Source organism: Besnoitia besnoiti, chromosome IV (genome assembly GCF_002563875.1).
Source record: "Besnoitia besnoiti strain Bb-Ger1 chromosome IV, whole genome shotgun sequence".
Taxonomy (NCBI): Eukaryota; Apicomplexa; class Conoidasida; order Eucoccidiorida; family Sarcocystidae; genus Besnoitia; species Besnoitia besnoiti.
The window spans coordinates 760,434-864,947 of NC_042359.1; the positions used below are offsets into that span (position 1 = coordinate 760,434).

At 55.7% G+C, this 104,514-nt stretch overlaps 14 protein-coding genes across 14 annotated transcripts; 7 read left to right on the forward strand and 7 right to left on the reverse strand.

Moving 5' to 3' along the window:
- Positions 1-2,051: 2,051 nt before the first annotated feature.
- Positions 2,052-5,686, forward strand: BESB_052500 (uncharacterized protein; the record flags this gene model as incomplete). The annotated part of the gene is made up of 5 exons (XM_029363685.1): positions 2,052-2,149; positions 2,397-2,790; positions 3,187-3,310; positions 3,475-3,524; positions 3,794-5,686. 5 exons carry the CDS (start codon positions 2,052-2,054, stop codon positions 5,684-5,686), a joined length of 2,559 nt encoding a protein of 852 aa, XP_029219608.1.
- A 10,195-nt stretch (positions 5,687-15,881) lies between these two features.
- BESB_052510 (uncharacterized protein) lies at positions 15,882-22,624 on the reverse strand (the record flags this gene model as incomplete). The annotated part of the gene is made up of 8 exons (XM_029363686.1): positions 15,882-16,301; positions 16,591-16,763; positions 16,945-17,279; positions 17,477-17,897; positions 18,094-18,447; positions 18,796-19,023; positions 19,230-21,200; positions 21,709-22,624. The coding sequence occupies 8 exons, from the start codon at positions 22,622-22,624 to the stop codon at positions 15,882-15,884; spliced, it is 4,818 nt and encodes a 1,605-aa protein (XP_029219609.1).
- A 2,056-nt stretch (positions 22,625-24,680) lies between these two features.
- Positions 24,681-27,499, reverse strand: BESB_052520 (uncharacterized protein; the record flags this gene model as incomplete). Its single annotated transcript, XM_029363687.1, has 10 exons — positions 24,681-24,745; positions 24,909-24,963; positions 25,140-25,174; positions 25,333-25,440; positions 25,740-25,793; positions 26,002-26,041; positions 26,304-26,393; positions 26,661-26,722; positions 27,006-27,128; positions 27,367-27,499. The coding sequence occupies 10 exons, from the start codon at positions 27,497-27,499 to the stop codon at positions 24,681-24,683; spliced, it is 765 nt and encodes a 254-aa protein (XP_029219610.1).
- A 2,104-nt stretch (positions 27,500-29,603) lies between these two features.
- BESB_052530 (uncharacterized protein) lies at positions 29,604-32,262 on the forward strand (the record flags this gene model as incomplete). Its single annotated transcript, XM_029363688.1, has 4 exons — positions 29,604-29,894; positions 30,221-30,577; positions 30,819-31,097; positions 31,465-32,262. 4 exons carry the CDS (start codon positions 29,604-29,606, stop codon positions 32,260-32,262), a joined length of 1,725 nt encoding a protein of 574 aa, XP_029219611.1.
- Positions 32,263-34,759: 2,497 nt separating this feature from the next.
- On the reverse strand, positions 34,760-46,886 carry BESB_052540 (uncharacterized protein; the record flags this gene model as incomplete). Its single annotated transcript, XM_029363689.1, has 8 exons — positions 34,760-38,276; positions 38,537-38,897; positions 39,230-39,469; positions 39,760-40,627; positions 40,894-41,195; positions 41,497-42,734; positions 43,332-44,584; positions 44,964-46,886. The coding sequence occupies 8 exons, from the start codon at positions 46,884-46,886 to the stop codon at positions 34,760-34,762; spliced, it is 9,702 nt and encodes a 3,233-aa protein (XP_029219612.1).
- Positions 46,887-50,929: 4,043 nt separating this feature from the next.
- On the forward strand, positions 50,930-51,489 carry BESB_052550 (uncharacterized protein; the record flags this gene model as incomplete). Its single annotated transcript, XM_029363690.1, has 2 exons — positions 50,930-50,986; positions 51,358-51,489. The coding sequence occupies 2 exons, from the start codon at positions 50,930-50,932 to the stop codon at positions 51,487-51,489; spliced, it is 189 nt and encodes a 62-aa protein (XP_029219613.1).
- Positions 51,490-52,587: 1,098 nt separating this feature from the next.
- On the forward strand, positions 52,588-57,609 carry BESB_052560 (uncharacterized protein; the record flags this gene model as incomplete). Its single annotated transcript, XM_029363691.1, has 8 exons — positions 52,588-52,630; positions 52,772-52,923; positions 53,650-53,762; positions 54,217-54,454; positions 54,896-54,964; positions 56,084-56,156; positions 56,846-56,911; positions 57,539-57,609. The coding sequence occupies 8 exons, from the start codon at positions 52,588-52,590 to the stop codon at positions 57,607-57,609; spliced, it is 825 nt and encodes a 274-aa protein (XP_029219614.1).
- Positions 57,610-59,871: 2,262 nt separating this feature from the next.
- On the reverse strand, positions 59,872-60,936 carry BESB_052570 (uncharacterized protein; the record flags this gene model as incomplete). Its single annotated transcript, XM_029363692.1, has 1 exon — positions 59,872-60,936. One exon carries the CDS (start codon positions 60,934-60,936, stop codon positions 59,872-59,874), a length of 1,065 nt encoding a protein of 354 aa, XP_029219615.1.
- Positions 60,937-61,411: 475 nt separating this feature from the next.
- BESB_052580 (uncharacterized protein) lies at positions 61,412-62,539 on the forward strand (the record flags this gene model as incomplete). The annotated part of the gene is made up of 1 exon (XM_029363693.1): positions 61,412-62,539. One exon carries the CDS (start codon positions 61,412-61,414, stop codon positions 62,537-62,539), a length of 1,128 nt encoding a protein of 375 aa, XP_029219616.1.
- Positions 62,540-65,344: 2,805 nt separating this feature from the next.
- BESB_052590 (uncharacterized protein) lies at positions 65,345-71,874 on the forward strand (the record flags this gene model as incomplete). Its single annotated transcript, XM_029363694.1, has 10 exons — positions 65,345-67,198; positions 67,550-68,069; positions 68,495-68,594; positions 69,095-69,187; positions 69,536-69,690; positions 70,218-70,338; positions 70,741-70,813; positions 70,995-71,075; positions 71,456-71,508; positions 71,748-71,874. The coding sequence occupies 10 exons, from the start codon at positions 65,345-65,347 to the stop codon at positions 71,872-71,874; spliced, it is 3,177 nt and encodes a 1,058-aa protein (XP_029219617.1).
- A 2,590-nt stretch (positions 71,875-74,464) lies between these two features.
- On the reverse strand, positions 74,465-77,962 carry BESB_052600 (oxidoreductase, short chain dehydrogenase/reductase family protein; the record flags this gene model as incomplete). The annotated part of the gene is made up of 5 exons (XM_029363695.1): positions 74,465-75,303; positions 75,842-75,982; positions 76,199-76,429; positions 76,971-77,234; positions 77,755-77,962. The coding sequence occupies 5 exons, from the start codon at positions 77,960-77,962 to the stop codon at positions 74,465-74,467; spliced, it is 1,683 nt and encodes a 560-aa protein (XP_029219618.1).
- Positions 77,963-80,461: 2,499 nt separating this feature from the next.
- BESB_052610 (uncharacterized protein) lies at positions 80,462-82,349 on the reverse strand (the record flags this gene model as incomplete). The annotated part of the gene is made up of 4 exons (XM_029363696.1): positions 80,462-80,624; positions 81,031-81,116; positions 81,441-81,587; positions 82,074-82,349. 4 exons carry the CDS (start codon positions 82,347-82,349, stop codon positions 80,462-80,464), a joined length of 672 nt encoding a protein of 223 aa, XP_029219619.1.
- Positions 82,350-83,183: 834 nt separating this feature from the next.
- Positions 83,184-85,298, reverse strand: BESB_052620 (uncharacterized protein; the record flags this gene model as incomplete). The annotated part of the gene is made up of 4 exons (XM_029363697.1): positions 83,184-83,415; positions 83,917-84,028; positions 84,443-84,600; positions 85,138-85,298. The coding sequence occupies 4 exons, from the start codon at positions 85,296-85,298 to the stop codon at positions 83,184-83,186; spliced, it is 663 nt and encodes a 220-aa protein (XP_029219620.1).
- Positions 85,299-96,144: 10,846 nt separating this feature from the next.
- BESB_052630 (uncharacterized protein) lies at positions 96,145-98,445 on the forward strand (the record flags this gene model as incomplete). Its single annotated transcript, XM_029363698.1, has 1 exon — positions 96,145-98,445. One exon carries the CDS (start codon positions 96,145-96,147, stop codon positions 98,443-98,445), a length of 2,301 nt encoding a protein of 766 aa, XP_029219621.1.
- Between the last annotated feature and the right edge of the window lie 6,069 nt (positions 98,446-104,514).

Genomic DNA, 104,514 nt, shown 5'->3' on the forward strand with positions numbered 1-104,514 from the left:
CTTCAGAGCGGTGTCCCGTTGCCTCACGTGTTAGGGCAGGACGGCGTTCTGGTAGCCGAGCGAGCCGAATGGCACACCGCCCGCTGCCTGAAGCAGTCCGAGGCGGGCATGGACGCTGCGGCCGCGCTAGGCAGGCGGGGGCAGCGAAGCTGAGAAGGGGGAAGAGTTTCGGTATCCGTCCACACCCAGTGCAACTCGCGGAAGGTTTTCGCAATGGCTCGATATAACTGGAATCCTCTTGCATATCTCCACCAGACCCTTGACTGCGGCGGGCCGCGTGGTGGTCCAGGTTGGAGGCACTCCGGGCAGGTGGGACGCCGCCTGCGGCATGTGAACCGTCCACCGAGTTATACTGCAGTTCTTTACCCTTTGCCCCCTTTCCTCCAGGTGTTAATGCTGTCGGACCGTTGAAGTACGTACACCCATCAGACTTACTTGAGAGCGTCGTTTCTATCCGGCAAGCGCACATCCCTGAAGCTTCGAATCAACAGGTGCAGCATCTCTGACACCTCCTTTTTGTTGCTGCGGGTGCCATCCCCCACGGATATGTCCGCTGTAGAATGCTCCGGGTGCAGCGCCTTCTCTCTGGCAACTTGCAAGTCATGGCAGGTCTGTAACGTAGGATTGCCTGGATTTTGGTGTATCGGGATAGATCTGTGTCGCTTGTGTGGTGTACAGTGCCGTCGTCCGCTGCGAGCGAAGACGCGCTAGTAGGACAGAGGCGGGTGTGAGTCGATTGTCCACAGGGAGGTCAGTCAGGGCACGCCCATTCTTGCAAAGCACCGCGCATTGGCAGCCGGTGAGGACGTTTCCCTGTCGCTGCTCCGACAGGACTACCAAGCATATGCCTTTTTGCTCGGTGGGCGTAACAGTTTCGTCTTTCCGCCGAATATCCGCGTTTCTTTCCTTTCTTGCGGCGGATTTCTTTGTCACTAGCTGCGAGAAGCTTCTGCCCCCCGGTGGTGACAGGAGTGACCGCACCGACGGCCAGAGGAACAGCTCTCAACTGCAGGCCTCGGCAGCCAAGGGCCCCTCAGCCTTCCGGGTGACTTGGCGGAGAGCTCCGAGCCACCTTGTCGGTGTGCGGCACTGAATTGTGGTATGTGTCGGCAGCTTATCTTTTCCGGTCCCTGAATGCCAAACGAGAGCCTCCTCGGGGGAAATGTGCCTCTGCCTTTCCGAAACTGCGAAAACAATCCGTAATACGTTGATGAACACTGAGCTGGTCCTCCGTCTTAGACTGTCTTACCCAGTGCATCCCCTAGGACGACAGGGAGAGCTTTTTCAGTGCAAGGGACAGTCCTGGGGGGTGGAGTCGAGGCCCAAGGTGTATCTACCTCTGGTCACCAAACATATCCTGTTCCAAGGTTTGTACGGCGAGAGTTTCGTAATCTACATGGTGGCTTCACTTGGCGATTCAACGAGCGGAAATATCAAAACCAACACCGGCTCTCGCGATCTTCTGCGGTTTACTGTCCGGCGCCGCCACCTTGAGACCGCACCGTGAGACGGAACATACTTGACAGTTCGAAGCGGCTAACCTCATTGGACGGGAGCGGTGGTGCAAACGTAGGTTTGGACGTCCGCTCCGAAGTCCTGTATTGTTTTCCATTCCTGTCGGTGTTAGCAGTTCGCCGGGAAGGGCACGGGAGACGTCTGCAACGCCACCGGACTGCCAGGACAAGAATCTTGGAGAAAATCGGCCGACGTCGTGAGCACCGGGTCGCAACAACGGACGACAGGCAGCTTCGGAGATACCTTACTGCTTCAGCGTTCCAGCTCGAAGGCCTTTCCAAGGAAAATCGGCTGTGGACCACTGAGTCTTGGGCTCCACGTCCAGAAGGCGGCCCTGCCCGCGACAACGGCATGAAAACTGCTCTGCCTTCTTGCGCAGAGCTGCTAGGCGGCTGCCATTTCTTAGCCCGTTGTGCCGCTTCCTGATTCACCTAGTGAATTAACCGGGAGATTATTGGCGTGGGAGGCTGTCTCCTGTCTCCTGCTTCCGGGGCGTATCTCGATTTAGATAAACACCACAAGCTGTGCATGGCACTATGGCGTGCGGATCGCTGCTGAGTGAAGAAGATCTCTGCCGGTTCCGCACCAAGAAGTGCCGGAGGCTCGTTAGCGGCGCGTGCGAGTTTGGAATAACGTAGGTTTCTAATTCACTGTCTTTCGGATATGTCGCGCCCTCCACAGTAGCCTTGCACTGTACAGTCAATCGCAGGAAGGTGGTTAAGTTCCGAAGCTGATGAAGCGTAGTGAAGGCTGATTTCGAGGTCCAAACACGTGAATCAGACGCTGACCGTGGTCTGCAGGCGTGAATCGCGTAGCAACGTCTTCTGGTCACCACACAAGTGCTCCCGGCCACGGCCTTGCGTGCGTCATATTAACTTCAGGCGCTGCCAGTATTCCCACAATCAATACTGGAGCCGTCGATGCCCGATCTACCTCTCCGACCGGTCTTTCATTAGATACATCCACGTGCTCTGCCCGCACGTTACGACGAAGCAAGCCGATGTGGGCGACCGCCCCTCTCATGCTGGGCTCGGATGCGGTAGACCCCGTTGCGTTAAACGCCAGGCAGGAGGTGGCCCACCAGGGCAGCAAAGTCAGCACTCGAAAGGCCACGGCAGAAGGCGGGGAGGAAGCGGCTCGGGCAAGGGCAGCGAAGCATGCTGCTGCGTCGACGAGTGGAAGGAGGAAATTATCGTCAACACATGCCCACGTGGAGGGGAATGCCCTTTTGCTCACTCCACAGAGGAAATTCTGTATCATCCCCTTTTCTATAAGGTGAGAAAGCGACGCCGCCGCAGCGTAATCTGCCATTGATTGGCGATGTACACCGAACACCGCCATGCGGACACCGCCGAGGAACACAATGACGCAGAACTTGTCACGTCCCAGTGACGCTGGTGGCTTTCACGAGAGTGCTGTTGAAGCCGGTCTCTGTCGTGCCGCGGCACGTTGGGTCCAGCGAAATACCTACTCCTCCGGAATAAATCTCATTTGTTTCTTTAAGATTCTTCTACGGCGAGCTGTAACGCTATATTTTCTAGAAAATATAGGGCACTCAGGTCGAAACTGAAACAACGCCCTTATCAAAAGCGCGCTCTAGGTTGAGCTAGTAGCCTTTTTTTTCCTTTACCGGAAATTGGTGTGCTCCGCTTGTGCACTGCGGTATTCCAGATGATCATCTGCGAGAAGTACCGCGAAGATGTGTGTGACACGTACTACTGCCCATTTATTCACGGTCTCGCAGAGGCGCGACAACCGAAGCACTACAAACTCCCCTTTACAACGGGCATCGACAGTAAGTGCGGATCCGATCGACGCTGTGCTGCACTGGTGTAACTCTTTCAGGCCCACGTATGTCACCATTAGGTGAAATGCTTGGATGGTGAAACGCTGCTGTCCCGCTGTCATTTTCAATATTTGCCGGACACTGCGGAGTTGTACTGGCTGCCTTGTATTCAGTTCCTCCTCTACCGTGTGTGACAATAGTGGCCAAGATTGAGAAGAAGAAGGTAAGCTTTCCGCATGGTCAGATGAGGATAGATTTCGCCAGAACACCACCCGCAGCAACACAGTAGTGCGTGTATCTCATGATTGTGCGGCGTCGCCTCAGTACGCAGTACTCGCACACGCAGCCAGGGAACGACTTGGTCGTGGACATCGCATTGTCCTTTCCGAAATGTACTGCCCTCCACCAGCAGATTGCCATTTACGGATGCACAGGCCTGCTTTTAGAATAGACAGGGCCTTAATCGCGCTTTGCTTGCCGCAATGCGTGCAGAATCCTCTTTCTGGCGGGACCTTGGGAGATACAACAGTCACAGCTGTGGGAATCGACGAAGCCGCCTGCCCGGAGAACAACCCTGAATCACTCCTGAGGCAAGCAGTTGCTGCAGCGCAGCGCCAGCATCGCCAACTACAGCAGCGAAGCTTTCAGCTTTGCAGATCCCTCATGGATTCCAGTGAATCAGAGACACTTCGTACGTCACGGTCGGCAGAGCAGCTCGCTCACAGCCCCGCAACTCTTGGGCAGGGCTCCCAGCAGGGTCTCTTAACGCGTGCAAACCGCTGCGGCGATTCCCGTTCATCCGAAGACGATGATGCGTTCGCCTGCCAAGCGCTGTTTGACGCATTGAAAAGTTTGGAGGGGGGCGATAAGGCTTCTCGCTCGCTTAGTATGCCAGGTGGAGGGCGGAGGCCACGGGCGCACGACAACGGGCTCGAGGCGGTGGCTGCACGATTGACTTCAACTCAACAGGGTCCTCTATCGGGAAGCGTGTGGCCTAGTCTTCCAGCGTCGGTCGCTTCTAAGCGTGGTGAAACAGCGTTCAACGACCCTAACAGAAGTGTGGAGCAGCTCACGCCTCGCAAAGTCGGTCCACGACTGGTGCTTGGAGGAATAGCCCCCGGGAGAGCCGCTGCTCTCGCGTCCCGGATGTCTCCAGTACAGCTCCTCACCGCCGCGTTCGAGCTCTGTGGACACAACAATCGCAAGGATACTATCGAGTTTGCGCTAAACACGCTTGATGATCAAGAGGAGAGCGTTGCCCTATCGCATATAGAGCCCAAGGAAAAGTTGACGGAGGTCAGGGGCACCGAAACTGAGGGGGAGCCATCGCGAAGAAAGGGACACGGCGATCCGGAACCTATCCAAGGGACTGAAATCGGAAGCGACGCGAAAAACAGACAGATGGGATCAGCCCAACTACTGTTTCAGTTCACTACAGAGCCCACAGCACATCCACAGAGGGAGTCAGATCCGCCAACTGAGCTGACTGCCGATCCCTCTGAAAATCTGCTGGCGTCGGCAGGGGAAAGCCTTCAAAACGTTCGAACCGTGGCATCTGTAGCCACCTCGTCGGCGTCGCCGGATGAAAGTAGTCAAGCGCCAGGGATCACGTTTACTTCTTTGGATTCTTCTACAGCGTCGTCGCCACTTTCATCCCCATCATCAGCATCGCGGGGTCGTGGACCTAGTGATCGTGCGGCTTTCACTACACAAAGCAATGCGAACCGGGAGCAGCCATGCTGTTTAAGTGCCGCAACAAGATCGCCAAGCGAGTCAGGAGCCGAGCCCGACATATCTAGCCACATCAGCAGTTCATTCCATAGCACGTTGACCGCAACCGAGGCCACCGAGGCCACCGTAACGAGACCAGAGGTCTCAGCGGATGGTCCGCCCGAAGGAGCCCGTATCTCTCAAAGCCACAATGGCCTGGGTGAGCTAGAAAAGGCACAGGAGAGACAGAGGGTGGAAGATCCACAAGTAGTCGCCCCAGTGCCCATAGCAGGGCAGTCCCCAACCAACGAGGGCACGCATGTACAAAGCCACATGTCACAGCTGTCCGGAACGTGTACAGATTGCAGCAACGGAGGAAGTAACGATAAGAAGGACGCCCTCGTAGAGGAAAATGGACCCACAACAACCGTCATGAGGCAGGACGACCCTCACACGGAGGAGCTGGCCAAATCTACCCACGAAACTGTCAGCGAAGAGCATTCACTACACGAGGACAGTTGCACAACTCCAAATCTCCTTATCGATCGGCTTGAACAGATAATCAAGGCTCTTTGGGAAAATGTATGGAAGCACACTCCGAAGCAGTGGAGCCGTATTCAGTGTGCGTCTCGGGAGGTGAGTCAGCCTCGCAGTGTGGAATGGCTTGTTGCATGATAGAGGAGCTTGGCCCACAGCGGGGCAGTCACGAGTGGAAAGCTTTTTGCCATATCGCTTGCTGACCAACCACTACCGTGATGATGAATCAGAGTGTTTTCCTCTCGGTACCGTAGGACTCGTGAGCCACACACAGTAGCACGAATTTCACAGCGTGTCCAAACTACTGCAGAGGGGGGGAAGAAACCTAGCTGCATCCACAAAAGCATATGTTTCTCTCAGCGTATTCTTCCCCGTGGAGGAATGCGTGGCCTTGTCAGATTTAGTATGATGTGGTATGTTGTGATACAGCTGGCCAATCTTCTTGAGCTGCGCAGCCTAGAACCGCTCGCAACCGGGGGGGTTACAGAAGACCAGTGGTCTGACCTGATGAGCTTGATGTGCGCCCTTGAAGAATCATCGGGGCCCATTTCGGGCTGCCTTTTCTCGGCAACAACAGATTCCTCACCCACCTCGTCGTCGAGCGAACTTGCGTGCAACTGGGTCAGTGCAGTACCGTGCACCGACTGTGTGAGTTCTTCGTTTTCCGCGACAGACCTTTCATCACAGAGTGGGAAGGCCGCAAATCACCGATTGGGGGCAAGGCTGGCACGTGCCTCTGCCGATACGTTGCCAGCCCACGCGTTGCTTCCTTGGTGATAGGGTCCATTCAGGCTCATGCCTCGTTCAGTACGGCAAATTGAAACGCTGCCTATAAGGTAGGCCATGCCTTCGCTTTTGACGTAACAACAGCCGGGTCCCCGGACGCATAACTGCCCCAAGTTCCGCATAGGGCGTGCTTCTTAGGAAGAACACGTCTCTTTCCGGAGGCAAAATAGCGGTGGAGCGAAGGCAAGTCGCAGCATGCTGCAGTTGCAGTGCCTGTAGTATGGGAATCGACCTGTGTGGTCGTATTACGACTGAAACGTGGGAACGTGTGAGCGGCGCGTTCAGGCTACTACGGATGTTGCGTACACTGCTGCGGGGCAGAATCGTATGCTGCAGCGCAGGTCGGCAATATTAACACTCACGGCGCGTTGTGGTATAGACAAGGGCGGGCGAGCTTTTCCGGTCGCCACGCTGACGCCTGCTTCATGTTCTTTTCTCTGAACTTGATCACGCCGCGAGTTAAAAAGACCAGCAGCGAGTTACAAGACCAGGCGGATCCAGTGCGACATCCATATTCGATGGCGATTGTTCTGGAGGTTCTAAACTGCCCTGTCTAATATATATATATATATATAATAGAGCATCGCAGTGCTGCAACCCACCGGTGTTCCTATGTGTAAGAAAGCATCCATTCTTCGTGTAGCCCAGTGTTCCTCAACCGCGAGGCTTTTTGAGGGTCGGGGTGCACGACTGGACGGCGAAACATACGCTGCACAGACAACACTCGAGCCGTAGGCATTCCCGTGACGCAAGCATTGCCGATGCCTTAACGGTCGCCGCATTTTTTTGGTAAGAAGCATGTTTTTCCAACGCTCAAAATGGCAAACGTTCGACTGGTGCATACCTCTAGAATGTGGTTCGTGGTCCTCTTAAGGGCGTGTACATTGTGTAAGAAAGGTGACAGAAATATTTGGTTGGCAATGGAAAGGCCAAAGTGGCCTTTGGGCGGCATTATTTAACAACGGCGTGCTGCCTTGTCCAGGGTCATCGACAATGTGGCTGCTCACAGGCAGGGAAGATTTGACATGGCTTTCTTTCTGCTTCCAGACAGAGCCGCCCACTACATTTGTGACATCAGCTCGCGGACGTCCCGTCGCGGTATCCGATACTTCCATCGTACTTTTTTCTGAGGTTATTCTGAGGCTGCTACTGTATGAAACAGTGACGGGAAGTGATTCAGCTAGATTCTAGGGTGGTCATGAGGTTTTGCAATATCGGGCGTGTAGCACCCAGGCACCCGTCAAACATGCCCGCGTGGGATGCTCGTGTATGCTCAGAGAGTATCTTTCTCAGATATTCCTTTTAGGTTGACCAATGCGGAAGGCCTGCATCGAAATGAATGAAAGCGAGCAGTGACTTTTTTCTTGTGTGCTCTGCCTAATTCGTAAACAAACACATTTTCAGCGCCTCCATTGGGGAAGGGTGGGTCCTACCGAGTACGTTGAGGTTTAACGACCTTTTTCAGTTGATTTGCATGAGACACCCATGTCGTAGGCTGACATGGTGAGCGTCCAGCCTGCGTTAGCAGTGTCATTTTCCTCATAAGCGATGATGAACGTATTCTTCCTGCGAGACGTCCCTGCTTTCCCGGTGAAAAGAGAAACGCGTATCGATGCGAAGCCAAGTAACAAGGGCGCTCACATAATGCGATGCATATGTTGAAAGCTTGCACTCGAACTGGTTCTACTTTCCGGGTCAGTGGACATGCAAATAGTGCTTGCGAATCGCATTCCCGCTCGCTCCGTTGAGACGAAATGAGAATGCTGTATCGAATGAACCGTTGAGGCTTCAGTGATCCCGCATTGAAGGAGAAACTTGAGGTCATCCTGGTTTTCGCAGTGCGTAAAATCCGTTGGAGGTACTCTCTTTCCCATCAAGTCGACGCGACGAGTTGTGGTCCTGAAGCATTTACTATCGTTCCAAGGAGCACCACCGTACGTGATCCGCGGTTTTGTGCACCTGAACGTGAGATGGTGAGATTTTCGGTTAGGGGAGTCCTAATGGTGGAACAAGGGAGGATCGGGTATCGGCGTGTATGCCGTTGAAATGTATACCAGTGCAAACATGTGACCGCTTCATCCCTCTGTGTCTCCGCATAGGGCGGTGGAAAGCAGAGCCGCATTTGAAGACGAAACCCTTGTCCGGTAGAGGACCGCACCACGCGAAGCTGAGTTTTTGCCGGTTCCGGGGTTCCGTAACCCCGAACTAGAAATGGTGCTTCCACCAGCGTCGGTGGCTGTAGTTGATGCAACTTGTCCCTGCGTGGTTGTCCCTAGTTTGCAACGCTGCACGGTAGTACCAATTGCAGCAATGAATTATGCCTAGCGCCTGCATACCGTAGACTTCTTCAGGATACATTTTCATACGATCAGGCCTTCGCCTGCTCCCGGTAGCTTGGAGAGGCCACAGCGGGGACATAGTTCTGGTTCGCCCTGTTGGGGAGTGCGGGATCTTGCAAGCAAGAGAGCAGCAGTGCCGGTGGCAGTGTGCCATGTCGAAATCCACTGCTCCCGTATGGTGCACGGTAGCATCACATCAATCATACATCATAGATTCCGAGCCGCCGTACGCTCTACTGCCAGTCATCGCACGTCCCTCTCCTGGCCCAACCAGATTCGGCTCATGGTCAGCAACAGAATACGGAGAGGTGAGTCAAGAATCCGGACACGGGCGGGAACATGGCGGACGCAGGTTCTTACAGCAAAGAAGTTTGAGGTGCGTTCGGTGCGCGACACGGCGGCTGCCTGGAAAACTCAACACGGTCCATCCTCATCGTCATCTTTTGCACTCCAACACGGGAGAGGCGCGCTTGGGACGTGAATCGCTGCCGCCTGCACCACGGAAGGTCTGGTAAATGTTTTCAGCCGTGCACGCGGATACAATGGCCGCAGCCTATCGTCGGGAAAACAACACCTAAGTCCTTCTTCTGCAGAGCGGCACGAAAGAGGGTCACTGGAACAGGTAGCGCACAGGAGCGCGCTCCAGGCTATGAAATGTCTCGAAAGCCCCTTTCTGACAGCGCTGTGCTTTACACAGAAGTTTTAGTTGTCGGCCCTGTATCTGTGAGCTAGCACTGCGTGACTCAACTGTCGTGACTAGGTGGCAGTTGGGCGACAGCGGCAGTCACTTCTTAAGGAACAGTCAGGGAGGTTCGGTCCGAGACACCCCCCTTCAAAAGGAGCCTTGTTCAAGAGGGGCAGCGATGCTGACACGGCGAGCACTCATCTCCGGCATGCCTACAGAATGGTGACAGGCACTAGCGGGGGCTACCTCGAAGTTCTGGCGTTCCTGCTTTGTAGCTTCTTCTGCGGAGCAATGCCAAAGCGGTGTCATTTGGCGTTCTTCCTCGATCTCATGTGACAGCTGGCCGAACGATCCCTTCGACAAACACAATCGCCATTACTCTCGTCTGCCTGGAGAATACCCCCTCCGCATTGTTCCCCCTCCTCTGACCTCCAGGGTCAGCCTGCAGTTCCTGAGTACCGAAAGCACGCTGTGGTTGTAGATGTTAGCCATTTCGCAGTGTGCGCAAATATTGAAAGCTGAGGGCGTTACTGACGGAGTGCACGCTGTCGCTTCTGTGAAGCCGCGCTAGCCTGTTCTCCGCGTGTGGCGGTGTTAATAAATTCACCTGAAAAATACGCTTCGCCCTGACCGTGTGCGTCGTCACAATCCGACTGCTCTGTAGAGAAGCCGCGGCATGCTCGCTGCCGCTGACGGCCGGCTCCACGGAAACGACCTCCGTCATCCAAGGCCTCTGTACTGATGCCGGACACGGGATCCACCGTCATGGTAGGGTCGGCCAGAAACACGAACAAGTCCGTATCTACAATTTCGTCGTCTGTAAAAAGCAGATTTGGACACGAACTTCCAATATTCTGAAGGCTTCCAACAAACCTCTCACTCCGGCAGTTTATATGAGCAGTGGAAGCTGTAAACGACCGATGGCATCAAACCTGATAAAAGCAATACACGGGTATTTCCAACACTAGATTTACCTGTAAACTAGAAAGGTTATCAACTGCCTCAAACGAAACATGAGATCTAGACGTGCTTCCAACAGCTAACGCAGCTGCGCTGTTGACGGGTATGCGTGATCATGTTTTCGGCATATCTTTTTACAAACGTATGTACGTTCTCTTCAGCACCTCCTCGGACAGCGCTGCTGCATGAAGGAGAATCCGAAGACCATGTTCACTAAAATCAGTAAGAGCAGATGGGTAATAAGCGGTGACTGCTACCGCCAGACTACCAGTGTCCGCTCTTCTATGTATAATTGTCGACCCACGGGGGTGTCTGGCTGCCACATGAGATAAGAGGTAGTTGAAGAAGCGTGCGACTAGACCACCGTGCCCAACGCGGGAATCACCTTCAGGGAGAATACGCATCGGTTTATATTGCACTCTGATACCCACTCGGTGCCGTTAAGCTGTATCGTGCGATGCCGTTTGACCACATAGAAGAGACGCGCACTCTGACTCCCTCCACATATCCACTTTTGCACATGGACGTTTATTATAAATTGCACAGTGCATGCGATCTGTTCGAAACGACATAGTTACGACGAAAACCAGAACGGCAGTCCGTGTGTTTTAGAGACCTCACAGGTCCGCCCATACCATTAGAGAGGCAAAAGAGCTCACCTTCATCTGTCCGAAAGCCAGAATCACCGAATCCTGCCGGCAAGGATGCGGAACGTTGGTGAGAAGGTGTTAACGCTTTGCTGAAAACGAATGCCCCCGCAGATGAGGACGTCAGACCAGCGTGGGTTCCAGCAAGAAGCCGTTTCAGTGGCGTTCCCGCATTGTCGGATTGCTGGAAAGAGCGACTGGAATCGTCGAGTGCATCCACCACACACGTAGGGAATGCATCTGGGCAGGCATCCGCGTCATCTCCAAAAGCACGAGGAGGCTCTTCGCTGGTATTGGCGTATCGCAGGCACCATCGGCGAGACTCGAGACAGTCATTGGTGCACCCCGGAAGGTACTTTATCTCGCAAGTCAAGGGGCACTGCCAACTACAGCGGCTCCCGGTCATGATTATCGACACCCCCGCTCCGCCAGTAGTGTTATGGGTGGCTGGTTCCCACAATCTCTCTGCGCCGGAGCACGGAACGCCACAAACGAACATGCGACACGTGACAACGAATACGCTAGCTGCTTGATATGACTGGCGTGTGGAGCAGCCAGGGGTGGGGCGGGCCAGCTGCTAGCAAACTGGAGGACCAAAGAAAAGAAGTAAATCGCATGATGCACGGCAGAAGTCTCTATCATCTGCTTTGTCGGCCAACAGTTACGGGGGCGACTGGCTCAGTTTTGGCTTCGTCTTGCTTGCTGTTTTTGTATGGCACTACCTCCATGAAAGCAGCCCCGCACTTACGTTCACGCGCGGCTCCTGAGTGTCTCCGCCATAAAGTGAGGAACCGTTGTTCTGCGCTGGTGAGCCGCACTGGGCCCCTCGCTTGGCCATCTGCAAGCTTCGGTGTCCGATAACGCTGTAGTTGCACGCTCCTCAGGCGCGAGTCTGTCTCTGCAAGGACTCCATGGAAAAGCCAGGACAGATTTGCTGCTGCACGTCTTGAAGGATCACTGGTAAGATGCTTTCTTCGCTGTCCGCAAGCACGCGTCCACAACCCCATATCCCCGTCGGGAAGTGGAAGGCACTGCGATCACTAACAAATCCTGCGATTCGCAGGTCAGTGAACCTGCATCGTCCTCCGCTTCTATCGAGTTTTTTGGAACCTCGCTGCGACCCAGAACTTATAGGACAAACACCTGTTTGATTCTGCTGGCTAACTGCTCGTGGTTCCCAGATCGCAATAGGTGCCATTGGCGCCGCTGAACAAGAATGCCATAAGTGGTGCAAAGACTCACATATGGTGCTTATAGTGCGATACTGCGACCCTGAAGTCACCAACGCTACGAGCAAACACGTAGAACCCTCCCTGTGCTGCCAGTGCGTAGTATGCTGCGTCTTGTCATCTTGTTGGATGCCTTGGTAACAGCGAGCACAAGCATTTAGTCGGACTCAAACCGCCCTCTCCACGCGCACTCCTGTTCAGTACAAGGAGCAAGTGACGCTGCCACTGATCAATTAATATCTCATTTTTCTCGAGAATGGCGAAGAAATACCTGTCGAGATGTTCGCGGTCGGTCTGCCTGACTCTTCGAGCTTCCGGGCCGGCTCTGCAGGTTCGATGGGATTAGCATCAAACTCTCCATGCAGCACGCCAAGAGAAGCTCCGATGGAATTGTTTCTATCGTTCCCATGAAACTCCGAGGCCAACCGCGAGACATGCTCCTCGTAGTCTCTGACTTTTTTCTCGCACCTGTCGACACTGTGAAGGCATTCGAGGCTGCAGTTAGGCTCAGGTTGTTGCGAGCAAGACGCAAGGCATGTGCGTAGGCATCTCTCCGAGAGCAGCTCCGAAGAGGCTCCACCTAATAAAACATTAGAACAGCAAACGTTAGCATAGGTCTTGCTGAGGCGCCCCTACCCAAGGTGAGCATCTCCTCCCTGCAAGGATGCATACGGAAGCCATGCGAGATAAGGGGCGAGTCTGCTGTCCATTAGCCAGCGCAGGCAACCAGCATTAACCTAGAGGCGCGACACGCATATCGGCGACAAACAATTGGGCATGCGCTCGGCTTTACCGCTTTCAACCCTCGTTCCGTACACGGTAACAATGCCAAGAGTGGGATCACTAGTAGAAGAGGTGTGGCGGCTTACGTGGCGCAAGTACACACAAAATCGCTAGAAAAAGAGAAGCTTGCGGCCCGGCGGCTGAACGTCCCGAGCGACTCTTCATGCGACTAGCATAGAATCGTCGCCGCAATAGCGTAGAATACAGACACATCTCCATCTCCGTAAGAACATCAGCAGCAACTTTGTTCATTGTTCGAGCACGACCTCGCTGTTTTGCATCACCAAGAGCAGGGATCTTCAGTTTTGCTGTGTCTGAAACTCTCTCAGCTTTGAATCTTCGAAGCACACAAACTACAGCTGTTGATCGGGTCCAAATACGACCGGTCCGCTGTTACGGTGGATGGGTGCAGCAGACCCCCTGGACCGGATTTGGGAACCATACACACGTACAAAGCAGACTCAACAATGCCGCCCTGTGGCACCAACCCCCGGAAGCAGAACTTCAACGTCTTCAAGAATCAGGCGAACACAACAGCTTGTGCAGCGAACTCATTCAGCGGCAATTCACGTAGCGTAGAAGGGTAGAGAAGGCGGGCATTCTCTAGGCGACATAGGCAAGTTGGCACAAGTAGATTGGAAGCAACTTAAGCTGAACGGTGGTGCATCGAGATGAAATCGCTAAGGTGACCGCGCGGGTTGGCGGCATATGTGCAGTGGTCTCGTAGACGCAGGCACTCATGACGGAGCGGAGTTGCCCGTAGATCCATCTACGCAGACAAGGAGAGACGAATCAAATACAGCGCGAATCGTTAACATGCTAGTGAAAGCAAAAAACTGCGTAATACAGTTGCTTCAATACGCATATAAGTTCTAGGCACACACACATCTCTGACGCAGTAACAGAACCCTGAAGCCTAAGGAGCGGCAACTTTTTATTGAGCTTAAGCGTGGCACTGGAGACGACGCAGCAACTGGCGTTTGATAAAAATTGTTGAACATTAGCAGAAAAGGATGTCTGAGTCCCCGTTAACATTTGAGCGGCTCGGTTGGCACAGTCCTTGACAAAATGGTCCCGTTGATCTCCTCCCGCCCGCTGACCACTGCCATGGGACGTCCATTTCTACTGCCGTAACCACGCGGAGCCACGTGGGAATGACTGGCGTAAGGCTGGCAGTTCCTAAAGTGTGTCACTCACACTGTGGAACATTTCCAGGTAAAGGTGTGCGAGTTCTGGCCAAAAGCCATCACTTTTGTATCCGGCCTCGTCAGCTCCTGCACTATTCTCAAGCTACCGGATAGCGGCAACCACAAAAGTTGGGTCGCAGTACTCTTGGAGGCGCTGTACTGCGAGAGGACCTACTACCGGAGTACCAGGACGCTGCGAATTCTCGCATAAATGGTAGGTGGCATGCAAACCCGTATGAGTGGGAAACTGCCGCGTCTAAGACTCTGTATGGTGGGGCATTCAGCACGGTAAGGCACCTTGGAGTCAATTCTTGATTTCCACAAAAGCACATCGAACAGGATGCTGGTGGCCACTCAGATCTTTCTTCTGTCTAGCGCAGCTCCTGAATCTGAATTGAGCACGATAGTACCCCCCTCCTAAACCGCCGAACGAGCGCATTCGGAACAGAGCAGAGAAGCGTCAAAATACACGCTGGCGCGAATCCGTTGGCTTCCTGGCATTGGTTATATCAATTCATATTCTTTTGTGTCTACATATTCGTTCAAAACGTGTGACTGCCCGCAAGGTTCGGGGCCTTCCGTGGTGCAGTTTGCGCGTGCCATGATCAGACGACAATTTCGGCACCCTGCAAGTATGTTGAAACAGAAGAGCTATGCCACCTTCGGGTGAGACTACGTGTACGCGTTTCTGGGTGACAAAGGTTATCAAGAAGTATTGTAGTTTCCACAACGAAGGAGAAAAACATGCACTCGTATTGTACCGGACAGACGCGGATACATGTTTTCCCCGCAAACACAGAGCGTGTACAAACTTGCAGGTTTGGCGAGGACAGCAGAATCAAAAGAGGTTCAGCGCCTTCAGCGCCTTGGTCTTCCTACCGATCGTTTCCATTGTTCTTCTCCAGTGATACGAATACTCACTGGCACCTGAGCCGCTGCTCTGCTGGCCTCCACGGGTCCCCTGCATGCGGGCGTTTCTGCCTCACCCGCCAGTGGATAGCATCAATCCTGGACAGTCAACTAAGACGTCATTGCTTTCCTCACGCTATGCCCCTTTCTGCTTTTTTCTGCTGACAGTGTAAGCTTGGGAAAAGTGAGAGGAAATATGCATAGGTCTGACACAAATAAACCGGCTCCTGTCACACTCTTACACTGCACCTACAACCGGTGTCTGGAATGAAGCAGCCAAGCGTGCACTGTGGTGAGATGATTTCACACCGCTTACATACACACCCAGACCCTGTAGGTGTGCCGCGTTGAGATGGGACGGGTCCTTCCTAACTTCTGTGGGAGACAAGAAAAGAGAAGGAAGGCGATTGGAAATAAGCCACGTAGCTTTCCGTGTGGGGTATGCGGTCCAAGTCAGGGCCCGCACAACATATTTGCACGTTTATACTTCTAGAGGTTCTACGCAGTCACGCGCGCGATAAAGTTTTGTTCTATCACCTATGTGACAATACCAAAAACAAAAGAGTATACATCCCTGAAGCCTCCTGTCGATGAGACCATCATCCTCAGTGGCATGCGCGCCTGGGTTCATGACTGACTGTGCGGAAGCAGAGGTTACATGAACTGCACGATGGTATACATTCTTTGACATGGCAGTTTGGAAATTATTGTAGGGACTGGAAGTGTGCTTCCGCTTTCACAGCCACGTGTAACGGTACTGTTGCAAGACATCACAGTATCTGGACTGGAAGCTCAAATGGGACACTCCTTATTCGTCTGCTACCAACGGTACCTCTTCTAGCTGTCCGTGACTGTCCACCCTTGAAACCCGCCCTTGACTGGGCCGGCGAGATCCAATGACCGTGTGGTGGTGAAGCATGCTGGTGCTCCGAAGACTGCTAAGGCTCTCGAAACACGAGGTTGCAACAACCAGCTCGCGGATATTTTCGGGATCGTGCTTCCTGTAAATTGTCTTTGTCGCGCTTGCCGCAATAAACCGGTGAAGGTCGTCCATGAAATATATCCTGTTGTCGCACTTCTCAACGATCAGAAGAACACTGAAAATTGCTGCCTTCCATTCGTCCATTCGGAAGGTCCCCGCTTCGCTTAGTTCCTTCCCACAAAGAGTCAAACATTCGTAGATGCGGCTGTTGTACCGCTCAACTCTGAATCGCGCGCGAGCATATGCCTGAAAGCACAAGAAGAGACAAGTTCTGCAAATGAAGAAATGCACTATAAGAGGCCCCTATCGTGTCGTTCTCACCCAAAAAAACTACAATTGTGGATGCAACAAGCCAGATAGGGCCCGAGTTGTCAGAGGCCTCGATCCGCTATCGCTTCTGCCTCACTCCAATCTCCCGGAACAGCGCGCCTCGGATGCTGTTAGCATCAGCAGCTGTAAAGATGAATGAGGAAAGTGCAGCATGTCCTCCGCTCGAATCCCCCCCCCTCCCCCGCTCCCCCAGCAGATACCGTACCTGCGCTGCAACAAGATACTTGCGGGGCATCGCCACACGGACTCTGAAGGGCTCCCAGGCTATGATTCTGTCAACCACCTTCAACACAGCAGCGGTTATCTCCTTCGCAAGCAACGCAAAGCATGTTGACTGCGCCTTTACCATCCGGAAAAGATTCAACTGGAGAGCGTTACCTATTCAAGAAAGCCACACAGAAAGGAAGTTACCAGTTCTTCCTTGTTTAAGCTAAGGATCCACTCTGCAGAAAGTGAACGTCTCTCGGGTCCAGAGAACACGGTTTAAACGACTGCTGATATCGCGAATTTGTAGTATAACGAGACCTGCCGGCATTCGTAGTCCACTCGTCATTCATACCTGACCGACAGCGAAGCAGAAGCTCCAGGTTGCGTCTATCCTGCTGTATCACATTGAGGGATGAGGCATGACCCTCAATGGGACCCCCGTAGAGGAACAAGGCGAGGTCTGGATCAGCCGTGACTGCCAGATGGCATAAACTATCGACCGTGTCTACCACAGACATTATCAGGTACTCGATTTTGTTCATGACTTCTCCCATATCCGGCTCCACTCTCCAGAACGGCGAATGCGGACTCGAGGCGCCCTCGTCGTACAGCATGCGGGCCACTACAAGCAGGCGGGTGGTACGATGCCTCAGCAATTCTTCTGCCTGAAGAATGTAGTCGTGGAACCTGTCGTACGCCGCAATGAGCGCCAACATCAGACCACACAGAAGCGACTCAAGATGAAACACGAGATGGTACACGCCGGGACGACATCCGAAACCAGAATAAAAATCAAGGAGACAATCACTGGCCATTCGACTCCATCTACTCCCTAGATATATTCTGGACGCAATCCCAAAATACACTGTCACGATGACTCTCACTCAGGAGGGCCTTTCCGTTTTTCTCGTCGACGTCGATGCCACTCGTGTTTGCTTAAACGCTTGCCAGGACAACCGAACCTCAGCAGCCGTGCCCACTGAAGCGTTCTGCTAGGCGCTGTAATTGGTGACGTAGGCGTGGAAAAAGACGAGGCTTCTGTACTCTGCAGGTATGGGGATCGGCATCCCACAACCACCTGTCCCGCGGAGCCTGACTCCCTGGAATTACTCGTTCGTGTGAGGCTGAGGAAAGCTGCATTTATGAGCACGATGCAACGTCGACATGTCTTCAGAAGCGTAGCACAGTACGTTCGGGCGGCCACCTCAGCGCTGAAAACGGGAGGTACAAAGCCAATGACCATCGAGAAGAAGATTCCAACTAGATTCCCGAATATGCGGCTCCGTACGACAGTGTCCCGTAGTTCTGGCAACGAAAGAAACACATCAACACACACACAAGGGCAAGCCATATAGCATCTGCATGTGTATGCTGAATTTGTGCTGAAGCAGTGTCACAGGTCTTCACCTGCTGATCATCGCTACGGTGTGCCCTGGATCTTTCGAATGCCGGTAAACCGGAACTTAACGCTTAATATAGTGAAATTCTCGTGGGCTCGTACTTGCTTGCGGGAGTGTTCCTTCGTAAGTCCATATCACGTCGAGCACGAAAGTGACAGTCCAAATGAAGACCTGCCCGATGTATCCGAATTCGCGGTCATATTCGCTTGCAGGGTCAGTGGGACTCGCGAATACGAAAACGGCTGCAGCGATGGAGACGAACACGAAAGCAAGGACGGCGAAGTAGCTCGTCGTTGCCACTAGAACGACCTCCACGACGAGGCCTCCCATCAGGGTACCCACTGCACGCTTGAACCCTTTCTGCGTGGTTCCCTCATACGTGAAGCTGTGAGCGCAGAGGAAACCGAGAATCACCCACTGCTTCGCCGTCTGCGGACCGTGTGCAACCGTTAAGCCTACAAGGAAAAGCAAACACCAACTCGATTCAAAGAAACCGTGGTGACAACTGAGTCATGCTTGAGTAACAACTGTCACCACTTTTAAGCTCTCTCCAACGAATCTACCTCACTAGAAGGTTGCATGTATCCCCTCTCTCTACATGTACATTGCGCACGACGTCGTTCAACGGCGTAACACGTACGCATAGCCAAGCGGTGACACCAACGGAAAACGGTGAATATACTCCCATTCTCGAAGAAAGCATGTTTACAGTTTGGCCCGTAATCATGATGCGTCCGGTTCCGTACCATCCTTCCAGGGGCCACTATTCCTTTGTACAGTGGCTAGCGAAACAAAACGCTTACCTCCGAGAAAATGGTCTATGTGTTTTCCATAAAAAAGGCAAAACCCGAATAGGATTCCGAGTCCTCCAATGAGCCGAATGTTGTGGACGACCTCTACGTCCCGGTAAAAAGCGTCCTTGCCTCGCCACTTCCAGTTATCAGGGCGCAAGAGGTTCCGAAGACCGACATAAAGCTGTACGAATACCATTGCTAGAGACAGAGTCATCATTCTCAGATTTTGTCGGGCACCTGCGAACACGCACAACTCCATCGGAGCAGTAGTGTGCGCGGCCAAGGTGTTTCCAATATGTTTCACACCGCGCGAAGTGGCGTAGTATCTCATTAACAGCGTGGGGGGAAAGCTCTAGTTTTCACGGACCCAAATACCACTACTGGAAAAAGGGAGAAGAAACAAATGCGTGGTCATAGCTCTCCAATCCAGGCGAAGCACTTACCAGGCCATGATGGTGTGAGAACAGCGATGCATGCCCCCCTTACAGTACTGCACAGCTCTTGAGTATCCATGGCACAAATTTGGTACAGAGACACGATCAACTTCGAAAGCCTCATCTCCTGCCGCATTTCCTCCGTCGCGGCACCCAGGCCAACACTCTGACTGACGGTGCCACTAGTCTTCTGACCCGTTGCTCCGAGCAATACGTTAGGGTCCTTGAGATTGCAGTGATTTTTAGTCGGGCGTGACGGGTTCCACTGGTGAGAATCGCCAAGCCAGGGCCAGCCGGCAACGCCGCCTGCTGCATCCATGTTTTGCTCTCCGTCCCTCGCCACTGCGTTAGGCACTGCAGTCTCGTTGCGCAGCTTGGAGCCGGGTCCCTGCCTTTCTCTCTCGCTGTGCAACGGCGGAACCGGTGAGGCACCAGGTTGTCCTACAAACTCACTGAAATCATCCGTGCTGCTACTGCGGCTCCAGATGTCATTCAGGACGGCGTCTACGTCAATGCTGGAGGGGCTACGGAAACTTGAAGGCTCTGCTTCAAGGGAGTCACTGCGTGAGCTTGCGCTTGCAGCTCTGATGGGCGACGGGCTTCGCACCTCATCGGCATCGGCCTGGACGGTTCCGGACCCCCTTCGTGGCACGCCTGCAAATTCCGAAGCATTCCCGGTGTCGCGGCAGCTAAATGGGTTTACACCCGTCACCGCCGCCGTCCCATCAAACGGATTTTGCATCTCCCCGTCTACAGGAACGGAAACGACTCCATTTTCAAATGGCCGTGAGCGCGATTGGGAAGAGCCCTTCTGACAAGGGGTCACAGAAGATGTTTGAAGAGTTTGGTAGCTCCGAGTATTGACGTCCCTTGCCATTTCTTGATCTGAACACGCAGCTGCATTCGCACTCTGCGTAACGCCGATAGAGCCGCCAGGCGGGCGCAACTTGGTACCATCCTCAATGGGGGCAGCCACGTTATTTGTATGTACTCCCCCGACGGAGGCGGGTTGGCAACAAAAGCTGTGGGACGGTACGCAGCTGCCTCCTGGGGAAACCGTGGTTTTTTGTTGTCGACTCCCCACCACTCTATCTCTATCGGCTGGGCCGATAGAGATAGACGACGCGATCGCCTGGGAAGATGCCTCTTGTCTGGCATACGGAGGAGGCTCCAGTTGAAACAAGCTACAAGGATGGGCATACGCTGCTCGGTAATCCGCAATGCGTGGCACATGAAGGTCGCCGGCAGTATGACCACCAGCAGGGCGTGGACAGTAGGAGCCAGTGAAGCCCGCGATGAACGACGGGTATTCAACTGACGCGTCGGGAGCGACGAATGAGAAGGAAGAAAATACTCCACTTTGATCAGATACAGCGCTTGCATTACTACCAATCGATGCGCGGCTGACGAGTCGCCGTAGACAAACGGAAACATCATCCCCAACAGTCAGCTGTCTAGTTGGCAGCTGCATGCTGGGAGAGCGAAAAAGGCTAAATGAGTCTCCGACCAGGTCATCGATCTGGTCAAGCTGTTCGAGACCTTGGCGAACCTTTTCCCGAAAAGCTGCCCTCTTGACGGTGGAAGGACGGACAAGGAGGAGGGTGGCGCACAGACTGTAAGCACGAACTGTCGTATTCAGTAACGGCTCTATGCGCTGCAGAATTTCTGCTATAGCATCATTCGCCCCGACTCGGACTCGTACAAGGTTCTGAGAGATGATGCAAATGTTCCGAGAAAGCGTTATTATAGCCATGCAGTTGTGAATGAGGACCTCGAGGCAGCGGGCGAAAAAAGGGAAAAGGAACACACCGGGACCTGGATACATGAAATATGGTTCCGTGCTGCTGCCCACAACGGCGACACGAAGATCTGTCTGCAACCCGATTGCTCTATACATGCTTTGACAACTCTGTTGCAGTGTCTGCGATGCTTCCTTTAACTTCTTGTAGTTCATTTCCAAATCGCGGGGATCTTTCATTACTGTGAAACAAGGGACAAACAACAAATAGCGCGGCCCTTTGTGGAAGATCTAGGCAATACAATTTAACTATACCCGCATCAAGTGTTTCCTTCAATCCCGGCGGCATCGGGAAAGTGGGCACGACACAGATGTGAATCAGACATACATACGCGATGATGGTTCTGCCCTGCGACACACTACCCCATGCGGTCACGAACAAAAGGGCGAAACCAACCTTGCCTTCAGCCACTCCCCCTCCGTGGCGGCACACATACAAAATCTTCGATATGGTCCGGATTCTGTTTTTCATCAACATGCGAGGATGGGATCAGGATAGCCTCACATACGATCTACCGGCCATATTGTAGCTAGGCATGTTCGCTGTGGACGGCCCCAGCTGCTACACCCCGTACTCCAACCTTGCTGTCACGAATGCTACTCACCACCTTTGCCTACGTCAGCCGGCGTGCCTGTTGCGCGAAAGTGGAGATTACGTGGTGCTTCCCAACATGGCCTACGTGCACTTACGCAGTCTGCGGCGAAGTTCACGGAAGAAAGTTGCCACGTTCACCAGATTATCTCGCACGTCTAGCATTATCCCACTCAGCGCTACACGCACGTTGTGGCGCTGGCTGCTCCAAGGAGGCAGCGCAACCTGCAGCGTGAAAAGGGCCCAGCCAAGTAAGGAGGCCGCCAGGACACCAGCATTGTACGATGCGATAAACTTCAGACCCGTATGCAAGTCTGTGTCAAAGGCACGGTACTGCTGAGCCAAGATAACAGCAGCCGTTGTATAGGGAAGGTATACATACGCAAATCCAGTCATGCTATGAGTGTTGACGTGGGTAACAAAGGGAGCCACTCTATAGGTCATGGGAAGGCGAATGATAGAAAGCCACGAAATGATGAGTAGGAACAGAAGAAGGCACATCGATCGTCCGAGAGAAGCCCCAAACGTCAACACAGGGAAAAGGATGAATGTCATGATGGCGATGCAGGCGAGAGTGAAGACCCACACCCAGAAACACGAAAACACAGCTCCCGACTGTTCTGGTAGTGAAGTCGATGCGAGGGAGTACGTATTGATGCACCAACCTTGCCCTGGCATACCGCCAATCAAAGGCAATGTTTTGCAGACCGAGAGGTGTAGTGATAGTGTAGTGATGGCACCAATGCGGACACCACGGTTCAGGCGGGGCCACCAGGTCTTTTGCAGGTTTGCTGCGCAGCGCCGAAAGCACGAGATCACACCTGCGGCCTCAACATCCCAGCGTTGGCGGCCTGGCGACGACTGCTCATACTGTTCAACTTCTTTGAGCCTTCCCCTACTGTCGCCAGTGGATGAGTCTTTCGCCACACCAGTACCAGACGGCGCGCAAGGACTCGGCTTTCGGCCTGAATTCGGCCAGGCCCACCGGAGCCATGGGTTCCTTTTGAGCTCCATCGCAGCCGCAGTCCATGGGGAACGACACCTTACTGTCGCACGGTGCCAGCTGCCATCTCCCGCTTGCCGGCCGATCCCTGTCGGATCATGAACGTCGGAAACAGACAGACATAGAAGTCACAGATGCTCTCCGACAGATTCCCACGCTGCAGACCTCGTAACGTTTGAAGAAGCCTTGGCGATGCCGGTCAAACTGTGCGAGTGAAAACACGGGACCCAGTGTACAGTGCTACCGTGGTGAGCAGTGCAACAGGCGGGTGAAAACCGCTCAAACACGGACAAAGGTGGAGGGTACCCACCCAGCTTTCGTACAAGGCAGGTCGCCAAAAGCAGAATCGGCAACGGTAAAGCAAAATATTGTGGTCGAAGATATCGCAACGGAGGATAGCAGACATGTGCGGAGGGATACAAACGTCATGGCACGAACACGTCCCCCGAGGAACTCTCAAGCTTGGGTAAACAGCTCGATCAGCATGCGGTGAGCCGCCCTGTTCTTCCAGACAATTCGATATCACAATCCTCTCTCAGTAAAGGCATCACTGTACAAAAAGCCCCGGGCTTGCAACGTCGAGCGTAAGGCCATCGATTTGAAAACAAATACGCTGTGAGATCTGCGGTAGCGTGTCAGAGAACGGTCTTACAAGCGATGCCACGAGAGGTCGAGCGTGCGAAACTGTGACGTGCGACGAACTGGACACACCTATAAATGTTTGTATGGCTACTGCTGGAACACGACTGGCATACCAACACATCAGACCCACAAGTTTGAGTACCGCCAAGCTGGAGCACGTGGTCGGAGGGTTCCACGCTACGACTAGTGGCAGAATGGCGGGAGCAGCACTGAACAACGCGATGGGTTTGTCTCCACGACACTAGCGTCCGCTAGCTCGAGGGTCGCGCACCTCGTTCGACTGGCTGAGTCCGAGTACTACAGACTGTGTCGGAAACTGCTTCTGACCGCCGCTTCCCCCTCTGCCGGTGTTTATCCTGGATCAGGTCACGCGTTGTGAAGTAGAAAATCTGCTTGGTCGCGGAGACCGCGTTGCAAAGCCACATTCCACCAGCCATACGCGGTCACTCGTCCCGTCACTGCCTGTGGACGGTGTGCAAGTGTGCTCGATGTCTTCGTCCCGTGAGTGGAATGCGATTATAGTGCTACGGGCGGTTTTCATCGACACGGCTTCAAAGAATCCCCCCCCCCTTAGCTCCCAAGGGAATGGATTTCGCCCAGTGCCACGCAGCAGACGCAACAGAATTGCTACACGGTGTCAAAAAACACGACCCCTACGGGGTTCGCGTACCAGAATGAGGATTGAGACCCAAATTAGATGTCTAATGAAGAGTAGGCGCCGTGCGAATCCATGACATTTCTTGTCTAAACTTCTGCTCCTCACTGACGTGAGGTGTACCAGACCACATCTACGGGCTCTGGTGCAAGCCTCTCCACATAACCGGAAATGAGGTATGCTTCCTAGATATATTCACAGATGTTTGGCTCTCTTGGCCGCAAGCTATAGAAGCCGATACTGAGGGCCATATCGAGTGGTACAGTGAAGAACCGTTGCTGGATGCTAAATAGTTTGTATGTGCTGCCTCGCACGTTTGTAAGATCAGAACAATTGGGAAAGTGTCGTCTCAGACAACAGGCTCCAAATTCCAGCATATGCGCTCCACCTTTGGTGCGACCAACTCAATCATCTACACCCGCACATGTCTCAGTGATGACCGATTCGCAAGATAAGAACTACCTGTATTATTACTAATATTCCTCTAATGTTTAATCCTTGAACAAGTGCAGTCGTACAGAGACGAGAACAAAAGCCACGTTCTTAACCAGACACAAAATACACGTGCGAGTTGGCCGCACTTTCGGATGCCACAGGCGTAGTACGAGAGCCCAGGAAACTCAACAACGGCTCTTGTAAAATATCCCAGGCTTTTGAGAAAGACGCATGGCGACAGTTGGGACAAGACCGCCGCATCTATGCGCCTCCAGTTGGGTGCACTCCGTCGAAAAGCCTACGCGGCAAGCTCGCCTAGTGGAGGAAAGTTGCAATCAATTGAGAGGCTCAATGCGGAACCGTTTTCGACCAGCGCGCAGTCGAGAGCCAATGTCTGACCCTAAAGGGAACAAAGAGTACCCAGAATCGGTGGGCGCTGTTATGAAAATCGGAGTTCTAATTCACCACGGTAAAACGCGCCGCATAGCAGATGAACCTCATCGCGCGTGTGGAATATCTTACACCTATCGTGTTTTGGACCATGGGCGGGGTGCACAACGTACCTTCGAGAACGAGCGCCACTCGACCTAATGCTTCCGGCTCCGCTGCTTCGATCCGCTGTAGAAAAGGACAACACGAAGAAGACCACTGTGGTCGCAAGAGACCCCACAATCGGACACAGTTGCCGTCGCCCCCATGGATGCTAGTGGAGGGAAGCGAAACTTGAGATCGCACAGCCAATCTGCCACACCGGCAAAACGGCATGAATTTCCCTGTGAGGTCAGGACTCTTACCGACCACGCCTCGGACAGTGCTGCGGCCAGGATCGCTGCAGAAAACCCATACACAAAGAAAAAACCTCGGCTGTTGACGATGTACGAAGACGCGCCCAGCCACTCGAAGCCTGTAGTCTCGACACGCTCAATCAACTCTCTTGTCGCCAAACAAACTCCACTGAACTACTTACAAAGTAGGTGTGGAGCTTACCGACAAGCGTAATTGCCGTAGGGCAAGATGCAGCCTCCAGCTTTCCCGGGACGTTTCGCAAAATGAAAAGGGCCTCCCCACGGCACAGCTCTAACAGCGCTCGTCGGGCTGCGGAACAGGAACATCGCAACTGTGTGGAGTACAGCACTCTTGTTGGATGTATTAGATGTCTCGTTCCACGCCCGCAGTCTGCTATTCAGGCTGCCGCTCACACACCAGTGACGGACACGCATTCGTGCGGATGATGCCTGGAATATGCGTTTGCCGTTTTATTGTTGTGCCACTGAAAAAGTATCCTGGACGTTCTTCGCAGAGGTAGGACGCGTTAATCGGTGGCCTCCCCTATCAGAAAGGCACTTCACCGTCCCCCCTAGAGGACAGAAAGCGGGGTCGTCAGGTTGCCGTACCTGCGCGGCGGAGATCCAGGAGCTGTAGACTGTCAGGCTTGCGCAAGACGAATGCTGTGAACAAGGCATGCCGAAGCAGGCGACGCAAAAGGAGATTGGATAGATCCCCCACACCTGTGGAGGGAGCTCCGCTTTGCTGCTACTCCCAGCATCAAATCCGAGTTCTCCTTCCCCCACCCCCCCCCCCCCCCCCCCAGAACACCCACGCGAACAATCACGCAACCGTGGAATTCCCAATGCGTGCAACGATTACGCTGCTTACCGTCAGGAAGTTCCTCGAGAAACATTATCCACATATCCTCCTGAAGAAAACAGAGCCCGTATGAACCTATCCAGATATAATGCTTCTTTCTGTTCCTGTGCCAGTCAGCTGTTTGCGTCCTTCGACATCATTATTTTGGTCAGCAAGGAAATACCGTCACTCTGCACGACACCGCCAGAGCAACTTGCTCTGAAATCTCGCCTGTACGCGGATGTTTCTCTCCCTTTATAGCATGGGTGACATTCTCTACGAGCGGCTCCGAATTATGGCCTTCAACCGAAAAGCATATACCGTCCCCGTACCTCTCGTTTCCATAATTTTACGTCCAGCTCCTCGGTGGTGTCGGGAGTGAACTCCAGAAGCACTTGCAACGCCGAGGTCGGCGTGCCGATCTGATAATTTAAGGCAAGGGATGTGGTCATACCTTTAGAGAAACGTGACTAAGACAACAAAGCCTCGGGATCCGCGTCCTCTCGCGCGAACTGGCTGCACCCCGGCCATCGTTTGCACACGCTCAGCTGGGCTCGCTTTAGATGAGCAGAGACAGGAAGAGGAGGCCACTGCTGACGGTTGAACGGTACTTGGTAAAAGGCGCGGCGGACATCAACGCCATAGTGGCCACTGCGTAAGCCACGCGCGCGGGCTTCGGAATCACCTACCTGGCAAGAAAACAACCACGGCGCCACCAGGGCCTCTTCGGAACGGAGCATCTCACGGATTGCTGAAGTAAAAGGAACAAAACTTGGGGCAAACCGTCGGGGAAGAGTTGGCCACTGACACACATCCCTTGCGACTTCGTACCCGAGCCTCCGGAAGCGCACACGCAAATGCGCGATAACGCGCTCCACAGCCGGTAATCGAGAGGCTGTGCATCCCGCAGAAACCAACAAGGGCTTTCGATAGTAACAGTTGTTCAACAGCGGACGCCGGCGTGTCTTGCGCAGCTTGCTTCCAGCACGGCGTCCAGTACCTGGCCTTTACTATTTGATAGTCGCCGTGCGTACCTTGGGGATTGTCCTCATCATTTTCTTCAATCCTTTCAAGCGGTTTTCCTTTCTCCACCGAATCTACCAACGCGAGAACCTGATGTTCTAGGCGCTGTGTCCGCCGCTCGAGACGGAATCGCTCTGTGTGGAGGGAACAGAGCATACAGGCCACTTGTAACGCGTTGAAAACCTTTGCGTACAGTCCAAAAGTGCGTCTCTCTAGCACGTCCAGTCGATATTGCCTGATGCGTCTGTCGCAGTGGATTTAGAGTTTGACGTCCGTCCCGCTGCCTCGCTCCAATATCAGACGACTTTTGGGTCGCTCCCGTCTCCCTCTCAATGTCCTTGCGGTTCTTCTCCGAATGAAAACGGGCATTACCTTTTTCTGAGCTCTGTAAGCGATCGTTGAGCTCTCGGACAATCGCCAAGAGCGGATCAAACTTGGTTATCAAAAAGGTCTGGAGCTCTGCAGAGTAGGGAGTGGTATTGGAAGGCGTCCGCGCTGCCGCCATTATTTCGAACCATATTTTATTACCGTGTTAATCCAAATTGTGGCGCTTGCGTTCGCGCAGTACTAAACAGAGCTCGCGTCACGCACCGACACACAATCCGACGGACCTACTATAACAGTTTATGTTCGCTGTTAAGCAGAATCATGCAGACGACCAGCGAGGCGTCAACGACCAAAGTCTGGTTGGCCCCCAAAGAAGAAAAGAAGAGAGGTATCAGCGGGCGCTGAGGCGGAGCCGTAGCGAAGCTTCGTCGGGGGTTGGATGATACAGTGATACAGCAGTCGCAGCGGTTGGTCAGTGGTGACCCTTGACCAGCCGATAGACGTGTACATTGATGCAAGGGCCGGGGGTGACCCAGTGGCAGGGGACGTGCAAGGGAGCTTCGGCTGTCAGACAATACATACGCCGGCACAGGACCTCGTTGTGTATCAAGAAAATACCCCAGGCGCAGAGGAGGAGCAGATGTCTGCCCGTTCATGCGTCGTATCGGTACGCCTCAGTGATTGATGAGGTTGACACAAAAGAAACGCTGAGACATGCATGCGTCCACCGAAGCCTTAGCGCCAATGGTGCTGAAAAAAAGCATGCGGGTGAAGCAAATCCACAACCACGATTGCCTGGTTGTGACCAATGTTACGGCGGTACTGAGACGCTAGTCAAGAGCGGGTTCTGTAGTGCGGCGTATGCCGCTGAAGATGATGCGATAAAGGACGTTACGCCGTGGGGACGGGCCCGCCCGGTAGACTGTCAACCTTCCACACCGAACTGATAGACACCCTCACACACACTCCTGATTCACTCTAGTGGAAAGTCATTGCCATCCCTTCCAAACACGCCTCCGAGAAGTGACCTCGGTGGAGCAACGCCTGTGCTGTCACATCACGTGGCGAGCGAACTGGTGGCCGCGGTCACGCTCCCGCGGGAGGGTAGACATATAAGCCGGCTCCAACGCGGCACCCACGCGCGACAAAGGACGTAAAGAAGATGCAACTGACTCAGACTGCCGGAAGATGAAGGAGTGATCGAGGACGGTGGAAATAAACAAAGGTGCCGCGTATTTCGTCGATGGGCCCGCGGAAGTTGGGAGCCATCCGCGAAGCGCGTCTTCGACGAGATAGAGCAAAGATCTGTGAGACACGTACGGGTTAACGAAAAATTGCTCCTTCTCCTTGTATCATCGCTTACGTAGAAGCAGATAATAAGACGCCTGTATCAGACCATAGCTAATGTGAGGTTTGTTCACCAGCGGGCAAGTCATGGTGGCGGCTAGTTGGCCCCCCTCCTCCCCCCCCTGCGACCTTCCGTTGAGCTCAGACAGGCGGCCGCGCCACCCGGTAGCGTCTACTGCGCTGTTACGCGGACTGGCGGCTAACTTGCCCAAATGTTCATTCTTCCCTGGTCGTGGCGCAAGCAATCTCCTCTTTTTGTTTTGCCAAAATAAACAGGCAGCTCCAGCAGATAGACACAGCGACGGGAGCCACGCGAAAACTGTCGTGGCCTCTTGCTTTCCTGTCCGGTTGCAAGCGCCAGCCAGATTTGACTTCGGCGGGTCACAAATACTTACTCTCTCTACAGTTCGTCTTCACTGGTTTTTTTCTTCATTTATAGGAATCAATTGGAGGAGTCACAGGTCATCGGAATAAATTGGAGGAATCACAGGTCATTGCGTTCTCGTAGTTAGCAACCAGAGGCCGCGGCAACGTTGGCTCATGTGCCCTATGAATCACGCAGCTTTTGAGCGGCGGCGCAGCTGTCTTCCAAGGCTTTGCTCGTGGGACACGCCGTATGGTTTGCTGCTTGCATTTGATGACCCCATTTGTATTTCATGATGTTTGACGAGATCCAATCGTCTGCCGCGCGGTCGAGGAAGTAACCTGAGGTTCTTGTGTCAGGCGGGACAGAATCTCCCCAAGGCGCCCTGCCCTGTTTCGCGGCGTGATTTGACTTGGGACCTCTTCGGCACTGCCATTCTTTGGGGGGTTGCATTTCGTTGGCCTTTCTGCGTAGGTGCCTCTGCTGCTGTGTGACTAAAAGGTTGCAGATTGATAAGCCGTGTCTTCTCGTGTCCTGCATCGTTCGTGCACATTCTTGCCAGTCGCGAACCATGGACCCGACTTACAGCTCGAGGGCGCGCGGAAGCTTTGGCCATGGCTTTTCCTTGCCATTGAGCCATACGTCCTCTATATTTTCGAGGGACCATGTTGAATGTGAGACGTCCGTCGACCTTCTCGAAGCTGGTGAAGCTTCATGTGGTGGCGCGCGAGCCCGCAAGCCGGGTTACTTCTACCAGAGTGAATCGAACGCCGCCGGATACGTTATGGATGATAGCTACAGTGCAAGGAAAGAGACAGGATATCGTGAAGGTCCCGCCGGGGTGTTCGAGCAGATTAGACAGGTAGGCATGAGCACGTGGTGTCAACGGCGCGAGTGCCGGGTGCTTTTCGCGTAGCGGTCTGACACAGCGACACGTAAGCGGGAAGAGAGAGTAACATGTTGCGCCTTTACTGATGACTATCAGCAGCCTCCCACCCGGCCAAAGGAGTGACTTATTAGCCACGTGTGCAGTTAGCGTCTTGTTTAATCATGCACTCGCGCGAGTGTGGGATATCTACAAGGGGGTCGAGTCCTAGGGCTCCGCTCCAGTTGGCAGACTGAGAAGGGCACCACACCACAGCTGTCAGTAACGGATATTGTTGTGTTTCGTTTATTCCATGCTCTCAGGCGACACGTGTGTGGCTGACCTTGGCAGCGTGTCTGCTCCTTCTGTTTGTGGCGGGGTCGACCCTTTCCCACTGGACCTCAAACAGCTCCACAGTCACTGAACCGAGAACAGCTATTCAAGATATACCTTCGGTAAACAATGGCTTTAGCCATTCCAGCCCTCACAGACAAATCCCTCCATCGGCCCATTCTCACTGGGGTGGACACGACGACAGCCACGCGGCGCTCCACGCCGCTCTCGGGAGACGCGTTTATATTCATCAAGAAACGCCAAGCTACGCAAGGCACGAGAGAGCAGACTTTGAAGCCGACATCATGAAGCAGCATCCGGACGACCACTCGTTTGTTGATGTATGGGTAAGAAAGTATCTTTGTACCAGGTCTGAGAAATGATCTTTGCCGTGCAACAGAACTGGTGGGTATTCGTAGGCCGCAGATAGCGCGGCGCAGGAACATCGACGCACAGCCTTCTCAGCTTCATGGAGCCACTGGAGAAAGTGCAGGGACATTACCAGTCGGGGTTGGTCGTCTCTTTCAAGCCATCTCGGAACTTGTCGGATGTCTCACTCCCTCTTTTTCCACCTGTTTTTTTCTGCAGGATGGAGAGGAACATCATGACCTCCATCTTTCTAGAGGTATCGACGGTCTCCAAACGCCTCTGTATCGTCTTCCGTTCGTTGAGGGTCAACACAACGAGACGCATGTTGTCGGAGTTCACACGAGCCCCCTAGAGGTTCCCAAGCGTCTGTTTGTCGCTGGCGGCCCAAGACTGGGGAGCTGGATTGGCGGCAGCTACGATATGATGGTCACCCGGGACGGACGGCCGAAGCCGCTCCTCGTTCACGGAAGACTTGTATGGAAGAGAGAGGTGAAAACGGTGAGAGTAAAACTATGAGATGTAAAGCGCGTACGTCTGCGTGTACGTGCTCGCGCGTCCAGCACGGTCTGTAAGGTGTTTTGGTGCCTTCTCGAAACCAGATTTGTCTTACGTTCGGGGTGCGAATCGTCTGTTGTACGTATCCTGCCCTGGATGAAGTATTCTCTATCGCGGTGAATGTGAGACGGACGCCCACAACTAACTGAAAACGCATATGGGAGACTAAATACATGAACCTGTGTCACATAGCTGGGGGGAGAGAAGCGATGAAGACGTGGCGGCCGTCCGTGTCGGATGGCCTCGAACCGCTCAAAGAAGAGGGGTAGTTACATGTTTCTGTGGATGCCCGATAACGCTGTATGTGCAGGAGGCCGCTCGTGGTACAGATGCGTCCGCTTCCAAATCGATGTATCTGTTCTATGACCACACACACCATACCTGGGTATTCAACGGCGACATGAACTTCAAGAGGCCTGCACCTTTGGCTTTCCTGCCTCATGGTGCTTTACTGCCTGTGGTGAGGCAAAAGCAGCTCGCCCATCCCTCCGACTTTGAGGGAGGAGACGCGGAGAAGCGTGACGAAAAGCGGTATACTGCGTACCTGAAGCATGGCGTGCCGAGGAGCGTTCACTGGGTAGTCCGTGAACCGATTCCAGAAGCATCGAACGTAACTAACGGCGGCGTGGCCGCAGAAGCAGGCCCGACAGTGGATGCGTCTATCCGCGTTATAGGCCATCCGGAACACACCGCGCCCGAAGACTTCTTTGAGCTTTCGCTTCAGAAGGTCTTCCATTCACCAGAGGATGATGTGGGAGACGAAGAAGAGAGTTCGGAAGATGACGAATACCTCGAGGACGAGGATGATCTGGATCACCACGGAATTCATGGCGAGTACGAAGATGAAGACGAAGAAGGGCTGGAAAGGCTGTTTGTCCCCGAAGGCACACGCACCCGGCAACAATACCTGACTCACTCTCAAACTCACGTCTACCATACGTTCGATGAGATGCACTCACATTTTGACCATAAGGGAATCACAGAAGATCCTATTGCGTACCTCGAATCCTACGGTCATCCGGACGTCGACACACTCGAGCGCCAATTTGGCGACGACACAACGGCCGTCCCACATCCCCTGCGACAGCCAGGTTTAAAGAATGTTTGAGCGTAGGGAGGTTCGCGCACTGGACCTTCGTGGTCGTATTCAGGCAGCATCTGAGGCTGCAGGCACACCGCCAATTTATTTTGCGTAGAGCGTCTATTCGTTTTTTGAAATCACCTGCTTAAGGGTGGAACGGATGAGGCGCTGGCTAATCTGCTTTGGGCTGTGTGTCGGTGGTTTGATGTGTCTCGTTTCGTGTGAGGTCGGGCGTACCGCAGGCGCCGCCGTCTTGCACGGTCAACACCGCTTGATGTCGGTCACCGTATATGGTCACTTGTAATCTGTCGTAATGCTCGTGTATAGACCTAACTAGCAACGGGGCATGTGTTTGGACAGCTAGAGCTGTTCTAACCACAATCTACCCTCCCGTGTCACAACGACCAAGCGAAACCTTGGATATGTACGGATTCTTCCCGCTCTGATTTCCTCTTAGTCCTCCCCTACCGACCCCGGGAAACCTTGGATATGTACGGATTCTTCCCGCTCTGATTTCCTCGTAGTCCTCCCCGACCGACCCCGCACGAGGCCAGGAGGAGGACTCATGCTTATCCGGGAACTCACATCCACGCCGATACTTGCCAACAGTATCTTGATTCCACAAGACTGGACGAAGCCACAATGACTGTAGCCGATATCATTTTCAAGAATGGCACTGATGGGGCAATTTTTCTCGTGCGATAGTAGCATCATTCAGCTCAGCGGCGGCGTCGTAGATAGGTAGCGTTAGCAATTGTGTATCGGTCGGCTCAGCGAGTTTCTTTGGAGATCTGCATACGATTGTACACAAGCAGTTCCTGTTGCATCGACTGTTTGTGGGGGGCACTCGTAGCCCCAACTAGGGGCCCGACGACTGTTCGCACCATGTGATGTGATTCGTACCTGTCTGGTGTCGCAGTTCGCTCGTTGAGGAAAAGAAATCAGGCAGCATGCGGTGCTGACTGCGTCGGCAGTTGATGGCTGCATGTTTCGAAATCGCTTACGTGGTCATGCTACACGCACGAGTCACAGCTAAATGATGCCGTTCGCTTTCTGCCTCGACATCAGCATACGCCCGCTGGCTACAGATGTTTATCAGGTATAATTCAGAAAAATCCAGCACACTTCAACTTGAAAAGCTTAGGAACGCCTAGTGGGCCGTCTAACACTCGATAACCGGGTTGCACATCTTTCGAGCTGATTGACAGGTTGACATATTTGACTGCTTTCAAACTGTGGGCCTAGTGAATGAACAAATATCGGTTATAAATGACACCTATCCGGGTCTCATGCAGCCGGCAGAGAACATTTTTTACACGCCTTTTGCTGACGCCGAAACGCTGGAAATGTCCCGTGGACTAGACAACTTGCGCACACTTCATGGGCTAATGACTCGTACCTGGATTCCATACAACGGACCGAATGCCTGAACGCTCACGTAACTTGGGATACACTGCCAACGTTGTCCGCGCTGCCTTGACGCACTCCTAGTGTTCATGTTCTGCAGTGCCGAGCGTGCGCTGACATCGAAGGGAGGCAGAGAGGTTGGCAGCGCGGGAGAAGCTCAGGAGTTCTGGGCGACACTCGGTAGAAACGCCGAATCCTGCTTTGTCTGGTGGCTCACAAAATCGTTTTATGAGTTAGCACACGCTACCGTCTACTTGTAGGAGCACATGTTATGATGAAAAACAGTTGAGCCACATTCAGGCGTCAAATGCCGCGGGACTTCCGGGATTGCACATCTGAGCAACAATGTGGTCAGGAGTGGTCGTGCATGCATGAAAGGCTGGCCTTCACTTAGGCATTTCCAGCCCGTTTAGAAGTTCTCTCACTGCAGGTAGCACAATCTGGATCACTTGTGACGCAGCAAAGCGTAGAGCCGAGCGCACAGGCTTGCGCGTCCCGCCATTAAGCCAGAGCCACGGCTCCATGCAAACGCGGGCACGCATAACTCCACGCTATCGGGTATTTCGTCTCACAGGAGTCTCTCAACAGCATCCGCCCTCTCTCCCAGAACACATCTGAAGCGGCGTTCGCGCACTCCATGCAGGCAGCCCTGAGGCCAGCCGAGGCATTACGGGCTGAAGAAGGTGAAGTGACCAACCAGCCGGAAGAAGGCGTTCTACCTGAGTAGCCCTTGCACGAGGCCTCCACGCCTTGATAAACGGCCGCGGAAGGGACGAGACTGCGAGCGGCTCGATGCTATCTACGGAAAAGCAAATTACTAGGCACAGATCTGATTCGCCTAGACATTATAGTTCCTAGATTACTGAAGATGACTCCGTTTATGAGATACAGACAACCAAGTTCTTTATGACTGCAGTAAACCACCACCTCACTGGACTGCGTAAGACAGCTAAAAGTGTTGGTAGTACCGTCAACACCCAAACGTGTTGCAGTCCCACTCCGGAACACAACGTGAAATAATGCACAGGCTCTACACGTTCCGGCACGGCTGGCGTCAAGGGAATCCAGCAGGCTTGTGTGCGCGCAGGTTTTCATACAAAAGAGCAATTCACACGGGCTACGTTCGCTGATACTCTGGAGCCGAAGCGCCATCACCCTTCCGCGGTTCTGTCAAGCCTACTTCAGAACGCCCATTCGCAGACGATCGCATCTGATTCTCTTGGGGTTTCGGGGCGTTCTCTGGTTGAACCGAGGAAGGGACATCAGAGAACTCGCAAGCGGAACTTGTCTTGGCGTCGTTGCTCTGGTGCGAGGAAGAGAAACTCGCTCCATTCTGCGAAGAACCGCTTGACCTTCGGTGACTGTGACCGGCTTTCTGTCCGCGCGGTCTCTTCCCGCCGCCCTGGTGAAGCTGGTGACTAAGTCGTTTGTTTTCTTCCTGCGTGTGGCCCCTCCGCGCGCTAACTGCGGCCAGGTTTCTCGGCTCTTTCGCATCCTCTTTGTCACTGCAGTGATTTCGTTTGTTGCGCGCCTCATCTTCTGCGAAGATACGCGCAGAGTCACTTGCGCTACGGCATTTCCCAAACCGCGTGTGCCGGTCCTCTGATGCCACCAACCGCGACTTTGCGACGGTAGGAATCGCAGCGCTTCCTCGTCGCTTTGAGGTGTTACTTCCGTGAGTTGCTTTCTGTGCGCCGACGCCGTCGGCCCTCGAATGCTTCTGGGTTTTCCCTTTCTCCTTCGCAGGGACGCTGCCACGTCTGCCAGGCAGCCGCACTGCGCCGTGTGTTTGCTCTCTGTCTTCTCTCCCGCTTGAGTCTTGGCTTCGAGGGTTGGCCCCTGCGTGGTTCGCTGGCATCTCGGTGGCGGGGTCCTCCTCTTTTGTCGGCGACGAGCTTGCCGAAGAAGGTTGCGAGGAGCCGCGGGTGCCTTCGGCTGGAGAGGCGCAAGAGGCGGCTCCTTCGGGCCTCTCCGCAGCGGCCTTGGACCCTGTGCCTGCGTCGCCGGCTAGCTTCGCTGCCGGCCGCCCTACCGCCTCAGCCGCGACTTCCACTGCAGCCAACTGTCCTACGCTTGCTTCCCTCTCGCCCGCAGCTGGAGCGAGCGAGCCTGGTCGGAGCGAGGAATCTCTCACCCCCTGCGAGTTCCCTTCGAACTCAGCGGGGAGCTTGCCTCGCATGGGAGGCAGCATGCCGGAGGCTCCCGCGAGGAGGCCTTGGAGCGGGGCGCCGGCAGGGAGAGGTGCTCGGTGGTAGGCCCCGGGGTTGGGTTTCTCTGGAAGATGATTAACTTTTTCGATGGACGGGAGAGTCTGCCGTAGAGCGCGTGACGCCTCGTCCTCCGATGCATCCCAGCTGCTTGGCGAGTTCTCAGCGCGCGACCTGGCGCCGAGTCTCTTGCGCTGACGGCGCCAAAGGGGGTGACTCAGCTGGAGAAGCTGAGCCTTGGAGTAAGTCGCCGCCGGCCCTCGCGAAATGTCTCGGGAAAGCGGTGCGAGGGCAGGCGAACTGTCTCGACCCTCGCCTTTTCGCAACCCTTGGCCACAAAGGGGCCCTGACGCCACGTGCGAGTCTTTGCTCGAAGCCCCTCCGCCGTGGCGGGGAACCACAGGTCCTGTCTGAAACGGCGCGACAGGCTTCACAGACTGCCCCGCCTGGGTGCGGGCGGTGAGACGGCAAAGGTGGGCTAGCAAGGTCTCTGGAGACTCTGCAGCCTCGCCGAGGGAGTTGAGGAGAGCAGGAGACAACGAAACACCGCCGCGGGAGAGAGCAAGAAGCGCCATCTGCAGAAAGTGGGACTGGTTTGCAAACGACGAAGGCTTATCGTGCACTTTCGCTGCCGCCGGAACATCGCGCTCTACAGCGTGTGTGCCGCCGCTGGACTGATGTCTGCTGGCGCATCTCTGCAATCCGACAGCTTGGTCACCGCCGCCGGTGCCTAAGCACGGCGCATTCCCCTGCTGCGTTCCAACTCCAGCGCCACGTGCAGCCGCTGCAGATTTCGCTATCGCGCGTGCCGATAGGAGTTCCCTCCCACGAACGAAGTCGGAGGGCCGCTTGGGTTGAGGGATCACCTCTGGGTCGCCGGCAAAGGAGTTGGGCCATGCAGAGCCGAGTGGTCGGTTTTCTGAGACGCCGCTTGCCAGCTGTCTATTCAACGCCTTCGTGAGGAGTGCATCGTGCCCGCGTGGCAGTGCGGCCCTGTCCACTGTCTCCATTATTCGACGCGCGGCGACAGAATTGGTTAGAAGCCTCTCCGTGCTTTTCCCTGTCACGCGTGAAGCACCGGCAGTGTCTGCCGAGGGATGCGGCGCCCCACCGCGAGGCTGTCGCTCGACCCGGGACGCAGCGGGCGCAGCGTGCACGCCAAACGGAGGGCTGGACGTGACGTGGGGAGGCAGGGGCGAAGAGTGCGGATGACGCTCGAGAGCAGACGCCTCCTGCAGCAATGGCCTGTGCTCTCCGTGCTGCTGGAAAGCGTGCATGTGGTGCTGAAGCTGAAGCAACGTGAGGCGCGCCTGCGACAGGGTCGACGACAGCCTTTCGGAGCTGAAGGGAACCGCGTGAGGAGCCTCAGGCGATGCGAGGAGAGTGCCGGGTGCCGTGGCGGTCTTTGCTACGCTTTGGTGCTGCATTCGCTGCTGTTCCGGTGTCCATCTCGAGTTTGCTTCGTGAACACCTCCGTCCGCCAGGTTCACCTCGGGAGGAAGCGACTCAGATGCGCCCGCTTGGATGCCCCATTTCGATGGCTGATTCTTTGCAGCGCTCTGTAGAAAGGCCACTTCTTTCCCTTGCATGCCGGCGACGGTACCACACGCGGGAGAATGGAATGGCAAAACGTACGGAGAAGATTTGAATTCGTGCTTCATCTGAAGCAGACTCAGCCTGCGCATGACGTTCTGCGTCAAGGCTGACTCCGCCGACAGCTTCCCCTCCTGCTGAAGCAAGTCCTCAATCAATGAGTTCGTTCTCACTCGATGCACATCTTCGCGCTCCGGCTCCGTCCAGTGGCGCCCCATGTCCGCCGGGCGCCTTCTACTCAGCCTGCTTAAGAGGCCGAGGGCCTCGGGAGTGTGTGCGTTGACAGTTGAGGCGCCAAGAGCGCCTCGACCCTGCTGTTCGTCGGGCTCGCTTCCGCTCGCCAGTTCCTTCCGCAGCGCAGCCAGAAAGGCCTGCGAGTCTTCTGGAAGAACGAATGGAGCCTGCGAAAGCCGGCGAGGGCGAGTGATCCCCCGCGGAGCGACCGCAGTCTGGAGGCGCTTCTGAAGACTTTGCTCGCGGGGTGCGTCCGGCAGTAGCTTCAGAGTCTGGTCGTCACTCTGGCCAGTCAGAGTGGAAGCCCTCCCCTGCTGTTCGCGCGAGCCAGACAGACCAGGAGCTACAGAATCCAGAAGTTGGCTAGTTCTGTAACCAGGTTCGGTGTTACTCGCATGCAACGCTGAGGAGGCACACGCAGCCTGAAACGGAGAGACCGAGGACGCGAAAGACGCGTTCGCGAGGCTCCGCACTTCGAGCTCACTCGTCACTCCATTGCTTGGGGTAGGTGAACCTGCTGGAGCTTCTGCGACCGCAGAAGTCGCGACAGCGAGACGTGGAACAAAGGGCACAGCGTAAGGGTTCAGCGGCTTCGACCGGCTGCAGAGGAAACAAACACAGATGGTGCGCGTGCACAGCCCGACAGGAGAAACCATATCGGGTACACACGCAGACGCCGGCAGAGCATCAGGCGGATTACGACAGCTACTTCGTCTCTTTGTTGATGACTACGCCGATGAGCATGTCTCACCAGTCGACCCATCGGGGATGCCACGTCCCCCCCGCCCGCCCTGGAGCTTAGACTACAGAGATACGCCACGCGTCGTCTCTGCTCAGCAGAGAATGCTTGGATGTCGCACCTCTTCGTGTTGATGTCAGAGCCATGCAGCTGCTTGTCATTGGTGATTCTCGCACGTGCTGCTTTGCCCGAGAGGCCGGCAGGGCCTTCATGCGGAGCTCCGCTACCGTTGATGCCGCCTTGTGCGCCGGCAGCTGCCGGTGCCTGCGCCAGTCTGGCGACTTCGCCGGGTTCGCACACCCGCGCCACGCCGCAAGAGACGCGTGGTGAGGCGCCCGCTTCTCTAGAGGCCGCCAACGCCTCTGAAGGATTCTCAGCGTGACCAGGAGAGCGGGCCTCTGCGCTGCGGCCCGAGGCCAGCGATCGCCGAAGCGACTCGTGCGCCTGCAACAGCATCTGGAGAACGCCAGCGTCGCCTGGTCCTGTGCGTGGACGAGGCAGGAAGACACAACTGAGCAGGTAGATGACAGCATTTGCAGCGGATTTGCGAGGGAAAAACCACAACCTGGTTGCGCGAAGAGAGCACGGAGGGAAGGCAAGGACGAGAACGAGTTGCCATCGTGGGGTGACCCGCCTCGGAAAGGGACAACGCCGATGTGCACGCCCTGTGTTTATTGGCATTCACACATCTCTTGGACTGCATAGACCGCATCGGGTGCTGAGCCGCTGTTCTTTTCTCGGATTTGAACCGTCTGCTTCACGCTGTGTGCTTCTCATTTTCTTATGTTCCCTGGTTTGTGCCTCGATTTCTCACCAGGGGGCGCGACGCCAGACCGCCACTGCCAGCTGTGCAGCAGCTGATGAGCCAGCTCTCTCGCCTTCTCGTCCTTGTCCTCGGGAAGCTCTCCGGGGCTTGAGGCGCGGTCTTCCTCCGTCGTCTGTTGCTGAAGCCGCGCAGAGGCCGGCAGGATAGTTGAGTCGAGCAGGCCGTCGGGCGCCGGCAGTGGAGCGTGCGCCGGCGATGGAGGCGGTGCCGGACAGGTGTGCTGCTCTTCTGGATATGTTACAGGACAGACACAAGCGAGCCCTAAAGCGCAGAAGACTCACGCGTTGGGCATGTAACTTTGCATACGTAGATGACTCTAAGGCCGGCGAGCAGACGACCGGCGGAGCCGAAGGCGTGCTGGCGACGCCGGTGCAGCGTCACACGCTTGATGGCTGCAAGCTGCCAGGCACTCTTATACGCCCATCAGAAACGCGACTCTTTGCAAGGACAGAGTCAAAATGCTGCGAGACTATAGGCTCGCGCCAGCCATCTACGAAGCGGCCCTGGTGGACACTGACCATCTGCGTCGAAGGCGGAGAGGGGAGGCGCCGGCGCGGCGGGCGATCGGCGAGTGGCGGCTGCCTGAAGCGGCGCACCTTCCGCACTGGAGTCATCGTCGCTTGCTGGAACGGAGGCGTTTGGCGCACGTGGACTCAACGCCCCGCTGCCTCCAGAAAAGGGGCGGTCTGCTTTCGCGGCCGCTGGGCCGAGGGAGCGGGCGGCCTCGGGCAAGCCATTCAACTTGGCGAGTTGTTGCAGAAGGAGAAGGCCTTGCGAGCGAAGTGCCGCGAGTCCGGTTGTCTTTGTTGGGGTGCCACTCGCGGCGCGGGCTCCAGGAATCGGGTTTCCAGGCCGGTTGCTCAAACACTCAGCGGCTCTTGTGCGGTCTTCGCGGTCAGAGCTTGCTCTGCTTGACGCCAGCGAGGTAGACGCGAGTCTGTCGTCGCGCAGCTGCCCCTTTTCGCGTTGGCTGTCTCTGCTGCTGCTGTCGACGCACGCAGGCCCAGCTGCATGTGCGCGGGGTGCTTCAGAGCTCGCGGCTGCGCGGGACAGGAGACGAAGCCCTTCCGACGCCAGCGCCTCATTAGTGAGTAGCGTAGCCGCCAGGGCCACGGGCCCTGGAGCGCCCGCACTCTGCGGAGGGCTCAGCTCCTTCGCCGGCGCGCTGGGCAGCAGCGAAGACAGGTGAGACTGTGGGAGGGTTTCCTGCGCCCATCGCGGGACTTGCTTACGAAACAGTTCTGGAGCGGCATCTTCTGTCGGCCGTTCGGGAGCGGTCGCTGCGCCTGGAGCGGTCCGATACGCGGCCGAACGAACTGAAGCACGACGACGCGACGAGCGAAGCGTCAGCAGGCGCCCGATCGCCTTCACGGCAATCGCCGTTGCCTGAGGAGTCACACCGCAGACAGATCAAGGCGCCGCCACCGGCTCGCCCGGGGTACTCACACGGACTGACCCCGTCCACTGGGAAGTTCCTCTGCATCAAGAGGCTTCCTAGCCCCCCGCCCCCCCCCTGCCCTCCATGGGCCTTTCTACCACCCGCGCGCGACGACGTGCATCGAGCAACGAATGAGCTCACGTTTGCTTGGGAAAACAACATCCAAAGCGTCAATATCTAGACGTCCAGAGAAGTGTTTCGTCGCGGTCCCTACCTCCACAATTTCCTGGTCAGCGCCGCTTGCCGCATCTAGCGCGGCGTGCGGAGGGAGAAGCGCGCCACCCGCAGCCCCTCGCTTGCACTCGTCGAGAGGGGCAGGCTGGTCAGCCTCGAGACGCCCATGCGCTAGCTCAGAGCTGCCCTCTGCAGTCCCTGGGCCGGAGCCGGCGCGAGAAGCCCGCGTCGGAGCCGCAGGGGTCTGCAGATCCCGGTATGGAGCCTGGGAGGATGCTGAGAGGCCTGAAGAGGCCACGACAGCAACACAGGCCGAGCGTGAGTTCTCCAGCGGAGCCGGGCCTGAACGAACAAGCCACAAGCAGTTACTCCAGAGCTCCTAGTTGCCTTCCCGGCGAGCGATCCCAAGGCGAGGCAAAGCCTGCCCGTTCACGTGAACCTGGGCCTCCCCGTCAAGAGGCCTCTCTTTTCCGTTCACATAAACCTTCGTGTACTGCGTCCTACAAACTTAGGAACACGAGCGCGGCAGGAGTCTGCTTGATGAAGGCTATCAGGCTGCGCGTGGGAAGCACGCTAAATGCTCGGAGTATTTACGCAAATCGGGGCCTCTCCCTAGTCATGCGAGTGCCTGCGGAGCCCTTACTATGTCGTAGAGCCTCTTGGAGCGCAGAGTCTCTGCGGAGCCCGGTGCGGTCCTCTTCTGCTTTCTTTTCTTCCTCCGCATCGTGACGGTGGCGGGCGAGCAGCTGCAGAAGCGTTTGCTGCAAAGGCATATGCTTTGCCAAGTTGCTGTTGGACGTCAAGGACGGAGCCAGAAGAGTGCGTACAGTGCCGAGAAGCGCGTGTTTTTGCGCGCCGCGTTGTGTCACGCTTGGCTCTTCTTTCAGCCAATTCACAGCCGCCTGCGTGCCGATAGTAGCCTCCGGGGACCTGTGGACATTTTCGGATCCTGCTTCGTCCTTCCTGTCCTTGCTGTCCTCGGCCGCTTGCCAGCGAGACTGGAAGCCCTGCGCGCCTCTCCTCCCTTCCGCAGTGCTGGGCTTCTCATCAGACGACTGCGTAGCCTGGCTTTTCTTCCACTCGAGCACAGCCGCCACCGCGGCGGCAAGGGCCGCGACGGATGCACTGGACGAAGTGGGACTTTCGTCAACGCCTGAGGAAAGCCCAGCATTTGCCGCAGAGGCCCGCGAAGTGGATTTCTGTTTCCCGGTCTTGCCGGTCGACGCAGTCTCGAGGGTTCGCGGCGTCGGACCCTCTGCCGCACACCCCGACTTGCAGTCAACGCCGAAACGCTGGTCAGCAGCCGCCGCTGTCGAGGCGTGGGGGTCCTCGGGCAAGGCATGTCCTCCAAGCAGGAGCTTCAGCTGCTGCAGCAGCGCCGAGGCGTCGACAGGATTGAGACAGAGGCTAGCGACGGCTTGAGCGTAGTGCAGGTGCTCCAGTACCGGGGCCCGCGGGGCGGCAGACAGGGCGGAGCCTTGGGGGCGGGCCCCCGTAGATGCGCCAGCGGCTTTTGTCTGAAGCGGCATCTGGTGAAGATGTGCGTCCGGAGCTTGTCGCGTTCTGCATTCGGCTGTGTTCGCCTTCTCCAGGCCTGCCACGTCTTGCGCTTGAAAGCCTCGCTCCGGTGTGCCGTTGAGGCCTCTGGCTGGGTTTCCGGCCGAGAGACGACACAGCTGATAAAGAGTCTCCGCAAGCTCACCACGACCGAACGCAGACGCTTGTTGGGCGCCGGGAGCGTATCTAGCCTGGCGGCCTCGCACAGCACTCTCTGCGGCTTGCTCGGCGTTGCCTAGCAGCGCGCTGCGCAAGCGCAACACAGACGGCCACCGCAGATTGTCAGCAACAATATCAGGAGACGTTCGCAAGGCGTGGGCTACACTGAAACGCGATCCCAGCAGGACGCCGAACGAAAAACTTGACTCGTTTCTAAGGAGCACGAGAACGCGAAGCAGGGATACGCATCTGCATCCAAAAGGGATGTTAGGATGATCCTGGGAGAGAGACACAGGCTAGCAAACAAAACTGATGTCACGCAGTTACTTAGAGACGGACTTGGAACGAGCTCTATCACTCCGACGTTGAGGCATGCTGCGGCACCAGGTGTGCAGGTCGGCTAAATCGTGAAGAGGGCAACGGACAGGAGGAAGTCGTCAGACGGTTACGCGTGAGCGGCCGCGCGCAAGTCATGCGGAAGACGTAGCGAAGCATTAGTGACAAAGCAGCAACGCACGCCTAAATATTGCGGAGAGGCGAAGGCCTCCGAGCCGAAAAGACAGGTACGCTAGCCATCCACGAAGCGCATGCGGGCTTCATTTGAAGCACCGATCGCCGCTGCATTTGATGCACACTTCCGAACTGAAGAGCGAATTCAGCGACAACTGGGCTGAGGAACTCTGTTTCCGCAGGAGACACAAGCCTGCTGTGTCCCTCGGACATCCTCGGGACGAAACGCAGCTGGCTTTCGAGTGTTCTTACTTTGTTTGCCTTGCCGAGTGGGCGCTCGCCTCCCGTCGTGAACCTCCTTCGCCTTCACTACGGTGGTCAGCAGCCTGAGATCCTCTGCACCCGGCAACGTCTAGCAGCGTTCCTTCGTCTTCCGCATCGGAGACCGACATCATTCGGGGCATTCGGGGCAGGTCTCCCAGGCCTCTCTGAACCCACAAAGACGACGATGCCCACTCGCTGTCACCCTCTCTCCGCAGCGGACCTCCAGTCCCGTTCCTCGAGAGGATGGCTTGCCGACCTGCAGACAGCGAAACGGGCACCCTATGCATGCCTAGCTCGGCGCATGAATGCACACTTTCTTCAGGAGTCTCGGCTGCCTGTGGGCACGCCTGAGAATCGTCCATGTCCTCGGTGGCAGTCTGGCTGCTTCCAAGAAAGACGACGGGGCACGGGGGACGCTGGACTGGAGCCGCCCGTGACGGCGGGGGGTGCCTCTCGACGTGCGAGAGCCGACAGGGGAGGTGTGAGGAGTCTTCGCCTCCGCGGCTACTCCCTTCTCCGCCCTGTCCCTCAACCGATGCTCGTCCGGGCAAAAAGTTATCCGGCGGTAGCCCCCGCTGTGCGACGCCTCTGCAGTAGACACCTGAGGTCCCTCCCGCTGTGGCTTGGGTCTCGAACGCAAAGGCGTTCTGTGCTGCCTCTGCCAGTTGACGCTCTGCCTGCGCCTGGCGCTGCTTGCGCTCCACAGCAGCACTCAGCGCTGCGGCCGCGACAGCTGCCAGGCGGTGGCGAGATGCGTCGACAGGGTCCTGCGGAGAAATGCGAGCGATGGGCGCACTCTCGTAGTGCCGCCGTTCGTCTTCGGTTGCACTCTTCAGTGGCTGACCAGCTTCGTGCGAGGCTGCTGGCGGCGCCGAGTCGAGCAAAGATGCTGTCGTCACTTCGTTGCTGTCGACCGACGGCCAAGGCGTGCTCGACCCTCCACGGGACTGAGGAGCCTGGCCGCCGCGGAGGGCCTGATTACTCGGCGTTTGACGCTGCGCGGCTGCTGAGAGCACCGCGCCGCTCGAAGGAGTAGGGGCGGCTTGACTGTGAACGCTGCCAGCCGCGGCAGCCGCTCCGGTCTCCTCCCGTGCCTGTACGTCGGTGGAGAGCGTCTCCGAGGGCGATGCAGATGTGTGGAGGCCTTGCGCATGCGCCGCTGTGGATGCCCTGGCGTCTGCGGGATTTACCGGACAACTGCCATCCGTTTCTCGCCTCACTGACAGTTCGTCGTGTGAAGCCTGCAATCGTATATCGAAACAAAAAACGTTGCAGCTAACGTGCGTGAACTCAGATTGACCGCTACTTCGTCGGTGCTGTCTCTCCTGCACTCACTTGCGCGCTGAACAAGAGAGTGCAGGCGACCCACTGCCGACTAAGCTCCTGCCTACAGAGAAGGCGACTAGGTTTGAACGCTGTCTCGGGGACACCACTAGGATAGAACCTTCTGCCACGACACATAATCGTAGCTGATTCTACACCGCAACGCGCAGAAAGGAACTGGCTACATAACGGCTGTGGCGCACGCACAGCATCAGGCAGGGTATCGGTTCCCCATGTCATGTGAGGCGTCGCATTGGGAGTGGAGTCTTTGTGATATGTGGGTGGGAAGAGACTCACCTGAAGGCCCGCTGTGGCGCGAAGGACGGCTGCCAGATTGGTAAAGCGTTGGGCGCAGCCGCGGGAGCAGCGCGCGTCGTGTATAGCGCTGTCCGGCGTGTCTTGGTTCGCTTTCGCCCGTCCCCGTGCCTCTTGCTGGCTCTCGCTGAGTTGTTTCAGGGCCTCAGTGGAGGGCGTCGACGTCGGCGCCGAGCCAGCGCGAAGGCCCATCACCGTGTTTGACCCAGCGATTTGGTTCGTCTCCGCGGCTGCACACGTCTCAGAGACGCGACCCTCCCCAGGCGCTTGATCGGGCTCTGTGCCATTCTGCTTGGAATTTGCTTGGTCCGTGCGCCCCTGGGGATCTGTGGTCTCCGTGAAGGCCCGCCGCTCAGGTCCAGGCTCCTGACTGAACGGCGGCGACCCCGACACTGCAGGCGCGGCTCGCTCTGACCCCCCTGCCAGGCTGTTGATGTCTGAGGCCCGCGGGGCTCCCTGATTCAGCGCCTGCAATTGAAGGCCGGACACGGCTCGTGCGATACTGGGGCTTACAGAGGCGGACGGTGGCCCAGAGACAGAAGCCAGCAGCGCCGACGGCCGGAAGTTGTAGAATTGGAGCAGCTTCAAACTCTCATACACGACTGCTGCTGGGAGGTCATGGGCTGGCGTCGCAAGGCCAGGAGGGGGACCTTCCTCTGCTCTCTCGGTGAGCGCAGGAGACTCGGAGTTTCGCCGACGGAGGCGCACTAACAACTCTAACCCGCAGGAACCTTTGATCAGAACGGCCGAACAGTTTCCAGGTGCCACAGAAGAAACAGTCTCCTCGTTTGTGACGCCACACGAGAGAGGAGGCACGGTCGCAGAGACAGAGGGGAGAGACATGTCGGTCCCTTTCCACTGTGCTGCACCAGGGTAGTCCAGGGGCGTAGCGCCAGGCGAGGATTTGCGTCGCGCCCCAGTGTGCGAAGTCGACGGTGTGGTGTGACAGGAGGGCGAAGCAGAATGCTCAGCGCCCGTCCGCAGAGGAGACGGCTCAGGGGGACATGCCGGAGATGAGGATGGCACTTGCGTACTTTTCACCACATCTAAGAAGGAACACGCCTTTTCTTTATCTACCGAGTCGCCTACATTCGACGCCAAATCCTGCTGCTGTTGGTCGGCGGAAGCTGAGATGTCAGCGGAAGTGTGTGTGTGTGGCGCCCCTGCAGGCGGCCCTCCTTGACGGGCGCTCGTCAGCGCTACTGCTCGGTCGCCCGAAGGGTTGGGGGTTTTCGTCTTTTCGTCCCCATTTTCTGCAGGGACGTACTGCTGCTGGAGTATGTCTGTTGCGGAGGTTGCAGAGTCCAACAACTCTACTTGTGGGGGACCTAGAAAGGTGACGCTCTGAGCAGTCAGCGCAAACTCGCCGCAGCCTGTAGATCCATTCGACGTGCTGTCGAGGGTCGCCAACCGTACAGACATCAGAGCTTCCTCAGATGTCGTCTTGAGAGGGATGCACAAAATCGCTGAGACGGATTCGAACCCGCGCGCTGCACACCCGTCCGCCAATGGTGAGACGCCATTTGAAGCGGGGGGCGTGGTGGCTAGGCACGATGCGTCATGTTGGGAGTCTTGCCTCGATGACTCGGAGTGAGGCTGCACTGAGCGGGAAGACGCGGGAGCCTCTGGCGGGTGGGAGGAAGGAGGAGGCGACTGTTGGCGAAGAGAGTTCAAGGTGGAAGATTGGGAAGGGGCGGATGCGAGAGCGGATGACCCAGTCGTCGACGACGCGATAGCTGATGCATTTCGCACGTCAACGCACAGTTTGAGACCGGTAGTGTGGAGTTGGTAGAGAAGGTCTAAGGCGGTAAACGGGTCCCCACCGTCCTTCTTGCCGCCTTCAGGACTGTCATTCGCACCATGTATTCCCGCATCGGTGCGGTGTGGGGCTCGCGGAGACAACATGGTGGCGCAGCTGTGTTACACAAAACACCCGATACGCACGATTCACACGGAAGTTGATGCAGAAAAACAAACGAGTAGGAGTCGGAGGCCAGCAAGGGCTGTCGAAGCTCCCCGTGATCGAAGGCAGGAATGTTTCTACACTGGCCTTCGGTGCGCAAGTTGCAGTTCTTAGGAGGTTTCTCGAAAGTGACAGTGCAGGCGTCCGCTGCGTCTGAAGACAGCGCAAGTCCACGATGAAGCTCTTTCAGTCGACGAAGGCGTCCTAATTAACATGCTACTAGACTGGTTTTGTTATCTTTTCTGGAAGGCCGCCAGCACCCTCAAGGCACGTGATGGAAGGCAGACTGCCGCCCGGAGGCGCTGCTTGGAATAGTCACGCAGATCAAGTGCTGCCACCAGACGTTGGGTGCACAAAGGCTGCCACAAAAATTATATGAAGAGGGTCTGCATAGCAGATTTGTGTTGTACGGACACCACGGTCAGGCCACTGCGCTCCACAAAGGAGAATGGTTTCTTACGCGACGAACAACGGCACGAGTTTCGAGTGAACAAGCCAAAGTCCTCGCGTGCCGTTGTTTCATTTTCTGGGTACGGAACAAACTAGACTTGAATGCGGATCTGTCTTTTGGCCGGAGAGAATGGCACCGAGTCAGGTCCAGAGCAGATGAGAGAAATAGGCTTGCGGGAGTCTTCCTTTATGGCACTTGGAATCACGTTTTTGGCCTGTTAGAATCCTTCTGTCACCCAGTTGTCAAAGGTTAAACTGCACCTTGGTCGAACGATGCAGGTGCGGTGAGCAGAGACGGTTGTATGGAAAGAAAGATGAGTGAAATAAGCGCCGAAGCTTTATTGAGATCCACAACGGGCCGAAAAAGAACACTGGATCTCGATGCGTCGACCTGGCTCTTTCTGGCAGCCACTTTTCTTGAAGGGTGCAAAAGGTGTTCTACTAACGTTCGCGGCACCGTCTCATTCAACGCTCTGTAACACGACGCCAAAAAGTTGGTGGGAAGACGGGGTCGTTAGGGAGCAAGTAACTTTTATGAGAAGACAGATCTTGAGCGATATGTACGATGCTGCACGAACTCTCGAAAGAAAATGAAGAACAAGCGGAACTAAAGGTTCTGGGCTCAACGCGAGTCGCCCGGTTTTGAGACAACGCAGTGCAATGGAGACAGCAGTGTGTGGGCTCCAACATGACGGTAGACCGGCGTGCCGACAGACAACACATACCACCAGGCAATGCCAGTTTATGTGGTGGTATGTAGTTTCACTAAAGGTAACTAAACAATGCGAAATGTTCGGAAAACGAAACAAGGGAGTGACGGTGGTCCTCGTTTTCGGCGTAGGCGAAAACGTGTGCTGGGGCGACAACTTAAAAAACAAGGATTGGGACGCAGGTGACCCCGGCACGGACTGCGCGTGTCTCCACTTGGTGTATGAGACTGTAAGCCGACGAAGAAAAGGTTAGGTGAGTTTTGCATGAATATATAAATTTTTTACAAAAATGCGAGAACTGGACACTTCACTCGCGGCCACGTTTCATCCAGAGGTGCAGGGAAAGCGGATTTATTTGAGCCTTCCCCACAAATGGTCAGTTAACATCGGTTTAGACGGTCACAACAGTGCCGATCTGCCAACCAAATTGTTTGATACACAACAATTGAGTTGGTCATTATGCAAGCAGTCTTCGTAGAAGGCATCTAGGGAGGACCTCGATGGCTGTTGAGGAATTTCGGCCTTCGTGCCGTGGAACGGCGTGTCTGACGCCAGCATGCCCAGTTTTTCTCCATATAGAGAGATTGACGGAAGCACACCACAGCGCTGCTGATGAGCTGCTGTCTAAAGGGGGTGACAACATGTCTGACTTTGGTGACTGTACAGAGCCGCGGTAAGGACGCCACGCCGACTCAGACGTGCAGACGCTTGATCAGCTGGCGTCGCAGGGATAGACAGGCTGCACGTCGCGATTGCAGCCGAAAAGGGGAGACACATGAAGTACAGGGGCAACCGGATATGGGAGAAAAAGAGGCAAAAAGTACGGTGCACGGCTCTGCTATCCTGCATGCTCCTGCCGTGCCTGTCTACACTCGCATATGTTTTCAGGCTGCATGGCATCCTCATCGAGTAGGGACTCACGGCCGACGCACGCAAAACGAACTGGCTCAGAAAAACAGCATACCTTGTTATCGCCTGCAGGCGAGACAGAACAGAATTGTTAGGCTTGGTTGAGGACTACTCTGGATATTTCGGAATGCTTTCAGTAAATTCCCGTCTGAACACAGAGCAAATCTCGGTTTTTTCTACCGTTTCTTATTCCTTTTGGTTGCCAAATGTGGCAGTGCGCGGTTCCGGTTGTCGACAAGGACTGGTAGTGTTTGGGAAAACGGTCGCCGAACACGACACAAACGCCATAGGATTGGCATAATCAAATCACTAAGAGAATCGCAACGTTGGCTAACGCGGATCTTTCTGGCAAAGAGCTGTGGCTAAGTTATGCAGAAACAAAATGTATTGAGGTAAGCGAATGGCGCATTTCTCTCGTCGGCGGCATCAAAGATACGGGGTTTCTATTTAATGCCTACCAAAGCGGCACCATGGACACCGGCGGGGCTGAGTTCCACAGCTAGTATGGCTCCAGATCATCCGTTGAACTGCACTTAAATGTTCTATCAGGGCACGGCTACATCGAGCCGCTCTCAACACATATCAGCTCTCGCATGCGTTGGGCTTTTACTGCGTTTGCTCGGTTTCAGTTGTCGCCGTCCGATCTTTGGTATGACTCTGTTGTACACATGGGCGGTTCGGAAAGGCTGCACAGCGATCAACCTTGCTTCGGAAAGTGAATTGTTGCAGAGCATCGGAAGTACACCACGAGGTTCCAAATCTGCAAAACGAAAGTCTCTTCTAGAGGTTAAAGATTCTTGCAGCGCAGATCGCCTGCTTTTCGATGCACTGCCCGGGCTCCACGCATTACGGGTGCTCTTGCGTTCGTGTTGAGCGCGGAGTCCGAATCAGACATCTGTCGACAACGCTGGCCTGTCTAAATTTCCGCTTTTCACAGGCCTTGCGGGAGGCGGGACTTTTTGTGCAGTTGGTTAATAGCATCCGCTCTTCACATCGTCTTTCCTAGCAGCTGAGTGGGCCCCACGTTGGCATTTCTCGAGGAATCAGATAAGAGAACGAAGCCTGCCCAATGTCGCATCTTCCACAAAATATATAGATCACAAACGATGTCGGCAAGCTCATCAAACGAAAACGGGAACCGCTGAAAGTGTTAACACCATCTGGATTTCTCTTCAAGCGGCAACTGCGACTTCGAATTCACACCCCTGGAGACAGCAGATGGGGGCGTATGCATCTTATTTTTGCCCTTGCCGACGCGCGGAACTTACTGCTGCGTTCGATAACGGCTCGCTCCCTTATACCGCCAGATTGCTTGAAATGAAATATCTCTCGAGCAGAAGCCAGATGACTGTTGCCTCATGCCCTATCGTGTCGGGCGCAGTAATCGATAGCTGCCCTGAAGCTTTCTCACTCCAGGCTCGGTTTGCTATCTTGGCAGGAGACACTTGTGCACGCTTTTCGAAACTCCCTAAGAACGGAAAAATCCGGATACACGTGGGGGGCACAGGGTCGGGAACATGTCGCCAGATGCGCAGGGGGCACCACGGTTCAAGGCGGAAGTTACGCTCCACGAGCGTTGCGTTACCAGACGCTATCAGCGAATAGCGGTTCGGAAGCCCTTCTGAGCCCGTGGACTCGTGTGACTCCTTTCTCTCGAGGCTACCTCCATACTACTCCTCTAGAGGCAAGGCCTCACGTGACACGGGCATGGTACGCGCGAAATCAACTGCTCTGGTGCTCGAGCAGTTCAATCGTACCTGCTACCCAACGCCCCGATTGGCGAGTCTGAAGCTCAACGTCCTAGAGATCGTGCGAAAGCGTCTTCGGCTCCGAATCCTCAAGCATGCGAAGCAGGTGCCACTGTGTTTCGAACACGCCCCTAGAGAAACTGCTTTGAGCCTCGCACTTAAGCGGAGATGACAGAAACAAATAGTCAGGGCGGGGAGGCCGATGTCTCTACAAAACAGCTTAAGGTACGATTTGATGGTAAAAACGATGAAAGCATTAGTACGCCCCTGAAGAGAGTCTGGCTGGGCATCTGTAAGCACACCTATGCGGCGAAACGCAAGCCAGAGGGCAGGTTCACAAGGCCGCACATTCCACTACTGTGAAGCAGTTCATAAGCGGGTATCTAGTTCTGGTTGTATTAAACAGAAATTGTGCCGCTTGTTCACGGCTTAGACATACAAAAAAGCAACATCCCTGCCGAGAGATTACAGCGGCTTGCTCAGGCAGTGTGGCGAGAGGCGGGACTGTGTATGTTTATGCCAATGAGCAAGCCTCACACTGATTCCTCAGAATGCTCCGTGTGATCCATACCTTGTTGCTCCTCTAACTCCATCAGGTTGGGATTCGCTTGCAAGGGGCAGGGAGTACGGCCGCACCAGAGCCGCTCTATGAAGTCGATCCTGCGGAGCCCGGGCTACTCTGGTTGGCAGAACCCGAACCGCCTGCTAACGACAGGCCCTATGTGTGAGTAAATTTTGGACGACCCACGCGAAGAAAGCTCTTGAGGTCCCCATGCTTTCGTCATGCTTTTCCACAGAAGGAGGATGGACGCCACTCGTTCGCTATTTTCAGACTACAAACTACCGCAACACTTCTGCTCGAATGCAGACGGTCTGCTTCAAAATGTTGTGCTGCTCGTCGTGGCTCACCGCCCGCGCGAGGTCGCTGGAGCATCGAGAGATTCGTTGTTCGTATCCGGACAGTCGCAACCGCGTTCATTATTGCCGTGATCTACTCTAGCAAGCGCATGCGACCTTTACTGCGAACAAAGGAATCTTGCGCAACCGGCGGAAGTATTGGCCGCTCTGCAGTTCAGCGGCAGAGCGGCTAATACTATTGCCCTCTGAAGAGGCGCGGGAAACCGAAATGGACACACACTCACAGCTGCGTTACAAAAACACGAATGCAGGGACGCCGCTTAAGAGGGGAATTCGTGTTCGCTGCTTCAGGCACGACAGGAATCGGACATGCAAACGTCACATATCAGCGTGGAGGCAGCCTTTTATGGCCATGTTCTTTCTCGATATTAGCTCAATACTTTTGTTCACCATGAACGAGCCATAGAGAAATCATCTATCGACGAAACGGGAAGGCATCGTGGACATAGAGAAACTAACAACAGTTTTGTTGTCGTTTCTAGCCATCCCAGGGGGACCACGTGGAGATGGATAGTCTGTGAGTTCTGTGCCGTGGCTGTATGTAGTGTCGACAGAGTCTTCCCGGCGGAAGCAACGCACGAGCAGGTCTTTCGCGAATTTGCAGCGCCCCTAGTGGATCGCGTCTTAGGTTAGGCTTCTTGTGGGACGTGGTAACGAAAAACACTCGACCTGTTACGCCTCTCCAGTGTTTTACAGACTGTACGCCCTCCACTGCCCGCTTAGGGGCACTTGATGCAACACGATTTAGTCTCTCCAACCGCCTCGCTGTCCGCACCGCTAGAAATCCGCACCGCTAGTTATCCAAAACTATAGATAAACGACTTGCTGCATATTAGCCGAGCCACACAGGTAAGAATGTCTTGGCAAAGGTAGGACAAGCTTTGTGCAGAGCACTGTGTGCGGCGGGAATGTCGGCTACTTCACTTTCTACAGAGCCTGAATTCGCCGCTTGTGAGAGGACAAAACACACAAACAGTACACGGCAAAACCAAGCTGCGTTCTGGATATCAAGAGTGAACGCGCCTCTTGCAGACGGCGTCACTGTTTGCGTCGTATTTTCGCTTGTCCGTCTGTCGTATTTTGCCTGCACAGGCGGAGAGCATGCATCCTTTGTAGTTTACGGGCCCGGCCGCAGCGAAACATCTTCGCTGTTCGGAGGCACTGGATCGGGTGCCCAAGACGGAATCTTGTTTTTGGCTGTTGAAGATTTGTTCTCGAAACTCTTGCTGAAGCAGCTCTCTGGAGTAAGCGCTTCTTTCGTACGACAGCATTCGGGTTACTCGTGCCTCGGGGTGGAGGCGAGTCTGGACATGGCGCCTCGAAACGGGACTGGCATGACCAGGCGCTCTTTCCCATGCTAGAATTGTTCCGCCGGCCCAGCAGTTGCACGAAGCGCTACCCAGTGTAACATGATCATCTGCATGAAAAAACACTTGTTCGCTGGGGAGCAGTCCTTGTTACTAAACAGCGGACGAGCCAGGAACGTGATCCGTGTATTCCGCACACGATCACATAGGGAGGCGACTACGAAAGTTACGAGTCAACCAGGAATGCTTAGAATAAGTCTATCAGGAAATCTCTGCCCTGGCATAGTGCCTGCAGGACATTGCAGCCGCGTGCGAATTTGTGGAAGTCGCGGGCAAACAGATAATTGATCTCTCACGCCACTACGTAAAGAACCATAAGGCAAGCGGTGAGCGTCATTGCAGCGGAACCGCTTACCGAGACCTGGCAAGATAGCAATGCCGCAGCCGGGGGTTTTGCAGATCGATCGACACTAAGAAGGTCTGCCATCTGCTTTTCCCGCTGGCATTCGCAGAGCAACAGGGGCCTGTGAATAAGAACAAAGTTATTCAGAAAAAAGCTAGCCTACAGCAGGCGACAGCAGAGGGATACGTAAGTCAGGCCTTCAGCTCGCGAATACGCAACAGTGCAGGCATCCCAAGAGACTCTCTGGCGTTGCATTGCAGTTGCGAGGTCCGATAGCTGCCGAGGCATACAGGGCGTCAATGCGGCGCATTCTTTGCCACTTCAGGCGAGCGTCGAAGGGGTGCTTCCCGTTCTATTATCCTCAGCAGAAGAGGTAGGACCTTCGTGTTGAGGTGGCGCTCTCGACAAAGCTGAGATCGCTTGTTTCGCGTGCATTTCGTCAATGGGGCTCCAAACCTTTCTCGGGATACGTGTGCAGTCTTGCTGATAACCAGCAGACGTTTGAGAGTACCCTAAACCTAGCCACCGCGCCTGGAGGAGGCGTGGTCACTTGGCCACAGAATCGGCTTCATTGTTCTGGGGGAAATGTCGACGTCTGTGTGCGTAGGTCGTGGCGCTCTTCAACACAGGCATGAAGTCGAGAAAAAGCGAGAGACACAGGACATTGGTAGCGTCCCCCGATTGTCAGTTGCTCTTCTCGCTCTATTTTCTTAAAAATCCCGAACAGTAAGGGCATCACCTTATGAATACAGGGCTTGGGTTAAAATAATTCAGCTTGATTCCCTGACATGTATGCGCTCGCGCAATGCTCTATGTGATTTCTGCAGGGTCACCAAAGACGCACAGTGCGTAACTGGGCGGCTCACGTTCCTCGACATCGGCGCCAACAGTGCCAGTGTTGTCAAACGTCACGGGAGTTGCCTGGAAGCGGATCGAGGAGCTGTGTCTCCTCCTGACGCACTTGCGCGTGCGATATTTCGAGCTGTAGTGGATTCTGATCCTGCACATTCTCCTCGGTTGCCGCGAGAGCCTCGCGGAAACGCCAAGTTCGCTCGCATCATTCAAGTACGGCTCATGGCATCGTCAGAGTGGATGCGTTGACGGCATTTATAAGCAGAGGCCCTGGACGTATGGTGGCACTCCGAATCACGAGTCCCGTTGCAAACCGAGCACACCTCCGTAGTCAGAGAATATCACGTCATTACCCCCGGTAGTCGGCGATAACCTACACGCATTCCTTTAACCGTCTCATCAGTGAGAAGGCGGAGGAAAGACAGGGGCTGACTGTGGTGCTGGTTGTAACTTGACGTTGCACGCTCAGGCCGAAAGTACAATTCCTCCTTCAGCTATATAGTCACGATTATGTGCTGGTGGGAGAAGTAAATACATTTCTGTGGCTCTACGGGTGCGTGGCAGCAACCTGGATTAGGTATACTTCTGCTCCTACGCAGTAACAACAGTGAACTGATACTAAGGCGTGTGTGCGTCCGTTCAACGTGTGTTCAGAACATTCTTGAGGTATCTTCACTTACGAGTCTGTTGGTCTGCATCAACCCTACTCCCGGGGGCTATGAGGTACGACGGCAAACAACCACCTATTGCCGCCTTCCACCGAGACTCACACAAACTGCTTATGCCCGTACGTGTCATGAGCTATCTCATGTTCGAGTACATGCCGGACGTCGGCAGTCTGCGCAGTTTTAATGGAAGCCGCTGCAGCAGGTGGTCTATGGACAATGCCCTCGACGAGAAAGCTACGAGACACATGGCAGCAGTTGCCAGAGTCAGCTATGGCACTGTGTGGGCTTTTTCTGCTGTTGACACACAAATAGCAAGCAACTGGGGAGAGATGTTGCTTTTGCCGCTTGAGATGCAGAGCTCTGCAGCTTTCGTTGAGTTCGCCGCCCAGTGCGCCGCTAGGCACCGCAATTCGCTGCCTGGCCAGCGTGGCGCTCAAGGCGCTGAACCGCGACAGGGCGGCAGCGAGTCTGAGTTCATCAGTTTGACTGAGCATGCTGACGCTTACGCGCCAGTCGCAAGTCCCGAGGGCACCTCAGGGAAACAGTTTCACAGGCCGAAAGTCAAAGCTGCTCAGGTGCCTACCGCACTTCTAACCTTCCACTTTGCTTCGCGAGTTGGCTGTCGCCTGAGCAGCCATGCATTTTGGGTTCGATTCCATGATGAGCCGCCCCAGCAACCGACCGCAACCTTTCATAGGCCAGGCTGCGCTGCTACTTCCGATGGCGGCCTCACAGCGCACCATTTCTCACTGCAGCTCCCCCAACATGGGCAAGCTCCCAAGCCGCTGTAACTGGTCAAGAAATCCACTGCCACCTAGTGATCACCACCAACCGTGGCTCGGCTACGCCCTCGAACGCACCAATTGCTGTACCGGAGCTATACTGTTACCATCTGATCCCGTCTCTGTAATGGTGCTCAGTGTCTAATCCGCGTGACATCTTAGGGCGAGTGGGCGCAGAACCTTCGCGACCAAGTGGAGAAGAAACGCGAGGACCTTTGTCGCAAGCATGCGGAGTTGCTGCAACTAAGAGAGAATGCTGCGAAAGGCGAGCGACCGAAACATCTCTGTTATATGACGCTGAAACAAAGAGTGAAGGCGTTTGCTGGACTACAAAGAGGCGCTAGCCCGAAAACTTCGCCTGTGCGTGTGCACGCTTTGCAGATCGCGTGCAGGCAGCACAACAGGCGTGCGACGAGCTAACGCAAGAGATGTTTGAGGCCAAAGAAGCGGCGAAGAACAGGGTAGGTTCGCGATGGGTCTCCATCGTCATAGTGCTACAAAGAGAATAACAGTATTCTCTTGTCTTCTGGCATATGAGCCTTTTCACTGGCACTCTGAGGTCCTCAATTTATTGCTCGTTGGAGATTTCCCAGCCCCAGTGAGCACGCTTCCGCAAGGTGAAGCCCCATGTTTCGCAGTACTCTACAAAAGATAACAGCGGCGGAGCATGCGCGCAGCGAAAGGCTGGTGGCGCCAAATCTATCCTCATCGCCTTTGTTCGTCATTGTTTGTGAAGCGGACACAGGCGCTGGAGATATTACCTGCGTCGATGAGTACAATGCGCTGTAGCCACACGGCAACTCTTCCGTTCCAGCAACACAGTAACTCTAGCTCAGAATCGCTCGTGCTACGTCAGGTGTACGTGCCCCTAACATACGGGTTTCTCTAGGAAAACTCAATTTCCAAGACCATCACTCTCCGAAGGGCCAATATTGAAAAGTTACAGAAAGAACACGAGGAGACTGTCCACAATGGGAACGGCATGCTGGTTGAAGCCCTCAAGGAAGCATCAGATTCGTCAGCAAAGCGAGTACCCACTTCGTATGGATACGCCTCGAAGCTCAAGCTTTCTGAACTGTCTGGTCCATATGTGTCGAGAGGGCGCTACCGATATCTTATAGTCTATACACTGGTGTTTACGCGGCCATGTGCAGGCGGCACACAGCGATCATCGCAGGCTCCGCAACATCTGTTTCCCATGGCAAACGCGACCGAAATAAGTGCGCTATTGTTTCTTTCCCGTTGGCATCGACTGACGCCCCGTTGGGGCAATTTGGGCCACGCCCGTGGCGCTTTTGCCGCTTGTCGTCGTACTCGTATAGTAGATTAATGCGTGGTGGTACACTCACTGGTCATGGCCAATTCCTTCGTGCAATGCATCAGCGTACACCTGTGTAGCTGCTACACTCGTCCTCAGTGGAGCGACGGCATTCCTTTTCTTTGAGCGTTTTTGCTTCAGCGCAGGCGAAGCGCTGGCATCCCGGATCCAGCAAGCGTACGAGACAGTGAAACAGAAGGAAGAAATGCGGCGCGAGTGAGTTAAACTCGGACTATGGCGCAGCCCGGTTTTTCGGTCTGCCAACAGCGGAATGGCGACGCAGGTCTTCCAGTGAAAATCACCGTTAACCCCTTCGAATCTCGGAAATGCGGAAGTGGGAATTGGGGTAAAGTGGCTGAACTTCGGTTGCAAGTGTGCGGCACTTCAGATGACTCTCTCCTCATGCTCGGCTCGGTAGCAGTTTGCAGCATCGGGTAAAGGCCTATCTGCGCTGGACGAGCCCAAGACCTGCCACGTACTGGCCGTCTGGGTTGTTTCCCTGCATGTCTGTTCTGCTGCATCTTTTCAGGATTAGAGAGAGAGCTGATCACGACTTGCACACGCACAGGGAGGCGTTCGAAAGAGCTGAAAACCGATTAAAACGTCACTACAGCGATCTCGTCTCGCTGATTGAGTAAGCAACGTCGTAACTCTACCGCTGGAGGAGAAGCAGGCACCACCAATATGGGCCACGTTTTACTAGCGCCTCGCACTGACTCGTCATCTGAATGGAGTTTGCCTCTCGTACTGCTTCAGAAAAGCAATCGACGAAGAATTTGGTGCGCTCGCTGCAGTCTTCCATGATTTCAAAGCGTGCGCGGGCGCACTCGTAGATCAAGGCTGGAGCAAGATTGAGCATGCAACGGGGCATATAAATGATCTTGCCTCGTGCTGCAATCATCTTGCAAAGACCATTCACGAATGTGAAGAAGGCCGTTTTAGCGTAACCATACATGTAAGTTTTTTCCGATTATCTCTCTGCGCAAGTATCATGCCGGGCATCGACAATATGAATGCAGAGATGCAGTGTAGAGGCATACGTAATACGAATATGAGGTGCTCCTCTGTCATTGCCAGGGCGACATGAGGAAGTTCAACATTTGTCAGCATAAAATACGCTCACCGCCTCCGCGTCTTAACGAAAATCTCTCTTTACCCCGGATGCGTAAGATAGCGCCCGTTGATGATGATGCACCTACGCAGTGCCCAGGTCGTGTCACAAGGCGATCGGAACAAAACGCCAATATATCTCGAGAAATGAACAGCGTATGGCACAGCCGAAGAGAGCTCATCAGTGATACAAAACCATGGAGGGGGCGACCTTGTGCGCTCCGCAGAGAGTCGACAAGGCTGGGGGTTGCTCCTCGTGTTAACGCAGGTCGCATGTCTATGTTCGCATGTGGGCGCACAAGTGCTTTTCGTTCGTGCCTGCAAGATATCATGAGATGTGTATAATGGTACACGTCTTCCTCGATACATAGTCTGATTCTGACTCGTGTTCCCAGCGGCGAGGATGAACGAGAACCTCGACACAATGCGTTCCATATCCGTAAGGACCCGTGTCGGGCTGCTTGGCGTGCGGCATGATTAGAAGCTTTGTAGGAGGCATCCGGGCACGGCTAAGTAGGCTTCCTGACTCGAGGCAGACTGAGTATGCCGCGTACAGTAGTGAGAAACAGGCAGAATATCTCTGCGCACGCATGAATCAGGTAGCATTGGCAGTGCCGGTGGTAATCCGAACTATTGTTGCTACTGTAGATGTCGAACCGTGCTTCACACAGGCTGACTACTCCCATGTTATCGATACACTAGACAGATCTCAACTGGAAGACCTTGCTATGGTAAGTCAGTCACGCCCTATGAAGGGCGTCCATTTTGCAGTGGGATGCCTCCATGTCTGGGAGCGTAGGAAGGAGTGGGAACTATCATGGGACCAGTTCCAGCCTCGCGCAGACGAGCATTATGAAGACCGCCTCCTACGTGCACTGCCTTCCCTCCTAGCACCTAGCGGCAATGAGCCCTCGTTGAGTTTACCAGGGGGATGGAAAGCACTCTATTTATACAGCCTCCGTTCACAGCCTTCACGCCTTGCGCTCAGGACCTCCGCCGTATCAGACTGGAACGAGACGATTTTTTCACGGGAACTAAAGGCGCCTCATCCGCAAATAAGAGCCGGGAGCTGAGGCACTGAGACCAGCTAGTCTAGTTGGTAGCGTTGCGCGTTCCTGGCATCTTTGGAGCTATGTTCTCTACCACAGTCCAGATGCCCGCGAAGCTATCTTCTTCACCGCGCGGGTTCTACCTCGGTGCCCTCTGGGAGAAGGAGTTGTGGCGGACAGGGGCTCTTGTGTCCCTCACGAACGGCGAAAAGTCAGCAGAAATCAATATGACTTTCAGTTGCCGCTACGCCCATTGGGTCGCGTACGCCTCACGATATTTCACCCACCGCAGCGGTTCGCACAGCGCGATGTGCAAGTCATGCCCAGCCCCCTTGTGTCGCGCGCAACGCCAGCAACGCCACCACACTCATGTGCACCACCTTGTGGCAGGGCAGTATAACTCCCACAGTTTTGCTGAAAGTGTTGCAAAGATGTAGCAGCCAGTGAGCCGTTCAAATGCGGCCACCGTTAGGCGCACAGCGCGAGAAAACCTGGATGTGACTCAGTTGCATAATTGAAGACTTCATTGTCAAGATAGTCGTCGACGCCACATATGGAAAAATAACACAGTACCGATAAAGGAATGCAGCGTCGGCTGCATGAGATGTGCATCTGCCAGAAAAACCAGACGGAATATTAGAACAAGCAAGATTTTCACTGGGAGCTGCCGCGCGACTCACGAAGCTAGGCCTCGGCAGCACACTTACGATCGGGACGTCCGATTTGTCCTGCGACGTGGCTCGTATGGAAACCCAATTAGGCCCTGGAAGGACGAATCTGCTGCTTCCAGCACACCGATGCGCCCTTCTTGCTGCAATTGCTCTTCTCGCTTGCGAGCTTCGTCTGCTTCTTTCTTCCTACGTGTGTATTCGTTCCACGATATATTGGGAGAGATACGTTGTTCATGATAATATCTATTGTTGAACTCGGTCCCATAATTCTCCAGCCGAGAATGCGTGCTATAGGGACTAGGAAAAGGATCTTCTGCATACGCATAATTATGGTACGGGCTGTCAGGGATCTGATCGACGTCAATATTGTCACTGTATGGGTTGTATGTAGGTGAATACGTGTAAGGCGGAGTGGTGGATGTCGCTGTAACCGTTCTTTCTTTGTCAGCTCCTCGAGAGAGAGCTGCGAGTTGGCTGGCGTAGGGATCCTTCGCGTTTTCTAGGTAATCATCCAGGTCTCCATATAGTAGAGCGCCAGGTTCGCTCGACTCTTGCCTCGGATTTCCGCGGCCTCCTCGTGCACTTGCACGTCCGGAGGGCTCGGCTGAGAAAACCGCAAACGGAGGTATGTAGCCGCCCCGAGGAAAGCCAGTCATATCATCTTTGTCCGCCTGCGAGCCTGGACTCGGCGCCGCGGATGTGGGGGGTCCAGACATCGTCGCCTGTGGTGTCACACTGCCTTCATCGTGCAGGAAAGACACAGCTGAGTCTTCGACGTCGTTGGATCGCCCACTGTACGCCGACAAAGGCTCCTCTGCTTCTGTTCTGGGCACTCCCGTATGTGCCTCCGTCACTCCGTTGGATGGCAGCAGGCCCTCAGAAGGTCGCGTGGCATGTGGTTCCGCTCCACTCATGGATAAGGGAACTAACGGTTCCGATGGATTATTATCTCTGACGCTGCGCTGGGACTCGGGTGTCGAAGTGACTGGGCCGTCAAAGGGTCGACTACTGGGCTGGGACGAAACTGCCGGAGGGTAGACGCTTGTCATAGAGTCTGAGGCCCTGTTCACTTGGTAACTTCCGGAAAGAAAGTCCATGGAACCTTCCGTTCCTGGCGACAGTAGAGGAGATGACCTTGTGTCGGACTGGCTGGCTGATGAGGATACAGTTGGCAGCCGACCCCACGCTTGACTGCCCGAGGAGCCAGGCGGTGGTGCGGGCACGGCATCGCTTCCCCTCGTCACTGACGTGTGCGTTTGTAGCGCTTGTGTGGACCCTGTTGGCACCGGCACCTCATGGTCGCGACTGGATTGGACTTGCTGCCTGCCTCCGTCTCGCGTCTCGCCTTGGTTGAAAAGACGGCTCGAGTCCGCTGATCCAAATGCCCCTGTATTGGGGCCATCTTCACTCCTGGCAGAGAAACGTGAACTGGAGCTTGGAGGGCCCGCTCTCTCCAGCGCCGGAAACGACTCTACAACGTGTCTTGTGTTTGTGCCCGGCAAGAACGAAGTAGCATCACTCCGATCGCGTTGAGCCAATGACGAACTGGTTGCAGATGCACCGGAAGTCTCAATGTCTGGGAACGGGGCATCCCACGCCGATGAGCTGCTTGGTGTTGAGCTAGACCAATTCACAGGCGTCCCTGCCGGCATACCGATTCCGCTGTTGGTACCTAAACTGCTGGGTCCATCCTCTGTTACCGATCGTGCGCCTCCTGTGAAATGCGTTGAGGAAAACGTCGATGTATTTGTGATTGCCCATGGCCATCTGTCTGTGTTACCTGAGGAGCTCGCTTCTGTGTTGGGACTGGTCCAGTTTGTGCTTCTTCCTGTGGAGAGTGGTGCAGCCGAGCGTGGCTCGACGTCATCGTCAGCTCCTTCCCTTCCGCTTCGCGAGGCCCACCCATCGGAACCGCCTCTGTCTCTTCTTGAGTCATTCCACACTGCGGATCCAGAACGCGTTTCTGTCGGAGTCGCTCCCGCTGGGCGAGTGGTCCAGCTTTCTCCCTGTGAGTTACCTATGCTGGATACTGGCGCATCATCTGCTATCCAGCCCCGTGAGATGGCAGGCCCATGGGTTCCACTCGAGATAGTGACACTCCGCGAACCTCCGGAAAAGGTGCCGAAGGGCTGTGACTGCATGCTGCTGCTGGTCATCGATTCCGTCCCAGAACTGCTAGTCCATCTTGCCTCATTACCTGATGGTGATGTGGCGCTCGTCCAAGGAGCACCCGTCCTAGCACCCTCAGACAGTAAAGTTGAGGAACTCCATGTGCCGACTCCGCGAACGATCTCACTGTCGTTTCTGAAGGTTTCGGACGGGACGACGCGCGTCATGCTAGAAGATTCTAAACTGCTTGGATTAGCCGGGGAACTCGACATGTTCCAGCCACCTCTAGAATCAAGGCCTCCGGGTGCGCTCGGCCTCCATCCCTCTCCAACCGAGCTAATGGGGGCCGAAGTCACTGAACTGGGCGGTAGACCGCTCGAGATCATCTCTGGTGCGTGGCTAATGGATGATGAAGGGCTCATCGTCCCTGTGTTCCGTTGTGGCCGCGCGGAAGCTGCAGAAGACCCAGTGAGCCCACTGGTGCCAATGGAACTAGATATCGCTGGACGTGGTGCCCATGCTGGCGCCGAGGGGCTGAGGGATGGTGAAGTTCCTGAAGGAGCAAAAGATTCCAACACTGATGGCGGATAAACAACTTGACCTTGTCTTCCTGAACCTCTTGTGGAAGGCCGCGTGGGAGCGTACCCTGAAGCTCCTGCCCGAGCCGCAGAGCTTGTGATTGGAGTAGCGCTCGTCCTGACAGCAAAGGGGGAGAATATGGTCCCTCCTGCTGCAGCTGTTGAGGACGGAAGCATATGGGGCGGAGCACTAGTTGCAGAGTTGTTGGAAGACGTAGCAGTGAAAGCGGGGGCGGTAGAAAAGCTCTGCTGCCCTGTTCCAGAGGATCTGCCGCCTAGACTCGTCGAAGAAAATGCGGTCGCCCCGCTTTGGGCTGGTCGTCGTGACTCCCAACGGCTGCTGCGAGAGTTTGTCCATTGCACGTCAGCTCCAATAATTGCCGTAGGCGCTGAAAGGACGGCAGACAGGAGAAGAGCTTCACGCAGGAGCCGGGTCACGGCAGGGCTCCTCCGGTGGGGCCCTGCAGAGGCGCCGTCCCTCCACATCATAGACCTGTAGACACATAAAGGAAACTGTCTGAATGATGGACGACGCGAAGTCGGTACTTGCCGCGGGATCCCACTTCGATGTACACACGTACACGAGTCGTGGATGAATACAGTGCTTCTGGATGCATTCAGACTGCGGTTGCAGTATGCGTACCTCCGGTTCATAGAAAAATAATAATCGTTGCCTCGTTGCTTGTCTCGTGCTTGTGTGCTCATGCACGGCGGTGTAAAGCCGTGTTACATACGAGCGGTGTTCGCTGAAGCTTCTCGCATGGAATGTGGAGCGTTATCAAACACCTGCTAAATGGGCACGTAGTGGCAAAGTGAGGCAAAACCATAATTCCGTGAGCGTCTGTAGAGCAGTGGCTGGAGCGGGCACCGCTCCCGAACAGGGCCTCTTCCTCTAGAGTCTGCCCAATACAGGATCCAAACTGAACACGGAAAAAGAAACATTTCAAATTCGACAGCCGAGAGTGCAAGCGGAGAAAGAGAAAAAGACCTGTCTGACGCCACGCACCAGCGATCTCACACAGCGACATGGCCCTGCCAGTTCTGCTCGAATCATCAGAGGCAAGTCCTGCACGTGCAATGTGGGGATAGTCCGGCTAGCCGGAATTCGCAGCTGGGGGACCCTCAATCGGATGCCGAAGGTGAAATTCGAAACGAACAAGCTAACAACTAGCATTTTTGTTGCAGCAAGAGCCTTATTTTCAGCAACACTTGCTTGTCACTGCGGCATGCCATATCAATTGACGTCCACGTGAGAGTCTCTGAAGATATTCTAGACCGTTCGTGAACGATGACGACAACGTTTGCAGATGAAGGCAAGTCTCTGCGCAGATTCCTGCGATAGGGACACCGAGGGAAATGGTGAGGACGGTTTTCCGCCTTTCTGGTGTCCATTTTGTTTACCGAATAGATGCCATGTGACTACTTCTGGCTGTCACATGATGGAAAAGGGCCTTCTATCGCTGAATCACCCACAACATACCGGGGGGAGCCGACTCATCCGGCACAGTTGATTAACAACACAATTACCATCATGGAACAGCCGGTATTACCAGTTTCATGCTCATGACAAGTCCTTCGTCTAGCTCGCTCCTCCTGCCCCCTCTCGCGTTGTGTGCCGTGCTACGCGTGGGATGCTGAGCTGGTAGAAGTGTTAGCCCACAAGAGTATTCCCACCAGATCGTTGTACTGGACGCGCCATACGCCCCTACATGGGTGTCCTCAACAGTGCTGCTGCTTACGGACTACAGACACCAATAGTCCTACTCCTCATTGTCGACATCTGGCGAGCATCCTGCTGTTTTGTTTCCTGTGCCACGGCGGGGGAACTTCCATCCAGCTGTCTTCCGCATACGGATATACGTGAAAAAGTGCAGTACTCTAGTTCACCGGTGGCTGGGTGCCACTAATTTCTTGCCAGAAACGATTTGTTGGGTTTTGGGCCACGAATCAACTGTGGTGTGCTAGTGCAGTATCAAGCGTATGCCACTAAGAAGAGTTGCAGGGAGCCCATGTGAACTCTTCCGCAGGCAGCGGAGACCGGGACACCCGGAATGTCTCGCCAACTGGCCTACGTAGGCAATCGGCTGGCTTCATTTTCCCCTATAAAGCGCTCCTGTATTGCCTTTCTGAAGAACGAGAAGATAATGAGTAGAAAAGAAAGTGTAGTACAGAGCCGTCGCTGGACGGGAAGGGACTGGCATGGCAGCTTGCCACGGCTTGCTGCGTAAAGAAGCAAGAGTGCCTCTACGGTGCGCTCGCTGCGGATAACTGGATGGAGCTTCACGCATTTTTTACTCGCGAAACCCGCCTCGACGTAAGGCTCGTGTCCAAGACGCTGATGCAGATTGACATCCTGCTCGGTTTACCTTCTGTTCTGTCAGGATTACGGGCCTTCTCGCGCGCCGCCCCTACGTAGTCCACCAGCCTCGCTTGTCTGCCATCCTTTTCTCCCGCCCGTGGTAGCGCGTCCGCGTCGCTTTATCCCAGTGCATGAAAAGCGGAACACTATCGAAATTTTCCGTTGCTTTTTCCTTCGAGGATCTGCGATCATTGCTCCGTGGTCGTCGCTTGGCGAGGATGAGGGCTCTTGGATCGTTCCTTCTTCCGTCGATCGTCGCACGCCTTCAGCCAGCACGCGGGTTCCCCCTTCGTCCAGGAGGCACCAGAATGAGCGACCATCGAGGTCCCTTTTCTCGTCCCCTCTTTCGAAGGTATCTGCCAGCTAGGCATGTCTCGTTCTCGTTGCTGCGCCTAGCGTTGCGGGCGCGGTGTCTGCTGCGGTGATCCTGTCTCCCGTGTCCTGCGATCGTCGTTCACCATGCCGCTGCCCGCGGAGCAGCAAACGGGGGACGGCGAGTTTCCTGGCGGGCGGTTTTTGAAGGGGCTTCACAAGTGTTTGCAGCCCGAGCCGCCTACTTCCCGCATGTGTGACTCGATTCGCGCCGTTGAGAACCGCGAAAGGGCTGAGAAGCTCCTGGCTGAGGCAGGGGCCCGCCAGAGGGAGCTCCAGCTTCGCCGCCGGCGAGCTCTGCACAACAGGCAGCGGCGCTGCAGAAGCACGGACCCACCTCCACTGCGTGGAAATCCGGAGGGTCAGACGGAGGGCAACGCACAGTCGGGGAAGGGCCAGGGCTCCTCTGTCTTAGGGTTGCTCTTGTCTCTCGGCTCGACCAGGGGTCGCGCTCAGAAGGCGACATCGAAGCCCAGATTCGATTGGAGACAAAGCCTGAGCAGTGGGTTCTCGTGGGTGAGACGGTGGCCCCTGGCTGCTTTCGTGGATGGAGAATGCGCTGCAGGGACGGCAGAAGCGTCTTCGCAGCGCGTCGCCTCTTGGATAGACTCGCTCGAGACAGGACGCTCGGCTGACGGCTTTCTCTCAGATCATTCCTCGTCTTGCTCTGCCTTTGGCTCTTCTCGCATCTCTCTGCCAAGGCCTCCACACGCGCCTCGTTCTGGGGGAACGCCGCGACTGTCGACTTCAGCGTCCGCCACCGACGACGAAGACGGGGGCTTGTCGCTCCACTGCCCCTTCCACAGCCCACTGAGCTGTTCGTGTGCGCCTCTGCAGACTGGCGAACGAGGCGGTGCGCACGCATCCAGTGAAGACAATACGCACCGCGCGAAGGTGGGGCCGCGTCCCCTAGACACACGCGAGCGCCGAGACGACGCGAGGGCGTCGCCTCTTCCTGAGGACGCGCCGTTGTCGCGGAGAGCCTCCCGTGCGGCGTGCGGTCTGGCTGCGCCTGGCCGCAGGACGCTGTCCTTCAAAACGGAGCCGTTTGTGTCGGTCACCCTCGATCTCTCGCGTCTAGAGCTTAGCGAGTCGTCGCCACCCACCCCAGTCTTCGACGAGCGCGAGAGTCTTCTCGACCTGGGGGGGAGCGGGCCCCCTTTCCCTTCGTCGCCGTCTGCGCCTGATCTGCGTTCTTTCCAGGCTTCCTCTTGCGCCTCCTCTTCCTCCTCCGTCTATCTCTCGCCGTCGCATCGCGTGTGGGCAGCCGCGACCAACAGCCCGCCGCAGTCGCCGGCTGCGGCGTCGCACCCGTCTGTTCCCTCGCAGCCTCTCACCAAATGTGTCGGGAAAGCCAGTGCAGAGTGGAGCTCTCCACGCCCTTCGGCTGGCGAGGGGGGCGACGCCGAACGAGTGGCGTCTGGTCCTGTCTCGTTCCGCGAACCGCCTCCGCCTTGCTTCCTCCAAGGCAACCCCGCATCAGAGATGGTTGCCGCGTTTTACCAGTTTGTGGAAGTCGCGCACCAGATTCGGCAAGAGGCCCTGAGCGAGCTGCCGTCGCCCTCGCGGAACGGCTCTTCGGGCTCCGAAGGAGAGCAGGCCGAAGCGGAGACTTGCGGAGAAGTCGTGCTTTCCACCTCGCTGGCGGCCGCCACGGCCGCACGCGCGCAGAATGGCTTCGCGTTCGCATGCGAGATAGAGAAGATATCGTCTTCTGGTGAAAGCCGAGATCGGGAGGGGGGCGGAGAGAAGGCATCTCACGGCTCTGTCGACGGGTTGGCGTCTGCGCTGGAAACCGAAGAGCTCGCAGGCAGCTACCGGCTCCTGCGCTTCCTCCAGGGATATGGATTCGACGTCCAGCAAGCTGCGGAGGCCTACAGGCGCCACGTCAGCTGGCGCGTCCAGCAGCGAATCGACACAACGATGCGAAACTTCATTCTGGTAGGTCACGGATTACTCCGTGCGCAGTCCGTTTGATCTGCTTTCGGTGTCTCTATTCGCGTGTGGCTGGGTTTCGTTCCGTGAGCCTCTGCATGCGTGCAATACGAGGTGCTCGTGCCCAGATTTAGGCTAAGCCGGAACCCCCAAGACGCTATCCCTCTGCATGCGTCCATGTGCACATCTTCCTGCGCACACGCGGCCGGGGGCCCTGGCGTGGGGGCGTGCGGCGATCCAAGCGGGATTTCTTGTATTTCTTTCCTTGTTCCTCGCGTCCCACTATCCCCTCTGCTCATGTTTCCTTCTGTATCCCAGTCTCGTTGTGCGCGCTTCCGTCTGCTTTGCTCTTTTCAGCGAGAAATGGTCCTGCCGCTGGCTCCCGAGCGCGCCCCGGGTCATGCGGTGGTGTCTCGGAATTTCCCGAATAATCCTCTTCTCCGCACAGACTCAGGCGAACAGGGCGAGGGAGAGGAAGTCAACGACTCGAACCGACCCGAACACTGTGGGAGAGCAAGAGCCTGCGGCGAGACGGCTCACGCTGGCACGGCTCCAAGTGAAACGGCTCCGTTGACGAACGGCGTCGACTTAGAAAGCGGCTACGCTGAGAGGAGAGCGGGGAGTTCTTCGGACGCCGCGGGACATGCAGCGACAGACGCGAGGAATGCAAAGCGCCGGGCGACCGGAGCGGAGCACGCCGAGGCGTGCGCCGTGGGCTCCTCCCCGGCTGCCTTTCCACTCTCTGGAGGATGCGAGTCCGCTCGCGGTTCTGCATACTCCGCGCCGCCCGCGCGCCGGCTGCCCTGGGCTCGGTCGACGCACTCGCCCCGCATTCTGTTCGACAAGGCGGGGAGCATCATCACGGTGGAGCGACCAGGTGCGCGTGTTTCTGATTCCTCTGTTTCTCCATGCGTCAGCTCGCACAAGGTGGCTGTCTCCAGGGGTGGAAGCAGGGACTCTTGCCTGGGTGCTGTCTCGCTTCTCTGTCGCCCACTGGGGAGGCGGAGCGAGGAAAAGGCTCGAACTCCATCCAGCTTTCAGCTCTGATGCTTGGGGTATCCTCGGGCCGCGGACTCTGTCTTGAGTATTTCGTTTCTCCTCGCCTCCTCGTTCTCTCTTCGTTGATCCGTCTTCTCGCTTGTGTGCATCCCTCTGCTTCGTAGGCGACCTCTCCAGTGCGTCAAAGTTGTCACCGAAACACTAAAATGGCTGCATTTGTAAGCGTATTCATTTGACCCGCGTTATGCTTCCTTCCTTTCGCTGCAGATGATGTCGTGCGGCTTCCTCGTTTTTGTGTTGCAGGTGTGTTGGATGAGCGGCGGCTCTTTGAAGACATTCCCGAGGAGCTTTTCTTTAGGTGGCAGTGGTATCAGCTGGAGTTCCGAAATGTTCTCTTGGACCGGTGCGTCAATGCCCTCCTGTGCGTTGGGCTTGGTGATGCTCGGCCCCGTCCCTGGAGATTTCCGGTCTTAGCTATTTCTCCTTGCTTTGCTTCCGTGCCTCCTTCGCAAGGCACTGAGTCGCCTGGCGACAATTCTGCGCGTGGTTGCGCGCCTACTCTCTAGCCGAATCGCGGAAATATATCTTTATGTTCCATCTGCCTGCCTGTGTCCGTGTGATCTGAGCCGATATATATATATATATGTTTGTCTGCTTTGAAGGATCTAGATGGAGGTGGAAGGGGTGTCTGCATGTGTGTGCTTAGCAATGCGTAGGCGTGTTCGCGAGTCCTTGTGCCGAGGAGGCAAGCTCAGTAGTTACGGCACGCGCGTCCGCCGAGCCGAACGGGGATGCACGGTTCCTCCTCATTGTGTCCTGCTTCACTCTGGGCCATTTACGAGACTCAAGACGACTTGAGGGCACACAGCTTTTTGTGTTTTTGCGCGTTCTGAGTGTTAGCAGATTGTCGCGCGAAACGGGACGCTTGGTCACGGCGACGTTCATCCTCGACCTCCAAGGTTTCTCTGCGAAGTCCATCAACCGCCGCACCATCGGGTAGTCTCCTTTGCAGCCAATTTACGCGTTCAGGTGGATGCTTGTGCCCTCTGCATGTACCAGCACGTCTCTGTATTCCCTCGTGAGTGGAGTGTTTTTGTCTATCTAAGAATCCGGCTTTCTCGCCATCCCGCGCGTTCTCTCTGCGTGGGTGTGTCGCGAAGGCCGCCGACACCGTGAGAGTCCCGTGGCTAGCTCCCAGCGTATGGATGTCTACGCATGAGCACATTTATAGATACATATATGTGTGAATGTATTTACGTCTGGGGACTCCTTGGCTTCCTCCACGCTATGCGATATAGCGTACATATCGATATACACGTGTTTGTATGCATGTGTTTTTTACAGCCTGCTCCGGCATCTCATTTGCATTTCGAATGAGAACTACCCTGAGTCGGTCGGGCACATCTTTTTTATCAACACTCCGCGACTCTTCAGCGTGGTCTGGAGCACGCTCCAAGGCTGGCTGAATCCGAGGACTATCTCGAAAATCCATCTGCTGGGTGAGCGTGCGCGAAGCATCGCAGAGGAAAACGCATCGTGAGACGCTCCTCGGGGCAGATTGAAGTTCGCAGCGTCGAGGCATGCATCCCCTAGAAGGCCACTGCGGTCAGATGCGGTCGGTTCGACGGCTTTCTGCGTTTTCTCGTTCGCGCGCTTCTCATCAGAAGGCAGGCCCACACCCGGAAGCATTTGTCCGCTAAAACTTCGAGCGGCTGCGCATGCGTCTCGAAACCTGAATCATCGCGTGGCCCTGTCGCCGTTTTCGGGAACGCGCACCATTCGCGTTGAGTGTGTGATCAGCTGCAAGGTCTCCGCCACACGCGCGGGGAGATAGACTCTGTTCGATCCCGCTCTGATGCGTTCCTTGAAATGGGGAAACCTCGGCCATCCGTCGGGCGTGCATGCTCAGCGATTCGTCTCGTGAATCTTGCTCCATCGCGGCTAGGTGCGTGCGCTCACACATGCTGGAGTGCGGCTTGTGTACGCACGTTCTTCGCGCCGCGTTGTTTGTCGTGTGCCTCTGTAGAAGGCGACTACGAAGCTGTTTTGCGCGAGTTCATCGATCCGGCTTCTCTGCCACCTTCGCTCGGAGGCTCCTGCAAGTCGTCGCTCGCTCTCGTGCCGACGCTGACGGAGAGCGAGATTCTGTAAGTCGCAGCGCGCCCGCCTGACTATTTCCTCTCGCGGGCGCGCGCGCACAGTGCAAGAACAGCTTGCCGTACGCGACACTGCAGCGAGACAAACCACGCGCCGGGGACAGATGAGTTTCTGGGGTGCTACAGTCATTACTAGCGCTGGCGGGGGTCAGTGGTCCGCGCGCAAGGAGGGTCGGGGAGCTCTTGACGCGTCCAGATTGTGGCTGGTAGGGGGGCTGGGGGGAGATTCTTGTCGTTGTGAGGGGATGGGTGGCTCCTCGACGGGGGCCCTGCAGGCGAGCCCTAAACCCTGCAGGGAGCCTCGGGTCCGCTGAGCGCGCGAGCTGTCTCCGAGTCAGCAGGCGTCGCTGGGGAAAGCTGTCGGAGTGCGGTCTGTCTCTCTCTGCTGCACAGGTCTGCGCGCGTGGGCGGCGACCCTTTGACGCTCCACGTCGGGGCGCGCCGGAAGGAGCGTCTCGAGGTCAAGGTGAGGAGGGCAGCGACAGTGGTTCAGGCGTGCATGCTGGGGGAAAGGGAAGCGCGACAGAGCAGACTCACGCGGGCAGCCAACGCCTCAGGAAGGCGAGTTGAAAAAGTTGTGCTTGCGCCTCGCAGGCGTGCGGCTTGCGCTTTGAAAAACCCGCTGCGACCGTGTCTCTTTCCTGCAGGTTCCCGCGGGCCATCGCCTCGCATGGGCGTGGGTCATTGTGGAGCACGACGTGGCTTTTCGTATCAAGTGGCAGCCCGCGGTGAGTCGGTTCGGCGACTTCCGACGCCGAGCGACAGTCCCTGGCGTGATGGAGGCGCTGCGTCTGCAAGGAAGAGATCAAATGGGGTCGTTCCCTGTAGACCGCTCGGCGCGAGTGTCGTTCCGGAAAGGCGCCTTCACGGCGCGGCCAGCTGCGAAATCTCAGCAGAGTACAGTGACGTCATTCCATGCAAATGCATTCACTGCGGAAAACGGCTCGTCTTCACGTGCGAGAGATAAACTGACTTCCTACGCATATGTGTGCGTAGATGGATGCCGCACGCCTCCGTGTCGCCCCAGCCCCGCCGGCGCCTGTATGCGCCTCTGTACGTTTCTGTGTGACCGAATGACGTGTTTGCGAATTTGCCCTCGCAACTGTAGGCCGGCGGAGAGGAGCGCGTCCTGCTAGACGTGAAGAAGCACGAGGGCAGCAAGTAAGCCAGAAGAAGCGTCGGAGCTTACCGCTGCATTACCCGTCTAGTCCAGGACTCATATATATATATATATATATGTATATACATTTAGACATATATCTGTATGCATGTACGGACTACCCAAAAAGCATGTGAAGCATATATGTCTGTATATGTAGAGTTTGCGGAGATATTTGGAAGGAAATCTGACAGTCGCGTAGCTTTTCCCCGTGCGCCATGTGTGTTTTTTTCCCTCTCAGACCAGTGAAAGGTGCTGTGCACGCAGACCAGGAAGGAACGGTTGCCTTCGTCTTTGACAACTCCTGGAGTCTCTTCTCGTCGCGTACGATTTTTTACAAAGTAAGCGACGTGCAGAGAATGGCTTGAGAAGCCCTGTAGACCGCAAGCCCCTCTCCTCCAAGAACGAGGCTACTGATCAGATTAGCGTCGAAGTAGTAGTTTCCTTTCGCTGTGAAGGTGAGTGGACTCAGAACCGGGTTGTATTCAGATGTGCCTACGTATGTGTTCCAGAAGATCCCTTCGTCCTGTGGCTGCTGCTCTTACCCGCGTGCATGTGTATATACAAGTGTGCGTGTATGTATATATATATATATATATATATCTGTATCGATGTTGTTTTCTTTCCGTGTGGTGCACGGCGTGTCCTGCAGCTCTGTCTCGAGGGCCCCGAATAGAGACGCGGCGAGCCTCGCGTCTTCGGCCGCGAGTCGCAGTGACGCTCCGCGGGTGCTTTTAGGGTTTTTATTGGTCTTTGCGTGTATAAGATGCTATGCATCCACCGTTGGGGCGATACACGAAGAGTTGGCGAAAGGCTCGCGTGCGTGGTTGTTCCGCAGCTTTATCGGAAACTGTTGACGCCGACCGAATCGAGAGGAGGGGCTTGGTTGAGGGACACGGGAGAGCACAGTTTCTGGAATGTGGTTTGCAGTCGGTGTAGATGGAAGGTTGATTAGCGTCGCAGGATTTGTTTAGGCGGCGTCCACTTGCACTCTGATTTTGTGATTCACTTTCTAACAAAGGGTTCGAAAGGAGAAAGTGAGTGAGACCGCATACTGATAAGAGGAGAAAGTAAGTCAGATCGAGTGGTGGCATCCGTGCGACGAAGCAGATGTCTGCCTAGGCGTGAAGGGTGTGCGCAAGGTAGAGCTGGTAGCTGATACGGTTTCTGTCGGTGTGTGTCCCGAGTGGAGTATCCGCTTTTCTAAAATAGGGACGCGTCAACCCCGCCAACGCGGAGGCAGCGCCATTTCGTGTATCGAGACAGGGGAAAGCATTTATGTCGGCGGTGCACGTTGCCATGTGCGCGTACATCCCGTTCGCGAGCTAGCATGAGTTCTGGTCTTCAGTGTCTCGAGCGGCGCCTTGGTGATACAGTGAACAGGCATGATCGATTGTATAGTGGCTTGCGTGTCAGTCCGCTTCTCTTCACTCGGGACGGCGACGTGTCGCTGCGCTCGCATGCGCGTGTCTGCTTCCGTGTCGAGTTTTTCTGCGCTCTCGAGGACTTTCTCTTTCTTCAGTGAGCAGTGTGGAACTCTCTGGGGCGCTGCGGCACGCTCCCTGGTCACTTGAGCAATCATACGAGGCGCCGTGGATTCTTGGTTGTGGATTTTAAGTCGACCTGAGGTGTACCTGTGCATGGCCAAACGGGGGGTTCCTGAACGGGGTGAAGCCGCAGACTCCCGTCTGCGTTTTTTCACGATCACGGTTGCTGTATTTCAGAGAAAAAGAGTGGCTCTCGCGTGATGCGAGCAGAGCTGCTTCACTGGTTGTTCTTCGCACTGTCGCTACCTTCAGGATTCGAGAGATCACCGTACTCTGGCTGTTCAGTCTCGCGACGAGCAGAGAGCTCAACTTCGCGAATCATGTTCCGCTTAGTTCTACGCGCACCGCGTCGTAACCTTGGCGGCAGAGAGCATGAAAACGCAAGTGTAGGCATTTTTTGCCTTTGATTGCAGCTGCACGACAGAAACGCATACCCATTTGCGCTAGCGTCACCGCTTAGACCAAAAGCACATAGAAGGTCGACATGCTACAGCCACATCGCTTGCGCACTGCCGCTTTCGGCTGAGACACGCTGCAGTGCTGTTCACTTTGGCTCCGTCCTTAACTGCTACCGTTTAGTTGCGAGGTTGCCGAAGCACGCATCTGAACTTCACTTCTGCCCCCTGAAGCATGCGTTCCTTCTGAAGAGGACGCCGTCGCGCCAATAAAAATTTTGCACCCGTGCACGCACCGCCATCGAAGTGCCTGCGTGCTAGCTCCGTAGGCAAGCCTTGCACCTGGCTTAGTGTTCAGTGCCTAGTCTCGCTTCTGTACTCGTGGTAGCCAAATCGTTTCACGGGACTCTGCGTCAAAAGATCAATAGAGCAAGTCCATTTCACATAGCACTCAGGCCCGCGTGAAGCGCTGCAGCTTCAAAACGCAGTAGTAGCTGTTCACAGCACGAAACTACACGGGACATATTCGGAATCGGGAATGCGAAGAGTAGCCGAAAAAAATCCGAGGGTCTCATGGTTGAGCTATGGTACGCACGCTCAAGCATCTGTGACGCATCACGAGCTTATATAGTAGTATGGCCCACACCACGTCCCGCTCCGGCGTGCACGGCCCGCGCCAAGGTTGTAGTATAGAAGGCAGTGCCAAATCGCAACGTATTTGCAAGGTTCTCGTGCTGGCATATATACATATAGTTATATATGTGCGTAAGAGTGAATGCCATATCAATTGGCGATCCTGTTCGTTGACAAGATGCAAAAGAGCCGTAACTGTTACTCAAGAGCTCTACCTCAGGTCTGCCCCGAGCTGGCACTCGTCCTTTCGCAGTCGAGACTTTTTCAATGCTGCTGTCTTGCTCCAGTGCTCTGCGTCCCTCTCAGGCCAGTTCTGTAGCATATAGTCTGCATCGCCCTTGTTCCATCAGCATTTAAACAGCACTATGACTTTCGTGCCGAGTTTAAGCTTCTGTTTCTTTCCCAGTTGCCGCGACACCGGCCCGTGGTTTTTCTCGCTCCGCGCGGTGTTCAGGCGCTCGTGTTGCGGCCTCGTGTGCGTCCCCGAGTTTCGCGGTCTCGGTGATGCCGCCGACGACAGGGACATTCGCGCCCTCTCCGAGAGAACTCGTTCGGCGGACTTCGCCGCCGTTGGTGTTTTCTTCGTCCTCGCCGCGGGTTGTGTCTGAGCCGAACGATGCGAGTTTTCCAAGCTGCGCCACAGCGTCGGAGATGGCGTTTGCAACTGTCTCGACTGCGCCCGGGCCTCCCGGCATGACTGTGGCGTTTTCACCTGCGCCGGGCTCGATCGAGCCTTTTCCAGGATTTGCGAAAGCTGCCAGATCCTGGCTTTTCCCATGGGGGTCGCCGAGAGGTGCCTCGCGCTTCTCAGCCTTTTCCGCGCCGGCAAGTTCGCGTCCCTTCGTGCTTTCCTTTTTTTCTCCAGAGAGAAACGAAGGAAGCCCAAACGCCGAAGCATACCCAGACGCACTGGAGGGCGAAGACACCTTCTCACCAGAAGACTTGCGCTTTTTCAGGACTGTCATTTCCCTCTCCTGGGGCTTCTTGTCAAGAGCCGAGGCACCGCCGGCTTTGCGAATGGCGTAGCGGCGCTCGCGGATTTCTTGTTCGATGCTTCGCGCGTAGGAAGTCGCACCAAAGTCCACGAAACGGTTAGCAATATCCGGAAAGTAGTACATCGCGTACATGTAAAACAGATCCGGGTTCTTACCGACCCAGATCTCCGAGAGGTGCCGCGAGCTCCCGCGCAGCATCAACTCGGCTGTACGATCCGAAGAGAGGCCTGAGGCAGGGAACCAAACAGCTCAAAGACGGGACTTGAACACGACTTGACACGCAGTGACTGAGAAAAGAGGAGTCACAGATAAGGACGAAGCGAACCGCCGAGACAGACAGACAGCTCTCCTTCCCTGTGGCCATATCCTCGCCCACATGTCACGGAGAGCTCACACATCAAATCAACGCACTGAAAGGGAGTCGCCGACAGTGGCAAGTGTGTGAAGCACGGGACAAAACCTCAGTGCCAGAAGACAGTCGCAACCCGATAAGTGTGCCAGAGCTTCCAAGAAAAACGTGTTGGAAGGCGCGGTGTTGCGTCGTGTGCGCACGTCCTCGTGGAGCCTGCTCATTCCCCCCCCCCCCCCCCCCTCCCCTCCCCCCCCCAGCACTAGGCAGTGTCCTAGAGTGCCTTCCCGAACTGCAGATTTCTCGGCAAACTCTATACAGGCTGCACTCCGCGACAGGACCATAGCATGACTTGTGTCGCGTAAATTTGCGAAGGCAAACGGGTTCGTACGGGATCCATCCGTTGTTCTCCTCACCTGTTCGAATGTCTTCAGCCATGTGAGCGCCTTTCGGAAGCGAGCCGTCCGCGTAGAGCTCTCTATCACAGAGCGATGTCTTCACGTATCCAGGCAGCACACTCGTGACGTGCACGGGGCTCCCCATTCCTCGTAACTCGCCTGAAGCAAACGGGAAACGCAACCTCAGCCTGAGATACGAGCGCATGGAAGACGCATGAGACGGGGGTAGCACAGACACCTGCTACTTACGCGATGCTGCGCGGTCGATACGCAGCAAGTTTCCTTTAGGTTCGTGCGTGAAAAGGTGCATTATACCCACGGGTAATGAGCACTGCATCCGCGTTTTCGCCTCGCTCAACGATCTCAATGACGTACGCGAAAGTCCATAGGCGAAGTTCAGCAGGGCGCCTTTTGCCGCACTGTACGCGGTTCTGCCGCCGAGTGTGATGCGCGAGCTCATAGAGTTCGTAAACACGATTTGGCCGCTTTGCTGCTGAATCATGCGGGCCGTCACGAGCTTTACGAAGGCCATCTGAGAGAGCAAGTTCACCTGCATAACCTCGTTGTCGACCGTCGACGGGAGCATAACCCCGCGGCACGCCACACCTGAGATATCATCCCACGGAGCAGAGAGAGACAGCAGAAGAGACGTGCAAAGTCGAAGCAAGACGAAGGCGATACGCCAGCAGTTGAATTTTGCCCTCCGCATGTCAGAAAATGCTTCTTTTAAGGACCGACAGTCTCAGCTTTAACGCACAAGTGGACGAGGAGTTACGATGTCTCGTGGGGGTCTCGCAGGAACTATATGAGTGCAAATGAGATACGTGGGTGAAATCCCAAAACAACTAGGTACTTCAACACGCCGTGAAGCAGTGGTAGCACGCCCACTGCCAGGCCGCGCAGACAAGTCGACAATGGGAAAGGCAGAAATGAAGAGAAACGACATGAAAAAACCTGCGGCGAACGCGACAAGCGGACAGCTCAGCGGCATCCATGGCAGCAGAAGAGAGAAAGAAGAGGCAGGCAAGACGGAAGTGACGAAAGAGCAGGGTGTCGGGAATAGGTGGAGAGGGCGGGTAATGGAAACTAGAAAGCAGACCTGAGGGAGCTTGCCTGTTTCTAAAATTCTGATTGGCTTGTTGCTCACCTGCGTTGCTGAAGAGAACGTCGAGCTTGCCTTTCCACCTTCTCGCGTAGTCCACAACACGAGGAAATAAGTCTGGTTTCTTCATGTCGAACGGAAGGATCAAAAAGTCGTCTTCCGAACGGCTGATGTTCAAGCTTTGACAGTACGCAATTGCATCATCTCGAGCTCTCACCAAGTCACCTTCGTTCCGGCTCGACAGAATCACGAAGCACCGCCTGCTCGCGAGCATGCGACACAGACTGAGGCCAATTCCACTTGAGGCGCCTGCAGAATAAAAATCGGAGGGACAAAAATATTTGCGGAACGAATGCATCTGCATCCGTAGACGTTTTTTGCGGCAGGGATCGACTATGTGCTACCCGCTGCCGCCATGCACACAGCAGGCCGAAGTTCGCTCCCCTTTAATTCCTAAACTTTCGAGTGTAGACAAGTTGGAGGACGCCTGCCTGGCACGATCAGCCATTCGGTATTGGATGCTGTTGGAGCTGCGAAACACCGTGCCCCTCTGTAATGAAACAGCGAACGGCTGGAATTAGACAGGCCCCTACCCGAGCGGCCCTCGTCAACCGTGAAAGCTTCGCCTGCCCATGGTGCACGAATGTGCGTGTTTAGATACGCTTGCATACATAAACCGCAGAGAAAGGAACCTAATAGGCGCAAAGGACGCACGCATCTTCCTGTATATTCACGCGGGTGAAGTTGTGGCGCGGGGCGTATGCGCTGATGCACGCAGGAAAGCGTAAGCTTTTCTTGTGGGTCACCCTCGCTCCCCGGCTTTCCCTACCTGTGACCCAGGCGACTTTGTTCTTCCAGTAACCCCGTCGCTCTGGGAGCAGTTTGGTGGCAAAGTCGCAGTCTCTCAATAAGAAGGCCGCCAGTGCTGCCCAAAGAAAGCGGAGGAGCGTGGCCAGCGGGTGGCACACCAGAAACAAGACAACCAGCAGCAACGGCCCCGGGTAACTGAGAAACTCAACAAGTCCTGACGTTGCCATTGTCTGCACGTTTGGTTGTCGGATGCGTTTGCCAAAAGGTGTCGGAAGTGGTGGCCGCGTGGATAGGACGGGTATACACACGAGACGTGATGCCGGCGGAGCTAATGCTAAGGTTGATGCCAATATATGGAAGTAACTGAAACTAATAGAGCACGTGTACGGTGCTCCTGGCGTCCTCTATTCCGTGAGGGTAGAATAAAAGCTCAGAGTCACAGGCGATTTCTCCACCTCGAACGGGATATGGAAGCTATAGGGGGCCGGTGTTGGCCGCGGAACGCAGGCGCGAACACTTCCAAGCTATGGTCTGTCAAACCTGAAATACATCCACAACAGGGCAGAGAGAATAAGCAAACGTCCTAAGCTCGGGGCAAGCCGGCATAGAGGAAACAGGCTAAAGAGCGTAGCGCGCTTGCCCTCCAGAAGTTCTTCGATTCTCTAGAGTACAATCCACGAGAGAAAGGTTTCTTGCTCTCCACTGTCTGGTCCACCAGTCTGGCTCTCTCTTCCCCATGCGCCTATGCCGCATTGCTTGCTGTGTTACCTGTCCAAGCGGGCGCAGGAAACACGAAAGAATGGTGCAATTCTGATAGATGATTAGAAAACTGATATCGCACAGACACATAAATTGCTCACGGAAATCGCTTGCAAAGGAGAAATCCACCAGGCTCAGGGTGACGGGTGGTTTTCCTCCGTCGCTTTCGTTGGTGTGTCGTTCCTTGGCTTGGTCTAGCCAACTTTGACCTGGATGCGTTGCAGGAGTTTCCTAGTCGCAAGATCGACGTCAATAACCAGGATGACTGAGAATTTCCGCTGAATCTGTTGCCTCAGGGTGTGAAGGAAGAAACTGCAGTTACACGCCCTGCTTCTCTCCTCGAACGAAAGCCAGATCGTCTCATTGCTTTTGGCCGGAGGGGGGGTTGCTCTCAAATTCGACTCTGTTTTTGAACCAGAGGCGGCCAAGCCAGACTACTCGGGATACACCCTTTCTCAGTCTCCATTCTGGACACGCATTCTGTACAAAAGTGGCGGTCCGCTACCACTAGGTCTGCGAGGCGCTGCTTAATGCTTATCAGTCTTCGACACTTTGGTTTTCTCGGTTTTCGGTCAGCGGCTCATGGCACGAAGGCTTTCACCTAGCTCTATAACCTGAACAACCCCCCGCGAGTATGTGTCTTAGTTTAGGGTTCCGAAGCAGCTACCTCTGGTGCTACCCGTCTCACAAGCACGAACTGGACTCGCCGCCACTCATATTACGAATCGTCAACTGTGTAGGCCGTGCCAGCTCCCTTGAAAGGCAAAAAAGGGCAACCGTATGGGGTGCCTGCGACGCCGTTCCTCTCGCGTCGAGACGTTATAGGTTTAGGGTTCGGCGGATGTCGTCGCGGCCGCGCGCGGGCGAAATGCACATTTTGTAGGCACCTGCCGCCGTCGAATCTTGCTCCGAGGTGCAGCACGAACTGCGTTGTGAGACTGACACGCCCGTATCGGCGCCGACACCTCACTGGTGAAATACCCTTGTACTGTGCAACAGCTGGTGGATTTGTGGCGTACGGCTTTATCTGACAGAAGCAAGCCTGCAACAACGAAAGTAACGGAGCTATTGACGGCACCGGTCACCTCGTGCCCCGAATTTTAAAAGGGGACGCTTTCTTATCTAGCGCCCTAAGCAGAATCTGTAGCGAGTTGATTCGTGTGCTGCACTAGAACAGGGATCTCCTGCTTCCACGCACATCACCAGGAAGGCCTCCCCTTCCCACTTAGGCGTGCCGCCCAAGGCACTGTGATGAAGGCGTTCGGGTTTTCAGCTCGCGTCCTGCTCTTATGTGGTCGTGCTAAATTATTCGCAACAGCGTATTTGAAAAGTAGATCATGGTGAAAACCACGCCAACATCAAGTCAATCCACCCTTCTCGTTGCTATGTACAGATATCCACACACACGCTGCCTGTCGCCGTAGCTGTGTCCAGCCGCGCCCTTGCGAACGCGCCGTGCCCCGCCACTCGGAGACGCCAACTCCTCCTCTTCTGGCTATTTGCCCGCCTCCCACTGCCTCCCCTTCCCCCCCCTGCCTGCAAGCTCTTCTTTCCCTTGAGCCTGGTGTGCTCCCTCCAACGGTGGCTTCTCTGTCTCTCTGTAAAAAGCGGAACGCCACGAGAATACATTCAACGACTTCGCCCGCCACTGAGTGCGAGGCAGGGGGGGGGGGGGGGGGGGGGGGAGGGGCGAAGGCAAAACCCTGTATCAACAACAATGAATTTCGCGTCCACCTTCCTGCCGGAGGCAAAAACGAAGCCCGTTACGCTATTTCGCAATAAGATTTGTGGTGGACCATGCGGTGGAGTAACTGCTCCTCACTCTCCGGCCGCAGGCACGATGGTCTCGCAAAGTTCGTTTGCGTCGAGTCTCCCCGCACAACCCAGTAGAAAATGCTCTACAGGTGCTACCAGACTGCCGCATTCGTGCAACGGCGGACACTTCGCCGCACTGTCCCTGCCCTTGGTCATCTGGCCGCCTGAGGCGCGACGCGCTGGCGACGCTGCAGAGCGCCAGCCTGAGACTGTTCAGGCACGAGTGCGTCCTTGAAGAAGTAGACCATGCGCGTCGGCTCATTGAAGGGCACGGGCCGATAGCCAATGGGGAAGCCGCAGTCGCGGCACACGACTCTGAACACACCTGACACAACGCACCTCTTGTTGACCTCTGGCAGCGAGGGGAGGGGGGAGGAAGCAATGAATAAATATGTATAGAAACATCTGGCCAGCCACAGGCATGACGTCCCTTGTCGCCCTTACGCTAATATGCACGCTACATTGAACAGAAGACAACAGATTTGCTCCGGCATCAAGATCCAGGAGACCCGCCGTGAACCCATGCTCAGTCACACCACGCGTATACTGCATAGAAATCTATATATGTATATGTATGCATACACACGCATCTATATGCGTGTGCTTGTGTGCGCCAAGAGGCAAACGGTTGAACGTCTGAGTGAGTAAGACGCAGGTCAACGGATCGGCACAGAAGGGAGCTGCGGCGGGTCGTTAGCGAGACGACGAACGAAACACGCACCTGTATTGAACCTCCAAGCCCGCAGGTCTTCGCAGAAGCACGCGGTCGGAGGGCACGGTGTAGAGTTTGTTGAAGGACTCCAAGATCTGAGGGAGCCGCAGGAAACACAAAGAGACACACTTTTGGGGTCAAGAAGCTCGACACTTACTCTCTGCAGCGTGCACCTACGGAGCGAACCCAACCTGTCTATGCAGCTGTGTATGGGCACGCGAATGCTTGCGATCGTGACTGTCAGTCGCAAAAAGAAGGCGCTCCGCATTGCCGCACGGATATACAGTCAAGATATGTGTTCCCGCGGGCATGCTAAGACAGGCGGATGCACCAGGTCCTGCGTAGGACACATGCACTGTCGCAGGGTCATGATTCTCTGCGACCCCCGAAGGCCAGCTGAGTTGACTTGCCTGAAGAACGACAGCGTCGTCTGAGCCTCGTCGAGGAAGGCTCTGGAAATCTTCCTCCGTCACAAGCGCATGCGCACCGCACACCGAGCAGTACAGCGTGCTCAGTTTCCGCTCATTCATCTGCACTGCGCTCGTCTCCGAAGTGTAACAGATGTGCTGTAGCAAGTAAGGAGCGACACAGGCAGGCGCGGGCGTCGCTCCTCACGCTGTACGAGAGATAAACCAGCGGAAAACTCTCCGTAGGCCCGCTGTTGGAGTCTACTGCGCTCTGCTCTACCGCGCTGCCGAAGAGTCAGATCTGCCGCTCCACTGTGAGCACCCTGCTGTCCAGCAGAGTTGCGATAGATGCGGTAGCGAAAGGAACCCGCCAACAGGATACCCCATACCGACCCGCCCGTGTCTATAACCAAAGACAAGAAGAGCTCTTCTTGTGTCTGTCCATCAGATACCGACGTACTCGGCCGCACAAGACCAGACAAACATACAAATCTACATGCATATATATACACATGTGTAGAGAGGGGTGCGAAGCAGAGCGCAGCTCGCCAGCCCCATATTTTCTGGCGCAGGCCGCGGGACTGGCATACAGAGACAGCTACTGAGAAGCACGCGGACATCACTCCGGAGGAGGAGAGCACCTACTCTGTATCTTTTGAGGTGGGCAGCGTCGCGTCCGTGCTCCTTATCTTCCTGTGCCTTCCTGCGGATATCCGCGAGTGTCATTTGGTCTTTTATCCCAAATGACGCAGAATACGGCGACGCCGCCACGTTCCGCCCTCCCAGGCTACCGCTAACGGCGGCATAGAGCGCATTCGCATCCGGCGTCGAAGGCGAAAACCGCGTGCCTACCACGAAGCGATCTGTCCCCTCACCATCGCCTCCTGGGCTGACGCCCAGCGGATTTGGAGGCGAGGCCATTTCGACGGAAAGAATAGAAAACAGGACAGAGTGTTGGAGACCACGATAAAACGCGAGGGCAGCGTGACGGCGAGAGGCGCAGGGACGGAGGGTCGTGCGAGGCACGGAGAGCAGCTGATGGACGATATGCAGACACGAAAGAAAGTGAAGCGGAGATGGGGATACCGCAGAAGGAGAGTGGAGAGGCCGCGAGAAGAGGTCGTAGCAACTGGAAAAAGTGCTACGACCTCGTGCGCGTGGAGATCCTCACGTAATGGTGTAAGCTTGGAAGCCGCGACAGCAAGTACAAAGGTATGGGCAGGCCTCGAACGGCCTGTCACCTTTTATGGCAAGAGCCTAGGACTCGTATTCCTGCGGTTTAAAATCAATGAATACACCTCCGCCGAAAAGAGAAAAGGGATGCGGGAAAACGGAGCATGTCCGGAGTGAGCTACCGTCAAACGGTCACGCCCGGAATCGAGCGTTCCTTAATCCACAAGACCTTGACCAGATCAGTTTTGCAACAATCACGAAAAGAGTCGTTGTGAAGAAGAGAAGAAAACGAAGGACCGGGTCACGAGTCACCGGAGTTGCAGAAGGAAAAACGCTTGTGCTGGTCTGCGACTGCATGCGACTCCTGGGTTTCGTGGCACTATGCATGCGATGCTGAACATATCGGGAAACGGGACTGGCGGCTCGCAGGTTGGTTCCATTCGCTTCTTTCTGCGAATCTGTTTCCAGGCTGTCTGCTATACATTGCCTGAATACATATGCTGTTTAGATACCTATCCGTATGGCCCTCTTCCTATGCCCATTCGCTGCGGCGCATCTATCGCAGGACGTGGCCGATTCTCGCTATCGTTCGACAACTGTAAAGGAAAGCACTTTGGACAGAACGAGGAACTCGAACACGTTCCGAGCGAGTTCGGGGGAGGACGCCTTAGAGAGCCTCTGGCGTGCTTTCTCAGAATGCGTTCGGGTCATGAGGCACTGAAACAGGGTTGCGTGCGCCACTGTAGAAGCCTGGTTCGCGGCACCGCCGCAGTTGTCTGCAAGTGGAATAGCTTGTGTGCGATTCTGGAGGTATCTGAGAAGAAATACGCAGCATGTGCGAGTGGAGGGGGGTCCTCCTATTCAGACGCCGGTTCTAGTCAAAGTCGCAGGCAGACCAGTGTCCGCGCCCGCTCAGCAAGGAACGGAACAGCACCCAGTTGCCGCGTAGAAATGGTGCGAAGCCCCGCAGTTTTCTTGAAGCGATGATGACGTGAAAACACGGATGCAGAAGCAGTGTCTTGGTTCCCTTCCAATGGAAAGCTTAGTGGCAGTTGCATCCTTTTAGTCGCACGTGTGTCTCATTCAGAACAGATGCGGACACTAGTCGGGGTGCAGCGCAAAAAATAGGCTCAGAATGGAAAGTCGCCTACTGCTGCACGAACAGTACATTGCTTCTGAAATGGAGGCAGCACGTCCACGCAGGCCAGCAGATCTGTATTTCCGATCTCGCAATATCGGCTCTCACGGTTTTCTGCCTAGTCATGCAGAAACTTTCGCACATCACGCCGGTCACTTTTTCCTGTGTACTGCTTACTTGCACTGTCCTTGGCGGAATACGACTGTCTCGAATTCGGGTTCCAGCTCACAGCTGTCTGGATCGAGTTCCTCGCACCAAGGGTTCTCCCTAATTCTCACGCCTACCTCGTCTGCATCCGGGGTTCGCCAAAGGAGAAGCAGTGTTCTTCAGATTCTTAAATGTTCCACCCGTCAGTCACCCGTTTTTTCATCCTTTCTGTGTCACTTGGTCCCGCGTGACCTCTCTGCCGTTTGACACTCTAGTGGAACGAGGGGCGGGCGACTATCTAGCGCCGCCCTCAGGCTCAGGGTGGAGAGCGAAAAGTCACAAGGTGATTCGAGGAGCGCAGCGGGCTGCATAGACCATCAGTCAGACAAATGTCACTTTACTCCCGCCTGCTGGGAACTCTCCGAGTCATCCTCCCTTCACCTGGGGAGGGAGTAAGAAAAGCATACTGAAGAAGCTTCAGAAGTCACTTATTTCTTGAGATTGTGTCAGTCTTGATTCTTCATGCCTCCTATAACGTTGAGGGGGCTTCCTTTACCTGCGCCGCTGGTCGCACTTCCTGAAACCGCAGCGAAATCGACGAAAGAGGCTACGAATCCAAGTTCGCGACAGGCCTGCCGCTCGATTTCAGCATCTTTCTGGTCGATACCGAGAGAACGACTGTCAGCAGGCACAGGAACAAGATTGAGCCCGCACCTGCAATACCACACAGACAAAGATGTAGCACACCTGCAGGTTTGGCGAGCGTGTTGGAGTCGCGTTCCATGCCGCCAGAACACAACCAAGGCGAGTGCTATCCCCAATTCAACAGAATTCAGACGCGAATGAATAGCCGGGGCTTGGATCCAGCAGACGTGCCGTTCCAGACGATGTCACTGTGCAAGTGCTGAGTCATGGATGTAGGGGGGCAAGCGACCCCGCCCTCGAAGCCGCCAGGGCTACACCCTCTCCCGTCTATTCCTTCTTGTTAGCGTATTATGGAAAATACCAGGCATGTTACGTTGGTCTGCAGTAAAGACCACTACGTGAGTATCCCATTATTTTGAACATGACCCGCCCGGAAGGCCTGATAACGGCGTCCAAGTCAACAACGGACAGAAGCGGCGGGCGGAACTCCACACTATCGTTGCAGACAGACCAGCGGGACGATGTCCACTTTCCCAATGTCGAGTATATACGGTGTAGAACAGAAGAGATGGCCTTTGCTGTTTCCGCTGCACCGGCTGAGCGCACTTTCGAAGGCTTGCGAATAGAGATGCTACGGACTGAGGGTTGTCCGCGACTCGGCAAAGCTCTTGGCACGGCGGGTCGCTGAGTCTGACTCCGTTCTGGAGCGCATGGAGGCAGAACACCGAGACGCCGAGGCAATCCTCCACGCACCTCCTGAGTGACATTGTTGTTGGCGTACGTTTCTATATGATGTGGTTGAGTGTTTGCGGGCAGTAGGAAACTGGTGTGTGCTACTCAGTGTGTGGGACACGAACGGCTAGTGCTTGAAGGCTCTCAACGGCAGCGGCTCCCGAGCAAGTATGATATCCCTCCGTGAGCATGTATTCTCCCATAGCTAGTGGTCAGGTCTTTCCTAGTAGTACTGTATGTCGATCGTACTGCTTCCCCCATTTCCATAGGCGTCTCGGGATTACCTGCGAAAAAATGAATTTCAGGTCGAAGCGCGAGGTGGATAGACGGATCTCTGCTTGATTACCCGGGAGGGGGCGACTACGCCAGTTCCTAAGAATTCCTCAGCGGAAGAACGCGCGCTGGAGTCGACGTTCAGTGACCTCTGTTCAGACCCTGTAGGTGTCTTCCGTCCCCTAGGTCCGTTAGCCGGGCTACTTAGCCACGTGTGCGTACAGATGAGGTGGACTGAGGCTGACGAAGAATCTTTTTTCGATCCTGGAAAGCCCTGCCGTACGTGAACTGACGTATTTGCCTCTAAATTCACGAGATGGCACGGACTACCTGTTTTTGGCCATGCGCGTGGATTTCTACGCATGAAGACTATGTTATTAGAGAGTCAATCCTAAGGAGAATCTCTCGCTGCAGAGAAGCCGCGGATCTGGATTCGGCAGCTCACCAGCTTCGAGAAGAGCAGTTCCTGTACCATGGAACGGGTGTACGCTACCAACTCTGCTAAATATATCGCTGCGCAGAAACCCCAAGGGTCCCACGGGGCGAACCGGCCGTTATTTCTGTTCGTCAACAACGATGAACCTCTTGGTTGCCGTGCAACTGCGCGTGCAAAGATCGAGTTGAAGGGTTCGCCTTGCAAACAAGCATTTGTCACCTGTAGGGGAAATCGAGTGCCCTTGGTTGGAGGAGGGTAAACCTCGATAAGTTAATGGTTTGAAAGGAGACCCTGTGGTTCGCGCGGTCGAACTCAATATCGTATACCATATCGGTCCTCCAAGCTTGACGCTTCGCGTCCCACCAGCCTATCTGTGCACATGCAGCCAAAGTGTGTAACCCCGGTACTTCCAGGATCTTTAGCGCACCCCTGCCCGTAACCTCAACGGCTGCACAAACTCCACGTTCTACAGACTCAGCGCCCTTTGGCTGTGAAGGTTAATTTCCACTTCGTACCCCACCCCCTTCTCTTACGAGACTCGAGGCGCCGCAGTTGGGGGCACGACAGCACACCCTGGTAAGCGCCACAGAGGCCCCATGGAATCGAAAGGAGGCTTCATGATGCGTACACACGTTCTGGAGGTCTCAGACGAAACTGACACTAGATGAGGTTGGTAAGGGCTCTAGCCCACAATCGTGGCAGGCATATCTGTATTCCTACGCGTGCAACCACTGAAAAAGGGGTCAGTTGCCAATCCAAGCAGGCCAGTTTTTTGAAGCACCCACTCATGTCAACGCCTTGCTAGCCAATCCCTCGATGCCGTGCACGTTAAGGGCCACTGCACGCGGGTCGGCGGACCACATGGTCTTTCTCTTCACCTCGCGCTTCTGTCGCTGTGAATCTGCATGTCAGCAGCGCCACTATTACCTGTATCTCTCCGTCCACAACAACTTCAGACGGAAACCTGTAGCAAACCTTGCTGGGCATGGCAGCGGTGCTCCTTGCCTCCTCTGCGTGCCAAGAGAGTTGAACGTCCAGATCACTTGCTCTAAACCCGGAGAACTGGTGAAGATGATCACTGACTGCCGCCTTCAGCAGGGTACAAATATTGCGGAAAGGGCTTAGCCTTTCAAACAATTGTTTCTTGCATTCCTCGGAAGCCCCTGCTGTCGGTCGATGTCCTACCACCTGTTCTACGTTTTACAGAACTCTGCAGTCGCGTGTGAACATGTGAATGTACGCGTATATCACGAAGACACCTAGTGAACAGAGGCGCCCGTGGATAGTCGTAGTTTATCCTAGTATCTCAGAATAAAAAAGCCGTCGAAGTGGCGGGAGGCCGCTGGGCCTCCTCCTCTTCGGGATCGCTACTCCCCTCGCTAGACGAATATAGAGCCGTGCCTGTGAAAATTGAAGAGAGTTTCCGGAGCTGACGACCCTCTGCAGGAAGCACCCTCAGCGTCCAGCTTCGTGAGACTGTTGGCTTTGAGGGGACAGCGAAGAGCTCAATCGCGAGCGCGCCTCCGAGTGCGATGAAGTCGGTGCAGTCTAGGTCCAGCGGCGTCGTGGCGTCAAAAGCGGTGCACGTAATCAGAATACCTGCTCATGCGAGAAGAAGCAGTTTTTTGAGGAATGCAGTGCCCACGGGTTCTTGTCATGCAGGCAATGGCACCTCATTTGGCCATCGACAAGGTTGCTCTTTGGATGGAAGAACACAGTTAGCGTGAGGCCCCTCGATAATTTGAACACCTGGCGGAAAGCGTAATAAACTGGAGCTGGGGCAGCTGCAAAAACGAGTTGAGCAGTGACTCTGGCACCAGGGGAGAAGTGAATAAGTCTCACAACCAAATACTCTGCCAGGCTTCCTGCACCCCAAGCTTACCAACACACTCTCCTATCAAGCCCAAGCCGACCGTCTTCGCAAGATCGACAGAGACGCCTACTGCCGAGAAGTCTAGAGCTCTAGCCCTGGATGCATGCCAGAATGCGGTAAAAAATGTTCCGTTGCTGTGGCTGCTGTGGCAACCTCTGCGAACAGTAGGTGGCAGGCCAAAGTCAGATCTGTGGGATTTGTTGTCTGGTCTGCCACCTCGTCCAACGGGAAGCCAAACGCAGGGTACCTCCACGCCAGTCCCGTCCCTTTGTCTAAGATTACATGCTGTAGGAAACGAGAAGGAGAATTAACAGCTAGCACGGTTTTCCTCAGCAGGTTTGCTTACTGCGCATTTCGAAAAAAGGCTCTCCAGCACACCATTTTCGATGAGGTATCCATAGTGTCGTATCACTTTGTGATCTTACCTGAGACCCTTGATACTCACACATCCCCATAGAGCTATGCGAACTGACTGGTCATCGGATTGCCAGGTGGCCTGAAACTCTTGTGTGTTTATCGTAGGGAGTTTCTCAACATAAAACCTGTCCGCAGGAAGCGACAGGTGCCGCATAATGTCATGGCGTTCCCGGTGAGAGGAACGAGAAGCCGTACAGCCCGCAGGGAACGCAACATGCCCGCAGCAAGCGCGGCAGTAGCGAGGTCTGGTGGTGCAGGCAGATGACCAGACTCTCAATACTGTTCAGTACTCACAGAAGCCGGGATAAACACGCGTCTATTTTCTCCAAGCTGAGAAGGAAAATTCTGGAGATGTAGCTGAAAAGACACGGACACAAGTCATCCAGCACCGAAGAACTGCAGAGAAATTCGGTTAGGATCGTGAACGATTCGGCGGGGGCGTAGACAAATACAGTCCATGAAGTAGGACTGACGCGCCTGTCGAGCTCTGGCGCGTAAGCTCTGCCGTCAAGCGAGTTGGTTGGGATTGGAGTGGCGATGCTTGCGACACAAGACTCCATATCCGGTAGTGCATTTCGTCGTCATTCTGAAGCGGAATTTCGGTAGTGCCCTCCAGACCCGAGTCGTTGTCTCTGGGTCACAATGTCCCGACATTACGCTTTCATGTGAAGCCAGGTTCACCGTCACGGTCGGATGACAAAGTGTTTACATATCAGCGCGTCCTACAGCCTAAAACCGTGCACCCTTGGCTGCTGAGCTCAATGGTGGAGACCATTAGGCATGCAGCTATGTTTCTATGTACGAATGTGAGCAAACAACGCATATCTTACTCTTGACACACCGCCCTGCTGTGCTCGTCGCCTCTGCTTGTAGCCTCATACCAAGTAACGGTCAGCTGGTCAGCTTTGTTTCCTGCAACAAGCCACCAAAAGAACTGCCTTGTGTAATACCCCAGTCGTACCGAACGTGGGTGTACGTCATACGAGGTGGTATTCTCGCGAGGATTGTCCCAGAAGAAGATGGGTTTTATGACTTCTGAAGGAGGGCAGACCAGAACGAGCCTTGTCCGCGATAAACTACGTATCGTAGAAGAAGGTTCAAGAAACGCCACCGACGGTTCTCTGCAGCAGGGCCATAAGGAACGTTTTGTTCGGCGAGTAAGCAGGAGTCACGGATTTTCTGCAGTCGCGCACTTGCCTAAACGGTTGTTTCTCTACATCATTATATGTTGCTCATGCTGGGCGCTTTAGCAGCATGACACTGGCGAGGAAACTCAGGGTCACGGGGAGAGAGGGCTCGCAGAAAAAACTCGGCGTTTGTTGTTTCTCGTGGTGGCTTGAAAGAAGGGTCAGACTTTGCTGGCGCAGTGTCAAGCCGCCACAGGGGTCTAAGTTCCTTCAAAACACTTTCTAACAGGAGCTTCACATGCACGGGGTGTGTGATGCGGAGGCGGATTTCATCTGTGATTCGCCCATAACCAGACCCCGCATTTCTTTTCTTCGAGGGACTTGCCCGCGATCTTGAAGGCAGAGAGGAGATCGGCCACGTGCGTTTCGGAATGGGCCTTCCAGTGGCTGAGGAAAGTCGCGAGCCCTGTTTCCGCCTCTCCCTCTGGAGACAAGCTGCAATCAGACACTTTACTAAACGAATTCTCGTGCGTTCTGGCTGGTGTACAGCTTTCTAAAAGCCGCTTGCACTCTGTCTGAATCGCCAGGCAGGCATCCTGCTCAATGGCCAGCTGACGGGCGTCTTCATCGACGTCATCCAGCGCCTTTGTGCGAAGTTCAATCTGTTCCTGTAAGATCAGGCGACGGAAAAAGAGATAGCAGTGATGGATGTACAGACACTTCGCTCTTCATTACGTACGTCAGTGGAGGCATCCCCCGTGCGCCAGAACCTGTTAACAGATTGCAGTGCAGTCGACGAGCCGTACACATCGCCGAGAACAGATCTGTTTTTTTACCGAAACAGTCACACAGCGAACACGTTGGGGGAAAGGAGAGAGCGGCGGTGCCGCCAGCTGCGGAGCACTGCACACCTTGAAGGCCATTCTGGCCTTGCACAGGGCCGCCGCCTCCAAGGCCAGTTCTTCATTTCGCCGTTGCTTCGCTTTATATTCGACTTCATCTTTAATAGCTTTTTTCGCTTTGACTCGAGATGACATTGTCGCGGCCCCGCAACAAACCTAGCGTGTCCAGTGGATGCAACTCGTTTCTCACCGCGAACATGTATATGCTTGCCAGTGCTCAGATGAAGCCGAACGCAAGACAGAAGGGCTGGGGCTTGCCTTGCCTGTGGGATTTACTCTGCATGCTAAACTGCGTTGACGACTAATGGACGGCCTCAGCTACTCCGGTGAGGGGTTTTCTTGGATGCTGGCTGAGTCCCGTCCTGTGGCATTTCGCAGGGAACTTGACAACCACAACGTACCGTCAAGCGCATTTAAAATTCGCCGACCACTGTGCGTTGTCTCCACAGACGAGCCAAACCGTGACATGGTGTTCTCGCGAGCCAGCAAGAAACGACGCCGCGCAAGAACTGAGGAGCCCCATGTTCTTCGCTCTGAATGTGCAAGCCGATGGCGGTATTCGTCAGGTTTCCTCCCCTGCGGGTGGTCCTGGGTACGAGGCTTTCCTGACTAGCGGTGAACCGCTTCTGTTCATCGAGTACATTTGAAAACAAACAGCCTCAGAGGAAGCCTCAGTCGCTGATGGGGTCACTTCTTTATCAAATTCGGCGCACTGATGGTACTGCGCCCAACAGGAGAAACACTCATCGCTTGCCGTTAAATCTCAGAGGCATCTTCATGGCCATCTCGTTCTAGCCTTACGGATTTTCTATGGATGCACTGCCCGCTGCGTATCAGTCGCTTTCCTGCCTCGCTTCCAGGATGTGCTGGACCACCCGGTTCCGCATTAGCACACTGGAACTGTCGTTAAACCATAATGCTTTTCTACATTACGCACCTACGGGAAAGTTGCGAGCCTCCTGCTTTTGTAGTCAAAGGCTTGAGTTGTGAACAGTATGCTGACAGGGAAGAAGCCCACGAACATATATGCTTCCGCCGAGCACTCCATGGAGCCATCGACTGCAGAGAGTGAGGGGAGGGAGGGTGGCTCGAAGTTGCAAACGAGTAGTCACCGGAGCAATAGAGATCTGCTCTAAAGGAAACTCCGTTAGGATAGGTATACACTTGCGCGCGTGCAGACGTACTCTCTGTCCTGCAATGCCCCTTGGAAGGGGGATTCCCCTCATCCCCTGTAGCGAGTTGTAAGAGAGTGGGAGCATGCGCCGAGTAGTCAAGTGTGACCCTGACCGTGATCACGAGCGCGACCTCGCCTGTACCTCTTCTACGCAGGTGGTAAACTTAGAACCGGTTATCCTGGGAGGCGTTAGATGGCAGTGGGATGTAATACACACAAAGCCAAATACACCCTAAACCCTAAACAATCACAAGATGCCGCTGGAGGAATGGCTTCCATCCCACAGTGCACGTTCCGCGGCTCTGAGGAACGCGGGCGTAGCCAAATAGGCGGCGAGATGTGCTGAGCACCAAAATCAGTGTCATGGAGACTGACTGAGACGATGAATTCTTTTTTTGTTGAATCTGTACCTGTGCGGAGCATTTTTAGACTTCTCGCTCCACGCCTCTTAGCCACTCGACTAAGCCCCAAAACCCAGGGCGCCCTTCCAGCCTTAGGGACACCCCTTGAGAGGGCTTCCAGGGGACGTTGGATATGCTGCCATGCCTTGCAAAAAAAGGCATCGCACGAGACTACCGGTGAGGCGGATGCAGGGCTTCGTGCTTTTTTTTCTCTCGGCGATTCGTCTCCTATGGGACGCGCGTTTTTCTCCCTCGCCCCCTGTGTTCCGACAGGCGATAGAAAATCACGTTCGGGGAATCTTCTGAATAATAAAACTGTTTCACTACGCAGCCATGACAGTTACTCTCGTCAACGCGCGAGTTGAAAGGTCTACATTGTGTGCACCCAGGCAGATGAACAACAGGGCTGGGTCCTCTTCCGTCTGGGGCAGCGGCGATTCGAGGCCATCCGGCGACCGGCGCCGTCCGCCTGACGCCGGAGCCGGGTTCCGCAGCCACGCGTTGGGGCGGAGCGCGCGTTTCTTCGTGCATCCCGATTAGACCCGTAGCTCCCCTTTGTGAGGAACGCCGGGATTGTTCACCGCTCAGAGTGTCTTGCACAGTATTTAGTCCAAAATGTTCACAACCTCTTGTGCCGAAACCGCGTTCGCAGTTTTTGTGTCGATAGTGGATCCTTGTGAGGCACAGCGGAGCGGCTCAGCACGCCTCACCAGGTTGTGACGGGTGCCAGTGCCGAGAGCTCGCCTCTGGTCCGTCATGTGCGGGTTATCCGTAGTTCTCTGCGTGTGACTCTCTTGGAAATAGAGCTTTTGTGTCAATTTGTTCCTCAAACGGATTGAGGTGGAGCTATTTTTCCACTGTGGGCAGGGGCCCTGGAAGCTGCGGCCGTCCCTTCCCCAGGGGGAGCGGCGTCCGGCTCCTCCTCCCGGCTTCACTAGCTGGCCCAGTTTAATGTCACCGAGATAATGGGCGAGAACGTTTCTTTCGGGAAAAACTATCTTGTGCCGGAAGGGTTCTGTGTGGTCTCTATGTACTTCCCTGCTTCGTCTTCTGTAGGGGACACCCCGAGTGCACCGTTGCAGGGCCCCCCCTTTCCTCCTTCCTTCCATATATAGCCCGTCTCGCTGCGACGGTGGGGTTGTCTGCCGCCGCCAAGGCAGCCGTGAAGAGCGTCCCGCTTCATATCCATATCAACAGGTGCTGTAGCGAGGATTCTCAGGTGACAAGAAGCAAAAGATTGCAACTTGAGCACGAGCTTCAACGGAGAGACTTTAGCCGGGGTATGCAAGCCCTTGTGGAGTCTCCAGGAAACAGGGGCGCACCGCCCTTGGTCGCCTGTTGACACCGGACCGCGGCGAGGCTGCTCGCCCTATACCGTATTGCCGCCGCTGCAGAAGGGGCGCTTTCGTTGACTGGGACAACACACCCCAGCCGTCCGGACACGGAAGCGGTTTGGTGCTCTACGAAACTTCGCGACGCCAACTACCATGCGGCGTCCCCTGTTGAGGAGGCCATTAGCACGGGCGACGGCGTCCCTATCGGTTCTATGTGACCACTTCCATCATCGGCAAGGCTGTGGCGATCGCTTGCCATCGCCCCATCCGTGGCATCATCATTCCACGTCTCGCGCTCTCTCCATTCGCAGTCTTTCGGCGTCCCCTCTCCTCGGTCGACCACTTCAATCTTTACTGGACCGCCAATGCCGTGTCGGACTGGCGGCAATCCCCTACGCCTCCTGCTTTCTATGTTGCGCCCCACCCCACCTTACGGGCCGCATTTGCGTCCACGGTTCACGGGGGGGGCGACGTCCATCAAACAGACCGTCGCGGGGGCATCCGACACTGTCGGCCTGGTGTGTGTATTTTCCTCTGGCTCCAGAGCGAACAGTGTCTCTTCACCTTGCCGCTCATCGTTTCCGTTTGCACCCGGCGGCTCACCGCACACCGACTCGACCGCGCGGCTCAATAAAGGAGAAGACCGTCCTAGCAGGGCGGGCCTCTGGAAAGCGGTTCCCGTGATCGGTCGCGTTTTGCTTCCAACGTTTGCGACACCACTGAATTCTGCAGACCCGAACCATCATTGGCACTCCCCGACTGCGTTCTGGGCGCTCTACGAGGCTCCTGGCGCTGATTTGTCGACGCCTTTCGGGACCCCGGATTAGAAACTTGCGCAGTGCGGACGAGAAGACCTTTCTAGGCCACGAGTGAGTCAACACCGTTGAAGGTCGCACGTACACCCGGACGGAGTTTTTACAGAGACTGTTTCACCGGGCGCTGTTTGAGCGAGCGAACGGGCCGGATTTTTTTGGGACTCGACATGTCGGTCTGCCAGGCCGGAATTCGCTTTCACTTTCGGTCTACTCAGGACAACAGCTGGCTCGTTGTTCCTCGCAGGACACGCTCGGGTATTTCTTTGGTTTGCCGAGCCTGGCGCGAAAGTCGGCGGACGTCCTTTTCCTAGCTGGTCAGCCTCGACGGCCTCGCTCGACGACGTGCTTAGTCTTCCTCATCCTCGGCGGAGGGGCCGCATGGCGTTTCGAGTGCGAAGTCGCTAGACTTTTTTTCCTCGCCGCCGTGTGTTGCAGCTTTCACCGCTGTCTTCCCGCCACCGTCCCGCCGCGTGCGTCTCTGACGAACGCTGCTGCATCATGCCTCACCCCCATCCTTCCCTGCCTGCTTGACGGATGGGTGGTTGCTGAACTGTCAGTCTGGCGCTCTTGCCACCGGCGCCGCGCGGAGGAAATCGGGTTCCGACTTCATGTGCGGCTGAGTTGAGCAGTGTGGCCTCCCCCGGTCATGTCCTCGGCCGCTCTCCTGCAGGAGGCCGCGCTCTGTCGAACGCTGCGGAGAAGGCGCGAGGCGACCGTCCGCAGTCCGGTGGCGAGGCTCGAGGTCAGCGAAGATCTCCGGGGACTCATTTCGGCGGCGTCTCTCCCTGCCCCGCCGGCAAGCTCTCTGCTCGCAACTCGTTCTTCCGCCTGGGATCGGCCGGCGGTGCGGAGGCAGAGGCCGGTGCGCGCGCACTTTGAACGCGGATGAGGTCTCCGTGCGTCGTCCTGCCATCATTTTTGCTTGCTTTCTTCGAGGTTCTTGACTGGCAGCTCATCAGGAGAGTGTCGATCTGGTCGACTACCCGTTTTTTCATTCGTCCTCTCCGCACGCCACTCTCGCAGCCTGGACAGCAGCTCCAAGATAGAGGGAGAGAAGAAGGCAGGGGCAACCTGACAAGTCGACCGTCCGTGTCCTCACTCTTCCCCGTGGTGACCTGGTTGTTGTCTCTCTCCACGTCATCCTCGCCTTTTCTTTGTCGCGTCTCCTCGGTTCGCGGGTTTCGTGGACGCTTCTGGAGAGAGAGGCCGGAAGCAGCCGGTTTCGCTCGCTTTGCGATGCGCCCTGTCGGGCCCTCGTGTGTATACAACAGGAGGTGAAGGCCCTAGTATGCGGAGAGGACGTCGTGGTGGGTCGAGAGAAGACGGGGGAACCGGCTGTCCTCCGCTTCCTGCGCCGCATTGCGTCAACGGCAGCTCAAAGCGTCAACGGGTTTCGGTCCGTGGACAAGACCAGTGGTTGCTGTAGGCTGCTGCGTGTATAAATACGCTTCCAGGTTCTGTTAGTCTTCACAACTGATTTCGCGTGGAATCCCACCGCCGCGCGGGGTGTCAATCCTCTTTTCCTCCTCCGTGGTGTCCCCCCGCGGCCGCGGCCGTGCTGCTTGCTGCCTGCACTCCTCCTTCCTCTTTCCGCTCTCTTCGCAGGCAGGCGACGGTGCGGCCCCTGCCCTAGTTCGTTGTCGTGGTAAATCAGCCGATTCTCTGGACTCGCAGCGGGCCTTCGCCTACATGTGTCTCGTGCATTTTTAGGATTTTCGCAACCCGGCTCGCAGAGGAGCCCTACGTCAACTTTTTTCGTGGATTCACGCACAAGATTCCGTCAGGAGTGGTTGGTGGGCTGGTGACCGGGCCGCGGGTTTGTGAGCGCAGAAACAGCTCTGCACACGTTTCGCGAAATATTTCACGTTTCGTTGGTTTTCTCCCCGGGCTGGTCGTCCTAACAAAGGTCGCAAACTGGGAAGGCGGTCTACCTGTCTGCTGACCTGCTGTTTTCTTGGTACCCCGTGATTCCGTTTCTGTCACTCGGTGGTGGCGGGGTTGGTTGGTGGTGCTTCCACGCCGTTGCGTTGCGAGAGGAGAGACGGACAGTCCTACTGCGTGTGCATCCCTTCTGCCGTCTCTTCATGCAAAGAATAAGAGGCTGCCTCCTCCCTGCGATGTCGGCCGCAATGTCGTCGCCGGCCTGTTCGTTCTTATCGGCGTTTCGCCTCCCAGGCTCCGCCAGCGCTGCGGGAGATTTTTCAGATGGGTCCCTGGCCTCTACAAACGTAGAGGAGGGGATGTTGTCACCTTGTATCCCGTCTGAGCTATGCGCTGCGCCGGGCAAGCAGAGTTGCGTGCCTTCCGCCAAGGGGTCGTCCGGCATCTGCAATGCCAGCGCTCCGCAGGGGGCGGCGCGGCCTGCTCCCGTTGCGGAGGGAAGCGCCGCAGCCGGCAACCCGAGCGGGTCCGGCGCGGGTCCGACGGTGGTCAGGAGGAAGCAGCTGTCTGGCGCACAAAAGCGGAAGAGGAAACGCGAATTGCTGGCGAAGAACCGCGTGGAGCCTGCGTCGCTTTTCTCCTTTCTCTCCACGACCGTCACGTCACAAGCGATATACGAGGACTGGCAAGACCTCAACCGCGCGATCAGAGAGGAGTCGGCGCGGTATGAAGCGCGGACCGTGTTGGCGTCCGCCTCGCTTCTGCCAAGTCCGGCGGGGGGCAGCGGTGGGTGCTGCCCCTGCTGCACGCGGGCGGCGGCGCCCGCGGCGGTGGCGGGCAGCCACGACGAGGACGGAGGAGACAGGGCGAAGCGAACGCGCGTGGGGGAGCGAGGAGAGGCTCCGGAGCGCGAGCTGCAGGACGGCAAAAGGGTATGCTGCTGCCGACACGGTGACGACGGCGAGAAGGGCCGCTCGTTTCACACAGAGAGAGGTCACGTGCCTTGCGCCGCGTGGGGGAGCAGCAGCGGCAGCAGCACGCGCAGCTGCTGCACGAGTAGCCGGGAGTCGGGGCGGGAAGACGAAGAAGATTTCGAAGAGGACGAAGGGCATCACCACACACACCCCTCCGCGGCGCACGCCTGCACTGCCGTCACGTCTGCTTGTCCACTCTCTCCTTGCTCCCGCGCGCTTCACCCGCCGTGGAGTCTGGGCGATTCGAGCGGCAGCCGGAGGAGCACGAGCGGCAGCACCAACACGTGCGACGAGGCGTCCTGCGAAGTCTCCGAGCCCAAGACAGAGAAGGGCGACCATCCCGGCTGGAATCGGCGCGAGAGCACGACCACAGCGAACGGCGAGGTCGAGGAGGGGCATGCCGCGAGCCACTTGCTCAGCGTCGTGGGCGCGGACCTTGAGGCTGAAGCATTGCTGCCGTGTGGAAAGGGCTTCCGGGCCGCAGGAGAAAGCTGTTTGGCGCCGCATGGATCTCCTCTGCTGGCCTCGTGTGCAGCAACCAGCGCCTCGTCCCCGGCACACCACAGTTCCCTGAGTCGCTACCGGTCCGTCGACAGCGACGTGCCTGCGTGCAGTGCGGGGGAGCGAGGGAACTGCAGCCCACGGCACTGCAGCTGCCGGTCGAGCCTGAAAGAGGGGGGCGGCGGAGGAGGCTGTTGCTCGCCGCACTCGTTCCTGCTGTCCCCGGTGTCGGACGACGCGTCCAGCGTGACTTCGATGGCGCCGACGTCGCCTCAGCGCGTCTCGCGGCAGCTCACAGCTTCGCTCTGCGCGGTGTCGCCTCACTCTTCGCCACGGCTCGTCTCGCGCTGCGTGTGCGCGCACGCCGCGAAGGACGAGATCCCCCTCTCCGCTCAGCACGAGTTGGCCTCGCCTGTGTCTTCGTCGCCCAAGTCTGTCGCGGCTCCGTCGCCGTCGTGCACGGAGGAAGAGGACGAGTTCGCGGATCTCGCCCTATGGCCTGCGCAGATCAGTGAAGAACTACGGTGGCGGCTGGTGAAGAGAGGCCCGGTTCAGCTCGTGCATTACCCGTACCCGCGCGACAACACGCAGAGACGCTTCGGCCGGCAGCACTACTGGCGGACGCTGCCCTCTGGGGAAAAGCTGTGGCGGAGTTGGCTGGTGTATTCCCGCACTCGCGATGCGGTGTACTGTTTCTGTTGCAAGTTGTTTTCTCAGTTGTCCAAGAGCGTGGTCACCACGGGCTTCCGCAGATGGAAAGGCATTGCCGAGGTGCTGCGGAGCCACGAGCAGTCGAGGGACCACCGCAGCTGCATGCTTCAGTGGAAGTGCCTCTGTCTGCGCCTGCACGCGGACGTCTCTCTTGGTGACCTCAAGCAGCTCTGTGTGACGACGCCGCCAGTGAATGCAGTGGGCAAGCTCCTGAAGGGCGACGAGGAGGAGGAAGGCGACGGAGAGAGCAGCAGAGAACCGTTTACCGTCAAACACGGAAGGGACGAAGACGATCTCCGGTGCAGAAGCGAGAGACGAGACGTCGACCTGTGGAGAAAGGACGAGGATAGGAAAGTGAAGTGACTCTCGCCGGGATCACCACTGTGTATACACACGGGGGATGAAATGCCCCTCTGCAGCGACCCCGGCCGACTTTCGTGATTGCCGAAAATCAATCCGGACGCGAGAGGGACCGTACCTTTTTTAAGCTATCAGAAGATGCTGTTTTTGACTTTTTCATGTTCCTCTCCAGCGTCTTTTCCTGCGGACATATCTGCAAGAGGGAGTCCGTGTAGAACTACGATCATTTTCATTCTTGTCTGCATGTGTTTATGACCGCAGTGTGTGGGAAGCCACGGCCTCTTTCTGTGTGTCTGTGTGCGCACCGTTTCACTTCTTCGGGAGGAAGGAATAACGTGTTAACGGGGCGCGAGATACACTCCGCAGCCTTGTCTTGCAGACAGGCGAGAAATCATGAGCAGCCGGGAGAGAAAGGACGTCTTAGTCAAACCCGTGTGATGTTTTTTCCTCATACCGTATCGTCGCTGTAACTATCGATATCATGAACGTGTGTCCATGTATATCATGGGAATACGAGGAGTCGCTGGTTCCCGAAGAAGATCGGCGTTTGTCTCACCCGGCTGCAGGGATGACTTGTCTCTGTGGCAGATTTGTCTGTAATCCAAGGCGCGTCAGATCCTGCTTCAGGGGCGCATTCAAGCGCCGAAGGAAAACGACAGAGGGCATTTCCTTCAGCGGCTAAGCGCCGGAGCCGGGAATCGATTTTGTTTTTGCATAGGGGATGCTTCCTCTCTCGCCCCTGTGTGTTCATATGTGTGGTAGAGGCAGGAACGAGAATCTCTCTGGCGGTCTGTGCACATTGCGTATGCAAGCATGTGTTGCTCCTTGGTTTCCTTCACCGTGGACTTCTCTCCACGTGTGTGCGCCAAGCGACAGGTCAGGTGTTTTTGATTTTAAATGCGTTCGATATACTCCTCCGTATGCTTCTGAAACGGTGTGTGTATCACCTCTACTCCTGCGCCATGCTATGAGGGAACCGAAAGCGGGTTCGTGCGAGAAGTGGGAGGAGAGCGCACTACTAGTATTTCGGGACTGTATTATCACCAGCCAATGTCCACGTTCGGGTCAAGGCGCCGCCTCGCCTGTGGGAGTTTTTTTTTTTTTTTGGGGGGGGGGGGGGATGACGCAAAGGCCTGGCGTCTGTTTGTCGCTGCCCTTCTCGTCCGTGTCTCTGGGGCCTAGGCGTTTCGTCCGTCGCGCCCTCCATCCAAGCAACGTGGCTCGCGGCCCCCACTGCAGTCATGAGATCCCGCCTTCATCAAGGAAAGGGGTCATAGGCAGAGACAGGAGGAGGCGTCGTTTCTCATCTCCTGTTGTGTTTTGCGCGGGTCCGCGACGTCCGTGTGTGCGCGTGACTGAGAGCAACAGACTCTGTGTTTGAGCCTGGCGCGTCCCCTGCTTTCATGGAGGAGAAGGGGGCGTTGCTTCTCTGGAAGATGATGAAGCGCAGGCCGGTTTTTGCCATTCGCTGTCGTGTGCAAGTCGTCTTCGGCGCTCGTACGCGCCGCCGGGGCAAACGGGAAGGTTTTTGAAGGAGAAACTGAAACGAAGCAAAAAGTGGAAGTGAGTGGCCTCGGGACGATTGCGTCGTGCGTCTTGGTGGGCTGTGTAGCCTCAAGTCGTGTTTGGAGGATGGAGCAGATGAGAGAACTGCACACAGTTCCGGGTGTCGCACCCGTTTTCATCTTCGAGTCCGGTTGTGCAATGCCGGGACCGCGAGGAGGCTGTTGCATGACGGGGGGTCGGGGGGGAGGGAGCGTAGGCCTAGGTTGGCTGGGGACACTGGAGGTGGAGGAAAGAGCTGAAGGGCGCTCGGTTTCTGTGTGGACACTCTCTGGCGCCTGACAGTGAAGAAACGCTTTGCGGATCGTCACCATTTTCCTGGCACCTTGCCGCCGATGCTTCCGTATCCTCACCATTCATCAATATGACATGAGACGCCGTGTGTATGTGGCGGTGCCCGTGAGGGGCGAAGCACGAGGGTGAGACGCCAGGCACCGCGGTGAAACGCGAGCACGCCGAACCGATGCGGAAGCCGGCGCGCTGGCACCACCAGCAGCTCTGAACCGTACCTACAGACCGGCTCGCTAAAAAGAGTCGTGTGCGACACGGTTTGAGTGCCGTCTCTCACCAGCAGAACCCAATGGGAGTGCCGATTTCTGTGCGGGTTGTGGCAAACGCCCCTCCCGCCCTTCCCTCTCCAGTGGACTGTCGTTGGGAGCAACACGTGCCGGTGTTGAGTTCTTGGGTTCTCGCAGCCAAGCCTGGCCTGGAGTCGTTTTTTCCGCGGTCTAGAGTAAAAGAAACGCTTGTCTGTGGCCGCACAAGAAATCCGTCGTCCGGTGCATGAGCTGGATTGCGTACGCTCTGCGTGGCGGCCTGCGTCTGATCTGCTGGTATAGCCATAATGACTGGAACCTGTTCCGGCGCGCAACACGCGGAAGCGGCTGGAAGAAATTGAGGAAGTCCTCAGGGAGACGCGTGTCTTAGCTTGCGTTTTTTCTCGTGCGGTGTGCAGTTCTTTGATGCAGTGGCGGCGGCTCCGGGCTCAGAAGCGTAGATGCGCTACCTCTTGTTGCGGACAGAGGCGGCTGCAGAAAGAGGCGACCGAACTCCTGTAACGAGGTGCTCCGTATTCCACGTTTTTTCTGTTGCATGTGGAGGAGTCAACTCGAAGGGGGTATTCTGCACCTGGTCGCCCCTCCGCTCCTTCGCGTGAGAGGGCTCATTCTCGAAGGGCGTCTTTTATGGGGTCAAGCGCCAACCGTAAGGCTGGGGGCGCGGCGCATTGCACACGTTGAGGCCGCGCGTGTGCCCCTACGCCGCTGCCTCCCACCGTTTGCTGCGGCAGCGGGTGTGGATGTGAGAGGACCTTAATGTGGCGAACAGTTTTTTCCTCACGGGCAGAGCGGGAAGGCCTCGTGCCCTGTCTGCGTGCCGGGGGGAGGGAAAGGCCGGTGGGCGGGGGGGGGGGGGGGGGGGAGCAAAAGCCCTGCAAATGTGCGAAGCGGGAGCTATCTCAGCTGCATTCCCACAGAGTCGTAAAACTTAACATCAGGATGTCTGTTGTGGTATCTCGCCGTAGTGCGGCGCTTTCGGGCATTGCGGTTTCTGTGTGCTGACGTTCTGTGATTCTCTACTAGGGAATAGTGTGAGACGGCGGCTTCCGTGAACTAGGCGCGCAGGGCCAACTGGCGGGGAGCCTGAGCTTTTATGGTGAAAAGGGGACTGCTACGAAGGGCGATAGCCGCGTTCACTGATGAGACGAGAGGACGACTGGAGGAGTCCCCAGGCGATAAAGGGCAGGACCCGCATGTGCCGCACCAGTTTTCTGGTGAAACCGCTGAGGTCAAAAAAGGCCCGCGCCGGGTCAGAAATCCGCAGAGCGGAAGCAGCGGCCTCAGACAGATGGGAGCCGGCACTTCCGTCGATCGCGCCAGGCTCACTCGTGAGGAGAAACAAAAAATCGGGAAGGGCCGTTTGTGCGTCACGGCTGTGAGCAGGGACGTCTCAGGCGGTGCCGCGCGTCTTCGGGGCGATGGCGTGTGTCTTGTTGGGGAAGCGGCGTGTTATAGACATTCCCGTTTTCTGGGCTGTCACGGTCATATATGTTGATAGTTTTAGTTATGTTTTTCTGTTATGGTTCGCGACAGAGCCAAAAGTGGTACGCTCACCCCCTGGTGGGCACACGAGCCCGAAGGCCCGCGCGCCAGCAGCGCGAATAGGAAACAACAGGCGAACCAGCAGAAGTGCGGAGTGGTAACAAAAATGACAATGACGCGCCTAAGCTGCTGTCGTGGGGTGGGGGGAGGGGGGGGCGGGGTAGAGTGAGAGAGCCTAACAGAAGAGGCCGGGAACGCAGAATGAAGCCGTTAGGCGAGACATAGTGCCCCCTAGTGTTTAGATATGGGAAGGAGAGACATAACCGTGAAAGGGACACGTGGACGAGATAAGGAAACAAGTGAAAAGGTGGTGTTACATGATTTTTTCAAAGACGTGGTGTTAGGATGTATTAATTTATCTCGATGTGGGCGATTTGTCATCAGTTTTTTGCAGATATATCGTGGTGCAGCCAGTCGCACTCCTGTGAGCTCGCCCCTCTCACGGACGGCAGCGACTCAAGGGAGAGACGAAGGATTGAAGCTGCGGGTAGAGGAACGAGTCTGCCTTGTTGTGCTTTTGCTGAGGCGGGATTGTGACTAGTTAGAGCGGCGTTATGAGTCTGTCAGCGTGAACAAATCCGTATGGCGTTGATTTACACCGGGCAGGGACGTGAGCGGGCTGAAAAAAAGTGATATGAGAAGTGAACCCTGTCCTCCTTGATTGCTCACAAACGGATATATACGTGTGTATTCATATACATATATCCTTTTTTCCAGTTTTTGTTTATTCTTCTGGGAAGACGAGGGAAAGTTCCTTCTGTTCACTCCCCTGTCTTCCACACATTGCACGCCTTAGCTGCATACGATTTTTCCTTTATTTCATGTCTCCTGGTGTTGAGGCCGGGACAGAAATAGAGAGAGAAAGCGCGGCGGGCAGTTGTGCTCGCACATGATTCCCTGCGGCTTTCCTATATGCAACCAGGGCACAGGTCCCGGGTTCGTTTGATCACGGGGAGGAGCGAGAGAGAAAGAATGAAGTTTCGTTTTCTCCTTTGATTGAGGACGTCGGGGTTTTAGTAGTTCCATGAGGGAGGGCGTACGCACGATGGACAGCTTTCTCACACTGGTTTCAGTCCCTGTACTGCGGACAGGTACAGGTTCGTACTCAAAGACTGTTTTCTCTCCTCCGTTATGCCAAAGGGAATAAGACAGTGCCAACCGTTCCACAGGAGTCACCGAGCTTCTAGAGGGAGACTCGCATGCAAAGAACCGCGAACCGTTAAATTCACAGAAGCCGGCACACAGCTAGCCGGTTCGCCCTCGCCACAAGCAAACACACCTGTTAAGTTGGGTGCACGGCTGCAGGCGTGTGGCAGTTCCACGCTGGATGATACCCGCCGGTTTCATCAGCATGTCGGTTCCAGAAGCAACAACAGCCGGTTTCGTGCTCTCTGGAATCATTCAAATATAAACGAGAGATGTGTAATACAGTTGAAAGGCAACCTAGAGAAGGTGTAAATCGTCAACAGGAAAACGAAAAAGCCATACGCTGGTACCGCTAACAGCAACATCCTGACGTTAGAGAAGAAAGTAGATCTACTGCCAGTTGTTAGCCGCAGTGGCGAAGATGCGATACCGTTTACGCCACGGAAGCTGCGGTCACGCCAAGAGAGATACCATGGTAGCCTGAACGTCGCTGTTATATTGATACCTGGTGCGCAATCAGTTTCACGGGTGTCTCTCCATACTTGGCCAAGTGCTTGTCTGATACTTGCGTAAGTGCAGCCTCACTGCAGCCGAGGGCTGCTGCCGCCGCACTCGCCCCCACGTGTGACGTGCCGCCGTGCCACAATGTGCCCCCCCAGTTAGACCGAATTTACACTTACAACGCTGTCTGTGCATCTCAGCGGTTTCTGCAGTTTGCCTTCGAGGCGTGACAAGTTTGCTCATATACTGATATTGGCGCCACCCTTTTCTTTCTCCTGAGAGCGTGACGGAAGCACGCCACCGCGTGTGTGGCGCGGGAGTCCTACTGAGGCCGTATACGCCGCAGGGTGAAGCGAAAGCCGTGTCCGTCTGCCAACGCAGTTCGCCGCATCAAATGGAGCTGGGCTAGCGGGTGGATGGACACCCGAACTTCGGTTTCATCGGGGCACAAACGGCAAGATTCGCTTTGAGACCACACATGAGGAAATGCATGAAGCCACAGGAATGCAGCTACCCGAGCACACGTCAGAGACATCTACAGAGAAAAGACCAGACGACGCAGTTCTCTTTCTTTGCTCATCGAGAAAAGATCAACAGTTAGCACTCGACAGCTGCGACGAGTGAAACAAGGCGTTCGCGGGGCGAAAAGCCCACAAAACGGAAAAAACGGCAAAAGCGACAACAGTTGCAGCAACAGGTCGCCAACGGGCGACAGACAACGCACAGAGAAGGAACGCCTGTGCGGACAAGACGCGTAAACTAG